The following is a 125,591-nucleotide window of genomic DNA, read 5'->3' as shown; positions in this document are numbered from 1 at the left end:
AAAAATATAAATATTTTAATGAATTTTACAGGGGGAGAGGTGGAGGGCTAGAGAGTAAGAACCTTCGATGAGAGAGAAAGTAGATTCAGCTGCATCCTGCACACCCCCTATCAGGACGTTCCTGCAAGTCAAGGTACATGCCTTGACTAGTATCGAACCTGGTTCCTTTCAGTGAGCAGGCCGACTCTGTATCCACTGAGCCTAACATTTTGGGGATGGGGGGGGTGGGGACAGAGCTGGCAAAGCTGTCACTTCCTGCAGATGCTGCCACCTGCCCTCTTTGCCTCCTAACTGGGCCCTGGTGGAGCAGCCTCAGTGGCCCCCAGAGGTCTCTGCGAGTAGGCGGGCGGGCAAAGCCGTGGTTTCAGCACTTGCTGGGCAACATGAGGGCCCATGCTTCCAGCTGACAGTAGCAGGGAGAACATGGGCCGAGCAACCCACCAGGCTCGCCAGCCCCAGTGGATATTGGCTGCCTTCCTTCTCCGAGCCTCCCTGGGCCTGGGGACTGGTCCTTACACCAAAGATGCCGACACAGCCAAGTCCAGTGCGCACCCTCCCTTCCCGCCACCTCCCACTGCAGGCGCTCAGGAGGGGAAGGATGCCCAGGCGGGTGGCGGGAGGAGCGGGTGGGAGGACCTGCCCACCCACCACCTGGATAAGCAGCCCATGAAAGGCCGGTGGCTGTGGGCCTGGGCTTGGCCCTGACCTTGTGTCTGTTGCTCTTCCCTACCTCACCCAGCAGCTGGCAACAGCATCCCCAAGAGAGCGGGCCGCTCTCAGAGCCTGGGGCGGTCCGGGTGCCTCTGGGAGACAAGTGCCTGAGCCAGCGTGCTCTGGGAACCCTAACTGCCCCGTCGGAGGTTGTGTTTAAAATGTATGCATTGAAAGAGTCGTTTTACCTGTGGAGCTTGTCTAAGAAGCAGCGAAAATAAATATCTACCCTTTGAATTTCTGGCTTTTATTTCTGTCCTGTCACTCACCTGCCCACTCATTCATTCCTTCATCGAGTTAGGCAACGTGCAAGGTGAGCACAGAATGATCCAGGCTACAGCTCACCTCTGAGGAAGACCTGCGGCAACAGGCCAGTGAGGTAACCTGAGGATCCAGGTGACAAAGTGCAGGGGGAGTGAGAGGAGCACCAGCCCCAGCGGCTGGGCAGGCTCCCCGGAGGCAGCGGTGTGTGCGCGGTGGTCCGAGGCTGCAGCCTGGGATGTGGGCTCGGGCAGCAGTGCTTCTAGAACTGGACTGTGCGTGAGAGTTGCTTAGGGGTCTTGCTCACACACGTTCTGGTTCGTTGGTAGGGGCGGAGGCCTGAGACTCTGTACTTCTTTCTTTTTTAATTGAATTTCCTGAGGTGACACTGATTAATAAAATGGTACAGGTTACACGAGCGCAATTCCACAGCACGTCACCTGTACACTTACTGTGTGTCCACCACCCAAACCACGTCTCCTTCCATCACCATTTACACCCCCCCATACCCTCCTCCAACTCCCCCTACCCACCACCCCACACTGTTATCTGTGTCCATCAGTTTTTGTTTGTTTGTTTTAAATATATTTTATTGATTTCTTACAGAGAGGAAGGGAGAGGGATAGAGAGTTAGAAACATCCATGAGAGAGAAACATCGATCAGCTGCCTCCTGGACAACCCCCACTGGGGATGTGCTGGCAACCAAGGTACATGCCCTTGACCGGAATCGAACCCAGGACCCCTCAGTCCGCAGGCTTATGCTCTATCCACTGAGCCAAACCGGTTAGGGCTCTTTTTTTCCCCTTTTTTCTCAATCCTCCCACCCCACCATCCAGCCCCCACAGCTGTCAGCCGGCGCTCTGCCGAGGGGTCTGTCTCTCCTTGGCTTGATGGCTCATTTTGTTCATTAGATTCCACACAGGAGTGAAATCATGTGGTCCGGAGGCTGTGCATTTCTAATAAGCTCCCAGGTGACAGGATGGGCTTGATCTGCAGACACTGTGTAACAGGGTTTAGATGGATTCCTTTGTCGGCTGTGCTGTACTCAGCCCACAAACCAGTGCACACAGTCCTCTCTGCCCACGAGCCTTCCCAGGACCCTGGCGCCCTGGCTGGCCTGGTGAGCCCTGCCTCTGCACACAGCCCTAGGGCTGCAGCCTGTTCTCGTAAAGGAGGGAGGAAGCCGGCAGAGGCAAGGCCATGGACGCTGATGCCCCCGGTGGCCCCACCCATGGGCCTGGGTCCACCAGGAGAACAGTCACTTCAGAGACCACCCATCATGCATCAGGCTGCTCCCTGAAGCAGCCAGAACTGACTTCCTGCACAGGGAGGGAAAAGGGAACCCATGTGCAGGAAGCAGACTAATGGCTAAAACCGTTTCTTGGGAACAATCATCAGAAAGAGGGCCTTGCCGTTCTGAGCCCATAACAGTTCTCCAGAGAAAGAACCGTGGCCGGAAAACAGCTCCACTGCAATGACTGTCACCAGGAAGAAGAACCTCGCGCTCGGAGGTTCGTGTTCTCCTCTGTGTCTTCCCACACACAGGCTGGGAGAGTTAGTGTGAAAAGAAGTGACAAAATATTTTGATGAAAAATTCACTATTCATGTCACTGACATGAGAACTAAGGAACAACCAAAATAACCCATATTAGTTAAAGAGACAAATTATCATTCAGCTATTTGACACATTGAATCTCTTCCACAAGCATTGAAGTGGCCCTTGGTCACACAGAAGCGTGCTTGCCCGGCCACTGCCCTGGACTCCGCAGGAGGGAGCAGAAACGCAGTCCCACCCGCCCAGCACCAACTTTTCCTAACAAATACCTTGAAAATCCCTTTTCACTAACCTTCAATGAAATTCAGAAATAATGTAACCTACCTATACATATGGTTTTTTGAAAAATCACTTTAAGGTCTTCATTGAAATAAAAATTAGAAATTAATTTAGTCAAATATATACTAAAAATGAATAGTAATTATAAGTAATGTCTTTGCAATAAATGAGTTTGTTTTAAGAGAAATACAATGATGCTCAATGAAATATCATTTACCCTCTTTATAACTGACATTTTAAAATAAGGCTTAAAGGGGTGTGTGTGGCCCTAACCGGTTTGGCTCAGTGGATAGAGCATCAGCCTGTGGACTGAAGGGTCCCAGGTTCGATTCCAGTCAAGGGCATGTACCTTGGTTGTGGGCACATTCCCAGTAGGGGGTGTGCAGGAGGCAGCTGATCAATGTTTCTCTCTCATCGATGTTTCTAACTCTCTATTCCTCTCTGTAAAAAATCAATAAAAAATATGTTAAAAAATAATAATAAAATAAAGGTGTGTGTGTGTGTGTGTGTGTGTGTGTGTGTGCTTGAAACTTGGAGACTGGGGAGAAGTTAAGAAGAATGAAGACAAAGAAATGTCCACTGGATTTGGAAATATGGAAACTTTATGGTGAGAATTTCAGTGGGGTGTTGGGGGTAAAACCAAGATTGGTAGGCGATGAGTGAGAAGTGGGGAGATGGAGGGAGACTAGTTCTACCAGCTGCTGAGCTTTGCTGTGGAGTAGCGGATAGAGGTTTTTCACGGGAAAGCTGGAGGGGTAGGGAGTGGGTGGGTTATTTTTTCCATGGTCCGGGCATGAGCATGATTTCAGTTTCTGAAGAAGAATGAGATGAGCAGGCTGCTTGACAGTGAGAGAGAATGAGCACAGGAAGCGTCAGCAAGGAGCAGACCCTCTTTTCAAATTACGAAAAAAGGCCGAGCACAATGAGGGGACTGTCAAGCTTTGGTGACGTGAGTGCGGAAATCCTCTTCCCATCCTGTCTGCAGGCTTTCTAACAAAGAGCCAATGCCACCTCTGAGAGTGACAGGGAAGGGAGGCGGTTTGGCTCTGAGGAGTGAAAAGGGAGGAAAGGTTAAAACAAATTGTTGGAGAAAGTGAACAGGGCACTGACCAGAGAAACATGGTGGGTTAGGCAACGACAAACAAACAAACACTTGGTTATCATTTTTTTTTTTTTTTGGTCTAAGGTGAAACATGGTAATTGTGTTTCCTGTAAAGTATGCAAAGTGAAGTTTTTATTCAGTTAAATTCCGTTGGTCCCACCAATTTCTGTAATAATTCCAGGGAGTTTGTTTGAGTTCAGTTTGATCTCTAATAGCTACTCAAAATGCTTTGGCTTCTTTTTTGTTTTCTGTCGGGAAATGAAGGAGCACAAATGGAACCTGTGGCACTCACCAACTAAACAGCCCCACTGCCAACCCCCCTGTAACGTGGACTATCAGCCCCTTGCGTAAGTGCTGATTGCACTTCTTGGGCCAGAAACCTGGCATATTTGTACCAAACACAGAACCTACCCTTGAACATTTAATTTTACTCAACAGTTAAAACTTTTCCCCAACTAGAATTCACTAGAGCCTTCACTTCCTGAAGAGGCTTCCTGTACAAAGCAACTCGTTCCTGGGCAAAGGACACAGTTTTTAATGCTGAACTCTCCGGAGGAAGAGAAATCACCAGGGCAGAAGACAAGTGGGACACACACACACACACACACACACACACACATACACACACTAAAGAGACAAAACCTACTCTCTTTGACTCCTGGCAGAAGCAAATTCAAGTCCTTTCTGGAGAAAAACAACATCAGATCAGATCAACCAAATAGGAGCTCAAATCTAAAATCAACAAACCGTGGCTGAGACATTGGCAGAAACACAACCCCCAGGACATCAAAGAATAGAATTATCCAATATAGAATGATGCACCAAATATAGAAAGAGTGAAATAGAGTCATAAAAACAAGCTACAAGACACTATGAAAGTGTTGCAGGCTGTGGGAACACCTGCCACACCTCAGGACCAGCTGCACTGACTAATCAGCAAATCAATCCTTGAGTTCTGGGTTCAGCAAATCAATCCTCGAGTTCTGGCTAGGAGAGCATTCAGAGCCAAGACCCAAACTATAAGAGAACATTTACTTAGAAAATCGCAGAGGTACAAGAAGTAATTCGTAGAAGAAATGAACTGAGGAAACAAGTGGTAGAGGCAAAGGAGCTTGGAAGTGAGGACCTTAATGGTGACCCAAAGTGCCTGGGGGTGGGGGTGTGGGGGGCGGAGAGAGGGGGCAGGGAAAGGTGCGGGGGAGAGTGCACTGGGTCCTCAGTCCTAAGGATTTTAAGGGTGGAGATTGCAGCGGAGGTTCCAGGGGAAGATCTCAATAGAATAGTCAGCAGTTTTCCAGGTGTGTCCTTTCAGGGTTATGGTCGCCACTGACTGGCGGGCACCAGGGCAGGGGTCATTAGTCAGTGCAGCTGGTCCTGAGGTCACCTGTGGCTGGTTTTTTGCTCTTCTGGGCCTGGAACTGAAATACAACTGAGGCATAGGTGTTACGTGAAGGGTGAAAAGGTCAGGGGGTCCAAACCACATGCCCAGGGATTTGCCAGGGGAGAAAAAGTCACCCTGGGGGTGAGGTCCCACCCTACAATTGATTGTCTGTTGCTAGGCACCTGGGGCTTTCCACCCAGGTGACCTTCTTTACCTGGTTCATCATCCTTGCTCTGCTCATGTCTGTCTATCTTGTCCACCACAAATGCATAAATAAGTGGAACAACAAATCAAATCAATCTCTCTCTCTCTCTCTCTCTCTCTCTCGAATTTTTTTAAAATATATTTTATTGGTTTTTTACAGAGAGGAAGGGAGAGGGATAGAGAGCTAGAAACATCAATGAGAGAGAAACATCAATCAGCTGCCTACTGCACACTCCCTACTGGGGATGTGCTCACAACCAAGGTACATGCCCTTGACCAGAATCGAACCTGGGACCCTTGAGTCCACAGGCCGATGCTCTATCCACTGAGCAAAACCGGCTAGGGCTCTCAAGTGAATTTTAAAAAAAGAAAAATAGAATCTTCAGAAATGAAAAATTGTTGGAAACTAACATAATTTGATGAATTTAACAGCAGATTGTAAAAAATTAGTAAATTCTAAAATGGAGCTGAAAAAAATTACCCAGAATGCAAAAAAAAGAGACAAATGGATAGAAAATATATGACAGGTTTAAAAATCTAGAAGTTAAAATGAACGTGTTTAATTTACTAATAACGAGTTCCAGAGAGAAAGCAGGGGAGGCAAATTTTAAGTGAAAGGCTGAGGATTTCCCAACCATAATGACGCACTGGGATCCAAAACAGCAGGGAGTGCAGGCCTGTCATCAAGAGGAAAGCAAACTTAGAAAATAAAACCACACAAACTAAGGAGCTCTTACAAGTGGTGCGGGAGGAATTAATGGGCCGGATCTCCCATGAGGGGGAATGAGGTTCTTCCGACATCTTTAGAAAATGAATGGGATGTGGAAGAAGGTTTTGTTGGTGTGGAGTTACGTTTCTGGGATTCCAAAGTCCCCTGTCCCTTAAGCCAGTCCTGGTCGAGGTGTAGCTGGGAGGCCAGTGTCCAGAGCTTCCGTTTCATGTTGTGGCTGGGTGTGGCTCAGCATTCAGGCCAGATTAAAGTCTCCTAGTCCATGTGTGGGGTCCAACATGGCTGTGTGCCATGTGGGCACAGGGAGAGCATCCCCAAGAGGGAGAAGAGAGGGAGCCAGAATTTCCTTAGTTTGGAAGTTCATATATTACTTTTCTTGTGCTTCCAGTGGCCATGCCTATTCTGGCCACTGACTCACAGGTGTGACTGATGGGCACACAGGCGGGCACCTTCCCACGTCACTCAGACCTGACTGGGCATGTGTCTAACTTGCCTTTGTCCAGCTCCTCCCCCCGTCAATCAGTGGGGAACAGACTGGAAAGTGTTAAATGCAGCTTTTGGCAAAGCTGTATAAATGGCATCCCTATATTATCTGGTCTCCCCTTTCAGTCCTTTTCTACTAAATAATAATTAGGTTTCATAATGGCATCAAAAGCAGCCAGAGGAAAATGACAGGTCATTTATAGTTGTGAAATTATAATGGACTTCTTAACAGTGTCAATGGAAGTCAGAAAATAGTGGCCTAATGCAGAAAATTCATTGTCAACATAATATTGTAAATCCAGCAAAACTGATTTCCAAGAAAGAAGGAAAGATAAGCATATTTCAGATTTGATAAGAATATTTCAGATATACAAAAATTTATAATTTTCCAATAGTTCTTACCCAAGGAGCTTCTAAAAAGTATACTTCCAATAGAAGAAAAGTGATCCTAGGTCCTCCAGGGGTCAGAACAAATATCAACAGACCTCAGGAACTATCCCTTCAAAGGAGCCACACTTTGATTGGATTAGTGTATAGATCAATTTATGTCCCAGGGCCATAAACTGGGTGTGGCCAGGGAAAGGAAGAAAGATAGCCCTGCCAATACCACTGTTACCCCAAGGTGACTGGGTCTGCCCAAACTGAGCCTCTCTGAGGAGCAATGATAGGAGCAGGGAGGGAGGAAATAGACACTAAAATCATCCAGCCAGTCACTAAGAAGCAAAAACAGGGTGGGGGTGGGGGAAAGGACCAATACCTACAGTTACTACAATATATTATCTAAAATGTCCAGTTTCCAACAAAAAATTATGAGGCATTTAAGAAACAGAAAAATATAACCCACACACCATGGAAACAACACAGGGAAATAGAAACTGCCTGTGGAAATGACCAGATACCAAATTCCACACAAAAAAAGACTTCAAAACCCCAGTATAAATATGCTTAAAAATGAAGGGAAAATGAAGATATTCACAGGTAAACAAAAACTGTGATAATTAATCATTAGCATTCCTACCACAGAAGACACATAACGGAAGTTCTTCTGGCTCAATTAAAAGGACACTAGACAGTAACTCAAACCCACATGAAGAAATAACACCAGTAAAGGTAACTACAGAGGTAAATATGGAAACATATAACTGTATTTTTTATTAGTAGCACCTTCTCCTACCTGATTTACAAGATAACACATAAAACAATAATTATGTATCTGGTTGATGGGCGCAGAGTGTATAAAGATGTCATATCAGCAATAGCAGAACAAAGGAGGAAGAATGGAATAGAGTATAAAAAAGCAAAGTTTTTGTATATTACTGAGATTAAGTTAGTATTCACACAAACTAAATTGTTATAAATTAATATGTTAATTATAATTCCCAGGGCAACCAGTAAGAAAATAATTTAAAGTATATAGCAAAAGAAATTACAAGGGAATTGAAATAGTACACTAGAAAATACAGGGTGGGGCAAAAATAGGTTTACAGTTGTGAGTACATGAAACACAGGAATTTATTCTTATGTTATTATTTATTAGTTATTGTATTATTTTCCATACAAACAACTGTATGTCTACTTTTGCCCTACTCTATATTTATTTAACACAAATAAAAGAATAGAGAAAATGAAGAACAAAAAAGACAAATTGAAAATAAATATCAGAATGGTAGACATAAATCCTACCTTATTAGTAATTACATTAAATGTAAAAAGATTTAACACTCCAATTAAAAGGCAGAGATTGCCAGAATGGATTTTTTTAAAAAATGATCCAACTATCTACTAGCCGCAAGAGACACACTTGAGATTCAAAGTCACAAATAGTTTTAAAGTAAAAGGATGAAAAAGACATGCTCTGCAAATAGTAGCCAAAAGAGACTGGAATGGCTATATAATATAAGGCAAATAGACTTTAAGACAAAATTTGTTGTTGGAGATAAAGAACATTACATAACAATAAAAGAGTCAGCCAATCAAGAATACATAACAGTTACAAACACATATGCACCTAACAAGACTCCAAAAATGCATGAAGTAAAAACTGTCAGAATTGAAGGAGTAAATAGACAATTCAATAAGAATAGATGGAGACTTCAATAACCCATTTCAGTGATGGATAGACAAACTTGACAAAAGATCAGTAAGGAAATAGAAGATTTGAACACTATATACCAACTAGACTTAACTCATATCTATAAAACACTCTATCCAACCACAGCAAAATACACATTCTTCTCACGTGCGCATGATACATTCTCCAGGATAGGCCATGTATGAGGCTATAAAACAAGTCCCAATAATTTTTAAAATATTGAAACCATAGAAAGTGTGCTCTCCAACCATAGTAGAATAAAATTAGAAATCAATAACAAATAAATTTTTGGAATCCATAAATATGTGGAAAGTAAACAACATACCAATGAGTCAAAGAAATAAGAAATTTTAAATATTTTGAGATGAGAGAAGACAAAAAAAAACCTTACTAAAAACTTATAGGATAAAAGCAGTGCTTAGAGGAAAATTAGAGCTGCCAGTGCCTAAATTAACGCAGAAGAAATATCTCAAATCAATAACCTTAACAAAATAGCAAAGCAAGAGCAAACCAAACACAGAAAAAGCAAAAGGAAGGGAATAGTAAGGAGCAAGGTGGAAATACATGAAATAGAGAACAGAAAAACAATAAAGAAAACCAATAAGGCAAAAGTTGGTTCTTTGAAAAACAAATTGAGGCCACCAAGACCAAGAAGGTTGGGAGACTCGCTGCCTTCCTCAAGAATTCCTGGGCCAAGGAGCTGGTGCTGGTCACATCCTTCACCATTGGGGGCCTCGCTATAATTCTGGCCCCCTTCAGCCCCTACACCAAGTACACCACCATGATCATCCAGGTGACACCTTGCAACTGCCTGGCGCCTATCCGAGATGATGGAAACATGCCTGGATCCCAGGGCCCAAGCTTGGAGTGGCTGAAGAAACTGTGAACACCTCCACTTCCCCTGTGGCCCCCAATGAAAATGTGAAAACCGAAAAGAAAACAGACAAATTGACACACCTAGACTGACCAAGGAAAAACAAGAGAGAAACCGTCAATTACTAAAATCAAAAATGATAGCAGGGACATACTACCAACCTTACGGAAATAAAAAGAATGTAAAGGGAATACTGTCAGCAATTGTATGGAAGTCACAAAGTACTGACACTGAGTAAAAGAGAGAGAGAGAGAGAGAGAGAGAGAGAGAGAGAGAGAGAGAGAGAGAAAGAAAGAGAAAGAGAGAGAGAATCTGAACAAATCTATGAAAAGTAAAAAACAGAAAATCTAAACAGACCTATAACAAGTAAAAAGATTGAATTAGTGATAATTAAAAAAAAAAACCCTCTACAAAGAAAAGCCCCAGAGAAAGTCTTCACTGGTGAATTCTACCCAATGTATAAAGAAATTTTAACAATAATCCTTCACAGATTCTTACAAAATATAGAAAATATGGGAACACTTCTTGTTATGGGTTGAATTATGTTCCCCTCACATTCATATGTTGAAGCTCTAAACCCCAGTATCTCAGAATGTGGTCTGATTTGGAGACAGGGTCTTTACAGAGTTACTGTGAGCTCATTAGGGTGGGCCTTAATGCAATATGTCCTCATAAAAAGGAAAAACTTGGTGTGGCTCAGTGGTTGGGCATTGACCTAAGAACCAGGAGTCCACGGTTCGATTCCTGGTCAGGGCACATGCCTGGGTTGTGGGCTCAAACTCCAGTGTGGGGAATGCAGGAGGCAGCCAATCAATGATTCTCTCTCATCATTGATGTTTCTATCTCTAGCTCTGTCTCACTTCCTCTCTCTGAAATCAATAAAAATATACTTTAAAAAGGGGGAGGCAGAATCTGGACATAGAAATATACACAGAAAGAACACGATGTGAAGAGACATAAGAAGATGGTCATCTACAGGTCAAGAAGAGAAACCTGGAATAGATCCTTCTCTCACAGCCCTCAGAAGGAGCCAACCCTGCTGTCCCCTTGATTTTGGACATCTAGCCTCCAGAAATATGAGACAATAAATACCTATTATCTAAGCCACCCAGTGTGTTATGGCAGTCCTATCAAACTAATATACTCCCAATTCATTCTATGCAGCCAGTATCACCCTGACACCAAGACCACACAAAGACATTATAAGAAAAGAAAACTACAGGTCAATGTCATTTATAAATATATACACAAAAAATCCTCAATAAAATACTAGAAAATTAAATCCATTTTCAATTTTCATATTAAATATAATATAAAAGTGTTATAAAGCATAACCAAATGGAAAATCAATGCAACATACCATATTCATAGAATATGGGACAAAAATCACATAATTACCTCACTAGATGTTAAAAGAGTGCATATCACAAAGCCCGACACCCTTTCACGAGAAAAACACACAAGAATTAGGAATAGAGGGACCTTCCCCAGCCGGATATGCAAGCCCATAGCTAACATAGTTGGTGGTGGAAGAATGGGCACTCTTCTCCTAAGGTCAGGAGGCAGGGCATGTCCACTCTCACCAACAATGTGCTGGAGTTCTATCCAGGACAAGTAGGCCAGGAAAACATTAATGAGGCATCCGGATTGGAAAGGGACAAACAAAACTATCTCTGTACACAGATGACCTGATGCTATATATAGAAAATCCTAAGGATTCTATTAAAAATTACAGCTAATAAATGACTTCATTAAGGTTACAGGATATAAGTTTAATATACAAAACTCAGGTGTACCTCTATGTCCTAGCAATGAAAAATACAAAGATGATAATAATAAAATAATTTCATTAAAAATACCATCAAAAAGACTAAAATACTTAAGAATAAATGTAACACAATGGTGTAAGTACACTGAAAACTATAAAACATCATTAAAAAAATAAAGGCATAAGTAAGTAGAAAGACACCCGTCTTTAGGATTGGAACTTAATATTGTTAAGGTGACATTATTTCCCAAATTGACCTACAGATTCAATCCAATCTCATACAAAATTCTATCTGGTTTCTGTTCTTGTTTTTTATTTTGCAGAAATTGACAAGCACATCCTAAAATTCATATGGAAAGGCAAATACGGAATAGACAAAATGATTTTCAAAAAAGAACAAAGTTGAAGGTCTCACACTTCCCAGATTTAAAACTTACTATAAAGCTGCAGGAAATAAGACTGGCATAAGAATGGACACATAGATCAATGGAATAGAATTTAGAGTCTAGAAATAAATCTGTGCACCCATGGTCAATTGATTTTCAACAAGGGTGCCAACTGAATAGTGAAAGAATAGTCATTTCAATAAAGATGCTAGGACAGCTATATAGTCACATGCAAAAGAAAAAAGTTAGAACTCTACCTCACACCATATATAAAAATTAACTCAAATGGATCAAAGACCTACATGTAAGAGCTAAAACTATAAAACTCTTACATAGATGTGAATCTTCATGGGCATGGATTAGGCAATGATTTCTTAAATATGGTACATGAAGCACACGCAATAAAAGACAAAATAGACGAGTTGAACTTCATCAAAATTAAAAGCTTTTGTACTTCAAAGGACACCACCAAGAATTGAAAAGACAACCCCGGAATGGAAGAAAATTTTTGTAAATCATTTATCTGATGAGAATTTGTATAAAGACTATATAAAGAACTCTTACAACCCAAAATAAAAAGATAAATAACCCAATTTTTAATGGACAATGGCTCTGAATAGACATATATCCAAAAAAGATATAAAATTATCCAAGAAGCACATGAAAAGAGGCTCAACATTATTAGTTATTAGGGAAATGCAAATTAAAATCAAAATGAGATGCCATTTTACACTCACTAGGAAAGCTATAATCAAACTAAAAATGTGTTGGCAAAGATGTGAAGTTGAAGCCCTCATACATTGCTGGAATGTAAAGTGGTACAGCCACTTTGGAAAACAATTTGGCAGAACCTCAAAAAGTTAAACATAGGGACCAGCAAATCGACTCCTAGGTATATACTCAACAGCATTGAAAACATATGGTCATATAGAAACATGTGCACGAATGTTCATAGCAACATTATTCATATGAGCAAAAAAGTGGAAATCACCCAAATGTTGGTCAACTGATGGTTGAATAACGGCTACAGCAGTAGCCAGGGGAAGCGGGAGGAAGCGGCAGTCTACCTGACAGAGCTAAGAACGGCCAAGGCAGCGGGGTCAGCCAGCGGGCCCACGGGAGAAGGGCAAGGTCCGTGGGGAGCTAGTTACTTGCTGGTGAGGACAAGGGGCGGTGTCTGAGGGGCCAGTGAAGACTGGGCCTGAGAAACCCTGGGACTGACCAGCCCGGCTCCTGTCCCTGACAAACCCCAACAGAGGAGTTAACAAAAAAGCCAGAAGAAGGTGCTCTAAAGTTGTGAGATTAGAACAATTCTGAAATTATACCTCCTTTCTAAAAGTTCAAGAAACCTCGTAGTATTAAACATAAGTAACCAAAAATGGTTGAAGTCGAACCCTGTATCATTGTTTAAAGAAAAATAAGGATCGAATAGCATCCCTGCAGACCATAAAGCATGCCAGGGAATCACGGAGGTGGAAACCATCACCGAATATTTCAGATTGGCCAAGGAAGGAGGGGAGATGGAATGGGAGCCTACAGCTTAAAGGAAAGCTAACAGACATTCAAAAAAGAAAAGTAAAAGCAGGCAAAGCTAAGTTGTTGTATTTCGGAATGGGCGACACTGCAGCAAAGAAGAGTAAAGAGGTGATTGGCACAGAGCCAGGCTGGAGGAGGGCGGGCACTGTGTGTGGGACAGAGCACGCAGGCTGGCGGCCAGGGTCAGCCCCCGGTCTCCTTACCCTGGGGGTGTTCAACGCTGTTCACGTTTTAATTCATTCACTTTTTATTTGGTTTTATGCTACATACACATGTGTGTGCATAATTACCACCTAATTTTTTTTAAAGAAGAGAATGTTCTTAGTACTGTTCATAATTGCCCAAACTGGAAGCAACCCATTATCGCTCAGCAATTAAAAGAAACCTATTGCTCCGGTGAAACTTAGAAACATGATACAGAGTGAAAGGAACAGGTAGCAAAAAAAAACAATTAGCTGTACGATACCATTTTTATAAGCTTCAGAAACCAAGCAAAAACTAAACAATACATTGTTTAGGAATACATATATCCATTTGTGATTTTTAAAACCACACTTTTAAAAAGCAAGCGAATGATAAACCCAAAATTCAAGATGGTTTTTATTTCTGGAGAAGCAATGAGGATGGGCGAGGGTAGGTTTTCACATAAGCTGCATGGAAGTTAATACTTTGCGCCCTGGCTGGGTGGTTTACTTGGTTGGAGCATCATCCCATGCACCATTCCCAGTAAGGGCACATACCTAGGTTTCAGGTTCGATCCACAGTCAGGGCCCATACAGGGGCAACCAATTGATGTTTCTCACATCAATGTTTCCCTCTCTCTACCTTCCTCTCTCTCAAATAATTTTTTTGGAAACAATTAAATAAAGCAGTGTACTTTTCATTATTTTGTTTCACAATTTACAAATATGTTTTTATAATGCCCAACCGGCCTGGTTCAGTGGTTGAGCATTGACCTCTGAACCAGGAGGTCACGCTTTGATTCCAGTTCAATTCCTGATCACAGCACATGCCCAGGTTGCAGGCTCGATCCCCAGGGCATGCAGGAGGCAGCTGATCGATGATTCTCTTTCATCATTGATGTTTCTATCTTTCTCTCCCTTTCTCTTCCTCTCTGAAATCAATACAAATATATTTTTAAAATGTATACATTTTTTTGTTTTTTTAAAATATATTTTATTGATTTTTTACAGAGAGGAAGGGAGAGGGATAGAGAGTTAGAAACATCGATGAGAGAGAAACATCGATCAGCTGCCTCCTGCACACCTCCTACTGGGGATGTGCCCGCAACCAAGGTACATGCCCTTGACCAGAATCGAACCTGGGACCTTTCAGTCCACAGGCGGATGCTCTATCCACTGAGCCAAACCGGTTAGGGCAAAAATGTATACGTTTTTATAATAAGAATTTTATAAGATCTGCATGTAAAACATTTTAAAATTAAATATATTACTCCCATTTATCAGCCATTTGTTCATTCATTCAGTCACTCAACAAATAGTTACTGTGCGGCCACTATATGCAGGTCCTGTGCTAGGGTCTGCGAGAGAGCAGTGAACAAGAAAAAGAGGAAGAAGGAGAAGAAGAAAACATTGATTTGCTGCTCCATTTATTCATGCATTCATTGGTTGATTCTTGTATGTGCCCTGATTGGGAATCGAACTCACAACCTTGTCCAGGGCTGGATTTGTTTTTAAGGTACTTACTTATTAAATAAAGAGCTGGCAAATCCACATCAATCTCTAAGATTTCAGTTATTTATTATTTAAGTCTCAGAGTCTGAGAACTGTGGTCCAGTACCAGGCTGAGACCCAACACTCTTCTTGAAAGAGAATGTAGGCAGATCGAGCTCACTTTCTGTAACAAGTCACCAACAGCATGAGGCAGTGGGGAAGCACTTGCTTGGGTTCGGACGGGCCTGGGCTCATCTCCCAGCGCCCTCTGCCCCAGTCAGCAGAGTGGCCCTGGGCAAGTTCTGCAGCTTATCTTAGGCTCAGCTTACGACACCTAGGCTGTGGTGACAGATAAGAGAGATAATGTGTGTTAAAGAAGATAATGCATGGCAATGATAATTCTGTGTAGCTCCACCCCTGCTACATACTAGCTCAAAGCAGCAGTGTGTGTGTGTGTGTGTGTGTGTGTGTGTGTGTGTGTGTGTGTGCCTGGACATAAGATTACAAATACATCTACTCTTGCAAGATGCTTCTACTGTAGAATCAACCTGTAAGAAGTTTTATCTGAAGTTCTGGGGATCCTCTGAGTGGAGTATGCTGTGTTCAAGGTCAAATGCTTAATCAGAGTCACTGATTCATTCTGTAGGCCAGGGTAGCAGCCAACCATCCTCATTTTAGTTCACCTTCACAATATCTGCCACTTCCAGATGGCACATGAACCTATTTTCTTTATAGCAATGTTTTCTTCAAATCAACTCACTTTTTTCTTTGAATACATTAATTTTTCAAGTGCTCCTAGTGGAAGCAGCATAGCACAGAGGCTAAGAACAATGTCTAGAGCCAAATGGCCAGTTTTCAACACTGATTCCACCACTTTCTAACCTGATTTAACTTCTCATGCCTCAGTTTCCCCATCTATAAAAGAAGATTACAGCCCTAGCTAGTTTGGCTTAGTAGCCCCGGGTTCGATTCTGAACATACATTGGTTGCAGGTTCCCCGGCCCTGGTCGGAGTATGTGCAGAAGGCAACCAATCACATGGACCCCAAAGCCTCTGCTCTAACCACTGTGTCACTGTGCCCATAGGATTCCCAAAGAGACCTCCATGGATCACTGGGTTTGTGTAGTTTTTATTTAGGTGTTTATGTCTGTGTCTTTCCCTATCCCTTCCAATCTCACTAAAAATCAATGGAAAAATATCCTTGGGTGAGGATTAACAACAAAAAAAAGAGGATTACAATTCTTGTCACAGACAGAGGTTTATAATTAGGTTATGGGACTCATAGAAGTTTCTTTTTTCAAAGTGTTTGAAACAGGCTTTCCACAGAGTAAGTGTTATATGTTTGCTAAACAAATACCCCTAATGTAAATGGAAAGCCAGGATTACTTGCCATCAAAATCTTAAAACAAATAAAACCTTAAAACAAATAAAAACAAAGTGGTGTTATTACTTGGAGTGCGGGTGAATTTCCCACCAAAATATAAGATGGCTCTGTCTTTTGGTTTTGTTCCATCGACCAAAAGGGTGGATTACAAACAAATATTTGGTAATACGCAGTTACAATCGGCGTAAGTGTTATATGTTTGCTAAACAAATACCCCTAATGTAAATGGAAAGCCAGGATTACTTGCCATCAAAATCTTCACGCGAGCCGACTTAACTCGTTTCCCGCACTCCAAGTGTTAAATCCTAGCTATATATTTACCTGCTAACATGCTTAGTGGAGTAGCCCTGGTCGCTCTTTGAAAGTATAAAACAGAGCCCAGCTGGCAAGGCTCAGTGGTTGAGCGTTGGCCCATGAACCAGGAGGTCACTGCTGGATTCCCGGGTTGCAGGCTTGAAGGAGGCAGCCAATTGACGTTTCTCTCTTATCGATGTGTCTATTTCTCTATCCTTCTCCCCTCCTCTCTCTAAAATCAATGAAATATATACTTAACTAGAGGCCCAGTGCACCAGTGGGGCCCCTCGGCCTGGCCTGCACCCTCTTGCAATCCGGACCCCTCGGGGGATGTTGGAGGCCCGGTGCACAGATTCGGCCCCATCCCCGCAGGTCAGGCTGAGGGACCCCACCAGTGCATTAATCGGTGCACTGGGCCTCTAGTATGTATATAAGATCTTTGGTTAATCTCTTCTTGCCCTCCCCCACCCCCCTTTCCTCTGAGATTCATCAGTCTGTTCTGTGTTTCCGTGCCTGTGCGTTGAACATCTGCCCCCTGGTGGTTAGTGCGTGTCATAGCTAACAGTCGAACAGTTGAATGGTCACTTAGGCTTTTATATATATAGATGATTTTATATATATATACATTATACATATATGTATATATATACCAATCACAGAGAGGAGGGAATGAGGCTAAGGAAATCTCACGGACAGGGCAACACCAAGCTGCGGCCTCCTCACTCAAACAGAAGACCTGGAGGGAAAGTGAAGCAACCTTCCCACTGTGCTACCACCTGGAATCAGCCAGGCCCACCAAGAGTGTATGCTCTAGAAAGTTCCAGAATGGCCATTAAGATGTAGAAAGTCGGGAAAGTGAGAGGTGTCCTGAGCAGCACATATACATGGAAATGAGACCTGCATTCCCATGTGGGTTCATTCATCAGACATCCCTGTGTCGGGAGTGAAATATCTGACATGGACAGGTTGGCGCCGACTCAGAGAATCTGTTTTCCTTTTGAATTGAAGTCTCATCGCACAAGGTGCTGCTGGTGGGACTGTCACTCACCGAACCTCCTCTCCGTCCTCTCGGGTGACTCAGCACTCCCCTGCTTCTGATTCCAGGTGACAACCTACCGCCCACTTACCCTCCACTCTCTTTCATGGGCAGAGCTGGCCTAGTTTTCATGTGTTGATTTTTTAAGCACCAGTGTCACCGGAGATGGATGGCTAGCACAGTGGGTAGACTTGGGATCGTGGCGCTCTGAGCCTCCCGTTTGTGTGGCCGGGTCACAGGTGCCACTGTGTCGTGTCCACCTCGGCGCCTGATGGACAGGAGTGCACCAGGGCCCCGCGTCCCTCCCTGAGCGGAGGAGGGTGATTTCGGAGGGCAGAGCTCCAGCCCTGGAGGCGGGGCCACAGACAGCAGCACACAGTTCTGCACCATCAGTCCAGCAGAACAACAAAAGTGGGGAGAGAGGATTTAAAAATAATCCAAACTTCATACCTCACAGGTGTGTGACGGAATGGGGATGGGCTCAGTGTTTGACAACGGGACTAGATCTTGGAAACAGACGTCCTGGAAAGTCCAGAGGACAAGGCCTGCTGGGCTGGATGAGGAAGTGGCCACAGCCCCCAGGAGCACAGCTCAGACACTCGGGTGGGCTCCTGGCACAGTCGGCCGTCCTGCTGCTCACACGGCGCAACAATGCTCTCCACCCTCGGGCTCACTCTCCCTCTGAGCCACATCCTTTTCTCCCTCGAACACTGGAGTCCCAGGAAGCCTGCCTGGGTAACCAGCCCCAAGTCTAGGTTCCCCCTGCCCCTCAGCCTTCAGAACCAGCAGTGTGCCCTGCTGACTGGTTCGAAGGAGTGTGCACATCCAGCCATGGCAAGAGCCGTGCCCCTCGCCGGGTCGCACTTGGGGTGGCACAGTGTTGAGCACTGGACAGACTCCTGGTAGTCAATCCTGACCACGCCATGCACCAGGCCCCTCAGCCTAATTTCACAGAGAAGCAACGTGGGCTCAAAGTCAATTGCCTAGCGTCACATGGACCCCAGAGCTTCTGCACTAACCACTGTGTCACTGTGCCCATAGGATCCCGAAGAGACCTGCATAAGTCACTGGATTTGTGTAGTTTTGATTTAAGTGTTTATTGTCTGGTCACCTCCACCCTAAAATGTTGCCACTACACGGAGAGACTGGTGACATCAGCCTCTGTCCATTTTGTACACTGTGCATATTTTTTTTCTGTTTTTGCCACCTAACAACTAAATTATTTTTGTGTTTAGAACTTAAATACATGTACATGGATAACAAGTAAGAAGAAATAAATATACCACAGGTGTTTGCCAACAAAATGTTATGGTTGACAATTTTCTAAAGTATTTAGCCCAGCCCTGGCCAGTGTAGCTCAGTTGGTTGGAGCGTCATCTTTTCAGAAGAGTCGTGGGTTCGATTTCCAGTCAGGGCACATGCCCAGGTTGCAGGTTTGTTCCCTGGTCAGGGTGCGTATAGGAGGCAACTGATAGATGTTTCTCTCTCTCATGGTCTCTCTCATGGTCTCTCTCTCTCTCTCCCCCTCTCTCTTCCCCCTCCCTTCCTCTCTAACTAAAATCAATTAAAAAAACATATCCTCATTGCATCAGATATTCTTCTAAAGGTTACTGGGTTTTCTGGAATTTATATAAAGAAATTCAGATGCCAGCAATAATGTCCAGATAATGCAGCTGCGCCCAAATTGTCTGAGATCATCCGAGCCTCAGAGCTGGGACCACAGTTTCTGTTTCTCTGATATTCTCTCGCCACCCTGACATGGAGCTGAGTGTGCACTCCCTGTTCAAAATGCATTTGTTGGCTTGAGTTGGCGGGTGGGGAGGGCTGGGACAGAAAAGACACAGGAAATGTGGACCTGCTGTTGAGGACCTGACATAAAGATCCTGTGGGGGAAAAGCCCCACTAACAATCTCTGAGACTTCGCTCCAAGGTCTCGGAGACGCCTGCGCACGCCCCAAAGAAGCCCTCCAAGCTGCGTGGCCCGAGAAAGGTCTTCCTTCGCCACATGATTTGTGGCAGTAAAAACAAGGAAGGAATCTCGAGGCAGTTAAGGTCACTTTGTACTGAGACTGATGGTGCGCTGTCATGTGAAAGTCGGTTCATAGTTACCGTGTCTTTCTCTTCCAATGATTTTATGCGCAGTAGATAAGTTTATTACATATGTGTATATAGATGGCTTGGATTTGACTAAATATTTTACTTTAAGAATTTACCGCCCTAACTGGTTTGGCTCAGTGGGTAGAGGGTTGGCCTGCAGACTCAAGGGTCCCAGGTTCGATTCCAGTCAAGGGCATGTACCTTGGTTATGGGCACATCCCCAGTAGGAGATGTGTAGAAGGCAGCTGATCGATGTTTCTCTCTCATCGATGTTTCTAACTCTCTATCCCTCTCCCTTCCTCTCTGTAAAAAATCAATAAAATATATACATATATATTTAAAAGAATTTACAAAAAAATAAATAAATTAAAAAGCCCTAGCCATTCTGGCTCAGTGAATAGAGCGTCAGCCTGCGGACTGAAGGATCCCAGGTTTGATTTCCGTCAAGGGCATGTAGGTTGGTTTCAGGCTCCTCCCCTGGTCAGGGCTCATGCAGGAGGCAAGCAAAGGATGTGTTTCTCTCACATCGATGTTTCTCTCTGTCTTCCCCTCTCCTACTCTCCCTCAAAATCAATGGGAAAATATCCTCAGGTGAGGATTAACAACCCCCTTCCCCCCCCCCCAAAAATAAAGAATTTAATAAAACATGCAAACAAATGTGTATCTCTTACCAAAGGAAACCTGAGAGGGAATCCAGAAGTACTGATGACTGTGGTGTGCTCTTTTGTATACCAATCCTCTAATCTGGTCTCCACAACCCTGAGTAGATATTATGCCCCCTCCTTACAGGGAGAAACCCAGTGCTCAGACATGTTAATATGCCTATGGTCTCTGCAGCCAGTGCTGCACAGTGTAGGAGCAGAATCTTAGTTTTCTCCACAACCTACAGATATTCAAGTCTAATGTCATGGTGTTTGAGAGCATGGTTAATCAGATATATATTTGGTAAGAGGTCAAATACATTTGAAAACAAAAAAAATCTCAAGTTTTGTTCAGAAAAACAAAAGGGAGTAGAACCTTGAAGATCTGTACAGGGGACGTGACATTTATTCAAAGGCATTAGGAATCTTTGGATTTACTGAGTTTTTCAATACACATGTGACATGCAGCTCTGCTGATTATGACGGAAACTGCTTTCCTCAAAATCCTTTCTAGGAAACAATAAGCTTCTCTTCACTCCTGAAAAAGGGGGCTAAGTTTAGACAACTGTTTTTGCTTGTTTTAAGAAAATAGCATTGCTCTCACTTAAATGATGGAGAGGCAGCGTGGGAGGAAGGGAAAGGGGAGGAAGGAAATGTCTAGGTTGAGGGCATGTTCTGTAAGATACAGATTGGGGTACAGTGTATACATTTATCAAAACGTAATTTAAGATCTTCGCAGCTTCCTGTGTGTAAATTCCACTTTAATTAATTAATTTTTTTAAATAAAACTTTATTGACTTAAGGAAGTCCCGCCCCCCGCCCCGACCCGGGTCCACACAGGGTCTGTAGCAGGAGCATAATTAGTGTTGGGCTAAGAAAGGACAGATGGAGGGCCCACTCGCGAACCACAGCGCGGAGTCTCATCAGCCCGCCCCAGGGGCTGTGTGGTGATGTCTAGGTAACTAGGAACAGACACGGGGCTTTGGTAAACCAGGCAAAGGGTGCGCGGCATCTCCCGCTCACGGTGGGACACCCCGGCCACCTCGCGGCATGGGAGCCCCCACAGCTCGCGGGCGCCCACCAGCGGGGGCTGTGCTCTGACCTCACTGGCCGGGAGGGAGTCTGGTTAAGCGTCTCAGCTCTGCCAAAGGAAGTTACCCAGAACGCCGCGTGCTTGGGACCTTTGGACAAAGGCTTATTCACATTTGCTTCCGCCTTGCAATGATAGGCTTTCAAAAAGTAATTTTCAGCAAGTAAGCAGGAGCATCTTCCAAGCGTGGACACCCCATTGGTGTTCATTTTAAAAGTGAGGAAGGGTATAGAGGCCTAAGTGACTGAAGGTTTAGTTATTGGCTTTGAAATAACCAGGCATTGACTTTTGAAAGGAATCAAAATGTTAGGCGGCAGCAAGCACATGCTCGAGTTTGAACAGGAGTGTAACATTGCAAACCATTTGCCGGCTGGAGGCTGTCCCTTCCAGCGAAGGGACAAGGGACGGCGGGCCCACCTGAGGGGCGATGGACCCACTCACCAGCATTGAGAAAGGGCTGGGCTCCTCCCGCCTCCGCTCTGAGGCCAGGCAGCCTCTGCTGACACCTGGTGGCCACAGCAGGCAGCCCACCGCGTCCGAGCAGGTTAACCTCTGCCTGACCTGCTTCCTGGTCGCCCAGTCTGTGTCATGAATATCGATGAAAGCCGCAGGGAAGGTGTTTCATTGGAATGGGAGGAAGAGCCGCCCCACAAGATGGACAGACTAATGGTCAGGCATAATCAGCACCAATTAAAAAAGCCTGGGCAGGTCTCTAGAAAATTCAAATGGCAAAACCTGCCCTGGAGGGATTTTTCTTCCCCAAGATTATATCTGTTTGAACAGCCTCTGAATCTACCTCTGTGTCCATTCGTTCTCCCATCCCCGCCCTGCTCCCGTTTAAAGCAAGTTATGCCCAGAGAATAGAAAGGGGGAAGGCTTTATTCTTCCTAAAAGTTTAAATTGTTCTGCTGTAGTTAATGAGCTCAGCCCTAATCGGGAACAATTCCAACCAGAAGAAAGGGGACATGTATAAGAAACACCTGACAGGTGACGTGCTAAGGGCTGTTTGCATCAAGGGCAAGGCCCCCCAGGAAAGAGAATGGAAAGGAGGGATTCTTGGAGAATAAAACATGAGCCCGTCCCCGGGTCCCAAGAACATTGGGCTACGTAGTTGAAGCAGACAGGGCACACCTGCCTTCTAGGAAAAGACAGGCTCCATGCCAACCTTTGAAGTGGGAGCCCCTCATTGTGGGTCCAAACTCTCCCTCGGTGTAACAGGATGAATAGTTCTTTGTGAAGTAGCAGCGTGACACTTGTCCCCAAAATAGACTATGTGTGTGCCAGGCACCGAGCTAGGTCATCTTACCGAAGGCTCGGAGCAATTCTGTGAGGTCAGTGTTGTCCCTATGTAGCAGAGAAGAAACTGAGGCCTGGGAGGCTCAGTGGCCTGCCCAAGGTCACACCTCTAAGCTAGTAACAGCGCCAGCGTTTTTCCCAGCCAGGCAGGCTGACTTCAAAGCCAATGCTCTTTACTCCTCATCACGTTTGCCTAAAGCAAACACTGGAAGATAAATAATTCCAATACATGCAAAAAAGGCACCATTTGCCGCTTTCAATTTGTATAATTTTAAATGTCACCATGAGTTCACTTCTAGGTCACTTTTAAAACAAGCAACTTTGCTTGAAGGCAAGTGGGGCGGAGGGGGGGGGGGTCCCTGCTGTGATTTGTATGGTTGCAGAAACCACCGTTCAGTTTTCTACTCAGCTTTCCAGGGACTGTTCAAACAGCACAATGACAGCCTGGGACACTGCCTTGCCTCTTGTGAAGAGCCATGCAGCATTTTTCCAGCGGGTAGGAAAGCAGGAAAGCGGTGGAGGAGGGGCAGGATCGCCCCAGGCACAAGGAGGAACTGTGGGCAGAGAACTGTCAGCTGCATGAATATATAGCAGCAACCACATTCAGACCAATAGAAACAAACTGTTAACAAGATTCTTAATCTCATTTCCTCAATTCCATTGGAAACACATATTCACTCAGGACTTGCTCACCAGTTATTCCAGGCACAATCTACAGCAGGGTATAAATCCAGATGACTATTTCAAGTAAAGAAGCTTCTAGAATTTATCCAATCTACATGTGTCTACTTTGCTATGAGATGAGTTTCAAGAATCCGTAAAGTTTTGCTTTAAAATTGAAATACAATATTAAAGTCATTCATTTATCCGAGAAATACTTACGCTAGCCCATTAAGTGCCAAGCACAATTCTATATACTGGGGACATTCCAATAGCAGGAGACAGGCCAGAAAATAGTGTTTTGTTTTGTTTTTTAAAGTAGAGTTACAGGAACAGAGAATGCTGCAGAGGCAGGTATCTGTTATTTTATATAGGACGAGAGGCCCATTGCACAAATTTGTACACAGATGGGGTCCCTTGGCCTGGCCAGCGATTGGGGCCATGGGAGGTTGGCCAGGGGGAGGGGCCACGGGAGGTTGGCTGTGGGAGCGCACTGACCAGGGAGCAGCTCCTGCATTGAGTGTCTGCCCCTGGTGGTCAACGAGTGTCATAGCAACCGGTCGACCGGTTGTTTGGTGGTTCAGTCACTTGGTTGCTTAGGCCAGTGGTCAGCAAACTCATTAGTCAACAGAGCCAAATATCAATAGTACAATTGAAATTTCTTTTGAGAGCCAAATTTTTTAAACTTAAACTATATAGGTAGGTACATTGTTATTAACCTACCTATATAGTTTAAGTACTGTTGATATTTGGCGCCTCCCCTGCGCTGCGTATCCCACAGCCTGACTGTCCGACACCCCCCACTTCTTCTAACGCCACTTCTTCAACATAGACTCGCCCAGGCCGAAAACCGACTTCTGCACATGGGCCACGAAGTTTCAATCGCACTGTATGTGCGCGTCCGCACGTGGTATTTTGTGGAAGAGCCACACTCAAGGGAGACTGGAGGCTAATGCCAAAGAGCCACATGTGGCTCGCGAGCCGCGGTTTGCCGACCACTGCCTTAGGCTTATATATATGAGCAGGAAAGTCTCCGTTAATGGCATTTGAGTAGACACCTGATAGAAATGATGGGATAACCCCACAGGATAAGGGAGAGAGGCATTCAGAAGAAGGAAGAGCACGTGCAAAGGCCCTGAGGTGTGTGTTGGCATACACCAAGAGGAAGAGAACCAAGGCCAAGGTGGCTATTGCGGGGTGATGGGAGATGCTAGATGAGGCAGAGCTGGCAGGGGCTGGTCAAGCCAGAAAGACAGGTCTCACCAAGAACCAAATCTGCTGGCACTTTGGTCTTGGATTTCCCAGGCTCCAGAACTGTGAGAAATAAATGTCTGTTGCTTAAGCTAAACATAAATAAATAAATAAATAAATAAATAAATAAATGAATGAAATGCATGAGATGATCAAAGGAGTGGATAATTAAGGCCAGAGGACTGATCCCTGAGTGTGCCAATGCTGAAAGGTTAAGGAGATGAGGAAGGACCGAAAAGGAAGATGAGGACAGTGGAGCACAGGAAGTCAAATGAAGAAACTGTTTGCAGAAGGAGGTGTCAGCTGCTTCTCTGCATTAAATGCCTCTGATAGGTTAGGTAACTTGAAGACAGAATCATAGTCCTTTGGCAACAAGGGAACCATTGGTGACCCTGACCAGAGCTATTTTAGTAGAGTGATGGGGACAGAGGCCCGACTGGACAGTTCAGAGAAAATGAGAGGAAAGTGGGAAAATGAGGGTGTGGATAAATCTGTTAAGAATTTTTTCTATAAAGGGAAAATGGAACAACTATTGGGGGAGGGTCAAGAAGGGAGACCTTACCACATGCTGGTGGGAACGATGGGGGACAGGGGGTAGGGGAGACATGGTGATGCAGCAGAGAGGTGCTCCTGAGTACTCAGGGGCAGTGGTGGATGCTCCAGCCAGATGTGGAAAGGGGCCTTAGTCACACCATCACAAGGTGGGCACATGGGTGCAGCATGAGCAAGCTATCTTCTGATGGCCTCTACTTTCTCAGGAAACAGGAAGCAAGGACGGCAGCTCAGAGTGGGAAGGAGAGGAGGTGTTAGGATTGAGGGACAAGGAGAACCGGGGAGAGCATAGGAACCAGAGACATGTGGAACCGCAGGGCTGCGTTAGGAACTCACAAGTTTGGTAGTCATGAGCTAAAGCGCCGTTAGTCGGCCTGTTTTTATCCAGCCATGTGCGGCTATACCAGGGCAGGTGTGGAGAAGGCAGGGTGAATTAAACTTGGGGCATGGGGATGGTGAGGAAAGCGAGAGTCCATGCAGAGGAATGATGGAGCACCAGAGGATCTCAGTTAGGTGAAAGGAAGGGGCAGTGAAAGGATGGTAGGGTCAGGGACCTGTAGGCCTGGCGAGGTTGAAGAACTGCTGGAGGGAGAGAAATGGAGAGACAGGAGCAGTGTTTGCAGAACGGGAGACACGACATTGAGATGATGTTGTGGACTAGAGTGTGGTTGCTGCTGATGACTATGGCTGAGGTGTGACTGTGGGAGCAGGTGGCTGAGACAGAGTCGATGATAATGTTGCAGTCAAGCCAGGTGGTGTGGCTCAGTGGTTGAGCGTCGACCTATGAAACAGGAGGTCACAATTTGATTCCTGGTAGGGGCACGTGCCTGGGTTGCAAATTTGACCCTGTGTAGAGCATGCGGGAAGCAGCCGATTAAGGATTCTTTCTCGTCACTAATGTCTCGATCTCTCTCTCCCTCTCCCTTCCTCTCTGAAATCAATAAAAATATATTTGAAAAAAAGAACATTGCAATCAAGCTGGTCAATGACCCAAGAGTCCCCATGGTATTGGGAGGCTTGTCTACACTGGACCAGGACAAGAGTGGTATTGGAGAGAGCAGTGGTGAGCCCGGAGCAAGGGGGAGTGGCACAGGGGCCCGCAGGTGTCTGCAAGAAGTGGGCGGGGAGGCAAGCGATGATGCATAGTGATGGCAGGAGATGCAGAGCTGGCCTTATAGGAGGAGGAAGGGGCGATGACCAGGAAATCCTGAGTTTTTTGGGGGGGTTGCTTAACAGAATTTAACACTGAAAGAAAGGACTGAGGATGGCAGCTTTTGAGCTTCTGGCTCTCATTTCCCACCACGTGAGAAGCGGGGGAAGAAGCCCTCAGGATCCTTGTCCTACCACCTGCCTTGGTCCTGTTAAGACCGGAGAACTCTGGTCACTATTTTGACTGACCACAGGAATATCATAGCTGGGGAGGCATTTTCCCTGAGTCTTGGACTTTGTAGGAAGGAGCTGAAACCAAAAGCTTGAGTCTCTATGTCAGCATTCCCCAATCATCTGCCTTCGCCTATCTCAACTGTCTGACATCACCTGGGACCCAAAGAGGGTTGTGTCCATCTTAGGCCGCACTGCCTGGTGGCAGTACTTCCTGAACACTCAGGCGAAGGCTCAGAAGCACAGAAAGAGCAGGGTCACTGGTCTCTGAAAAACCACACTGAGAGCAGCAGGACACATACCCTGTACATTTCTTTTAAATCATCACACACTACATGAGCATCTCACTAACAATCGGAAAACGAGTCTCCAAAGGCCATTATCGCCGGTCAACATTAGTCTTATAACCAAAATGCACACTGGAGATGGGGAAGTGGTCTCAGTCAGATCCATTGAGTAAACATGTCTCCTCTGATGGAAGAAAGGACAGAAGCTGCGCTCTCCTCCGCCCCGTCCTCAACTCCCATAAATGCCAGAAGTGCTGAGTGAAAGGTCAAGAGTGGCAATGAGTTTTATGCTGTGGGTTCAACATGAGAGACGGGTACTTGCCCAGCCTGCAGACACCCAAGACCCGCCGTCGGGATGGTAGAGTTTGAAATATTAACCTCAAACCAACTAAGTCGTTATTCCCCTTCCTCCAATTATCTTTGCTGATCTGATAAATCATGAAAGCTTTTTGTTTGTTTTTTTTACAGAGAGGAAGGGAGGGTAGAGAGTTAGAAACATCGATGAGAGAGAAACATCGATCAGCTGCCTCCTGCACAGCCCCTACTGGGGATGTGCCCGCAACCAAGGTACATGCCCTTGACCGGAATCAAACCCGGGACCCTTCAGACCACAGGCCAAAGCTCTATCCACTGAGCCAAATAGGTTAGGGCCATGAAAGATTTTTAAAGCAGAAAATGAAGAGAAACTGCCAATAACCAATATTCAGAGCCCTTTCCCCAACACACAAGCATGACACACAATGAAAAAAAGGTGACAAGAGTCTGGATCCTCAGACACTGTCATACATGGACTTCTCTGCCCACCAGAGACGTGCGTGGTACAGCGATCTCCGACTCCCTCTCCCCTCCCCCCGCTCCTTAGCCATCAGCAGCAGTTTTTCAAGGGGCCCAGGCCAGGCCACCTCTCTGGGTGTCCCAAGCAGGCAGAGCACTGTCGCCTCTCCTGCATGTGTCTGGAAGAGAAGAGAAGGGAAACAAAGCACCTTTGCGGAGGCAACAAGCTCCTCAAACTCACATCACACTGTTATCAGAGGATTTTGTTGTGGAATTTCTCCATTGCTAGTAGAAGTGGGGTGTCCACGGGTGGAAGTGGGGGATCCCTTTCCCCACTGGGTGCTGGGGGTCAGGTTATTACAATATATTGAGAAAAAGAATTTTCTGAGACTCACATGGGAGAGTGAATGCTTTTTATCTGCATGGAATTATGTCCCTGGGTTTGGAATTATATCCCATTTCCTTTAAACCAGTCCTGGAAGATGTGCAGCTGGGCTTCAGCAGGGCCCAAAGCAAAGCCAGCGTCCAGGTCCAGAGTGTCTGTCCCGTGGTGGAATGGAGCCGGCACAGCATCAACCTAATTCTGGTCCATCGGTTCACATGTGTGCGGTCCATGTGGCTGTGGGCCCTGTGGGCGAGTGCAGAGCCTGAGAGCATACCCCCTGAGAGCACAGGAGTCCCAAGAGAGCAAGGGGGCCTGGACAGCAACTCCCTGTGTTCAGGAGCTGATGTCGCTCAGATTTTGTGCCCATCGTGGCCAATGACCATCTCCCACGTGTGACTGACAGACAAGCACCCTCTCTACATCATTTAGACTTTACTGCATGAGTCTACTCTTTCTTTGTCCAGTCCCTTCCCCCAGGATCTGCGGGGAATGGACCTGGAGAGTATTAAGCTGCAGCTTTCCGGCACGAATGGCATGCCTGTATTATCCGGCCTTTCCTTTTGCTCCTTTCTGGTTAATTAATTAATATTACAATGATATCAAAACTAGGGACATTACAATGATATTAAAACTAGGCTTGGATACTTAACGAGGCTAGGGCCTGTATGTCCCTTGGTTACAAGAGAGAATAAGTTATCCTCAACTGAGAATGGCACAAATGCATGTAGAAGGGGTGCCAGCCAACAAAACCGGGACACTGTCTCTTGACCCATGCGTGGGACAGCCTTCCTACCATGTTTCCCAAGGGCCTCACACCCCTTGTTTTCACAGAGTGGCAGAATATGGGACTTGAAGCCAAAAGAAACCTGCTCTTGGATTTATCGTATTTTAGGCTTGGACAAGGGCTTAATATCTGACAGCATCAGAGTTCTTGAGTCATATGAAGTTGATGCTGCTGAACTGCCCATAACAGCCATCATCAGACATTTAATGAGCACTTACTACATGCTAGGTGCTGTTACTAAGTGCACTCGGCAATGTCTCCCTCGATCCCAGGTTTTGTGAGGTGGGTATGATTCCCTCCATTTCACAGATGGGCCTACTCATAGCTCTGCCCAACTTGAGGACGTGGATGAAAGGACACACCAAACACTCACTCATTTGTGGAATATAATGAACAACATAAACTGATGAACAAGAATAGATCCAGAGACACAGAAGCATCGAACAGACTATCAAACTTCAGAGGGAAGGCAGGGGAGGGGTGTGGGGGGGGGTGTGGGGGGAAGAGATCAACCAAAGGACTTGTATGCATGCATATGAGCATAACCAATGGACACAAAAATAGGGGGGTGAGGGCATGTGCTAGGGGGTAGAGGTGGCCAGGGAGAGGTTAATGGAAGGAAATGGAGACGTGTAATACTATATGTAATACTTTAAACAATAAAGAATTAAAAAATAAATAAAAACACATGCACTGTCTGGCACAGAGTGATGATTCAAAACAAAATGAGACTCCTCAACCATATTGAGGAGAATGGTAATGTTTTAAAATACACACAATGGTGCCCTGCTGGCATGGCTCAGTGGTTGAGCGTCAACCTATGAACCAGGAGGTCACAGTTCAATTCCCGGTCAGGGCACACGCCCGGTTTGCAGGCTCGATCCCCAGTGTGGGGCGTGCAGGAGGCAGCAGATCAATGATTCTCTCTCATCATGATGTTTCTATCTCTTCCTCTCTCTTCCCTTCTGAAACCAATAAAAATATATTTTTAAAAAATAAATAAAATGGATGTTTAAATAATGAAATATGCACAGAAAACTCTGAAAGTGTGAACACCAAGCCATGCAAGGAGTGAGCTTTGAAGAAGGGAATTTTTACCTTTTCATCTGATAATTGGTTGTTTTTAACACACAAGTATTACTTGTATAATTTAAAACTCACAAAAAAAGATCAGAAATACTGAAAAATATACATAGAAAAAAATATCCTAGATGGAATATGACAAAATGTTAATGGCAATTGTCTGATGGGTTTTTTTCCTCATTCTTTTAATTTCCACACATGTATTAGCTTTTACTAATTCTTAACTCAAATACATTCTCCTTATAAAGCTAAACAGTACACATAAGGCTTTTGACCACCCACACCTCCCAATTCGAGTCCCCTCTCCAAAGGTAATCAATGTTATCAATTTGGTGTATATACTTTTGGGTATATGTATATGTGTATACAATGTGTATATTCATGCACATACACAGCATATTATCCCTTTGTGCTTTTTTAAACAAATGACATCAGGTTATGAGTCCCTCTGCAATTTCACCCATCAAGATGCCTCAAAATCATCCATCAGTAAATAATATGGATGCCCCTCATTGTTATAAATGAAGTAGCAATCCAGAATATAGACATACATGGATTATTTAGCTAGTCCCCTATTGACATCATATAGGTTGTTTACAGTGTCTTCCTATGATAAATAATGGCAGTGAACTTGCTTACAAAGCCTCCTTCTGCGGGCATGAGGGGGTTTCTCTGGGATAGATTCTGAGAAGTAGAACTGCTGGGTCAGTAGACTGAGTTCATTTGTTATTTTAATAGGTACCACCCCAAATTGCTTACCTATGTGACTGGACACGAATTTATACTCCCACTGGCAGTGTAGGCACACATCACTGCCAATACTTATTACCAAATCTTTTACTTTTTGTCAACTTGATAAATGAAAATGGTACCCTGTTGTTTTAATTTGAATTTCCATAAATAACAGGATGTGCATCTTCTAGTGGCCCAGTGCACAAAATTCATGCACATTAAAAGGGAATTAGAAGAAACATTTTAATATTGCTATTTGCCCTTTATAATAGAAGTGTCAGAGATGAAAGGAAATTAGTAAAATGTATATGAAAATCTTCCTACTGTCAGAGTCTGGGGCGTGCTGCGGGACCCAGAACCAAGTCCCTGCCCAACCACGCGTGCCTTGAAATTGCACGAGACCCAGACCCGGCTGGCCCCACCCACATTGGGCAAGATCCAGACCCGTCAACCCCCGCCAGGCGGGGGACACAGCCTGAGGTCCCCCATCAAGCCCCGCTGGGCGGGGGATGCGACCTCAGGTACCCTGGCCTGGTGCCTGGGTGGGAGGCACTGCCTGAGGTACCCCGGCCTGGTGTCGGGGCAAGGGGCATGACCTGATGTCCCCCGTCAAGTCCCGCTGGGTGGGGGGGCACAGCCTGAGGTCCCCCAGCATGGGCCGGGGTGGGGGTCACGCCTTGAGGACCCCTGTCAAGTCCCATCAGGCGGGGGACATAGCCTGAGGTCCTCCATCAAGCCCCGCCAGGCAGAGGGTGTGGCCTCAGGTCCCCTGCCCCAGCCCAGCACCACGCAGCCTCAGGTCCCTGTTGATTGCTTGTTAAGGCTCATTACGGGAACTCGGTCTCCGCTGTGGGTGCAGCCATCTTGACTGTTACAGTGTGATGGTCAATTTGCATATTCTCTCTTTATTAGATGTTTTTTATAAATTTATTTTTATAAAATGTGTCGTTTTCTATATTTGTTCTTTTCTCATTGACTTACAGTTCCTCAAATATTCTGAAAACAAATATTTTGTCTTTACTACCAAAACTTCCATCTATAAGCATGTAATACCTCTCTTTATTTAGGTCTTTTATATCCTCTAGTAACATTTTTTAAAATTTATGGATTTGAGAGAGAAACATTGGTTTGTTATTCCACTTATTTATGCACTCATTGGTTGATTGCTGTATGTGCCCTGACCAGGGATTGAACCTGCAACCCTGGAGTATTGGGATGATGCTCTAACCAACTGAGCTACCTAGCCAGGGCCTCTACTACCCTTTTTATAGCTTGTATGCACACTTCATTTTAGGTTCATTATTAAGCACTCCTGAAGTCTCTTATTAGCTCTTAATTTTTCAGCAGATTCTTTTGCAATCATGTTGTCAGCAAATAAGCATTCGTTTCTTCCTTTCCAGTATTTGTGAGTTTTCTGACTCCTTTTCTTATTGTCCACCACAATAAACCTGAAGGAAAGTTCTGAGTAGTCCTGTTGATTGTGGTCACCCTTGCCTTAATCATGTCTAATAGGTGTGCTCAAACACTTCTTCATTAAGCTTTCTGCAGGAAACATTTGTCAAGTGAAGGGTATTCTGTTCTAAATTTTTACTCATTTATGGGATTGCTTATCATCAAATGTATCTATTAAGATAATAATTTCTTTCTTCTTTAATCTATAGATTTTGAATACATCAATTGGTTTTCTATAGTTTTGAACCAATCTTCCATTTCTGGTAAAAGCCCTTTATAGTTATAATATATTTCTAGTTTTTATTTTTACATGCTGTTTATAAGTGAAAAAAGCCTGTATGCAACTTTCTAATAAGGAAAATAAATACACACCAAAAGGGTCATATGTACATATTTTTGCACTGTTCATAAGAAGAAAACATACAGGTAAAGATATGCTTACTTTTTATTTAAAAACCTGTGTGTAAACTGAATGCTTATAAAATGATTAAATGGGAAGAAAAAAATAACATAAAAATAAAATTAAAAACCTAAAATGAACAAATGGAATATGCTGTAACCTGTTCTTCTACTTACTAAATTCACTATTTGGGTTAATGCTGTCACCATCCATCCAGTCACTTACTCAAGCAAGAATCACTGAAGTCTCCACACCTCCTTCTTCTCTTCCACCTTCCACTATGTCCCAAAGATTCTACTGCTCATTCTGATACAGCAGGCAGTTAGCTAGATATTAACAAAAGGGACCCCGGCAAATGGAACCAGACATCAGATGAAGCCAGATTAACTAGGAGAGGGCAGTTTCAGTCACTCCAAGCATCCGAGTAGGCAGGAAAGATGCTTTTTGGTCCCCCAGGAAGCACCCAGCACCCCAGGAGGCACCCAGCACCCTAGGAAGCACCAGCACCCCAGGGAGCACCCAGCACCCCAGGAGGCACCCAGCATTCCAGGGAGCACCTAGCACCCCAGGAAGCACCCAGCACCCAGGGAGCACCCAGCACCCCAGGAAGCACCCAGCACCCCAGGAAGCAACCAGCACCCTAGGAAACACCCTGCACGGTTCTGCCAGATTAACAGGAGGGGGGTAGGGACCACGAAGGGAAATTCCTTTCACTCAGGGCATGTGCAGTAGAAGCCAAATGATGAAGCAGAACTCTGAGGCATGCAGAGAAGCCACATGGCAATCATAAAGGGGGACGGGGCTAGCCTGGTAACTTTGGGGGGAGATCAGATAGTATGAGGGCAAGAAACCCTGGAAAAGCAGGAAAGGGACTGGATGAAGGGAGGGCACAGGCAAAGCCCCAGGGAAAAGCCAGGAAAGAGACTGGACAGTGTGAAGGAAAGTCTGCTCTTTTCCGAACTCAAGAAAATATATGGAGGCTTGGCAGCCTGCCCACTCCACCTCTCCGAGGGTGTACTCTCTCTTTTCACTCTAATAAATCTTGCCGCTACCACTTAAACTCCTCCTACGTGTGTGTGTCCCAAAATTCTTTTCCTCGGACACCACAGAAGAATCCTATTTCCAGACTGTGAGGGGAAGCCCTGGGCTGGTCCTTCTCCAGTAACAATTCTACTTCAGACATCCACCGAGAGGCCAGGTCAGGATTTTAACAGACCAGCCTCCGATCCCAATGCACATCACTGCATTGCCTTGAGTAAATCCCTTTACCTCTCTGGGCCCTAGTTTCCTCTTCTATAAATATCAAGACTGAAGAGTTGTGGTAAAAATCAAATGAGATAATGTATGTAGAGTACCTAACACAAGGCATGACCGAATGTTAACACTATCTCAAGGAGGTCTCCTCTTCTCTGTGTGCCCTAGGTCAAGGCCTTCCAGCTTTCACCTGGTCTGACAAACACCTTCTAGTCTTTCTGCCATCTGGACAATGCTCACTTCCTAAAATACAAATCTAATCATGGAAGTTACTTGTTTAAATCTTTTGACTGGCTCCCAGCTACCAATTATATGAAGTTCTAACTTCTTAGCATGACTTACAAGGCTCACTCACCTTCTGGTTTTATCTTCCTCCACTTTATTCCAAGTGCTTTATATTCCAGCTAGAGGCCCAATGCACAAAATTCATGCAAGAGTAGACCTTCCTTCCCATGGCTGCCTGCACCAGCTTCCCTCTGACACCCAGGACCTGGGCCTCCCCCCAGCCGCCGGCAGGCACCCGGGACCCATGCTTCCCTCGCAGCCTCAGCATTGTCCGGAAGGACATCCAGAAGGACGTCCGGCCTAATTAGCATATTATGCTTTTATTATTATAGATGAAATTTGTACTTTCTAGTGAACACCCCAAGCTCTTGCACAGTGCTTTGCCTTTACATATGCTGTCCTTCTTCCTGAATGCCTTTCCCTTATTTTCCACTAAGTGAAAATTCCTACTCAATCTTTTAAGACAAAGTTCAACTGGTACTTCTTTTAAAATAAAACTTAATCCCACATAGAATTACCCCATCATTAATGGTTCCATAGCAGTTTTCACTGCCATTAAAATTATTTGCTGATATATCTTTCCCCACTCATTGAGGCAAAACTGTATCTTATTAGCCCCCAGAAGCCTAAATCGTGTGTGCATTCAGCAGTTCACTTAATGAATGAAACAATAAATTTCTTTTAAAAATAGGCTCTATTAAATCTTTCAACAACAAAAACCATATTCTTATTATGTTAACCAAACTTTCAAAGTTGAGTTTTTAAAAAGAATGGTTTTTTTCAAGTTAGCCTCTACCACCATGAAGCAAACCAATTTGCCCTAATGGCAATTGTAAAGGTTCATGGAGTAATTCTAGAGCCAACAACCTGTCTGAGTTCTGATCAGATGCATGCTGGCCAAGGGCCCCTTTTCAACTCCTCCTCCTCAGGCCCTGGTGGTCAGCCACTATGAGGAAGTGAAGTATTATTGTGAAAGAATGCGTCAATGAAGTGCAAACATCCTGTTACGTTCTTTCTCCAAATAAATGAGTTTGGTTCTATTGTAGTTTGCTTCTTAAGTCAGGAAACACAGCTCACATAAAAATATTTCGGCAACGTTATATGAGTAGGCTGAAATATTAAAAGAAAAGAAGAAACCCTCTTACATCAGAAAACTTCCTAAAATATACATGATTCAATTTCATGAGTAGTGATGTGTATCACTGTGAGCTAAAAGATGGCCTTGACAGTCATAAGAGACTCTTAAAATCTCTGCTAGCCAAAGATAGCAACAGTGCCTTTAATTAGAAACTATGGGAAAAATACAAAATAAGCAGAATCACCTTAGTCTTATAATCTTTTTAAAGAACTCAACATGCAAGTCACCAAAATAACCCCTAACTTCAGAAAAACAAATTATGACTAAAGAACAAATATTCCATGATGATTTCTGGAAAACTATTTCTTCACTTTAAAAAAATCAAACTTGGAAATTCTGGGCTGGAGTTTTCGGTCAAGATAGTGGAGTAAGTAAACACCGTACTCACCTCCTCCCACAACCTCATCAAAATTACAAGTAAACTACAGAACAACGATCGAGAACTGCCTGAAGTATAGATCACAAGTCCTATAACTAAGGATGTACAGAAGCACGTGGAGATGGGTAGAGGAGCTTGTCCCACACCCAGGTGGGGTGGTTAAAAGTTAGAAGGGGCCCTGGCTGGTTTGGTTCAGTGGATAGAGTGTCAGCCTGCAGACTGAAAGGTCCCAGGTTCAATTCTGGTCAAGGGCACATGACCGGGTTGCAGGCTCGACCCCAGTGGCAGCCAATGGATGATTCTCATCATTGATGTTTCTATCTCTTTCCCTTCTTCATTGATGTTTCTATCTCTCTCCCTTCTTCTCTCTGAAATCAATAAAATATTTTTTAAAAAGTTAAAGGGCTATCTTGGGTGCGGAGGTCCACCTTGAGGAGCAAGGAGTCCCAGTCCTGTACCAGGCTCTCCAGCCCAGGGTTCCAGAGCCAGGAAGCAGAAATTGTAAATGAGACAAAAGGCTGCTGGAGTCCCAGGTGTTCCCTTAAAGGGCCCATGCACAAACTTACTCAGACTCACAGGCTCTGAGCCCCAGCGCTGGGCAGGAGCTCAAAAGTCTCCAGAGACATACAGGGAGGAACTGAATTATCCAGCAAGGGCTGGAGGGGCAGCTTATTCCCAGACAGAAGTGCTGGCAGAGGTGGTTCCTTTGCTAGGTCCTCCTCCCACAGAGCTGGGTGCCATATCTGAGTCTCCATCAATCTGGCTCACCCTATTTGCCCACCTGGTGATTCCCTGAGACCCTGCCCCACCCAACTTTCAGGCCCACCCAAGCCATTTCAAATGACTTTTCCAGAAAAAAAAAATAATCCATCAAACTTTTTCTCACAAATAAATATATTATTTTACAACAAGAAAGAAAGAAAAACGAGACTGGCAAAGAGAGAAAATACCACAGATTTTAACTCAAACAGCAGAGCCAGGATTAATTTTTAAAGTTTATTTGTCAATTTAAAAACTCACTAGTGGAATAAAGAGCTTAATATAGGCATGCAAAAAGGAAGCCCCGTGAGGTTTTCACCAGGATGAAATGGGATTAGCTTTGTAGTTCCTATAATCTTCTTCACAGAAGAATGCAATTTCAGTTTCATTGGCTGAAAAAAAGACAAACAGAAAATGGAAAATAATTTTAATGTGAAATTGGATTTAAATAAGTATGGAAACCCACATTACTCTGATTTAGTGATTTAGATGCCTAAAGTGAGAAAGATGAGTTATTTGTTTGGTTTCACAGTTCACTAAATCAACAAGAAGTATTCACTGGAGTTACAAGAATCTAGAAATCAAGTAATTTAAAAGTAAAAAGAACAATAAACAAAAAAATTTAAAACAATAATTAACACAAGAATCTGGTTTTCAGAAAATCATAAATTTGCTCATTTATGGTCCTCTTAACAGTCCTAGAAAATAACAAACCTTTATTTTTTTCAAATTTGCTACTCAATTACTGGAGGAAAACTCTTTTTTCCTCTGAAATTAGCCTGTAGGTATAATAATTTAATACTCAGAGGATCAGTAGAATATTTTACAGATCACTTTACATTCTCCCTCATGACCCATCAAAATATGTGTCTGAAGAAGTTAATTTTTGCCTGCTTATGATTAATTCATGAGACTTCAACAGTATGCAAAGTGAAAGACACAAATTGGCTTCTACCTCAATACCTTCAAATACCTCTAATTATTCACAGGGGATACGGCACAGCTAAAGGACCCGCAAGGTTCAGAGCAGTCACAATTCTTTCAACCTAGCAGGTCAAGGACTCTGTCTTCTAAAACAATAAGTCAGCAACATTATTAATTCAGACTGGAGACAAATCTGATGGAAAGCCTTCCAATTATTAAACATGCAATTCTTTAAGGTGTTGCGCCAACAAGTTCCACATTTGTTTTTTAAATTAAATCAGAAGTTAATACAGTCTGCTTAGCTTTTACAGAAAGAGCAAAAGGGCCTTCAGAATCTCGACAAGAAAACAGACAAGATTATTTGTAATGAATACTGATCAGTCAATTAACATATCCTCTAAAAGCAGACAAGTAAACTCTTCAAGACAAATAAATAGGATAATAAGGAGGGACGCCCAGGATTACCACTTCATTTACAACTCTCATCTCATCATTAGAATATGTCACGAAACAAGGAAATCAAACACTTAGTATGACATTTCATTAAAAATGTTTTTGCTGGTTTTAAGAACATCAAATTTAATGTTTCTCAAGTGTAAGTTACCCATGCTCATTACAGCAAATACAGAAATGTTGAAGAAGAAAATAAAATCCCCCATAGTCTCAGACCCTCCTTCTAGTCCACTACATGAAGGTTCATCTTGATGAAAATCAGACTGCAAACTCTCATCACAATGAGCTTGGGGGGCGTAGGGGAGGGTACAGCAGAGAGAAACTGGGAATCAACGAGGAGGGTGCATTTAGTTAGTTGCACCCCCCCCCCCAAAAAAAAGCATTTAAAAGAATGGGTAAGAGGCTCCACACTGGGAATCAGTTAAATGTTGAAAGGGGACTTCAAAAAATCCAATATTCAAAGATAAGATATTTTGAGATCTATCCTTTATATAAAAAGCTCCTGGGGTTTCCTTTTGAAGGGAAGCAAACCTAAAAGTAGACTTAATCATTCGCAAGTGATTTAATCATCTTTCTAATGGAGAAGGAGCTAAAGCACCCTGTTCTTCATAATCACGACGCAAGGTTTCATCTACCACAAGCAATTTACATACAGAACTCCCCACAGCACTGCGCCAATACACACTACCTAGAATGACAACACTCACTTCCCCAGGTTGACATTTCTCTGTACCCCTTTTGAGAAACTAATACAGCGTACAGCTCTTCAGTACAGTAATAGGTCCAGAATAAGCTGATGTGAAGAAAGGACTGACAGAGCATTTTTCTTTTGACAGCAGGTTCTCATGGATCTAATTAACTTATAGATCAATCCATTATTCATATAAAGTATTTATGCCACCTCTCATAACATAATACAGGCTCAAATGAGATCATCTAAGATGAAGATTTTGTTTTCAGATGAATGCATTTTTTTTTTCAGGAAAACTAGACTGGCAAATGAGTTAAACTCAAATTCATCAGGTTGATAAAAATTTTCACCCCTGCCCGGCCGGTGTGGCTCAGTAGTTGAGGACCAACCTATGAACCAGGAGGTCACCCTTCAATTCCTGGTCAGGACACATCCCGAGTTGCAGACTTGATAACCAGTAGGGGGCATGAAGGGGGCAGTCAATCAATGATTCTCTCTCATCACTGATGTTTCTCTCTCCCTCTCCCTTCCTCTCTGGAATCAATAAAAATATATTTAAAAAATTTTTCACCCCTAACAAATTGGAAAACAACACAAATTAAAAATTAGTTTCTCTAAACATTCAAAAGTAAGACATAAAATGAATTTTAAACTTTAGTATTGTGGTCCCCAAATAGAAATAGAATATAATGTTTCTTTTAAATCTGTAAAATTCTGTTGAAAATGTTTGAGAGAATGATTTCAAGCACTTATAATGCAAATTTAGTTGCCAATTAAAGTAAATGAAATATGAAAGATTTTCAAGACCTCTACATAATCACCCTTTCCACCATTATCCCTTAAATTCTTGCTTCCCAGATTCTATTCAAATGGCTCTGGAAGAGCCCCGGGAAGTCTGCCTGTGCTGGTCCTCTGGGCAGCTGACTGTAAATTAAAAGTGCTGCAGGCGGCAGTGCACTCGGTGCCCAGTGCCTCGGCATGTGAATCTGAAATGAACATGCAATCTAAAATCCAATAAGCACACTGCCAGTTCCTCCCTTTGTCTTACTAGCGAATGAAATCAAGAGCCCTCCAAATACATTTGTGGATCATTTTAACACTGACTTTCAATTTTAATGACATGAACACAAGCCAGCACATTCAAACTTTGGCTATAAAATCAGTAATTTTGTTTCCAAACAGGACACACACACACACACACACACACACACACACACACCCCTACCTTTATCAGGAAAGTAATAATAATGACTTTATATAAAAGAAAAACCAATTTTAAATGTAAAATCTCAAGGAAAATTTAATGCAATGAACTCAAACCCAAATAACATCTCAATGAACTGGCTACTGATGAGAGTTCATGGCAGTTTCCAGCCTGAGCCGCGTCCCTGTTGGCCGCGGTGCAGTGAGGCGCTGCAACTGCCGTCTGAGAAGAGAGATGGACACGTGAACACTGTGTGGTTCAGACAAAGAATGGTCAGGCCAGGCTGTAATGTGGTAATAAATGCAGATGACTGGCAAAAGAACCCCCAAAACAAACAAACAGGAAGAGCTAGGTGCGGATTCTGTAGCAATTTGAGACCCAAAGGACAAAGTTCGCCCTCCTTCCTGCTCCAGGCAAATATCCTCTCCTCCCAAGTTTCATAAAATCCTAATCCACAAATCATTCACAACCATGCCGGCAGCTGAGTTATATTTCTAAATGTTCACCAAAGGACGTCAGCCATCCAGCAAAGACGGTCCCCCAACTACCGTGCGTTTATTTCCTATTTGCTCCAAGTGTCTGTTTCAGATCAGCAGGCAGAGAAGATTTCAAACTACAGTGAGAAGAAAACAGACAGTGAAGTAAACCTGACATCTGATAGGCAGGACACATGCCTGTGATTCCCACAATGGTGAGGGGAGGAGAAAGAAGAATGGCTTATAGGAGGCTCCTTCTGGCCCCATCTGGAGCCCCCACTTGTTGGGCCCACACCTCCTCTACCCAGTCCCAGACAATGGCTCATAGTATGGCCTACTGTATCTTGTAAAAATTTTCCAATAAACCACAACTGGCTTTGGAAGAGTTTCCCTGATACAATTTCTTTACTTTACTAAACCAGAGAGGATTAAAAAAATGTACTAGTAACAGTTGTAGAATGTAGCAAAACAAAAGATAAAATACAGTAGCGCCAAAAAAAAACCTTACATGCAAATTTATTGCTTAGGGGAATTAGTCCATAAAATTACAATAGTTAAAAACAAGGTAAACTTCTTTAAAGTATAAGTAACAATTCTAGGTGAAGCTTTTTCTTCCTTCCACAAAGCAAATCTTTTTACTTATGTATGCCAGCACTGGTCCACAAACACCAACTTCCCCCATCAGGCACAACATACAACTGGGAACTGTAGTGCAGATAAAAGGCCAGAGCAGGAACTGGAGAATTTCTCTGTGAGAAAAGAAATCTTCAAACAGTTCTGTCCCCTGTATTCCCCCCTCCCAGTTTCTCTTTTTCCTTTCATGACTTCTGCAGAAAAGTCATCATGATAAATCTGTTACAATGGCATTATTCCCATGGCAACTGGCTGTGAGAGCAGAGTGACAGCTCCACAGCGAGATGAGATCGGTGGTAAAGGGGAGAGTGATGACTTGGATTTTCCTCTTAAACCTCTTAAAAAGCCAGCCAGAGCGGCCCCGAGGAGGGAAAGTCCCCGAGGATAATCACACGCTCCAAGGATCATTTCGCACTGCAGCTCTCCGGGGACCTCCTTTCCTGCGCACTGTGGCCTGTTCTCCAAGTCCATCTCCGCTGCTCTGGCGACAGCAGGGACTGTGCAAGGAGAGAATGGGCCCAGCAGTGACCGAAGTGGCCCCTGACCAGGGCTGCGGGCTGGCCAGCGCAGGAGCGCAGTGGACGTCCTTGTACCGCCCAGAGACTAGCGAGAACTCGTGCGAAGGATCTGATTCTGATCAAAGGCCTATGGCCTGAAAAGGAGGAAGACAAACTGATGGAATTGATTCTCGCCTTTACAACAGGTGACTCAGTACGTGAATCTGAAATTAATGACAATTAAGCCAACAATTCAATATTTTAATAAATTCAAAACATTTGCCAATTGCCTTCTCCAGAATGGTTCCTAAATAAAATAAATATTTTTGAGGGCCTTTGCATGCATTTCTCCGGATGCTTTCGTATCCATGCTTTTACTCATCTCTATGACGAGCCTCTGAAATAGGTTTAATTTCTGAAATAGGTTTAATTACTTCTGTTTTGTTTTACAGAAGCTGAAATAGAAGTTCAGAGAGGCTGAATGGCTTACAGAAAGTCACAAAGCAAGTAAAATGCGAGCCTTCATTCAAATCAATTTTCTCCAACTCTAGGACTTTATTCTCTACAAGTAATAGATGTAAACTGTAGACAAATCTTAAATTACAAGAACAATTAGATAGTATGGTGAGGGGAAAAAATCAATTTTTAGCAATGTCACCTCCCTGAGAAATCATTTCTTTTCTCCATATACACATACAGATATGTAAATATGTACATTTTAAAAAATATATTTTTATTGATTCAGAGAGGAAGGGAGAGGGAGATATAGAAACATCAATGATGAAAGAGAATCATTGATTGGCTGACTCCTGCACGCCCCCCACTGTAGATGGAACCCACAACCCGGGCATATGCCCTGACCAGGAATTGAACCGTGACCTGCTGGTTCATAGGTCAACGCTCAACCACTGAACCACACCGGCCGGGCAATACGTACATTTTTAAATAACAAAGGTATGACACAATATATTCTATGTCCAGTCAATAAATTAAGCTCCACACGAGTGATTCACTAACGGGGAGGCGAGAGAACACGGCCACCTCTCTGAAGACATATCACCACCTCAAAGGAGCCAGAGCTTGAGCAAGCAGGCTCTTGTTGGCATGTCGATAGATAAGACACCACATTAAGTTTGAGGAAGTCCTGTTGGTCAAACTGAAAGTTATAGGTCACGGATACCCCAACAGTAGTTCGAAGATCGTCCCTTTCCCAACACCAGCACTTTCCTCATGGCTGCTAGTCTTATAATTACCACTGGCCCAAGGTCACCCAGCCTGTAAGTGGCAGATCAGCCATGAACCCAAGCACTCTGGCTCCAGGTCTAATTCCTAACCCCTAGACTAGTACAGGACATCCAACAGTATCTACTTTCATGTGCATTTCTCATCACTAATAAGGCTGCATTATTTTTCATGTTAGCTATTTCTTCTATCAGTAGAATTTCTTGTTTATCTTTTTCAGACTAATTATAGGTGATTCTTATAAAATCAGGCTCATACCCTTTTATGTGTCATATATGATGCTAATACTTTTTCATAGTTTATTGCTTCTCCTTTAACTCTGTTTACATTGTTTTTAGTGCCTATGGTCATGCTTAGAGCTCTTCTCCTCCCCAAGATTATAAATCTATTGAACTACATTTTTTAAAAATTCTACATTATAACACTCAATCCACCTAGAATTTATTTTTGAATAAAGACTGAGATAAAAATTTTAATTGCAATTCTCCAAATGCTTTGGCAATGAGCCCAACATCATTTTCTGGTTAATTCATCCTTTCCTCACTTATTTGAGATGTCAAAAATTGATCAAATTGTGGAACCTTACTTTTTTTTTTAGTTTGATTTTAGATTTTCTGTTCTTTCCCATAGATCTGTCAATTCCTGCATCAATACCAGTTGGTTATATTCATTATGGCTTTATGCTAGGGGCCATGTGACTCAATAACACAGGTGCCACCTGCTATAATAATACAACAGCATCTGAAGAAATATATGCCAAAATAAAAAGTTTTTTTCAAATAATAACAATCAATCTTATGTATATGGTCAATCATAATATGAAAAGATACTAATCTAGCAAACAGTGTGGACAAACATAGAAATCAAGTGTAATATTTCATAACATGTTCTTTAAAAATCCTATTTAAATTAGAAGATTTGTCAGGAACTTACTTTAGCTGCATATATCACTCGAAAGTAAATCCCTGACATCTGTGACTAAATAACACAACAAAACACGGCAGTACATGTGCAGCTGTCGAGTGTGACTTGTGCTGTTTCATTAGTCACCGACCACAAAGGCGTGTCAGAGGCATAAAGCCTTCACCTGCTCACAGCTCTCCCAAAATTTTCACTCCTGCTGCCAGATAAGCTTTAGGTGTACATGTAAGTAGAATTAGAGTGACATCTAATGGTCACAAAATATGTAGCAGCATTTCTTTAAACTAGAACTGCATGCCTTTTCCAGGTTGAAAGGCTAATTCGGGCCGTTTTTCAACTGCACTCACTAGGCTCCTATTTGAGATTCCGTGATTTGGTCGGCCCGGAGTGATCTGGACAACTATGGAGACCATGCTGCATGTTCTACAAACATCACCCTTCCTTATTTCACATCAGTTTCCACCAGGTCCACTTCTCTCAAACCATCCGTTCATCAAATGAGGCTGATAATAAGCAGGTTATGGAGCAATAACCTGCCAATCATTTAAAATAACCCTCAGCAGAATTCTGAGCATACCTTCCGAAAAGAACTATTTGCATTCGGAACATTTGGAGAGCAGATAACTACTGCCCTCAGTGAGATGGTCTGAATGCACATCATCTCGTCCTCCTCTGAATAATTATCAGGCGGTGCTCAGGGCACCAAGAGTAGCATTTACTCTGCAGCGAGTTATCCAAGTATAATCAGCCGGGGCCGCCACGCAGGCTGGGACTCCTGCTGGCACCGCACACTCTTTCTCACCGATTCCAGCTGCTTTCAGAGTGTGGTCTTCTTTCAACATGAGTGTGTCATCATCTTCCAAACTCAGCACAAGTTCATTTGTCTAGAAAGAAGGAAAATCTGCATTTTAGTAGTACTTCTGTGCTTCACATGTGGTGAGATTTCGCAAAGACACAGAATTGTTACTTCGGGACACAGCAATAGCCCGAGTCACATTCTACCCCCGTTACCATAAGAAGAGAAGTGAATGGACAGAGAGCACCTAAGTGCGCACACTGTGGAAAGCACTAGGGAGACAGTGCTACAGCACACCGCTTTAGAGCTCCACCAACGTCCAGCTGTGTGCTCTCAACAAACTACACAGCCTCTCTTAGACTCGGTTTCCTCATCTGAACAAAAGGAGGAAAGGATACATCTTCTCTATTACTTTGTGGTGAGGATGAAATGAGATGAAGCATATAAAACACTCAACACAGTGTCAGTCGCATAGCAAGAAATCTCTGTTAGCTGTTAACTGTTCTCTTGCTGTCACTGCCACACCATCACCACCACCACCATCATCACCATCTCCTATCATCATCATCCTCTCATATCATCACAATCATCTTAGCCCCCCCCACCATCATCATCATCACCACCATCTTATCCCACCACCACCACCATCATCATTACCATCTCATAACATCATCATCACCACCATCATCATCACCATCTCATCCTCACAATATTCCAGGACAAATCAGAGAGGTTAAGATACAGGCCCAGCCCTGGCCAGTTTGGCAAAGTGGATAGAGTGTCGGCCTGAGGACTGAAAAGTCCCAGGTTCGATTCTGGTCAAGGGCATGTTCGATTCTGTCAGGGAGGCCCATGTTACCTTGGTTGCAGGCACATCCCCAGTGGGAGGTATGCAGGAGGCAGCTGATCGATGTTTCTCTCTCATGGATGTTTCTAGCTCTCTATCCCTCTCCCTTCCTCTCTGTAAAAAAATCAATAAAATACATTAAAAAAAAAGATACAGGCCCAGAGCAGGGTGGTGAAGACCTGGGGTGAGTTGGGGCTAGGAAGAGGGAAGGGAAGGGGGGTAAGTGGGAGACACCTGTAATATTATCAACAATTAAAAAAAGAAAAAAGAAAATGATACAGGCCCAGAGTACATGGCTGACCCAGAGTACTCTAAGCTTGTATCTGATCAGTCTGACTTCCGAAGTAAACAAGTTTACCTCGATGGCCAAAATCCACATAGCTAACACCTCGCCCTAGCTAATAAACACTGCTCCCATGTCATATTAACTGTCACCTTTCTTGATGTGATTTGAGGTGGGGGTAGATGAATCTGCGCTACAATATTTACAAATCCAGTTAAAAATTATAAATATTGGAGAAAATTTTGAGTTGCTATCTGCCCCTAAACAGCACACAGAGGTGACCACTAGTTGGGCACACAGTACCACTTGTCAACTAGAACACGGCTGTGTAGCAACGTTTTCTATTTCTAGAGTGCGGCTGAGAGGGAGCGTCAACAGGAAGGCCTCTCAGCAGCCGAAAGAGAAGGCCCAGCAGCCACACCTTCACTCACTAGAGAGCACAGGGGCGCGACCTCCGGAGCACACAGATTATAAGGGAAAAACCTTTATTAAAAGTATCATTTTACAATAGGTCATACTCGTGATACAAAAGTCTCTAAGTACATATGGACAGAGAGTGAAGTCAGTCTCCTCCTAACCCCTATCTAGTAGCTATGCAGTTCTCCACAGAACCAGTACCAATTCCTGTGTGACCTCCCAGAGACTGTCCTTGGCGTGTACATGCAGGCAGAGATGTGCATGGAAACTGTGTTCTCACACGTTACTTTTTTTCTCCTAAAATATAGCTTAAAACTTTTCAAAATCAGCATAAGAGCTGCCTCATAACTTATCAAGGCTGTAGCATATTCCATTGAAGGGACACAAACACACACACACACACACACACACAGAGTCCCTATTGATGGCATTTATGTCGTTTCCAATCTCTTGTTACCGTAAACAAACCTGCAACAAGTATCCTGTACATGTATCATTTTTCATATGTACAAGTTTTATAGGAAAGATAAATTCCTAAAAGTAGAATTGTTGAGTTAGAGTACTTGCAATTTTTGTTTTGAAAAGTTGCATTTTGATGAATTTTAATTTGCAAGTTACTCCCCAGAGAAGTGGTACCAACTTACATTAACGCTATCAATTGCTGAGAATACCTATTATCCAAACCATCTGATCTTTGCCAACTCAATAGATATAGATTAAGTACAGTCTTAATTTGTATTATTTTATTATGGGTAACGCTGTGAATATTTTCTGCTTTTTAATGAACTTGTAGGATAATTTTTTAAAATAGAATTACAGAATATCATTTTTACTAACAAAATGAGGCCTTTTCTATCAGTTAGAAAATTTTCCCCAGTTTTCATTTGTTCTTTGATTTTTCTTAGAGCATTTTCAAGTAGAATGCTGAATTATGAAAAAATAATTAATGAGCCCTAGCCGATTTGGCGCAGTGGACAGAGTGTCAGCCCATGGACTGAAGAGTCCTGGGTTTGATTCTGGCCAAGGGCACATAACTCAGTTGCAGGCTCAATCCCTGGCCCTGGTTGGGGCACATGCTGGAGGCAACCAATTGATGTGTCTCTCTCACATCGATGATTCTCTCTCTATGTCTCTCCCCCTCCCTTCCACTCTCTCTAAAAATCAATGGAAAAATATCCCCGGGTGAGGACTAACAAAAAAATAAAAAATAAATGAAATAAAATGTATCAGTCCTTTATAGTATCATACTTAGAAAGACCTTCACTCTTAGATTACTTTTAAAATTCCATGTTTTCTTCAAGTATTTTTATTAATTTCATCCTTTAAACTTTTAATTACGAAGAATTTCAAACATACAATGTAGAGAATAGTACAATGAACCCTCCATGTACCCATCACCCAGCTTGAACAAATTATCCACTAATGTCCAATCTGTTTCATCTCTACCCCATGGATAAGTTTCACTTTCACATTTAAGTCATTAATCCAATAAAGAAAAGGCTATGGATTCAACTTAACTGTTTTCTAGATGTCTACGAGGTTGTCCCAATAACACTTATTAAATCCTCCACATATTTGAAATGCCGTATTTACTATAAACTAAAATTCCTATATATGTTTGGGTCTATTTTTGGACTTTTAATTCTATGCTGTTGAACTCATGGTTCATGCGACAGTACCACACTGTTTTAATTACTATCGTTTTATAATATGTCTAATTAATGCTAAGGCCAGTCACTCTCATTTTTCTCATTTTCCCGACTATTATTCATCATTTATATTTTGCATATTAGTTTTATAATCATAAAACTATGTTGGGCTTGTTCATATGCTCATGTTTCTTAAAAACTAACTGTTGTTAGTATTTTGTTGGGGTGGCATTACATTTGTAAATTAATAAAGAAAGACCATACATCTTTATGCTGCACCTTGCCCTCCAAAATATTCTAAGTATTTCTACTTAAATCTTATTTTGGATCCTCTTCATATATATATATATATATATATATATATATATATATATATATTTATTAAAAATCGAGGTAGAATTTCACATAAATAAAATGCACATATCTTCAGAGGAGTTCAGTTTAATGAGCCTGGACAACTAAAGATCCTCACTAGCATTTCAAAGTTTTCTAATTAAAGATCTCTCACATCTATATATATAAAAGCCTAAGCGACCGTCCGACCGTTTGACCGGTAGCTATGATGCACACTGACTACCAGGAGGTAGACGCTCAATGCAGAGGCATGGAAACATGGAACAGACTGATGAATCTCAGAGGGAAGGGGGAAGGGAGGAGGGTGGGAAAGATTAACCAAAGATCTTATATGCATAGAGGCCCAGTGCATGGATTTGTGCACCAGTGCGGTCCCTCGGCCTGGCCTGTGGGGACTGGGCCAAAACCGGCAGTCTGACATCCCCTGAGGGGTCCCAGATTGCGAGAGGGCGCAGGCCAGGCCGAGGGACCCCACTAGTGCAAGAATCTGTGTTATTTTAAACCATAGGGAAAAAATGTTACTAATTCATAATCAATATACATACCCTCATGCTATTTTCTTTATAATCTGTGCTATACAGTTATTTGAAATCTGACTGAATTTATGGAGGGCATCTATGACCAGAGAAGGGAATGAAATGAAGTGAACTTATAAATAAATACTTCATTCAAAAATTGCTATGGAAACATGCCTCTGAATGAGACACTGTGCTAGGTACTGGAGCTAGGAAGAAGCAGATACGCTCCCTGGTCCTTGACTAGTTTGTATAACAGAGTAAGGTAGTTATAGTTATGAGTCAATACAAGGGTCATTGAGATTCAAGAAAAAGGATCACGCTAGTCTGTGTTGTAAGAAGCAAACCTTTGATTGTGGCTTCATAAAAAATTACTCTAAAAAAGTAATGAAACAGAAGTGTAAACACACAATAAACACATAAACAAGCAGTTCTCTGCAGGGCAGGTAAGACAACGTTAGGATTGCAGATTTGCTCCCAGAGCCAAGTCCTGAGCCCTCTCTTACACAGTGAGAGCCAAGTCAGAAAAAGCAGATCATTCTTACCTTCTTTGGGCTCCTTCCTTCCCTTACAGGATTAAGAAAATATAAGAGATTGACTTGCCAGATAATAAGTGGCTTCCTTTATATGTAACCCAAATTTACAAAGTTTTATGCTTATTTTCTGTTAAATATTTGCTTGAGATACAATATGTATCCTTTTTTAAAAAAATAACGCATTTAATTTTTTAAATTTTTTTTGTTAATCCTTACCCGATGATATTTTTCCATTGATTTTTTAAAGAGAGTAGAAGGGAGGGGAAGAGACAGAGAGAGAGAAACATCGATGAGAGAGAGACACACTGAATGGTTTGCCTCTCACACACACCCTGACGGGCTGGGGATAGAGCCTGCAACTGAGGTACGTGCCTTTAACCAGAATCGAACCCGGGACCCTTCAGTCCATAGGCCGACACTATCCACTGAGCAAAACTGGCCAAGACAAAAAAAATTAACACATTTTAAAGGATCTACTATGAACAGGCATATGACTTAGATTTTTTTTTCTTTAATGGAAGAGTAAAGCTGTAGTAAGGGTTTTTACAAAATAAAAAACACTATTATGATGAAAATATTTTAGAAGTTCATGTCTTCATTCATTTATTCACTAAGTCAGCCAACATTGATTACTTGCTATGTACCAGATACTGTACCTTTGATTTATGTGCTTGATGAATAATCTTCAATTTATCTGAAAAAAAGCAAATTATCTTTTTACAAAGATTATTCTAAAACTTCATTTCTAATTATTAAAGAGAGATGAGGGGAAGGTGGCTATGACATTAAAATATTTAAGTCCTTACTTTATGGACCACGTTCTCTTAAAAATCTACTATGCAGTAAAAGAAAAATTACTTTTGCGTATCATTAAAATTAAAGATTACTGTACAAAGACATTTTAAAGCCTTGGTCTTTGACACACACAGCGGTGTGTGTGTCATAACCTGAAGTCAACTCCGCACATGTCCCTCAGAACAGAAGACAAGTGAACCATATCACTTTATCCTGGTCTTTGAAGTTGCCAAATGCTAAGATTAGCAAATAGTGTAAAAAAATTGTCTTAAATTAAGACAGACATTATCAAAAACAGTTCCAAAGTATTCACTAATCACTCAGAATAGATCCAGTGACAGGAGGTAAAATGATCACAGTGACAAGTCATTACCACGCCAAGAACTCAAATAGCATCGAAGATCACTGGAAATCTGAACAACGCAGCTCACGCACAGGGAGTACTGATACCCGCCTGGTTTTCAACACTGCACAGGCCTCCACGTCCACCCTGCTTTATCCAGTCCCTCCTTCGCTCCTTCCTCTGTTCGTCCTAAAGTGAGGCTACCCTGTACTTTTCCAATAAGTAATTTCTCCACATTGGGTAAAAGTCTGACTGCCAACAATCAGCTCTTAATCATATAATAGACAGCATTCCACATGTTCAAATTAAGATATTTTACAATTTTAACTCAGTTTTACTTAAGCATTTAATTAATGTATTATGATTACATGTATGTATTATTATACCTGAATAAACTCTTAACCTTAAACTGAACTTCATTTCTATTCATCACACTGTTTGATTCAATGAGGAATCCCAGCAGTGAAATGAAATAACAGGATCTATTTAAAAAAACAGATCCTGAGCCCGGATGCCATGGCTCAGTGGTTGAGCATTGACCTATGAACCAGGAGGTTATGGTTCAATTCCCGGTCAGGGCACATGCCCGGGATGCACGTGCTTGATCCCTAGTGTGGGGCATGAAGGAGGCAGTCAAACAATGATTCTTTCATCATTAATGTTTTTCTCTCTCTCTCTCTCTCTCTCTCTCTCTCTTCATCTCTGAAATTAATAAAAATATATCTGACAAATAAATAAACAGACCCCGATTTAACTATGTTCTAACACAGAGGTCCTCAAACTATGGCCCCGCGGGCCACATGCGGCCCGCCGAAAACATTTATCTGGCCCGCCAGGTGTTTTTGCCGCCGTTGCCTGTCCTGCTTAGCTGCCGACTCATCCCGGGCCCGCAGTGCGCATGTGTGGAATGTCTGAGGGACAGTGAACTGGCCCCCTATTTAAAAAGTTTGAGGATCCCTGTTCTAACAATATAGAATAGGAGTACCTATTCAGTTAAGAACTACCACTCTGAATTATCCATTATTTTAAGTAGTCAAATTTCAATTATCTATTGTAATTCTTAATGCAAAGTCAGCCTAATCCTATGTATTGTTAAGAAATAAAAAGAAATCTAATCTAAGTAAAATATGAACATTAGAAATGTAAATATGCCACAACTGCTAAAAATTAGCTCACAAGGGTACAAAAGAAAATAAACAAATGTGGCTCTTGGATCATCTATTATTGAGTTACCTTCTACACTCCTTTTCTCAATATAGATAGCTATTAGTTTATTACTAGAGACAAGTTAGAGAAACCCATACTGGTTTGTAGTTGTTGCTTAGTAAAAGGACCTTGCTTAACGTCTGTTACAATCAACCTGCAAAACTGGAGTCTGACCTTACCTAATATTAATCATGTTCTGTATATTTTGTAATGAGCCACTAAATTAGAAATATCTTTGTTCTAGTAAGTCCTGCAACACACAATAAAAAGGCCACTTTTTTTAGCAGAAAATAAATGTTCTGAATGGAAATTTTCACCAGATATTTCTCTCCAATGGAAATTGGTAAGACTTGAAAGAGATAGAAAAGAGAATGACGAGCTAGCAAAAGGTGTATTAATGTCCCTTCCTTTGCTCAATGATCTTTTACTTGTTTTTACTTCTTTAAAAAAAAAACTTCAGAAGCAACATCTGTGGGTATTGTTTCCTTACTGCAAATTCCTTGAGGAAAGTAACCTCATAAAAATAAAAATGTTTTATATTTGTGGAGTATTTAACGTGTTTGCATGTGCACTGTTTAATCTCATGCAGCCATATAAAACAAATAGGATCAGCAGCCCCACACTGCACAATGGATGTGCCTGGGCAACAAGGATTTAAAAATAAGACAACATGCCCTGTGCTGTAGGAACACAGTTTGGTCAAGGTAAATAAATAATACATGTAGATACCAATTAAATGAGAGGAATCTATATATATAAAAGCCTAAGCGACCTTTATGACCGAACAACCAGAACGACCAGTCAACCAGTCGCTATGATGCGCACTGGCCACCAGGGACAAGACGCTCAACACCGGAGCTGCCCCCTGGTGGTCAGTGCGCTCCCACAGCGGGAGCGCTGCTCAGCCAGAAACTGGGCCCACAGCTGGTGATCACAGCTGCAGCAGTTGGGAGCCTCTCCCCCCTCCGTGGCAGTGCTATGGGGGGTGGGGGGTGGGAGGGGGTTGAGCGGGGGAGGGAGTTGGGGGGCGGCAGGCGCAGTGGGGCCGGGATGAGCAGCAGCAGAGCTGCACCCGGCTCCCAGCTGGGGGTCCTCCCTGGCCGCCTGCCACTTCGGCACTGCTACATCCCTGAGGGGTCCCAGATTGTGAGAGGGCATAGGAAGGACCCCACCCACGCACAAACCCGTGCACTGGGCCTTCAGTACATTTATAAATGAATGAAGGGCTCTGAGGAACCTCAGACTGTCCGTGGCCTGGCCTGGCCGAGAGAACCAGCCCTTTGTCCCAGGGCATGGCGACAGCAACTAACAAAACTGAAATTCGCCTCTGTGCCCTTTCCACTCCCTAACACCCAAAGAGTTCTGTTCCCACAGGGCACGTAGCAGCACTGGACAGTGACTGGTGAGAAAGTAACACTTCGGCCTTCCTTGTTGAACACAGAGCAGCAGATTGTTGAGGAGCCAAATTCAGACAGAATCACTTGAAGTCTATCTAAGCCCTAGTACTTCTCTCATTTCTCACAGATAAGCATATTCATTTTTCTTGCCAATTCCTCTGAATAGTGCAGGAATACTAGGACAAAAAGATGTCAATAAGGTAAAATCATGTAAAAGGTACATACCTACCATGATGACTGGCAGCCAGATATTGTGACCTTCATTATCTAAAACTTATCTCTCAAAATAACTTACACGAAACACAAGTCTGAATATAGATACAAACCATGCAGAAGGGGGGAGCCATGTATAGTTTTTCTGTGGAAATGGCGTCTGAAGACTGATTCAAGCTTCAGGTGCTATTTCAAGGCATTGTGTTTTGAAAGCCATGAAGGCCAGAACTGAGAAGTTTCATATTTACCTAATCATACCTTTTATTCCTTTCTCTTACTCAGTATTTAGTATGCAAATTCTTAAAGTCCAATAAATCAAAGTACTTTCCACTCAGTGCCTTCAGCTTCTGCCCGACTACCCCCAGCGACCTCACAATTAGTCTCTGGATATTAAAATGCATGTGCACGGGGGAAGACTGTGATTTCAAAGAATTTTAGGTCAGAAGTTGCTCTACCAAATGGGAACAGAATTAAAAGCTACTCCAAAAAAATGATCTAGGTAATAAAATATTTATACTTTAAAATGTCTATACCAATTAGCAGAAATATTTATTAGGTGCACCATAATTCTCAAGAGAAGTCTCAGTTTAATAACCAACTGTACCATCTTTATAACGAACAGTGAAACCCAGCTTACTACTGCCTATTACTACACTTTAAAATCAATAATTGCAACATGAAGGCCTGGGGCAGGGGCAGGGGGAGACGGGGGTGGACTGGAGGGGGTCAATGGGGGAAATAAGGGGACATATGTAATACTTTCAACAATAAACATTTAAATAATAATAATAATTGCAACATAAAAATTACTGCACAACACGCTCAAGTTACTGGCATTTAAAATCTTAAACATCTTCTTTTTACTCCTAGTCTTTAATCATTTCTCCTTTTCTGATTACCCGGCAAAGAAATTCATTTCAGACAGTTTGCCAACATGTTATTCCTCGCAAACAGGCCACTTCCCTGCACAATCACATGTACTTTAAAGACACATTATCAGAATTCCTATATTTCTAAATAAACGTCCATATTGGTTTTTACTTACAAATAGTAAATTCTTTTTTGAAAACCAAATTTAAATTCATATCAATGTAAAACTAATGTGACATATATTAATATATGCTTTAAAAGAATAAGAAAAATTGGTTACCATATTTATAATTTCTGAATGGTGGTGGCAGGCTGGTCCTTAAAGGAATATCTATAAGAAAAAGATCATTTTTATTATAAAAAGTATATGCAGTCTTTTGGTTCTGTACTCCCATACCTCCAGTCTAAACTACTTTAAAAAAAAAAAAAAACAACAACTGATGGGGCACAAAACAAAGCTGACATCCTGGCAAGATCCAAGGTCATGTGAAACAAGGCAACCACTGATAAGATGCCGAGCTGCTACTAGCTGAGCCAAGAATTCAGTGACACTACTGAATAAACTGGCATTTTATTAAACACTAGAGGGCCGGTGTACAGATTCATGCACATTGAAAGGAAATTAATTAGAAGAAATATTTTAGAGGCCAGGGAGGGACGGTGGGAGGTTGGCTCCAGGGTGTGTCTGGCTCGTCTGGCCCAGTCCCAATTGGGGCCAATCAGAGCTGGGGAAGGACCATGGGAGGGCTCCAGGGCATGTCCGGCTGTCTCACCGGGTCCCAATCTGCCGGACTCCAGCAGCAAGCTAACCTACCAGAACATCTGCCCCCTGGTGGTCAGTGCGCATCATAGTGACTGGTGAAAAGTTGGACACTTAGCAATATTAGGCTTTTATTTTATAGGACAATCTCACCTATGTACATTTGAAATACAGAGTTCACATGTATGACATTATCTGTTTATATAGTTGATGTTCGTTTAGCATATAAATCTGGGAACCCCTTGAGAGTCTTTGGCCCATAGTGGAAACCAATGATCTAGAACAATCTTAATTCTCTTACCAAAATTTAGGTAACTCAGCAAAGAAAACAAAAAGAGAGCAAATATTCTTTTTAAAACAGTATTACAAACATCGATATTAGCTTTAACTAATACATCTGATGCTACAATCCCTACAGAGGGCAATTTGGTAATATACATCAAAAATAACATGTGCATCCATTCCACTTAGAGAATTTATCATATAGACTTTGCACACTCCTGTGTGTATACATATGTGTGAAATGACATACATACAAATGTAGGAACTTTAGCTTGTTTAAAATAGCAAACGCTTAGAAAAATCCAAAAGTCCTTCACTGGGGGTACTTGTCAAATAAATTAGAATATGCCCAAACAATGAAACATTTTTCAAATGTAAAACAATCAAAAAAAGGAGTAGGAAGCTCTCCACTAATATAAGATCTTCAAGATATGTTGACAGCAAAGAAGGCATGAAGTTGAACATTATTTTTAATAAGCCACCTTTTTAGTAAAAAGAAAAAATAAGAATATATGTTTGCATTGCTTATACTTTGATGGGAGGGAGCATGCTGTACTGGTCAGAGAGAGAACATAAGTGGGAAGACTTTCACTCTATTCCCTTTTATATTTTGATCTTAAAACTACATGAATGTGTTACCTATTAAAGTAAACTCTAAAAACCCACACATCTGAATTAGGAAATGTGTTTTTTGTTTTGTTTTTTAACGATTTGTCTTTATTTATTTTATTATTATTCTTTAATCCTCACTCAAGGATATTTTTCCATTGATTTTTAGAGAAAGCGAAACAAAGCGGGAAAGATAGAGAGAAATATCGACGTGAGAGAAACACATTGATTGGTTGCCTTCTGTACACACCCTGACGAGGGCCCGGCCAGGGAGGAGCCTGCAACTGAGGTACATGCCCTTTATCCGAATCAAAACTGGGACCCTTCAGTCCACAGGCTGACACTCAATCCACTGAGCCAAACCGGCTAAAGCAGGAAATGTGTTTTTTAAGTACATATGCGTTTTAGAGGTCAAACACATACTGAAATTAAAATATAACACATTCATTCATGTTACAGCATTTAAAGTACCTATTACCAGATATTTCAGGGACAGGGTCAATAAGAAGTTACCGCCCAACCAGTGTTAAGCCTCAACCTATGAACCAGGAGATCAGGGTTCGATTCCCAGTCAGGGCATATCCCCAGTAGGAGGTGTGCAGGAGGCAGCCAATCAATGATTTTCATCATTGATATTTCTATCTCTTTTTCTCTCTCTCCCTTCCTCCTTCTGAAATCACTAAAAATATATTTAAAAAAGAAGTTACCAAAACAAGTCCCCACTCTTGAGAGCCCATGTTCCTGTGTAAATCCTGTAACAAAGGTATGTTCACAGCCAGGGCTACGTCTTAAGAGTGTGATTCCCACCTGCTGCACATAACCGTCACTCAGCCCAGCACTAGAGCAGACTTGCAACAGGCTGGTTCCAAGAATAAATGTTTAAATATACAATAAAAACTTCCTGAGATGATTCTGAGACAAACGAAGTTTACAGGGGGCAGCCAGATGACATAAGTGAGTGAAATGGGTCAAACAGAAGGTTGCCGTGAGATCTGATAGCAAAGCACCTGTGGACCCTGAGAAAGAAGATACCTACCCAGAAGGCTACTGATGACTAACTGGTCTCAAATGTAAAAGCAGAGTCTGGAAGCCATTTCTACACAGGGGCCTCTCATGCAAACCACACTTCAGGGAGAAATCTGGACTGAACTGCCTGCCTGCACGCACTGTGTTCCTGCGATCTGAGCCAGCCCTTATAAAGGAGTTCCTGGAATCCTATTTCAACCAATAAGATTGAGGCTGTCTCCATCCATTGGAGCTGCACAGCATCTCCTATCGGCATCTTCACTAATCAATCAGGGCAGCTCCATTCTGACCAGTCAAGGCAGTGACTTTTGAACTAGTCAAACTGTGAGAATTTGGAGTCCTCATTTGCATGAGCATGAACCAATCAGGAGCCAGGGGTGCAGATTTCTGTCTAGAAAACTAGCTCCCCTCTGGCCCCAAAGTGCATTTTTCCCTTCCACTGAGGACTAAAGACTGCATTTCCCTGGCTGGAGCTCAAACACCAGAGATGAAACACTAAAGACATCTCACCAGACCATAGTGGAGCAGAGCAGAGCAAGCAGTGTGTAGTAGACTGGCACAGAGAAAGTTGGCACTGCATAGCGCAGGGCAGAGTGAAAGAAGCAGGTGGAGCAGATCGGGGCTGCATCTCCCCAGGGCCACCTCATAGCTGTGCTGCTCCACAGCTGTGCTGCTTCACAATTGAGCCTGCCCCTTGAGTGTGTCGCTCATGTATGTGTAAAGTTGTAATATGGTATGTTCTGAAGCTGTCCACCAGGTGCACTGGCTCTGGGGCTTCCCGAGAGGTGCAAAGTCAGCCACTGCCTGGGGCCACCCAGCAGGAGCTACAGAGCAATCTACAGATGGCTGCTACTTGTGGTGGGCTTAGCAGAGCCCAGGGGAGGCCAAGCTGTTTTGGACCTCTTATTGCTAGGTATGGGTCACACTGACACCAGCCACTGCTTATTTGAGAGATTTTAGCAAAGTCTAAAGCCTGACCCAGGACAGGGCATTCATATGAAAAAGCCACTGCAAACAGTTTGGGTGGGGCTTCAAATTGGATGGGGCTGAGCTCAGGGAATCACCAGGGTGGAGTGAACACAGTGAGCCAAGTTGATGGAAACGCAGATATGGCTGCTAGTCAGCTCTGAGGCTGCGGAGGTCTCCGCACAGGAACAATGACCCCTGCAAGCATCCCTGTCTGAGAGAAAGCCGCTCCAATGCCAGACAATCCAATACCTCCCCATATGTCCTTGGATCTCCCCAAGCTGTTGCCCCAGTGCTGGAGCTCAGAGGGAGCAAGTCTATGTAAGTTCATGTGCAGGCTCTTTAAGAGGAACTGCCTGGGTTTCCAGCAGCCTCATTGTCACTCAGCCACAATTCCCACTGGTTTTTAAAGCCCGAAGTTATGGGGACTTCTCTTCCCAGCTCTGGAACCCTGGGCTGGGGGTCTGGTATGGGGCTGGGACCCCAGTATGGGGCTTGGACCCCTTGATCCTCATACGAGGCCTCTGCAGCTAAGATATCCCTCCTTATTATAAAAACGGCACACGTGGGTGTTGGACCAGCCTGTTCCGTGCCTCCGCCCCTCCTACCAGTCTCAGTGTACTTTCTTCTTTACTTCTCTAGTTGTAAGACTTCCATTCAGCCAGCTTTCAGGCGATTCTCAGTGATGGCTATTCTGTATTTTAGTTGTAATTTTGATGTGGCTGTGGGAGGTGGCAAGTACTGGCGTTTACCTATGCTGCCATCTTGGTTCTCTCCTCTGGCTGTTTTTCAGATTTTCTCTTTATTACCAGTTATAAGCAATTTGATTATGATATGCTTTGATGTCGCTTTTTAAGGATTTGTTAAACTGCCAGAATATGTGGGTTTATAATTTTCACCACATTTGTAAAATTTTCAGCCATAATTTCCTCAAATAGGTCTTCTGTTCCCTTGTCCCAGATCCTCTCCTCATGGACTCCAATTACATGTATATTTGGCTACTGGAAGTTGAAGTTGCCCCATATACTCCCTATGGCTCTATTTATTTTTCTTTCAGTCTTTTTTCTCTCTGTGCTTTATTTCAGATATTTTGTGGCTAAGTTTTCACGTTTACTAATCTTTCTTCTGTTCATATTATCTACATGTTAATGCTATCCAGTGTATATCCATCTTAGACATTTTATTTTCTATCTCTGGATTGTTGTTTTTTTAAAGTATTTTCCATCTTCAACATGCTCAGTCTTTCCTCTACCTGCTTAACTATTTGCAATGTAGTTATTTAAAAAACTGTCTTAATTGTCCTTGTCTACTAATTCTGTCATTTGCAACATTCCTGGATTGGTTTCAAATGGACTTATTTCTCTCCTAATTATGGTTGTTTTCTCTTTACATGACTGGTAAGTGCTGATTTGTTGCAGGACATTTATTGAGTGCTGGATATATTTGTATTCTTATAAACACCCTGAGCTTTGTTCTGGAACAGTTAAGTTACTTGGCAACAGATCCTTTTGAGTCTTGCTTTTGAGCTTTGTTAGGTGGGAGCAGAGCAGAATCTAGCCTAGTGCTAATTTTTGCCTATTATATTGCAGAAATACCCTTCTAGAAACTCCACCCAGTATTTGGTTTTCCACTCTGGCTGGTGCAAACAAAACTATTCCAAGCCCTTTATGAGCTCTGAGCATGTTGCCTTCTGTTATCATCATGTGGTCCTCTGCATGGCTTCTAGTAGTTTCCTTACACACTTGTGTTGATCTCATCCAACTGATGACTCATGCCCTCCACTTCATCCAAGTTGCTATGCATACTCAGAGCTCACGCTCTGTACAGCTCTCTATTCCAGGACTCTGCCCTATGACTTCTCCGGGCTCCACTCCAGACTGCCAGCTCTGACTCATAAACTCATGGAACCTGCCAGGGTCTGCCTGGACTCCCCACCCCGCTCTGTGGCCTGCACACTCTCTCCAGGCAGTAATCATAGGGGTCACCAGTTTATTTCCCCCATTGTGGGGACAACAGTTTTGTGCTACTTGATGTCCAATCTCTGAAAACCATTATTTCATATATTTTGCATAGTTTTAATTTTTTTTAAAAAAAATTTTTTATTGATTTCTTTAGAGAGAGGAAGGGAGAGATAGACACATCAATGAGAGAGAAACATTGATAGGCTGTCTCCTGCATGCCCCCAGCCGTGGGGATCAAGCCCAAAACCTGGGAATGTGCCTTGACCTGGAATGGAACCATGACTTCCTGATTCATGGGCTGATGCTCAACCACTGAGCAACACTGGCTGGCTTGCATAGTTTTTTTAGTTGTTTCAAGTAGAAGAATAAGTCCAGTTCTGTTTCTCCATCTTGGATGAAAGCAAAAGTCTGTGGCATATCTATTACTAGTATATTCTGAAACTATTTTCCACTTTGCACTGAGTTTTCTTTCATTCTGTTTCCCCACCTTTGAACTTAACTTTGAAAATTAATGAACTTTTACAGAAGAATTCAGAATTGCATAATTCTGGAAAAAAACAATTTAATATTTCACAATTGTAAAGTTCACAAGAAGGTAACCACTAACTTTACTCATTCACTTAGGTCTCCAAAAGAGGGCAACTACAGAAAAATTATTAGACAAATAAGACAGCTTAATAAATATACTGCTGGTATGAGGATGCCACAAAGGAGTTTAAAATCTTGAAACACAGATCAATATAAAAATCAGTAAAGTCTGAAAAATTATTAGAATATCAATGTTTAATAACTCTTCACCTCATAGTAAAAGCTCTGAAAATAGAAGTGCTATATGTTGTAACTTATTACTAGATGCTGGACCTACATTTGAAGACTTTTAGGAAAGCACAAACACGTAAGGAAAAATAATAAATGTACTAACTCAATGGCTAACCTGTATGTGCAAGAATACCAAACACCTAATGTTAATCAGAACAATGTCCTAAAACTCTAATCTCATAAGGGGTTCTATCAGATATTATGGCAATATTCCAAGGTTAAGCTGTATCAAGATGCTTTTTACTTTAATTATGAAATAGCCTAAACATTAAAAGGTATGATGAACAGAACAAAAAAGTCATTGAACCCACCAACCAAGTTTAACAAATGTTTACATATTGTCATAACTGTTTCAGAGCCTTTATTTCTTTTGTTAAATATGATGTGAGCACAGTTAAAACCTTCTTTCTGTCCCTCCCTAATCCCATTACCCTTGCCTTCCCAGAGCTAACCACTATTATTTAGTACACTCTCTTTGTTGTTATACTCTTATCCCATAAGGCACAGCCACAGAAAACAGTGTATCTTGTGTTTTAAATTTACAGATTGAGCATTTAAACTAAAGCATCTGTAGTACACCGTGTGGTATAAACAGAAGAGCATCACCTCCACACTGTGTTGGAAGGAATGGGACCTTTGTGAGAAGATGATAATGTGCTATGACTGTGCTACTGAAAAACTAACCCATTTCTTTCTAAAAAAGAGGGGCATGAGGGAAGTGCTTCTTTACAGAAGAATGCCAGGAATCAAAGAGTAAGAAAAAAAATCCCGATTTTGCAACACCAACGATTCATCAATAGGTGCTGAAACCACTGGAAACAAGATACGCATAGTCTTCATATTTACCACGCCATCCAATACTTATTGATTTGAAAGATACTTTTACAACAGAGAAATCTGGTGGGCAGTATCTTAACCGAGTTGTTTCCAACTGTCTCATCAATAATGGAACATAATGATATACAGTGTCCTGATGTGCTGAACGAGGAGGAACTGCACAGATCAGGGGTCAGCAAACTATTTCTGTAACAGCCGGCTAGTGAGTCATTGGGCTTTGAGCCACACAGTCACAACCACACAACTCTGCCAGTGAAGCACCACAGCATGTGAACACGTGGGTGTGGCTGTGTTCCAATAGATTTTATTTATAAAAACTGGAGGCAGGTGTGATTGGACCACAGGTTATAGTTTGTTGACCTGCAACCTACACAATAATTCTACTGAAAATGTTTAACCTGAATTAAATAATGAGAAAACAATCAGGCAAATCCAGATTATGGGACACTCTATAAAACTGACATGATTGTTCTTTTAAAAAAATCAATACAATGAAAGTCAAAATAAGGTGGGGAACTATTCCAGATTAAAGGAGACTAAAAGACATGACTTGCTGTGAAAAGACATGGACAACCTTTATTCTTTCTAAGCAAAAGAAGCCAGTCTGAAAAGGCTACATATTGTATGATTCCTATTATATGATATACTGGAAGAAAGAAAAAAAAGCAAAACTATAGAGACGATAAGAAAGATCAGTGGTTGCCGGGAACTCGGTGGGGAGGATGAGTAAGTGAAGCACATGGGATTCTTAGGGCAGTGAAACAATTGTAACAGTGGCTACATGACATTATTCACTTGTCAAAATAGAACTTTATAGCACAGAGTGAATCTTAATGTATGCAAAGTAAAAAGCAAAACAAAAAAGCAAAAACATTTAGTAAGTCAGGGAATCCCAGGAAAGAATGAAGACGGTAACAAAACAATCTAACTGCATTACAAATACATGAAACAACCTTACTGGGGGAATGGAAGAAAGGATGCCGACCTAAATAACTTGGGCAATAAACAGATTTTGTGAGACTAAGGCCAAAGTAAATACACAAAAGCACTGTACCCTAGTTAATATCAAGTTGCTTCCCACAGGTTACAGATGAACAGCTCTGACACTGCTGTAATGTACAAGAATTAAACAATCGAGTAAATGGGTGGATGATGATGGGAGCCAGGCTTCTCACTGTTTTAGTAAATACCATATAATAACCCAGTTAATAATTAATTGAAAAGGAGCAAAGGGAGGGCCAAATATTATGGGCATGTCATTTAGCAGCTTTGCCAGGAAGCTACCGTTTAGACACATGCTCATTAAAGTCTGGGTGACATAGGGAAGATACTTGTATGTCAGTCACACCTGGGAACAGGTCACTGGCTAGAGTAGGCGTGGCCACTGCAAGCTTGGGAACATTTGAGATACTTAAGTTCCTAAACAAAGGAGTTAGCCCTCTTGTTGTCTTGGTTGGCACTCCTGGCTTGTGAACTCACACTCCTGCATTCGTCCGCATGGCTCACAGGCATGTGGACCCCACATACAATGGACTAATGGACCGCAACTAGCGTAACGCTAAACTGGACCCAGACACTCAGGGTGCTGGCTTTACTTCTAACTCTGCTAAATCCCCAGCTGCACTTCTTCCAGGACTGGACTAAGGGAAATGGGACTTTAGAAACTGAGGAATATAATTCCATGCAAATAAAGCTTCTACCACATCTCACCCTCCTGTGGGGGGCTCCTGAAATGCTTATTCCAGCAGCACCCCAAGAAACCCACTCCCACTAGCAACAGAGAAAAGCCATCCATGAATTTCTCCAATACAAGGATGAGAATGTTCAGATAACAAGGGGAGGAAGCTAGAATGCCCATGTGGGGGTGGATTCGAGTTGGAAACATCAGTAAGAGCTCATGCTTAACATATAGATACAAGGGGTAACATGAAAACGTATAGGTATGACACACGGGTTGAAAGGTTGATATGTTTCTTTTCTCTGTCGGCTGAGAGAACCTAAAAGAAAATATTAGCAAAACGAATTCACCAATATATTAAAAGGATCATACAACCATGATCAAGTGAGGTTTATTTCAGAAATGCAAGGATGGTTAAACATCTGTAAATCAATCAACATGATACATCCCATTAACAAAATGAAGGATAAAAAATCACATCATATCAATAGAGGCAGAAAAAGCATTTGATAAAATTCAACATCCATTTAAAATAAAAACTCTCAACAAAGTAGGCACGGAGGGAACATATCCCAACATAATAAGGGTCACAAATGACAAAAACCACAGCTAACATCATACACAACGGTAAAAAGCTGAAAGCTTTTTCTCTAAAATCAAAAAAAAAGACAAGGATGCCAATTCTCACCACTTTTGTTCAACAAAGTATAGGAAGTCCTAGACATAGCAACTAGACAAGTAAAGGAAATAAAAAGTGCTGTGACTGGTTAAGCTTAGTTAGTTGGATCAGTCCATGCACCAAAAGGTTGCCATTTTGATTCCTGGTCAGGGCACATGCCCAGGTTGCAGGTTCGATTCCCGGTAGGGGACAAGCAGGAGGCAAACAATCAATGTTTCACTCTCACAGAGATGTTCCTCTCCCTCTCCCTTCTTCTCTCTCTAAAAATCAATCAATAAAAATATTTTTTAAAAAAAATAAAAGACATCCAGAGAAGTAAGAAATAAGTAAAACTATTTTTAGAAAACCCTAAAGACTTCACCAAAAAACTGTTAGAACTAATAAACAAATTCAGTAAAGTTTCAGAATACATAAATCTGTGGTGTTTCTATACACAAATAACGAACTATTGGAAAAAAATTAAAAAAACAAACCCACTCACAATTACATCAAAAAGAATAAAATACCTAGAAATAAATTTAACAAAGGAGGTAAAAAAATCTATACACTGAAAACTATGAAATACTGATGAAAGAAATTGAAGACACTAATAAATGAAAAAATATTCCATGCTCGTGAATTGAAAGAATTCATATTGTTAAATGTCTATACTATCCAAAGAAATCTACAGTCAATGCAATCCTATCAAATGTTCAATGGCCTATTTCATAGAACTTGAGCAAATAATTCTAGAATTTGTAGAGAACCACAAAAGATCCAAAATAGCTAAAGCAATCTTGAGAACAAATTTGGTAGTATCACACTTCTAATTTCAAATTATACTACAAAGTTATAATAATCAAAACAGTATGATATTAAAACAAAAACAGACACACAAAAATTGAAACAGAATTGAGAGCCTGGAAATAAACCCACACATATATGGACAATTAACAAATGACAAAGAAGCCAAGAACATACAATGAAGAAAGGAAAGTCTCTTTAATAAATGGTGCTGGGAAAACTGACAGCCACATGAAAGAAAGAAAAGAAAAGACAGACAGAAAGACGGAAGGGAAGGGAAGGGAAGGGAAGGGAAGGGAAGGGAAGGGAAGGGAAGGGAGAGAGAGAGAGAGAGAGAGAGAGAGAGAGAGAGAGAGAGAGAGAGAGAGAAAGAAAAAAAGAAAGAATGAAAGAAAGAAAGAAAGAAAGAAAGAAAGAAAGAAAGAAAGAGGAGAGAGAGAGAAAGAAGACCACTATCAAAAGTAGACCACTATCCTAAATCATACACAAAAATTAATTCAAAATGGATTAAATATTTGAATGTAAGAGTTAAAACCTAAAATTCCTCAAAGAAAGCATATGTAGAAAGCTCCCTGACATCAGTCTTAGTGATGTGTTTGTGGATCTGACTCCAAAAGCAAGGAAAACAAAAGCAGAAATAAACAAATGGGACTACATAAAACTAAAAGGCTTCTCCAGAGCAATAAAACCCATCATCAAAATGAAAAGACAACTTATTGAATGAAGATTATTTGCAAATCTACCCTAATATATAAAAAGCCAGGGGCTGTCATGACCGAAAAAAGCAGAGGGATGTACAAACAGCAGGCTGTGTGGGGCGACAAGGCTGGCAGGGGGGTTAGTGAGGAACAACCAAATGATTGAACAGCAGGCTGCGTGGGGCGGCCAGGCTGGCAGGGGGGTTAGTGAGGGGCAACCAAACGACTTAACAGCAGACTGCATGGGGCAACCAGGCCAGCAGGGGGGGCCATTGGGGGCGACAAGGCTGGGGGGGTAAGGGGCAACCAGGCTGGTGGGGGGGCAGTTGGGGGCGACCAGGCTGGCAGGGGGGGCAGTTGGGGGTGACCAGGCCGGCAGGGGGGGCAGTTATGGGCAATCAGGCCAGCAGGCAGAGGTGGTTAGGGGTGATCAGGCTGGCAGGGGGGCAGTTAGGACCAGCGGTCCCAGATTGTGAGAGGGATGTCCTAGGATCGGGCCTAAACTGGCAGTCGGATATCCCACAAGGGGTCCCAGATTGCAGAGGGTACAGGCTGGGCTGAAGGGTCCCCTCTCCCCTGTGCATGAATTTTGTGCACTGGGCCTCTAGTCCATATATATAAAAGCCTAAGTGACCAAACGGCCAAATGGTCGGTCGATTGGTCGCTATGATGCACACTGGCCACCAGGGGACAGAGGCTCAACACAGGAGCTGCCACCCTGGTGGTCAGTGTGCTCCCACAGCGGCAGTGCCATTCAGCTGACCAATGGGCACCAGACACCAGGCTCACAGCTGGCGAGTGCAGCTGCGCAGTGCAAACCTGTCCTGCCTCCATGGCAGCGCTACTGAGTGGCAGTGGCAGCAGGCGCAGGGGGACCAGGATGAGCAGGAGCAGCATAGCAGCAGGCCCAGGCTCCTCCCCGGCTGCCTGCCGCTTCACGCACTACTATATACACTGAGGGGTCCGGATTGCGAGAGGGCACCGGCCAGGCTGAGGGACCCAACCAGTGCATGAATCCGTGCACCGGGCCTCTAGTATATAATAGAGGGCTAAAAATCCAAAATATATAAAGAACTCAGACAACTCAACAACAAAAGGAAGCCAACAACCCAATTTAAAAAGTGGGCAGACCCTTGGCTAGTGTTGATCTATGGTTAGAACATTGGTCTGTGCACCAAAGGGGTACGAGTTCAATTCCGGTCACAGGCACGCACCTGGGAAGCAGGTTTGATCCCTGGCCCCATTCTGGGCAGCAACCAATCCATGTGTCTCCACATCGCTGTTTCTCTCTTTCTCTCCCTTCCCCTTCTTTTCCACTCTCTCTGAAAATCAATGGAAAAAATATCCTCCAGTGAAGATAAACAAACAAGCAAGCAAGCAGAGCCCTGGCTGATGTGGATCAGTTGGCTGAGCATTGTTTCATGCACCCAGAGGTTGGATTCACGGTCAGGGCACATGCCTTGGGTTGTACACTCGATCCTCGGTACGGGTGTGCAGGAGGCAGCAATTGATGTTTCTCTCTCTCTCTCTTTTCCCCTCTCCCTTCCTCTTACTCTAAAAAAAATCAATAAAAACATTTAAAAAATAAAAAGTGAGCTGAGGAGCTAAATAAGTATTTTTCCAAAGAAGACATACAGATGACCAAGAGGCACATGAAAAGATGTTCAACATCACTAATTATTAGAGAAATGCAAACCAAACCACAATGAGATATGACCTCACACTTGTTAGAATAGCTATTATCAAAAAGGCAAGAAATAACAGTGTTGGAGAGGATGTGGAGAAAAGAAAACCCTTGTGCACTGCTGGTGGGATTGTAAATTAGTGCAGCCACTATGGAAAACAGTATAAAGATTCTTCAACAAGTTAAGAATATAAAACTACCATGTGATCCAGCTATTCCACTTCTGCGTAATTATTCAAAGAATACAAAAACACTAATTCAAAAAGATGTACATACCCCTTATTCATTGCAGCATTATTTACAATAGCCAAGATATGGAAATAACATTAAGTGTCCATCAATGGATGAATGGATAAAGATGTGTACAGATATACAATGGAATATTACTCAGCCATAAAAAGTATAAAATATTTCCATTTCAAACAACATGGATAGCCCTAACCAGTTTGGCTCAGTGGATAGAGCGTTGGCCTGCGGACTGAAGGGTCCCGGGTTCAATTCCAGTCAAGGGCATGTACCTTGGTTGCGGGCACATCCCCAGTTGGTGGCAGCTGATCGGTGTTTTTCTCTCATTGATGTTTCTAACTCTCTATCCCTCTCCCTTCCTCTCTGTAAAAAATCAATAAAATATATTTTTAAAAAAACCAACATGGATAGACATTAAAGGTATACTGCTAGGGGAAATTAAGTCAGAAAGAAAAAGACAAATACTTCAAGCATACCAACATTCACACCATGGGGGTGCAGGAAGAAGAGAGGGAGCAAGAAATTGAAAACCTACTTGAAGAAATAATGACAGAAAACTTCCCTCCCTGGTGAAAGAAATAGACTTACAAGTTCAAGAAGCACAGAGAGTCCTAAACAAGATGAGCTCATAGAGGCCCACACCCAGACACATCATAATTAAAATGTCAAAGGTTAAATACAAAGAGAGAATCTTTTTTTTTTTTCGCTAAAAGTATTACAAAGGGTATTACATAAGTGTCCTTTTTCCCCCCCGCCACCCCAAAGAGAGAATCTTAAATGCAGCAAGAGAAAAGGAGTAAGTTAACTACATGAGAGCTCCCTTAAGTCTGTCAGTTGATTTCCCAACAGAAACTTTGCAGGCCAGAAGGGAGTAGCAAGAAATATTCAAAGTTATGAAAAGCAAGGAACTACAAAGCTATCATTTAGAACTGACGATCAGATAAAGCGCTTCACAGACAAGAAAAAGCTAAAGGAGTTCATCACCACCAAACCAGTACTACATGAAATGTTGAAGGGAGAAAGGAGAAGACAAAGATGAAGACGAAGATGAAAAATTGATTAAAAATATGAACAATAAAATGGCAATAAATACATATCAATAATTGAATATAAAAATCAAAATAAATGAACAAGGAATGTAATGAACAAAATAAACTGATGAATAAAATAGAACCAGAGGCATGGAAACATGGAACAGACTGATGAATCTCAGACTGAAGGGGGAAGAGGGTAGGTGGGAAGAGATTAACCAAAAAACTTATATGCATATATGCATTACCCATGGACACAAACAATAGGACGGTGAAGGCCTGGGGTGGGGCAGGATCTGGATGGAGGAGGGCAAGGGGGTGGGAAAAAGGGGTGAGACATCTCTAATACTCTCAATGATAAAGATTTTAAAAACGAAAATAATATTCAGAAAGGCAAGAAGGAATCTAAAATAACCCCCAAAAGATCATTCATCACAGTGAACACTGTATCTGTGGGTAAATTCACTATGCCACAATGTCAAACCATCCTTCTAGCTCTCAGATGAGAAACACTAGAGCACTTGTGAATCCACTTGTTTTAATGATCCTACTGAAGCAAGGGAGGCCGTAGAGAAGAACAAGGGGTGCAGTGTTTCAGAGTACAGGCTGTGTGGCTAAACTGCTGGGGTGAACTGCAGCTTTGCCTTTGGATAGTCATGTATCTTAGGCAAGTAGTGTTTTTTTCCACATATTTTTATTGATTTCAGAGAGGAAGGGAGAGGGAGAGAGAATAGAAACATCAATGATGAGAGAGAATCATTGACGGGCTGTCTCCTGCATGGTCCCTACTGGGGATCGAGCCCGCAACCCAGGCATGTGCCCTTGACTGGAACTGAACCTGGGACCCTTCAGTCTGCAGGCCGACGCTCTATCCACTGAGCCAAACAAGCTAGGACTCAGGCAAGTTTCCTAATCTCTCCATTCCTTAGTTTCTTCACCCATAAATGGGGACTAACTCCCTAATGCAGAGGGATGTGTGAGGATAAAATGAGATAACCTAGTTCTTAGCACCGTACCTAATACATATTAATTTCACAATTACTTCAAAAACTCCTCAGTATGAAACTCCTTGGTCTTTGCATGCACACAATTCATAAAAGGTAAATATGTGGTACAGCAACCTTTCAGAGCAACACAGCACCCCAATCAAATGACAAGGTAGGCCTGGGCACACATCCCAGAACTCAAAAACGTCTGTACCCCAAAAGTTCCCTTTAGAGCAGCGGTTCTCAACCTGTGGGTCGCCAACCTGTGGGTCGAGAACCCTTTGGGGGTTGAACAACCTTTTCACAGGGGTCGCCTAAGACCATCGGAAAACACATATATAATTACATATTGTTTTTGTGATTAATCACTATGCTTTAATTATGTTCAATTTGTAATAATGAAAATACATCCTGCATATCAGATATTTACATTATGATTCATAACAGTAGCAAAATTACAGTTATGAAGTAAAATGAAAATAATTTTATGGTTGGGGGTCACCACAACGTGAGGACTGTATTAAAGGGTCGCGGCATTAGGAAGGTTGAGAAACACTACCTTAGAGTCAGTGGAACACACTTCCCACATGCCAGGGTTAAATCATTGCTAACACAGGTGAAAGACATGAGTGGGCACAGCTGAGCCTCTAGCTGCGATCCGCCCCCTGCTCTAATGGGTAGGCGTTAGGTCCTGGGAAGGACAGAACACAGTGACCCTGGGAAGAACACATCTTCCCGCCACTGTAACAGCTTGAAGCTTACACTTTATGCTTGAGGACTTCAAGAACAACCTATTCTGTCCTGTACCAAGGGCCTCATAGCACTCACTGTATCAACACTGAGACACTGTAACCCATAACACACAGATACTAAAATAAAAATGTAGAATTTGTTTCTATTTCATGAACATGCTTTTGGTGATATCCTTTCGAAAGTGGACACTCGATAGTTGTCAGTATCTTAGTACCAACTCTCAATCTCCCTCTAACAAGAACACAGCAATAAACATATCTATATACTCTAATAAGCCTAGAGTTACTTTAAGGAATAATTATGTTCTTATGAAATATTTTATAGTTACCACCAAGATGACTAGTCCGTCTTCTCTATGGGTCTACATAACTCACCTACTCCTTACTCAGGTAATACTGATCATAAAACTACTCAAAATTAGACAGGAAAAAAAATTAAGGGAGGCCCAGCTGATGTTGCTCAGTGGTTAAGCATCAACCCATGAACCAAGAGGTCACAGTATGATTCCCAGTCAGGGCACATGCTTGGGTTGTAGGCTTGATCCCCAGTAGGAGGTGTGCAGAGGCAGCCGATCAATGATTGTCTTTCATCAGTGATGATTCTATCTCTCTCCCTTTCCCATCCTCTCTCTGAAATAAAAACATTTTTTAAGTGAGGAAAAAGAGTTTAGAAAATTTACAAAGTCAAGAAGTAAAATGTCAAGAATTAACAACATTTTAAAAAGACAGCTATACACACTTACATTGCACATATATGTATAAATCAAGATCTTGGTTTCCCGCCCTAACCAGTTTGGCTCATTGGATAGAGCGTCAGCCTGCGGACTCAAGGGTCCCAGGCTTGATTCCGGTCAAGGGCATGTACCTTGGTTGCAGGCACATACCCAGTAGGGAGTGTGCAGGAGGCAGCTGATCGATGTTTCTCTCTCATTGATGTTTCCAACTCTCTATCCCTCTTCCTTCCTCTCTGTAAAAAAAAAAAAAAAAAAAAGATCTTGGTTTCCCAATACCATTCTCTGTAATGGGATCAGAGCTCCTCAGAGAAATGGCTGATCCTAGGGCTGGGGCAGGGAAAGAATAAGACAAGTCTAGAAGGTCTTACTCTACCAAAAAGTAAGAAATTGCTCAAAGAATGCTGGGGTCATGTTAAAAGGACAGGGAGCCATATTTAAGAAGCTACCATAGGCCAAAACGGGAATAATTAGAGCATCAAAATAAACAATGATAGTAAAAAATTATAATCCCTTCAATAAAGTAAGAATCCATTATTCCACAATTATATAAACAAATGATTAAGTAAATGCTGTGGAGTGGGGCAGAAAGCTCTTCCTTACTGCACAAAAACAACTAGTATAGGTATCAGGAATGATGGAATAAGAAAAATCACCACTTACCAATCATCATAATAATAATTGATTCAGGCAGGAATCATCAAAGAATGCTAAACTAGTGGATGAAATTTTGAGAAGTAACAGGACGTTCACATACATAGCCTCAGAATATACCTCCATAACTTACTTTTCAATTATAATTAAAATTTGCAGAACAGAAACTGGCAGGCACCACCTGAGCCAATCAAAGTTACTGTTGCCAGTAATGGGGCTCATGGACAGCAGAGCCTCCTGGTGACGTCAGCATCACTTCTGTAAGTTCTTTGCCAAAAGGCATAACCTAAATCTAATCATGAGAAAATATCAGAAAAACCTAACTGAGGGACATTCTATAGAATAACTGGCCTGTACTATTCAAACTTGCCAATGTGATAAAATACAATAAAAGACTCCAGATTGAAGAAATTATTTTCAGGTTAAAGGTATTGAATGTAACATGATTTGAATTTTCTTTTGTTACAGAAAGACCTTGTTGGAAAAATTAAAATCTCAGTAAGATCTGTCAATTATGTAATAGCATTTTTTCAAATCAGTTCCTGATTTTCATCACTGTACTGTCATTGTGCAAGAGAATTCCTTGATGTTAGGAAATACTAGCACACACTGACATATGTAGAGATAAAGGGGAATCATGTCAGCCACATACTTCTAAGTGATTCAGAAAGAAAAATCTGGGAGGGGCAGTAAGGAGAGTAAGAGATAAAAGGGGGAAGAAAAAAGGGGTGGAAGAAAACAAATGTAACAATATGTTCACATTTGGAAATCTGTGTAAAGAGCATCCAGAAATTCTTTGTCCTCTTTTTACAACATTGCTGTGCCTGAAATTACGCCAAAGTAAAAAAAAAAAAAAAAGTTGGATATAAAGTGATACCTCTGTCAAAACTCATGGACCAGCATGCTAAAATCTGTACATTATACCATGTATAAATTACACTTCAGTTAAAATAATTAAAGCTTATTCTAAATATTTAATCAAATACTGATGACTGGAAAACTTCAACAATTAAAAACAGAAGTTAGAAACCCATCAAGGGCCTATCAAAATGGAGACGAACTTCATGTCTGCTGTTTTGGAGCGTGCAATGATAAACTAGCACCAGCTAGTCTGGTCACTTCCGTGATCGCAGGACCCACGGCTCTCACGACCTCCTGGCTGTGGAATCAGGCCCGCCACCTTCCACCAGCTCCCCAGGAGGCCCCCTGTGCACTCAGCTCATAGTAACAACAACCTCTCATACTATTGTTTAATGTGTTTTTTCATCCTAAATTAGCTTCACACACTTCCTTACTAATCAACCCCTAAATAACAAGCAAATCTGGACCTTAAATGTTTTTAATTTTAAGAGAGAGAGAGAGAGAGAGAGAGAGAGAGAGAGAGAGAGAGAGAGAGAGAGAGAGAGAGAGAGAGAGAGACCATATATGCCTGGCCAGCACCTGGCTTCTCACCTACATTAATACCTTTCAAAGTATTTTTTAAAAGATTATTATCAGTGTAATAGTCAACTATTTTCTTTCAAAATACTAATAAAACAAAATGACTATGGTGTCTCATACCTTGCTTCAGAAATACTATAAATTCCTTTACAGTCTGGTCGAAATTAACTCCGTGATATACCACAGGTTTGAAGTTCCGATGCTCAAAGGATCGAATGAGGCGAACTGTGATGGTCACTTCTTTGGAAGCCATGTGAAAAAACTCCTGTGGGAAGAGACACAAGAACAGTCTAAATAACACCAACTCAAAGTTATGGCCTGCATTTCCGCCATCAGCTCTCTGGCACCCAGACCATCCCTCCCATACTGTCTGGCACGGCCCCCACACCAACGCTGCTTCTCAGGCACCCATGAGAGTCCCAAGGTTACTCCCACCTACCCGCTGTCACCTGAACGGCCTCGTCACAGTTGCTGAAAGTCTGACTGGCAGAAAACTGATGGCACAGAAGACGAACACAAGTGACATGGGGGGCAGGGGAGACTCGAGTTCATGTATGAGGACAAGCAGGGGTTGCCAAAGACAGATACCTGGCATACACACAGCTGCCTTGGATTTGCTATGCCGGGGGTCTCCTCACTTGGCCCTGAGATGAAGTATGTTTATAACAGTTCAACTATCAGCAGACCACATCTTAATCTCATAAATGCTGCCAGATTTCAGTGTTGATTTAATTATATGCCACAGTAACAACGACCTCTCATATTACTGTTTAATGTTTTTATTTCATCCTAAAACCATGTACTAGGGCCATGTGCCAGGTGTTAATGTTATTGCATTTTATTCTATCACCAAGTCATAAATTATTACACTCATTTTAAGGATGAGAAAACAGACTCAGACAGATTTTACAAATTGCCCAAAGTCATAAAGTTTAAACAAAAAGCCAGGATTCAAGCACCAATTTAATTCCAAAGTCAGGGTCTCTCAAATATACTACCAGAAAATCACCAGAATTATTTCCTCCAAAAAAATCTGCAAAGTTGCCAATGATTTAATGATATAATTACAGTGCATTTCTAATTAGTAGTAACCACTTCATGCTACTTTCAACTTTATATACAACTTTCAGCCATAATATACAAGTGCTAAGAAAAAATACCTGTAAAACCCAAGAAATGATGTCCAATCTCACTAGTAATCAGAGGAATTAAAAATAACAATGAGATATATCACTCATCAAACTGACATAAAGTCTGACAATGCCTAGTGTCGGCAAGGGTGCAGAACAATGACAATTTAATCAGTGAAGGAGCACAAGTGGTTACTACTTTAGGAGATGGTTGGCAATACTTAGTACAGCTGAAGATACACATACCTTTCAATCTAGTGATTTCATTTGCAGGTAGTACGCCACCTATGTGCACAGGGAGAACTGTAAAAGAACATTCATAGTAACATTATTTGTTAATTATAAAAACTGGAAACAAATGTCCATCAAGAGAAGAACAGATAAGTAAATCATGGATAGTACAGGCAATAAAAATGAATGGACTAGAACTATATACCTCAACAGGTGAACCTCAAAAATATTATGAATGAAAAAATGGTAGTCAAAGAATCAGAGTATACTACCATTTATACAAAGTTAAAAAACATAGCTGTTGTTATGTGGAAAAGGAGGTAATTACTGTATTTTTGCATGTATAAGACGCTATTTTTTTCTAAAATCTTTAGACTGAAAATCGAGCAATGTCTTATACATGAAGTCAGCAGAGGAGGGAGCCGCGCAGGTGCAGAGCTGCCCATACCTTGTCAAATAGGCTTCCTCCAATCACAAGCCTTATTGTTACTGATGTCAGCTGATGCTGTAATTGGAGGTGAAGGTGGAAAGTGCGCAGATACAACAGGGACTGGAGCATTCGGAGCCCATAAAAATGTCAAAAAATAGAAAGATAAATACCGGTAAGCGATTGTCTTACTCTGCAAAATTCAAACTGAATGTAATCAGCTATGCAAAAGAGTATGGAAATAGAGCTGCAGAGAGACAATTTGGACTTCCTTCCACTGAGTGTGTGATCAGACAGGAGAAAACAGGAAGAACAACTCCTTAAGATGCCAAAAAAGAAGGCCTTAAGTGGAAAAACCAGCAAAATGGGCAAACTTGGAGCAGAGGCTTAAGACTTGGATTACGGAGCAGCGCCAGAGTGGCTTATGTGTGTCAACCACGCTTATTCAACGTCAGGTAAGAATGTTTGCAAGCAAAATGAACATTGTTGATTTTACAGGAAAGGCAAAATGGTGCTTCCGTTTCATGAGAGAAGGGTTGGCCATGAGAACACGAACAAAGTTAGCTCAGAAAATGCCACCAGTTTATGAGGATGATCTCACATATATGGACAGTGACTCAGAAGACAGCAGTGATACAATAGAAGTTGAAGAAATTGATATGTCTGGAACTAATAGTGATGAAGAAGAGAGCAGTGATGCAACAGAGGCTGAATAAAGTGATATGCTGCATAATATCATAGTACTGGTATGTGAACATTATCTGCGGTAATTACTAAATAAAAATGTGTTCTGTTTTATGTTTAAAATATTGACTTCTTAATTTTGGGTTGGAAAAGTGGGGGGCATCTTATACATGGGGGTGTCTTATACACAGAAAAATACGGTAGTTGTCATCCCTGAGGCAGAGGAAGGGTTATACAATTAGAACACATGCACTTTGATTATGTTGCTGGCCATTTATGTCCTGAGTGGGACTTAGGTATATGGATAGTATGTTATACTTTATGCCTTTTAGCATATCTGGAATGTTTCACAATAGACAGCAACAAGCCACACTAATTTGGCCTACAAAGTCTCTCTGAATCATAGAATCCTTATACGAATATTTTATTGGATTTGAAAGAATATATAGCATATTATATATAGAAATCAAAATTCAAGCAGTTTTAATACATAAAATAAATTGTAATTACAATTAGCATACTATTTATAATTAAATGAATGGTTCCTAAAGGACTAGAAATAATATTTTCCGTCTAAAATAAGGTTTCACTTTATAATCTTTAATGAGTTTAAATTAACAAATCTTTTGATAATCCCAACACTAGCTACTATACTGTTTTATTTTATACATATATAATTTTATTGATTTCAGAGAGGAAGGGAGACAGAAACATCAATGATGAGAGAGAATCATTGATCAGCTGCCTCCTGCATGCCCACACTGGGGATCGAACCCGCAACCCGGGCATGTGCCCTGACTGGGAATTGAACCGTGACCTCCTGGTTCATAGGTCAATGCTCAACCACTGAGCTATGTCAGCCAGGCTATGCTATTTGTTTTAAATCTAATTTACAATGCTCCCAAAAATTCTGATCCTAGAATCTACCACATAATAGCAGTTCGGCCAACATCTACAAAGTTATAATTTAAAATAGACTGAGGTATTTAATAAAGAATACCTCTTGAGAGAGGGATATTATAAAAGACTTCTGTATTTCAGAAGCAGTGTTAACAGGTTTTTAAGAATTATGACTTCTTCCCCCTCTCACCTACCCGCCCCCTCCAACAATAAAGATGCCCTCCAAAACACACCCACACGCATGCCCACACAAAGTGGGAAGGCCTAGAACACAGTCCCAGTCCCCAACGAGGTTAGAGCTAGACAGATGTAGCTTAAATATACAGTCTACCTCTTAGCCTCAACACACACTCGGATCGCACATAGTAGGATCTCAATAAAAACCAGCTGCTCTTATTGTTATTCTACTTATGATAAAACTAGAGGCCCGGTGCACAAAAATTTGTGCACAACCTGTGCCCTCTCACAGTCTGGGACCCCTCGGGAGATAACCACCTGCTGGCTTAGGCCCGCTCCCCAGGCAGCAGATGGCAGGCCCGATCCCGCAGTGCCTGCCCTGCCTTCCCAGGTTGCAGATGGCAGGCCCGGATCCCGTGCTGGGTCGCTAATGGCAGGCCCAGATGGCGGTGGGGCAGGCGGCAGATTGCGCTGTCCCGCCCCGCCGCCCCGGGTCACACACAGGAGGCCCGGATGGCTGCGGGCAGCGGCTTGCGCTGTGCCACCCTGCCTGCAGTATGCAAATTTAACAGCCATCTTTGTTGGGTTAATTTGCATACTCTTCTGATTGGCTGATGGGCGTAGCGAAGGTACGGTCAATTAGCATCTTTGTCTTTTATTAGTGTAGATAGGTTTGGATATAAAGACACCTCTTATAGGCAGCAGATAAAGATACTAGATTCCCAGGTACAACGAAACAAATCATGTAAATGATCTAACAGAGGAAGCCAGATAGGCTGGCATGCGCATGCCTTATGAAACTGTTTTATAATTGTAGAGTGTGTGTTTTTGTCCACTTAATATAAAGCTGCCCAAATGTTGTACTTAAATAGTTGAGGCTTTCAATTAAAACTCCTCATTTGTGTTAATATCTAATTTTAGTCAACACTGTATTGTCATCTTCATAAAAAATCTGTTGTTATATATACTCAGTAACTAAACAATAATAGATATTATCAGAAGGAAAGAAAGTATTATCTATTTTGTCTTAAGGATTATGGGAAATGCTGCTGGTGAGCTGAGGGAGGCAAACGTACTAAACAGATAGCTTATAGAGCTAATATTACAGATTATAAAATGACATTTTCCCGTAAGTTTGCCTTACATAAAAAAAACCACAGTGATTCTAAAGAAGTTTAAAAACAATCCTTTAAATGAAGGGACAGAGAAACCAAAAACAATAAACTTAGAGATAAGTTAATAAAAAATAGTCAAGCACATAAAAAAGATTTGAATAAATGAAACAATAGACCATGTTCCTAACTATGAAGTCTCAAAATTGTAAGAAATAAATTCTCTATAAATTGAATAATACCCCACTCAAAATATACAAGAGTGGTTTGGGGAACTTATCACAAATATTTCTAAAATCCATCTGGATGAATACATTTATTTTATTTTTTAATTAACAATTATTTTCAATTACAGTTCACATTCAATATTATATTCGTTTCAAGTGTACAGCACAGTGGTTAGACATTTATGTAATTTATGAAGTTATCTCCCATAAGTCTGGCACCATACATAGTCACTATAATATTATTGACTATATTCCCTATGGTGTATTTTACATCCCTATGACTGCTTTTGTAACTGGCAATTTATATATCTTAATCTTCTTTTTCAAGGAAGAATTCATTTGTGAACTTAGTGAGCAAAGTCATAAAAGAAAAAAGAGACCAGCAGCACCAGTTATTAGTATACCCTGTAAAGTAATAGTTAAACATAATAGTAATACATAAGAAAGCTTGTGTGATTTTCACACATCTACAAAATCAAGTAACAAAAATTGTAAAGGATAATTAAGGTATAGTAATTTAAGCTGTGATAGTGAAACAGAACTAGGCTGACAAATCAGTGAAACATAACGGAAAACTCAAAAATAGGTATAAGATTAAAAAATTTAGCTCTGCTGTGGCTGGTTTGGGAGCGTGCGGGAGGCAACCAACCAATATGTCTCTCTCACATTGATGTTTCTCTCTGTCTCTCCCTCTCTCTTCCACTCTCTCTCTCTAAAAATCAATGGAAAAATATCCTTGGGTGAGTATTAATACAACAAAACTCAATTTGTTGCTCTGGAACCTAACAGGGCACTTATTTGTTTTACTGAAAATGACTTTCCAAAATGGGAGGGGCGCACTGAAATGAGAAAATAATCAAATGTTTTATGCCTTCCTTATACAGACTGTATTTCAAGGTTACCAAGTAGTTGATGAAGAAAAGTCCTTTATAGAAGAATTGCAGTTAAAAAGCACTGAAAGAATGATAAAATTTAAAAATCATTATTTTCATACCTATCAGAATGGCTAAAATTAAGTTATTTCCCGGTATACCTATATTTGCACTTTTTTAATGTGTTCTACATCAACAAAAAGTTATTTCCATTTCTTTTAAAAAGAGATAACTGAACAAAAGAATACAGAACTTATCAAATACTGTAAAAAATAGAGAGGCTTAGAAACTCCTTTATACAACTGATACTCATTGAGGGAAACCAAAAAGTACTCAGCCATCAGAGGCCCCAGAAGCTGGTCACGTGCCCAGAACAAGCCTCACCTTGTCTAAGACACCACAAAGGCCACTATGCGCAGCCCCTCCCTGCCTCTCTGATGGTATCCGCCACCTTTCTCCTATCACTCCAGAGGGATGACATGACAGTCTGCGGCTTCCCACACACCATGCTGTTTCCAGGCCTCTGCCACATGGCTCCACCCCCAGCCTTTCTCCAAACTCCCTCTGCCCCTGGGCTCTCCACTTTACCACAGGCATCCTTCAAAACAGCCCGGCCCATCTGCTCCAAGACACCTTTGCAGGAGCTCCCCCCACTCCCACCCTACCCCACCCCCCGTCTGCCCACAGCACCTGATCAGAACGCTTGCGAGCTCCTTGAGGGAAAGCGCAGTGTGGTTCCTTTTGTGTACCCCGAAACGTGTGTGGCATGAGGCAAGGTCTGGAGAACTGAAGCGCCGTGAAGGGTTGAGGAAAGCCCGATTTCCTCCTTTCCTAAGGACACACTGACATGTCTGTCCTGCATGACAGGGTCTACGAGCTTTTTCCAGGGCCATGAAATGTCTGAGATGGGGTGGGGGGTACCTTATTGCTCCAGAATATGAAAAATTTTAATTAACATTTAATTAAATATATAACATTTCAACAGCAATTCAACTCTATTCATAATTATATATATTAGATTTAATATATAGTATCGGTACATTTTATATGATTTAGGGTGGGGATTTGAAAAGGAACAGTGCCTAGGGCTTACAGAGGTCTTTAAACCTCCCTGCCTAAAAAACCTGTTCTGGCTGGTACCTTACCAAGCTGGTTTAAGATGAAAGATAAGTCATATCCAAACCAAAGCAAACAAAACCAAGTCATATTAAAACCAGAGAAGCAAACCAAACCATGTAGGAACCCCTCATCTGGAGCTCCCAGGTCCCTAACAGGTACCCACTGTACCATCAGAGCCAAGAATGGCGCGGCCCTGCACCCTCTCCTCCTGGGCCAGAATTCCCTGGGTCGTAGGAGCTGGTTTTTATGGCCTAGGCTCCAATGGGTCAACAGGGAAGGTGCAAACTCCAGGAAAGCCAAGACAAGCTGCATGCCAGGTTCCCCAGCAGCCCAACTGCTGCCATTCCAAGCTGGTTCTTCCCCCTGGGGCAAGTTCCCAGGGGAAGAGCCAGCTGTAAATCAGAGGTGAAAAATAGGTACCGTGCAGTACAGAAAGCTGAGAGCACAGCGCAGAGCATGCGGACTCACAAAACACTTGATTACTGACTTTAGGTTGATGTCTATCAGCTAAAGAAAAGTACTGCCACCGGTTCTGGGTATTCACAGTGGAGACCGTCTATACAAAGTGGTCCCCACCACTGAGTTAATGAGGACTGACCTCTGCTCCTGAGGACATATAGGCCTAGGTTCTCACAATGCTGTCAACACCGATCAGTACATCACCTTATTTTATGTGTGTTTCTGAATAAAGGCACCTATTTAACACGTATTGTTAAACATAGAACTCAAAGCCAGTAGCATTTTAAGTCAAGTCTCACCAAAGCTTATCTAATACATTTTCCTTGTGAGGCCCACACAGCCCTCGTGCATTTAAAAACACTGGACAGCACGTCAGCATTGCAGCACTATGCTTGGGGGCTCTTTTAAAACAGCCAAATCGCCAGCAGAAAGCACAACAATGTGAAACCATGGCACTGGACAGAGCACAGCCCGGACACTTGTTTACAGTGTGAGCGCTGGAAGGAGGCAGCAAGTCGCCGTGTCTGACCTCAGCTGGAAGCATGAACTTCCTTGATGCAAATTCTCCACCGCTCTGCACATGTCCGCTCTGCACATATCCGGGAGTGACCGGGAAAGTGCCCTAAGTATTGCCTTTGGGATTACAATTTTAATGAGTAGGCAAATTTACAAACACAGAAACTGCAAATACAGAGGATTGACTATAATTCTCACCCACCAAAAAAAAGTCTTTTTTTTTGGTTAACCCCAAGGATTTTTTTCAATTGACTTTTAGAGAGAGTAGAAGGGAGAGAGGGGGGAGAGAGAGAGAAACATCAATGTGAGAGAGACACATCAATGGGTTGCCTCTTGCACACACCCCCACCCAGGCCAGGATCAGGCCTATAACCCAGGGACATGCCTTTTGACCGGGAGTCAAACCCAGACCCTTCGGTCTGTGGGCTGATGATCTAACCACTGATCAACCGGCCAGAGGGCTCCCAGTACTTTTTAAGAAAGGATGCTTTTGACCTTTTTGTAAGAGAATGGAATTCAAACTTGTGGAGAACAACTACAGTGTTTGGACAGGATCAAGTCTCGGACTGACTTTTGGCAAAGCCACATGCAAGTCCCAGTTTGGAAGTCAAAGACCTCCCAGCACAATTATACCCAAAAGGTTATGGTTGTAAGCTTGACCTTAGACCGACCCTGCATTCCTAGGTAGCTAAGGGATGTGGGCTGGGGGGGGTGGGGGGAGGGATGCAGCAAGTGCTGCCTAAACCAGCCGTGGGCAAACTCCGGCCCGAGGGCCGGATTCGGCCCGTTTGAAATGAATAAAACTAAAAAAAAAAAAGACCGTACCCTTTTATGTAATGATGTTTACTTTGAATTTATATTAGTTCACACAAACACTCCATCCATGCTTTTGTTCCGGCCCTCCGGTCCAGTTTAAGAACCCATTGTGGCCCTTGAGTCAAAAAGTTTGCCCACCCCTGGCCTAAACAAAGCTTAATAGAGAGCAGAGAATGGCAACAACAGGAAAGAAGCAGATTTGAAATTCACAAGAACATTGTAAACATCTTGCCCTTGTTTTGCTTTGTGTGATCTGACTATAAAATAAAGCTTCGGAGTATAGGTGGTGGCACTGTCTCTCCATCCGAGAACAGTGTCCCATCTAGCCCTAACTATTCTCTTGTCTGTTTTCTTTAATCCTTCACCGCCCTCCTCAGGTTCACCACTGGCCGTGCTCAGTTCAAAACTGAGCCAAATACGTGCAGAAAAGCGCTCCACAGCGGCAGTTAGCCTGGAGAAGCTGTACACCCCCAGCAGGAGAATGCGCGGCCTGCCTTTGGAGGCGTCAGACATGCAAGAAATGTGCACAGGACTTGAATTTTAAGACTCCTAGAGTGAATCATTTTAATAAAAATATTTTGTAAAGTCATTTTACTTCCTAAATTTAAGGATATCAAGTTTCCTTTAAAGCTTGTCTTGATTATATAAAAAAAAGTACAACTTTCCAAAAAGTAATGTTCTAACTGTATACAAAAAAATAAATTTATATATTGATCACATGAAATGCTTAATTTTCCTCTAGGGTTAGAAACTAGTATTACAGGACAAAGGTTCCATTCTCCTTTCTTTTGAAACAAATCAATAAATAGAGGCTAAGAAATACAATTGATCTTTTATGTGAGAAAACTAAACAGGCATAAATGATCGGGTGTAAAAGTAGGGAAAAGAAGAGTTCTATTGAGATGAAAATCACTGAATATGGAAATGATTCTAAAATTGCACCTTAATGATTTTGAGTAAACTTTCCTATGTACTACTTAAAAATATCCAGATATGTCATTTTGCCAAAAATTTAAAAGTTTAATGCCAGAGGAAAAGGGGGGAAAACCTACATTCATTACTTAAAAATACTGAGCACCTAGTATACTGCTAAGTGAATGATAAAAGTTCCCCTTTTAAAGATAACTTCTCCTAGTCAAATAAATAACTATAAAATTTCAATTTAACTGAACTTCTTAAAAATGACAAATTATAATCATCACAATTAACACTAAAAATGCAATGTTAATTTCATTTTTAATCTATTCTAGCCTACTTCAAAAGCATAATTTTTTAATGATTTGATGGGAATAAAAAAATGTTATAAAAATAGATGTCAGTAACAATAAAATACCAAAAGCTGGCCATTTCAATAAAAAGAAAAGTTAACAGGAACTTGCTTTAAGTTTTTTCAAAAGTGTAATCTATAATAATAAAAGCGTAATATGCTAATTAGACTGGATGTCCTTCAGGACAAAGCCGAGGTGCGAGGAAAGCCCAGGTTCCAGATGCCAGAGGGAAGCCGGTGCCCGCAGCCGGGGGAAGGAAGGCCTACTCTTGCACGAATTTCGTGCATCAGACCTCTAGTTTTTAAAATATGAAACTAGCCCAGCTAGTGTAGCTCAGTGGTTGAGCATCAACCTATGAACCAGGAGGTCACAGTTCGATTCCCAGTGGTGGGTATACAGGAGACAGCCAATTAGTGATTCTCATCATTGATATTTCTCTCTCTCCTCCCTCTCCCTTCCTAAAATAAATAAAAATGTATTTTAAAAAATAAAAATACAATAAAATATGGAACTCAGGATGCATTTATAGACTAGGACATGTGAGGATTAAATATTTGATAACCTCTTCGTCTTCCCCACCCCCCTAACATTTAGTTATATAATTCAAAACACTATTATGTTAGAAAATTCAGTTTATTCATCTTTCACTAATATAAACCTTTTGAGAAAGACATTTTCAATGTATTAATTTACAAATGATTTTAAAGTCTTTTTAAGCTCATAACTCAGCAGTATGCTAGGTGCTCATTTTGAGAGAGGTTAAAAAATAAAGCCTTCCGAATTAGGTGTTTAAATAGCACAGGTGCAAAATAAATATTAGCTAAATTTGACAACTCACAAATGCTTTTCTATGCTCTAACTATTGCATAACGACACTGTCAGTGGCATTTCCTGAAGAAGCATCATAATCAATTATAACAAATAAGCCAATGATTGCTGTTCACCATGAGTAAACCACCCACTGACAAATCAACACCTACAATTCCACATACCTGCCTGTGTAACCTTCAATTTGGGGCAAATACACAAAATAATCATTTGTTTTCCCTATTCAAAGGAGGTAAGACTCTCAGAGAACTAACTGTTGTGAACAGTTGAGTTTTCCAAAGGGTTAGAGACTTAACCATTTGGAAAGAATATTTCACATACATTTCTCCTTAAACAAGATAACTGAATGTAAATTCTAATTTTCTTGATCCACTATCATCAGCGGGCATGTGAACTCTTGTCCAGTGTGTTGGGAGACAATTCATGGGTCTCTCACACTTCTGCATGTCTCATAAGCAGAGGTACTGGCTCTTTAATTCTGAACTATCTGTTCAAGGATGTTTGTATAGCAAACAGCATAGGAAGACTGAGATATTATCTCCCTCCGGAGTGGAGGGCAGATTTGCTTACCATCCAGTTTAATAAAAAGAATGTCTCTCTCCCTGGGCTAAGGTTGAGCAGGTATTCTTGGTTTACCTAAACTCGGGGTTCTGCAGCTGTGGACTTATGGGGAGGCAGAAATGACACAAACATGAAGCTCATGCTGTTGGCTGTCTCTGACCCAGGAGTCTCATGTCTTCCCTCAGTTTCCAGGACACTGACAGGCTGGCTGACCAGCTGACAAGCAGGACTCTTCACAGTTTTCATTGACAAGGATGGGATGCCGGCAGAGGCATGGCTTTCCAGAACAGGAAAGACAAAGGTCCCCTGAGCTTAAGGGAGGTAAGGAGATTCCCTGCGACCTGGCAGCAAATGTTCTTGACCAAGTGGGGGCTGTGGGGGAGTAAGAGTTAATTAACCTTTAGAGGATTAGAGCAAAAGGTAGGACTGAAACAAGCTGCCCAATGGTTGTGGTTCTCTCTCCTCAGTGAGGCAGCGAGCTCCACGACCCCAGGTAAGAGGCGCTGTGGCTGTAGCTGTTGAGTAGAGTCCCCAGAGTGGAAACAATGATGACACCAATGAGGTGGTAGAGCTTTGGGTAACTGAAAAGTAAATTAAGTTGAGCCATGAATGGCCACCAGGCCACTTGAAACTAAGAGGAAGTATGCCTTGCGTGCTGGTGCAGAGCTGCCCTCCCTCTCTACACCTCCTGATACCTCCCCTCACCCTCCAGGAAATTTTAAGGAAGGTGATTAGGAGCGGGTGGCCAAGGTCTCGCTGTCCTCAAAAGACTGAAGGCCTTATGCACCCAAGTGTGCTGGGGAACTTCAGGGAGGGAAGGGACTCAAACTTTTATGGTTCTGTGGGTACAGGCACCCAAGGCACCACTCTACCTTGCCAGTGTGGGGAGAGGGTACTCAGATTCAGCTAATGGGTTTTGGACAGGATTCACAGTGGAGAAGGGAAACTAACAAGACGGAGTGGATGGGGTCCTCTGGGCGAATTCAAAGTATTGTTGTTTCTACGTCTGAATGTATAAATGATGTGTTCTATATGTAGACTTCCCTGTCCATGGTGCCAGATTCTCTCCCATCTGGAAGAGGTCCAGGTCCAGTGGGTGGGTCAGGATTCATGGAATTGCCCCCACCCTCTGATGTATACAGTTTTCAATGTATGAAATCCCTGCTCACAGACAAGTCAGAAACCTCCGTCTCAATGGTCCCTGACTGTGCTGTTACCACATCTCCACCAGCGGAATCCAGGGGTCGACTTGCCAAGTACAGTTTCTTGGGATTGTGTGGGTGAATTCACAAAGCCCAGTCCCTCTAGCCATCAAGGAACAGCTAGCTGGCCCTTCAGCCACCCATCACCAGAGGCAGCCTGGTATGCTGTGCTAGACTCTAGCATTGGAGGCAGTGTGGCTCTGTGACTTGTCAGTGTGGCCAAGCAGACTATTGCATACTTTGCTGTCGTAATTAAAGCCCATAATCAGCTGATCTTAAATTACTCAAAAGGGAGCTCTTCCTGGGTGGGCCTGACTTCATCAGCTAGAAGTCAGGGAGGACTGAGGCCTTCCCTGAGCCCACGGACTCCATACTGCAGTGGGGGCCTCAGTTGTTCCCCCTTCCTTCGGGTCCCCCTCCTGACGACTGCCTGGAACCACAAGCTTCAGCTGGTGTCTGTGGGGCCAGCTGCTCCTCATCGGCCCTTCCATCTGCCTGCCTCTGGACTTCAGGGTTGCTTAGCCAACCCCATGATGGGGTAAGCTGACAACTTATGTGGTATGTGTGTGTGTTTCATATTTTGTCCTGCTTCTCCAGTTGACCCTGATTAACACAGTCCCCTCTTGGACATTCTAATTGGTCCTGTATACTGGCTACACCACAAAGCAGCACCTTAGTGGTGCCAAATTCAATCGCCTGTCCAGCAAGCTGAGGAGCATTTGGGCCCCACAACCTTAACGACCCCTTTGAGGTACCAGTCTCTGACGATTTTGCCAACTGGAGCCTCTAGCAAAGGGAGGCAGCCTCTGCCTGGAGACACCCCTTGAGATCTTGGAGTCTCGTCTCCCTGAATTCTCTTGTTGGTTACAAGATCCTAGATCACAAGGATAATGCCACGTGAGTACACTGTAGGCCAAAGTGGGGGACATATGGGTCTCTGTAAGTTTCATAAAAATTCTCTTCAGAGACTAGGAATGGGTTCAATAAAAAGTGAAATTGTTGCTACTGGAATGGGGCACACGAGTTTTTCTGGAGGTGGAGGAAAGAAATAACCTCCGCATGTAAGGAGACAACAACTTATACCCAAAAGAGAGGGATGGGGAGGGCCACCCACTAATGACCTCCGTCTTTCAGAACTGCGCCTGGGCCAGTCCTCATGATGCAGATCACTGCGGCAAGGCTCCACCAAACTGCTGAAAGCAGCGTAAGTTTAACTGACTCCTGAATCTGGCAGCTTCTGGCAGATGGCCTGACTACAATATGGTCACCATTACCAACAAGTCTATCAGAAACATGTACCCCAACTCCTGTACCTCTCATACAACTGTTGATACCCCAAGTGTCTTCTTACCCATCCCCACAGCCACTGTACAGACATTCTGTGGGACACACGCCACTCGGCTGGTAGCACAGACAAACAAGACAGACTGGACTGACTGCCCTCAGGCAGTTCCTCCAAAACCAAGTTCTAAATGCGATGATGTGCACTCAAGTGAAAACCCTAATGCCTACCAGCTGACCAAAGGCCACACTGGAGGCCCTTGAGAACCGGTGCCCTCCGCTCACGTAGGGCCAGTTGTAGACTGTAAAGAAATTCCTTCCCAGGAACACCAAGTACACCTCTACACCTCTAGGCCTGTGATTCTTTTGTGGAAGCCAGTATTGACTTAACCTCCTGCCCCCCAAAAATAACCTTATTTCTATCTTAGACCTGCAGGTGTTTCAAAGAACACCATAAGCAAGCTCTCAGATGATCAATTACTAGACCTTTGGTGGCAATCTCTCCAAAACTGCCCTTGGTTACTCAAGGAAGCTTCTAGGAGGGTTAACCGAATCATTATCTTAGATGTGCCCAGGGGCAGTTTTACCTACAATGAGTCTCCCAATTACAAAAGGTGGTAAGAAATCTTCCCGACTTTGATGAAAGGGAGCAGTAATACCACCTTGCCCCGCAGGCATTCAGGTTAGTGGTTGCTCACTGGCCAGGGTTGTTATGGATGACAGAATTGCTCCAGGCCTCCTCCGTGTGCCCAGGTAGAATCTGTGCAATGGCTAGTACATGCTCCTGCCCTGGATTGATGCCTCAAACCTAGTGGGAAGTCAATAGAGAAACTAAAAGAAAAAGGCAGACAACTAAAATATAGAGCAACCAACCTGAACAACCAACTGGAGACTAGCTGAAGAGAAGTCTTATAACCAAGGCTTTACAGAAGAAGCCACATCCAGACTGGTAGGAAGTGCGGAGATGCAAAAAGGGCTTGCCCTGCTCCCACAGGCTGAGGGATATCTCAGCGGGAGGGTGGGGGGTTGGTAGGGGGGCAGCTGATCAGCAAGGGCTCTCAAGCCCAAGCCGGGCTCCCGGCCCAGAGCACCAGAGCCTGGAAGAGGCACCCATGAAACATCTGACTGTGAAAAGCAGTGGGGTTTCTGTCCACTAGAGAGATGGAACTCCACTAGAAACTAGGCACCCTCTTAAAGGGCCAACACACAAAATCTTTCCCACCACTCACCCTGGCTCTGGCAGAGGAAGGGCAGAGCAGACTAGAGTCATGTGAGGAGAGACTGGAGTTTGTGGCTCTGGGGAGAGAGTTGAGGAGAAAACTGCCTGAACTGCCCACCCCCCCCCTCCCCTCGTGCTGAGTCACTGTACTGCACCACAGACACCCTCTTTCTTGGGTGGAACATGCCCCTCCGTGTGACGTTGTCCTGGGGGAAAGCAATGGCCCCACCCTATGGACTCCCTGTTGGTCCACCCTGCATGGGCTAGGGTGCAGAGGTATGGGCAGACCCACTTCCCCCTGATCCTGACTGGCGCCTCCCCTCAGAGTAGATCCTCTTGATTCTTGGTGGCTCCACCCTGCCAAGGTTTGAGCAGAATCTGAGACAATCTGAGTTTTGTGGCTCTGGGACAGGGGCCACTCCCCGCAACTTCCCAGAAACCTCACCGGCACCTCCCCCTCTCTTGACTCCCAATGGCCCCTCCCTGTTGAGATCAAACTCCTGGCAGAATCTGGGACAGATTGAGTTGGCTCTAGAACAGGGGAAATTCTTCCCTCACACCCCCAACGAATGCAGAGCCTTCCCTTCACATGGCCCAATCTTGGTCTGTTCAGATCTGCTAAACTCTGCTGGCCTCACCCTGACGACTCCCTGAGACGCCCCCCACCACAAAAGTGCGCAAGCACCCAGCGGTAGCAGCTAGACTTAGCCGCTGCTGCATGGAAACGAGCAGCCCTTCGTCCTGCAGAGCTGGAGACCTTCAACTCTGAGTCTGGCGTGTCACACAGACCCAAAGTCCCAGGGTCTGGTCACACAAGCAAAGATAACCAAAGCCCAAAAACAATGCAACTGCCCCAAGAGCTTACAATCTAGGTCTAAAATAAAATTACTTCCTTAAACATCAACCACAGCCATCTTCTGCTTTACAGTGGCTTAAACAAAACCGAGGAGATTTCTACCTTATATCTTCCTGTTTACTTCTTATTTTCTTCCTTCCTACCGCTTGCTTCTTACTGCTTATTTTCTATTTCTACTGCTTATTTCTCTACCGCTTATTTCTCTCTGTCTACTGCTTATTTCCTACCGCTTATTTTCTACTTATTTCTCTATCTCTAACTATGAACCATAGGTAGGCCTGGCTGCCCTTGCCCAAACCTTTCCTGGGTTGCAATCCCCGCTTATTTCTACAACTTATTTCTACTTATTTTCTACTGCTACCGCTTATTTTCTACTTCTTATTTCTATATTCCTGCAACTTATTTCCTACTCTCTATTTCTACGGCTTATTTTCTACTGCTTACTTTCTACAGCTTATTTCTACCACTTATTTCTACTTATTTCTCTATTTCTACAACTTATTTCCTACCACTTATTTTTTACTTATTTCTCTACCTCTAACTATGAACTATAGGTAGGTTTGGCTGCCCTTGCCCAAACCTTCCTGGGTTGCAACCCCCGCTTACAGAACCATAGGTAGGCCTGGATGCCCTTGCCCAAACCTTTCCTGGGTTGCAACCCCTGCTTATTTCTCTGTTTCTACAGCTTATTTCTACCTTACCTATCTTTAGTTTAACAAAACCTAAGAGATTTCTTATTTTCTACTGCTTATTTCTACCGCTTTTTTTTTCTTTTGTTTTTAGGGATCCACTTCTTTTTATGCTTTTCTACCTTATTTCTTGTCTATTTTTTTTACTTATTCTCGCCTTAAGAAATTTAAAAATGCTTCAATTAAGCATTGCCCCATGTTTTACACCGAGCTATTACCAAACCTCGGCTCCCTACCTTACTTTTGCTTTTAGCCTTACTTTCTGCTTGTAGCTTTACTTTCTGCTTTTTAGCTTTATTTTTAGTGATCCCCTTCCTGGGATCCTGAATTTCCCAAGTTTTACACCGAGCTAATGTTACCACACCTCGGCTCCCTACCTTACTTTTGTTTTTTGGTCTTCTTACTTTTGCTTTTTAAGCTTACTCTCTGCGCGCGCCTTGGAGCCTCCTTTCACCTGACCACTTTTAAATTCCCCCGAACTCAGGCCTGTTCAGACGCCACTTGTTACGGCCAAAGGTGATCCTGAGTGGGGGGGGTGAAAGGATTGAGGAAAGACAGACAAGAGAATGAAAGCTGGGTCTCGGTGGGACGCTGCTCCCTGATGAGGAGCCGGCGCCCACAAGCCGTGTCTTTATTTTATAGCAGATGCCACGAGGCAAAATAGGGGCGTGATCAAGTTGTTTACAGCATTCTCGTGAGTCTCAACCCCACTCAACTACATGCACCTGAACTCTAGCACAAGGCACGTGGGGCCACATGTTTGGACCATAGGTTCAAGCTTACAACCATAGCTGTTGGCTATAATTGTGCTGGGAGGGCCCTACCCTCCAGCTGGGACTTGCACGTGGCAATGAGAGGACCCTGTCCTTTCATTAGTCCGAGGCTTGAACCTGGCCAAAACACTGTAGCCGTGCCCCACAGAGGAAGAATGGAGAAATCAATGACAATTTAACATAAGGGATAATAAACATAAAAAACGACAGAGGAACCATAAAAAACAACAGTTAGAAATAAAGAATATAATATCTAAAATGAAGAATACACCAGAATAAACAGTAGGCAGGATGAAGCAGAGGATCCAATCAGTGACTTGGAAGACAAGGTAGAAGAAAACACCCAATCAGAGCAGAAAAAAAAAGAAAAAAAATACAGATAGTCCTGGCCAGTGTTCTCAGTGGTTAGAACACTGGCCCATGCACCAAAGGGTCTTGGGTTTGATTCCTGGTCAAGGGCATATACGTGGGATGCAGATTCAATCCCTGGCATGGTTGGAGTGCATGCAGGAGGCAATCAATTAATGTGTTTCTCTCACATCAATGTTACTCTCTCCCCCCTCCTACTTCCCTCCTTTCATTTCACTCTCTCTAAAAAGCAATGGAAAAAATACCCTTGGGTGAGGATTAACAACAACAGCAACAAAATACAGATAGGTTAAGGGACCTTTGGGACAACATGAAACATAAAACATCTGCATCATATAGGGTACCAAAAGGAGAAGAGAGAGAACAAGGGATTGAGAACCTATTTGAAAAAATAATGACTGAAAACTTCCCTAACCTGGTGAAAGAAAAAGACACACTAGTCCAGTAAGCACAGAAAGTCCCAACTAAGATGAACCCAAAGGTGCCCACATCATAATTAAAATGGCAAAGGACAAGCTCGCCAAAATAGCTCAGTTGGGAGAGCGTTAGACTGAAGTTAAAATGGCAAAGGTTAAAGACAAAGAGAGAACATTAAAAGAAGCAAGAGAAAGACAGTTAGCTACCTACAAGGGAGCTCCCATTAGACTATCAGCTGATTTCTCAACAGAAACATTTCAGGCCAGAAGGGATTGGCATGAAATATTCAAAGTGATGAAAAGCAAGGACCTACAACCAAGACTACTTTACCCATTAAGGCTATCATTTAAATTTGAAGGAAAATAAAAAGCTTCCCAGAGAAGAAAAAGCTGTTTGCTACCACCAAACCAGTATTACAAAAAAATAAAAATAAAAAGTTACAGGGTCATCTTGAAAAAACAAAAGAAAGAAGAACAGTTATAAAGAATAAAATAGCAATAAAAACATACCTATCAATAATTACTCTAAATGTAAATGGCTTAAATACTCCAATCAAAAGACATAGGGTAGCTGAATGGATAAGAAAATAAGACCCATATATATGCGGTTACAAGATATCCACCTCAGAATGAAAGATGCACAGAGACTAAAAGAAAAGGGATGAAAAAATATATTTCATGCAAATAAACATGAAAAAAAAGCTGGAGTAGCAATACTTATATCTAACAAAACAGACTTTAAAACAAAGGCTATAGTAAGAGACAATGAAGGACACTACATAATGATAAAGGGAACAACCCATCAAGAGGATATAACCCTTGTAAAGATTTATGCACCTAAATATATAAAGCAAATCTTGATAGACATAAAAGGAGAAATCAACAGTAATACAGTCATAGTAGGGGACTTTACCACCCTATTGACATGACTGGATAAATCTTGCATACAGAAAATCAACAAGGAAAGAGCGGCCTTAAATAACACACTAGATCAGATGGATTTAATTGGTATCTTCAGAGCATTTCACCCCAAAGCAGCAGAATATACAGTCTTTTCAAGTGCACATGGAATATTTTCTAGAATATGTTAGGACACAAAACAAGTCTCAATAAATTTAAGAATGAAATCATATCAAGCATCTTCTCTGACCATACTGGTATAAAAATAGAAACCAATCACAAGAAAAAAACACACACAAAAAATACTGAAAAACACACAAAGACATGCAGGCTAAATAACATGATGTTAAACAACAAATGGGTAAACAATACGATCAAGGAAGAAATCAAAAGATACCATGAAACAAATGAAAATGAGCAAACAACAATCCAAAATCTATAGGACACAGCAAAAGGAGTCCTAAGAGGAAAATTCATAGCATTACAAGCCTATCCCAAGAAAGAAGAAAAATTCAAATAAGCAATCTAACTTTACACAAAAAAGAACAACTAACAAAGCCCAACGTGAGTATAAGAAATGAAATAATAAAAGTCAGAGAAGAAATAAACAAAATAGAGCCTAAAAAACTAATACAAAAAGATCAATGAAACCATGAGCTGGGTCTTTGAGAGATAAACAAGACTGACAAACCTTTAACTGGACTCATTAAGAGAAAAAGAGAGAGGACCCAAATAAATAAAACCAGAAATGAAAGAGGAGAAGTAACAACTGACTCCACAGAAATACAGGGATTGTAAGAAAATATTACAAAAAACTATATGCCCAAAATTGGATAATCTGGACAAAATGAATAAATTCATAAAAACATACAATCTTCCAAAACTGAATCAGGAAGAATCAGATCATCTGAATAGACAGATTAGAACTGGTGAAATTGAAGCAGTAATTGAAAAAAAAAACCTCTCAACAAACAAAAGTCCTGATGGCTTCATAAGAGAATTTGTGTCAAACATTCAAAGGAAAACTAACACCTATCCTTCTCAAACTATTCCAAAAAATTTAAGAGGAGGGAAGACTCCAAAGCTCATTTTATGAGGCAGCATTATCCTAATTCCAAAACCAGATAAATACACTACAAATAAAGAAAACTGTAGGCCAATATCCCTGATGAACACAGATGCTAAAAGTCCTCAACAAAGAAATTGGAGAACCAAGATAACAGCGTAGATAAATGCCTGTGCTCACCACCTCCCTCAACCACATCAAAATTACAACTAAAATACAGAACAACCATCATTCAGAACCACCTGAAAGCTGGCTGAATGGAAGCCCTACAACTAGAGAAGTAAAGAAGAAAGCACACTGAGACTGGTAGGAGGGGCAAAGGCTCGGAACAGGCTGGTCCAACACCCACGTGTGCCACTTTTTTAATCCGGAGGGAGATCATCTCTGTGGAGGCTGCCCATGAGGAGCAAGGAGTCCCAGCCCCACATAGACCCCCAGCCCAGAGTTCCAGAGCTGGGAAGAGAAGTCCCCATAACTACAGGCTGTAAAAACCAGCAGGGATTGGCGCTGAGTGTCATGGAGGCCACTGGAGACCCAGTTGTTCCTCTTAAAGGGCTGGCACACGAACTGAATTTACAAAGTCCTGCTTCCTCTGAGCTCCAGCGCCAGGACAAGGCTCTGTGGGACCCAGACACATACAAGGAGGAACTAGATTGTCTGGCATCAGGGCACAACTTGGGGGCAGCTTTCTCCCAGAGAGAAGTGCTTGCAGGGATCATTGTTCCTGTGCTGGGACCTCCCTGGTCAAAGGGCTGACTGGCAGCCATATATGTTTTTTCCATCCTGGTGATTCCCTGAGACCCCACCCCATCCAACTTGCAGCCCCACCCAACCTGTTTGCAGTGGCTTTTGCATATGAATGGCTTTGCTTGCTCAGGCTTCAGACTTTGCTAAAATATCTCAAACAAGCTGCAACTGGGTCAGCGTGCCCAAAACCTATCAATAAAAGGTGCAAGACCATGCACTAGCATGAGCCTGCCTTGCTTAACCCCTGGGCCTCTCCAAGCCCAATACAAATAGCTGATTTTGCACCTCCTGAAAAGCCCGAGAAACAGTGCACTTGGTGGACAGCTTCAGACCACAGCAGATTATAACTCTACACATCCATAAACAACACACTCAAGAGGCAGACTCAGTGAGCACCAAAGCCCCACTGAAGCATGTCCTGCTCCATAGGGGTGTTTCCTGCACAGCAGCTCTCCCACTGTAGCTGCAGCTGGTGCTCACAGGCAATTGGCCTGGAGGTCAATTCCTCCCGGTGACACCAACAGCAATCAAAGCTCAACTACAAGACTGTGTACACAGCCCACACAGGGGTGCACCTAGAGTGCCAGCTCAGGTGACTGGAGAGGCTGAGCCACTGGGAACCTACAGGACACCTACTACAAAGGTCACTTTACCAACTCCAGGAGATATAGCAGCTCTTCCTAACACAGCAGTTGCCAACCTTTCGGACCTCACGGACCACAGTGGTCCACGGACCACCGGTTGCCAACCACCGTCCTAATACATCCTAACAAACACAAGGAAACAGCCAAAATGGGAAGACAAACATGTCACAAATGAAAGAAATGGAAGCAAGCAAACTACTGGATACAGAGTTCAAAACCATGGTTATAAGGTTACTCAAGGATCTTCATGAGACTTTCAAGTTATCTTAGTGAGAAAGTCAAAGACATGAAAAAGGACCAGTCAGAAATTAAGCAACACTAACTGAAATAAAGAATATTTTACAGGGATTCAACAGTACAGTAGAGGAGTCCAAGAATCAAATCAACAATCTGGAATATGAGGAAGCAAAACAACCAATTAGAAGAGCAAAACAAAAAAGAATCCAAAAATATGAAGATAGTGTAAGGAGCCTCTGGGACAACTTCAAGGGTATCAACATTCGCATTATGGGGATGCCAGAAGGAAATGAGAAAGAGAGAGCAAGATATTAAAAACCTATTTGAAGAAATAATGACAGAAAACTTCCCCTTCCTGGTGAAAGAAAGAAATTTACCAAGTCCAGGGAGCGCAGAGAGTCCCAAACAAGAGAAACCCAAGTTTCTAGATGTTGAAACGTTAGTGCTCCCCCAGGTCAGTACTACATCTGGCTTCTCTCCTTACACTCTCCCCCGAGAGGCACACTTCCATCTCCTCCACACCCGTCTTTCATAGCCATCTGTATGATGACCACTCTCTAAAACACATTCCCAGCTCTAGCCAGTTTGGCTTAGTGGATAGCGCGTTGGCCTGTAGACTGAAGGGACGCAGGTTCAATTCCAGTCAAGGGCACATACCTCAGTTGCAGGCTCCTCCCTAGCCGGGCCCTGGAAGGGGCACATGCAGGAGGTGACCAATCAATGTGTTTCTCTCATATCGATATTTCTCTCATCTTTCCCTCTCTCTGAAAAATCAATGGAAAAATATCCTCGGGTGAGGATTAAATAAATAAATAAATAAATAAATAAATAAATAAATAAAACACAGTCTCAACGTTCAGTTCAAACTCATACATTAAGCTGACTATTTGTTTCACTAACTACCACAAAGCATTTAACATATCCCAAACTGAACTTGGAAGTTTAAATCTGACCTCAACCACAACCCGGATTTCCCAGTCTTGGCAATTATACAACCATCCACTGAGTTACTCAAGCGATCAGCAAAGGAGTCCCCCTTTCTCTTACTCTCTAGCTAATCCATTAGCAATCTTATCAGCTCTTTCCCCAAAATGTATCTTGAATGTTCCATTTCTCTCCATCTTTATGACTGCCACCTTAGTCTCTGTCTCTTTCTTGAATCATGGAAAAGGTTCCCAATTAATTGGTCTCCCCATTACTGTCCAGCCCTTTATCCAGGTGGCATACAGCATCAAGAGTGATCTTCTGAAAATACAAATCCAACTACCTCTCCCCTGCTTAGGATGCCCCACAGGCCCCCACAGCCCCTGAAGTAAAGTGCAATCTCCTATCATGACCAGTAAGTCTCTGTGTGATTTGAACCCAGACTCTGTCTCCCCCAAGTCCTCACCCAACAGTGATACTGGTCTTCTTTCAGTTCAATGCTGGAAACCTCGATTTTTCTAAAGCTGGATCCTCCTGTTCTCGATGGAAATATCACCTCCTTGGAAGGACCTTTCCTGGCTGGCTCAGCCCCATTTGTTACTCCCGTGCTCTCTGTTGCCCCCACCAGGAGACAGTAATGCATGAGGGGAAGGACTATGGTTTTTTGTTTGTTTGTTTGTTTTAAAATATATTTTTATTAATTTCAGAGAAGAAATGGGGAGAGGGAGATAGAAACATCAATGATGAGGGAGAATCACTGACCAGCTGCCTCCTGGGGATCAAGCCTGCAACCCAGGCATGTGCCCTTGACCGGAATCAAACCTGGGACCCTTCAGTCTGCAGGCCAACGCTCTATCCACTGAGCTAAACCACCTAGGGCAAGGACTGTGTTTTTAACACCAATTTGCTTCTGGTGTTTAGAAGAATGTTGACATGGGTTGAATTGTGTCCCGTTCCCTCCACCCCACACACACACACAAAAAAGATGGTTGAAGTCCTAACCTCCACCCAGTACCTCAGAATGGGGCCTCATTTAGAAATACGGTTGTTGAAGGTGTAATCAGTTAAGGTGAAGTCCTACTAGGGACCCACTATGACTGGTGTCCTTAGAAGATGGCCATGTGAAGATGGATGTGATGGATCTACAAGACAAGGATTGCCTGGGACCCCCAGAAGCTAGGAGAGAGGCTGGGAACCAACTCTGCTGATGCCTTGGTTTGGGACTTCTAGCCTCTGGAACTTTAAGACGATAAATTTCTCTTGTTTTACGCCACTCAGTATGTGATACTTTATTACAGCAACCCCAGGAAACTAACACAAACGCCAAATTAGAAAGTCATATGTAGAAGTGAAGGTGCTCTTACTGAGGGAAGGGGGGGCACAGGGACATTAATATTATGTGTCTACATTTAAACTAGAACTTTTAAAAAAGTAATCTAATTGTTAAAAGATAGACTACAATTACAGCGAAGCCTCACTACTAGGCAAAAACACAACCCTTCGTGCAGATGTCTCTTACTACACCAGTCCAGGTTGAAAGATACCACAGCCAGGTCCTGACAAATTATAATGGTGTCAATGAAGACAGGGCACAGACTCAACTCTATAGCCTTATTGTAAGGACAGCAAAAGTTATCTGAACTCTGCTTTTGTTATGAGTTTGCCTCAAGATTTCTGCTTTAATAAACTGCATTAATGATTGTATAAAAAGCTACCTGTGTGTCAAACATTGTGCTAAATGCTACAGGTACATCATCAATAATCCTCAGTAACTATCAGCCAAGTCAGTGTAACTGTCTCCATTTTACAGATGAGGAAATGAAGGAGTTAAGAATAATGTGAGTTAAGAATAATGCGGCTGATTCAGCAGCAGAGCCAAGACTTGTCATTTCCATCAAGAGCTACGTATCATATTACACAGATAATGTACTGGCTCAAATAGAGAATCAGTTTCCCTTGCAACAACACTCCCAGTGCTTTTACATATCATCAGAAAATACTGTTAAGAAAGATAAATTCAAAACTTACTTTTGGTATTATCCCAGAAAGGATAATTTTTAAAATAAACTATTTCTAGCCTGGCCAGCGTGGCTCAGTGGTTGAGCATTGACCTATGAGCCAGGAGGTCATGGTTCAATTCCCAGTCAGGACATATGCCCAGATTGTGGGCTCAATCCCCAGTGTGAGGCCTGCAGGAGGCAGCCAATCAATGATTCTCTCTCATCACTGATGTTTCTATCTCTCTCTCCCTCTCCCTTCCTCTCAGAAATCAATAAAAATATATTTTAAAATAAATAAACTATTTCTAGAGACAATACTAAAAAAAAAAATGTACATTTTACTAAGCACTAGCTGAAGTTTGATTAAGCCCTACTGGAACTCATCTTTAAGAGCCAAACCAATTAAGTATCTGAGCTCTTAGCTTCCTAAGAAGAGAAAATCCTACTATTAAATTTGGTAGGGAATAAGCTTCAGCCACATGAAACAGCTTTCAAATAGCCAAAACAGAACTAATACTCTCCTAAAGAGAATGGGGAACAATGAGTCTTTATTCCACTTTAGTAGCCACAACTTTCAGTTACAAATCAGGATACAATGTAACTCAGAGAAAATAATAATAAATTTCAAGCGGCACTGCCCTACACTTCTGCTTCTGGGAAGACAGAGATGTACTTTTTCCTATGCTTCCTGCGAAGTGCAACTAAAAATCCTGGACACTATGTATAAAACAAACATAAGATCTGAAAGGAGGAGAGAAGGTGGCAGACTGGCTAGGGACCTGGAGACCCAAGGAAAGACACAATGGTGAGGTCCCTGAAAGAAGTCGGCAACCCGTAAACATCAGCAGGTGAAAACCCCCCACAACAAAAGCCTGCTCTTCCTGGCCACAGAGCCAGGGAAGGGGCAGGCTAGCAAGACAGAAAGCTTTCAGACAAAAGCACTCTACTCCCCTAGAAATCACAGGAGAAACTGCCCGCCCACCCACACTAGCAAAGGGGAAGCTGGAGCCAAGATTCCTTCACTGGCTTTAATAAGGAGACCCCCAACTCACCCAGCCTCAGGGTGATGTTAGAGAAGGCAGAGCAGGGAGCTGGGCAATCATAAGCCTGACTCTTGAAACCCAGTGTCAGTGGAGACCACCTGGGGAGCTCAGCCTTCCAACTCACTGAGCATAAGGTAAGGCCCCTCCCCTCCCACACTGGTGTCAGCCGTTTAGCTAAGTTATTCATTATATTGCTACCTGGACATCCCATTTTTCTTGGCCAAGCGGCCTGCAGGGACCTTAAACTGATACTTGCTCCCTCATGCAAGAACATACCCTAGATAGTAGCCCACAGAGTCACCATGATTTCCCCAACAGTCCTTGTGAGCAACAGTTTCCCCTCCGTTAGGTAAGAACCCCCTGGGGCTTCCCAGAACCTCGAACTTTTGGTTTGAATTGACCAGCAAGCCCTAGCCTGAGAACCCCAAAGCACTCCACCCACGGACCCTAATAAAGGCATGTGCCCCAGGTCCTGCCGCTCTGTCTGCGTGCACCTGCCTTGACCTCCCCATGCGGCCCCCGGAGGAGTGCCAGGTATCTCCTCCAGGACCTGTGAATAATGAACTTCTCTATTTCCATTTCTCTCGCAATCTCTGGCTGAGCTCAGCGTCCTGCACCCTGTGCTCCACTTAACAAATGTCAATTTAACAAAATCGTAACAGGTAGTATCAGAGGAGTGGCAGTGAGTCAGAACTTTCACAACCACCCATCCATAATGAGCCACACCCACCTCAGCCTCAGTGTCTGGGGAAGAGTGCGTGGGGCGCACTCTGACGCCTCCCAAACAGAAGTTTATCCTGAGCAGGCCTAGTGGGAAGTGAAAACTCCCATCCCACCTCAAGTGTCAGCAGGACCAAATCAAGGACCGGAACTTCTATCCCCACCTGCAGTAGCAAGTCTTCTGTCAGGGAGGTGTCAGGAAAAAACTCACTAAAACAGATTTTCATAAGATCCAGAGTCTCAGAATGTAACACCCAAAATGTCCAGGTTTCAACTGAAAATCACTTAGCATATCAAGAACCAGAAAGATCTCAACCGGAATGAAAAAAGGCAATCAAGTGGTGCCAACACCGACACAACAGAAATGTCAGAATAATTGACAAAGGTTTTACTCGGACGTCATGTGCTTCAATGAGCAACTGTAAGTATGCTTGAAACAAAGGAAAAATTACAAGGTCTCATCAAAGAAATGGGAGTTATAAAGAAGAACCAAGTGGAAATTTTTAGAACTGAAAAACACAGATCTCAATTCAAAAACTCAGTGAATGGAGGGAACACAGTGGACTGGAAGATAAAACAACAGAAATTACCCAACCTGAACAACAGAAAAAATAGACAAAAAAAAAAAAAAATCCCTGGCCGGTGTTCTCAATGGTTAGAGTGTCCACCCCCAAAGGGTCACCAGTTTGAAGGCACGTTTGGGAGGCAAATAATCAATATGTCTCTCTCACATCGATGTTTCTCCCTCCCCTCCCTTCCATTCTCTCTAAAAAAATCAATGGGAAAAATATCCTCAGGTAAGGATTAACATCAAAAAATATATGAGCAGAGCCTTAGAGCCTGTGGGACTGTAATGATCGGAAGAGAGCAGGATTAAAAAAGTAATGGCTAACAGCTTCCCAAAGTTGGTAAGAGAGATAATTCTACAGAATCAAGAGTGAAGTGAACCCCAAACAGAACAAACCTAAAGAAACCCACTCCAAAACACATCGTAATCAAACTTTTGAGCCCTAAAAGAAAATACCTTAAAAGCAGAGAGAAAATAAACATTGCCCATAGGGGAAAAACAAATGCAAATGGCAGTGGGTTTTTCATCATAAATCATGGAAGCCAAAGGAAGTGGCACATTTTTCAAGTGATGAAAGAAAAGAACATCAACTGCTGGGCTGGTGTGGCTCAATGGACTGAGTGTCCTTCCAGGTACCAAAAGGTCACTGGTTGGATTCCTCCTGGTCAGGGTACATGCTCAGGTTTCGGGCTCCATCCCCAGTAGGAGGCAACATGTTGATGTTTCTCCTTCATCGATGTTTCTAGTTCTCTCTCTCTCACTCTCCCTTCCTCTCTAAAATCAATAAAAAACATATTAAAAAAAAGAAAGAAAGAAAAGAACCATCAACCCATACACTATACCCAGTGAAAATATTCCTCAGAAATGAAGAGAAAATCAAGGCATTCTCAGATGAAGAAAAGCTAAGAGAATTTGTTAGCAGCACACCTACCCTAAAAGAATGGATAAAGGATGTCTAAACAGAGGAAAATAAAAGAAGAAACCATGGACCAACAGGGTCAATCCACCAACAAGATACAGCAATCCTAATGTGTATAAAAACAAAGCTGTTAAATAAGTGAAGAAAAAACCTGATAGAACTGAAAGAGGAAATAGACAAATCCACAATTGTGGTTAGAGATTTCAACACCCCTTTCTCAGCAAATGGTAGAATAATTAGAGAGAAAAGCAGCAGGGATATAGAACTCAACCATCAATCAACAGAACGTAATGGACATTTACAGAACATTCCACTAATGACAGCAGAATGCACATTCTTTTAAAGTGCCCACAAAATACATGCCAATAAGACCATATCCTAGGCCACAAAAAAACACATAACAAATTTAAAGAAGTGAAATCATACAGAATGTATTCCTGACCTCATTGGAATAAAAATAGAAATCAAAGCCAGAAAGACATGGGGTAAATCTATAAACACTTGGAAACTAGGCAAGAGACTGTTATACAATCCCTGGGTCAAAGAGGAAGTCTCAAAGGAAATTTAAAATACACTGAACTGAATGAAAATGAAAATACAACATAAAATTTGGGGGACACAAAGGAGAACTAAGAGGGAATGTATAGCACTAAATGTATACATTCAAATTTAAAGTCTCAAATCAATAATCTAACCTCCCACTTCAAGAACCTAAAAAAGGAGAGGAAAACAAACCCAAAGTAAGCAAAAGGGGAAAATAATAATATTTAAAAAATCAATAAAATTTAAAAAACAGAAAGACAATAGAAGAATCAGTTTTTAAAAAAAGAGCTGGTTCTTTGGAGAGATTTTTAAAAATTGACAATCTTGCACAAGCTTGGTAAAGACAAAAAGAGAGAGAACACACAAATGACCAACATCAGAAATGAAATAGAGAATATCATTACAGACTCTGCACACATCATGAGGATAACAGGGAATACTTTGAACAAATCCAGGTATGCAAACTTTACAACTTTGATAAAATGGACCAATTTTGTGAAAAACACAAACTACCACCATTACCCAGATGAGATAGAAAATTTTAATGGCCTATAATTAATTTTAAAACTCCCAGAAGAAGAACCTCCAGGCCCAGAAGGTTTCATTGGCTAATTCTACAAAACATTTAAAGAATTAACAACAGTTCTAAGCAACTTATTTCAGAAAATAGAAAAGGAGAAAACATGTCCTATTTCATTTTATGAAGCCAGTAGTTCCATAACAAACCAAAGACATTATTAAAAAATAACTACAGACAACTATTCCTTATGAATACAAACATAAGGACCCTTAAAATATTAGCAAATATAATTCTGCAATATATACAGAGGATTATACACCATGACCAAGTGGGGTTTCTTCCAGGGAAGTACGACTAGTTCAATATTTGAAAAGAAATCCATGTAGTCTACCATTTTAATAGGCTAAAGAAGAAAAATCATGTAATCATATCAATCAATGCAAAAAAAAAAAGCATCCGATAAATTTCAACATCCATTCATGATAAGAACTCTTAGAAATAGCGATAGAGGGAAACTTCCTCTACTTGATAAAGGACATGTACAAAAAACCCTACAGCCAATATGACACTTAATGGTGGAAGACTGAATGCCTTCTCCCTAAGCTCAGGACAAGGCAAGTATATCCACTCTCATCAAAGACCTCCAACTCTGCCCACCTCTCCCTGCTCCTTTCCCAGAAGCATTTCCCAGCTGCCTCTCTCCCTTTAAAACACACGAGTCCCCTCCCAGTTTTCCTGGAGCCAAGCATCAGAGTCACATGCCAAGAAAATGGAAAATAAATACCAAATGAATAGAATTCAACACTTGTTAATACCCTACCCCGTGCCTTCTAGTAAAGCTTTGCTGTAACTGTAGCCCATTTTTTAATGATAGGTTACTTTTAGGAAGCGAGATTTCGTTTATAAGGAGAAATCTAATATTGAACTACTATTCATACCCCAGGGCAAGAACTGCTTTCACTGCTGCTAATGCATCTTGCCTGACTGACTACCCTGAGAGCCAGCAAGTGAAGCCTCTTAGTAAATACAGGGGTCCCAAGAAAAGGACAGCGAGCTGTTATAATGACAGCAGCCTGTCTGCTCACCGGGAGGGGTTGATTAGGCTGACTGGCTCATGGTTTCCCATCTTCCGATAACACTTCAGGTGTTCTGTTTCCAAGCCTGGGAAATCATAGAGAGATCACATGGGCCTTGCACCAGAGTTCATCTACTTTACTCTAGCCCCGTGGTTGGCAAACTGCAGCTCAAAAGCCACATGTGGCTCTTTGGCCCCTTGAGTGTGGCTCTTCCTAAGCCTTAGGAGTACCCTAATTAAGTTAATAACAATGTACCTATCTATAGAGTTTAAGTTTAAAAAATTTGGCTCTCTAAAGAAATTTCAATTGTACTGTTGATATTTGGCTCTGTTGACTAATGAGTTTGCTGACCACTGCTCTAGCCCATAGTTTCACATTCAGTTCTCATAAACTTAGTTGGTTTCCAGTTCATGGCTGATCAGAAGGAATACATTTCATAGTCAGAAAAGCACTTCGTTCATTCAATTACCGTTAGTTGGGTGCCTAAGAAGTGCCAGGCACTTGGAGATAGGCACTGACCAATACACAGTGATCCCTATCCTCCCTAGCTTATGTAGAGGGGGTTCAGAGAGAAGAATAAATTAAAATTAAATAAAATAATTACAACATGTGACAGTGGCTGACAGGGCTATAAACATACCTGAAGTGCCCTGACCGGTTTGGCTCAGTGGCTAGAGTGTCGGCCTGCGGACTCAAGGGTCTCAGGTTCGATTCCAGTTAAGGGCATGTACCTTGGTTGCAGGCACATCCCCAGTACGGGTTGTGCAGGAGGCAGCTGATCAATGTTTCTAACTCTCTATCCCTCTCCCTTCCTCTCTGTAAAAAATCAATAAAATATGTTTTTTTTTTAAATAAAATAAACAGACCTGAGGAGCTTATACTTTCTCCAGATATGAAAAGCAATTTCCTTTCCAACACTGTTGAAATACAGAATTAAAAATTCAGCCCTACCTGGTCTGGCTCAGTGGGTAGAGCCTCAGCCTGTGGACTGAAGGATCCCAGGTTCCATTCAAGGGCACATGCCCTGGCTGCAGACTCGATCCCCAGTAGGGGGTGTGCAGGAAGCAGCCAGTCAATGATTCTCTCTCATCATTGATGTTTCTATTTCTCTATCTTTCTTCCTCTCTGAAATCAGTAACAATATATTTTTTAAAAATTCATAAAATTTATTGTCCCCGAATATACTCTAAAATTTATTTTTAAAAATAAAATCCCAGATGCTGGTGTGTTACTATCTCTATGTTAAAAACTGGATGCCATTCCACAATCCTTACTTAGTTCCACACTTGAGTTGCTTTAAGCAACTGTTGTAGACTCACCTAGGGCCTAGGCACAAAACTACCTTGTGGGAAATGTTTTGTTTTTAGGAAAGTGAAGTCGAGTCCAAACAAGCAACCAACAAATCAGTCAACCACTTAAACTGGAGACTGCCAAGATAAAACACGAATCTGGCTTTCTACAATGTTCAACTCCAACCAATCTGAGGTATGTTTAAAATTACATTATGAGAGGTACCTAATCTTTTCAAATACGCCAAACACAATGACCTAATGTTAAAACCTACTGACTAGCAGATACTGTTGACTGCAAATCTGACCCACACAGACAATAACCTGAATTTCCACCAAGGTCGCTGTAAGCACCAAATGATGGAGCCAAAATGCTTCCAGGCTTCATCTGGGCCTCAGGGGGAAAAACAGCTCTGAATGATCATTTTGGGAGAAACCCACATTTCTTACAATTCAGATGTAATTTCTTCACGTTTAACTCCAAGGCTTTTGTTAATTTGTTAATTTGCTTGACTCTCTGGATTTTTTCCTTACTATTGTACCTCTACTTCTTCCCATTTCATAAAGCCTCGCCTACATTAAGTTACTTCTGAAAGCTTCCGCCTGGCTTTTCCTTCTAAATACCTACCATTGTAAGTGGGGGAAGATGTGTAGTCCAGTCCTCTTGTCATATATTAGGAATAGGAAAGGAATGATCTCTCTTTTTAATAATCTCCAGAGAATTTTCCGTCAAATCCCTCCCTTCACCCACTCCTCTGTAACCCCCGGGAAATCCTTTCGTCTCCTGGGCATCACCTTCAAACCCTGCCATCAGCCTCTGTGACAACCGTGCTGCTCCTTTGTGTCCCATGGAGACCATCAGCCCCTGTGACAACCTGGCACGGGCCTGCACTCAGAATAAAAGTCAAGTCCCTATAAAGATCAGGCTCTGCATCATCTAAGCAGCCTGCCACCTCCTCAGCTCTCCAGCCCCCTCTCCTTCCACTCCTCCCTGCTCCCACCTTCACACTAAGGTCCTGCCTGGAGTGCTCCCTCCTCTCCGCGAGGGTCCTTCTCACACGTTACCTCCCTTAACCCTCCACCCGCCCATCCCACGTGAAACTGTCAACTTCCAACTCCCTACCCTCTAACACACTTTCTATTTAACTTGCTTTATTAACTATTATCCCTAATATAAGTTCTAAGAATTGTTAACGTAAAAAACCATTGAAACCTGTAAAGAATTTTTGTGAGTTTACTTGAGCCAAACTGTTGACATATGCCGGGAAGCAGAACCTCAACGAATTGAGATAATGCTCCGGAGAATGGCGGGGTTACATTTGTATTTATACATTTGCAATCAAGGGAGGGACAGAGGTGGGTTACATGAAATCCATTGGTGATAGATTAAGGAGGAGGGATAAAGCAAAGCAGGCGAAACCCCTGGGATTGGATGAAAAGTAAAATGATGGACACATACTTAGGTGGGTGCAGGATCAAGTAACATGATAATGAAGGACTTTGTGGTATCTGTCCTGGGGCCCAGCACTTTAGGTTATGCCAAGTTACAAGTTACCCAGACAAGTTACAAGTTACCCAGACATAGATGCAAAAAGACAGATAGGTTCAGTTAAGGTAAAGGTTGATCTTGTCAGTGAAGTTACCAGCCTAGGACGTAACTGCCCACCATAACTGCTTTTAGTTAAAGTTTAATTTCAGACCGTCCTTTGTGGTGACTTTAGGCCTCTGAGTTTGCAAGACTGCCATGCAGGCCTCCCCTGAGCCTGTCAGGTCAGCATGTGGCCCCTTTCGTCCACAGGATGCAAGAAATTATGTGGGGTTTTTTTTTCACTGCTGTATCCCGAGGGCCAGGAAGGTGCAAGTTACCTGACAAGAGCCGAGTAAATATTTGTCAATGAATGCAAGTGTCATCCACGTAAGAGATATGTGCTGGACACCAGGCCGGGGCCACGTTTGTTAAAGTCAAGGTAAGTAAGACACTGTCCCTGCCTTTAATGCACTAGAATCAGTGGTTCTCAACCTTCTGGCCCTTTAAATACAGTTCCTCATGTTGTGACCCAACCATAACATTATTTTTGTTGCTACTTCATAACTGTAATGTTGCTACTGTTATGAATAGTAATGTAAATATCTGTTATGCAGGATGGTCTTAGGCGACCCCTGTGAAAGGGTCGTTCGACCGCCAAAGGGGTCGAGACCCACAGGTTGAGAACCGCTGGACTAGATGGAGAAATGCACCACAAACAAAAATGTGCGACCCAGAGCTGCACACTAAGGCAACGGGAAGGCGTGCCAAATGCTCAGAGGACGAAGCCTCGGCCTCGCTTTCCCGGGGACCGGCTCAGCCACCCACCGGCTCAGCCACCCCAGGGCGCGCCCCTCCAGGCCGCTCCTCTAGGTTCCTGAGATGAGCAGAAGCCCCTCGCCCGCCCCACGCCTGAGAGGTTCCTCAGCCAGAGGAGCAACTTCCGGCCTGCTCGCGCCCGCCGGACACGGGATCAGTGAAACATGTTTAACAGGCTCTGCTCTTCAGCCTCCAAGCCTCTCCTCTGCCCTGCGGGTCACTCCCCCGCAGGCTGGGGCTGCACCCCGGTCGGACCACAGCACCCGCTCCCTGATGCGCGCCCTACTTCCGCGGTCCCACCTGCTCCCGGAGTTCCCTTCGGCTCCCGTCCGCGCGTGCGCGAGCAGACCCACGTGAGCTCGGGTGAGGCGGGCGGCGGGCGGCGGGCGGTGCCGCAGAGGATGGCCACGCCCTCGCGCAGAGCTGGCTTCTGATTGGCTGCCGCTCGCTCGCCCGAGCCCCGCTGGGGAGGCCTGCGACTGCGCCTCTAAAGGCGCTGCCAGACGGCTCTTGCGCTACTTCTCCCAGCTCCTCGCCGCGTCCGCCAGCTCCTGAGTCCTTGCACCTACCCGCCGGCATGTCTCAGGTAGGACACGTGCGGGGCTGCGAAAGGGCAGCGGGGCGGGCAGCCGGCGTGGGGACCACCCCGCAGGCAGAACCCTGGAAGGTCTTTCTCTTCCCGGCTCCGTTCTGCCTCCTGGACCCGTGCCCAACCCTGACCCTTTGGACAGAGCCTTGATAGCGGAACTTTCGGTTTGGGGCTCCCTACACCGCCATCCACCCTGCAACTGCTGGCAAGTTGCCCATCGAGTGGACTTCGCGGTGAAGCAGGGATAGGGATCGGAGGCGAGGGTCCGAGGTAGAAAGAGGAGAGGAAGAGGGTTGCATGGCTGGAAGGAGAAGGGGACCGAGTCCCCCATCCGGAAGGACAGGACATGAGTAAGGGCGGAGAAGGGAAGCAAGGAGACCGTGGCTGAGAGCTTGGAGGTCAGAAGTAGGGGCCGAGTGTCCGTGCGGCCGGGGGAGGGTGCGCCGGAGGAGAGGCGACCCCCGAGGCCTTCCCCTCCCTTGAATGTAGCCGCTTTTCCGAGACCGAGCTGTGCTGGGCGACCTTTGGCTCCTCTCCTCTCTCTCTCTCTCTCTCTCTCTCTCTCTCTCTCTCTCTCTCTCTCTCTCTCCCTCCAGTCCGGCACTGGGACAGAGGTTGGCGCTGGACGCCCCAAACTCGGGGGAAGGGGGCCAACTGACTCAGGCCCTGACCCTGCTGTACTCATGCCCTGTCCCCTTTTCAGCTCTTTTAGCCACCCCTGTCCCCAGGTCAGGGCTTCACTGGGACCTCAGCCATCCCCAGGGCTACCCGGTATTGCCCAGGCAGGTGGCCATGCGCCTTTCCTGCCGAGTACACTCCCGCTGCAGGCAGTCTTAGCCTTCTCCTTCCCACGCTGTTTCCAGTACCTGACACCCGGTGAATGAGAGCTTTCTTAATGTAGTTGTCAAATAAGGGAGCCTGTGAGCCACCTCTTTATTTTGCTGGATCTTTCTAGCTGTCCGGTTGTGGGGAGGAGGGGACACACTTGCGAGGGCGCTGCTTTCCCTCACCTGCATTACAGGAGTGCTGCCTCTGCAACTCCTCCATCCCGTTACCGAGCTCCATTCAGGCCTCTCCTCTCCCTCGCATTTAGGCTGAGTTTGACAAAGCTGCCGAGGATGTTAAGAACCTCAAGACCAAGCCAGCAGACGATGAGATGCTGTTCATCTACAGCCGCTACAAACAGGCGACTGTGGGTGACGTAAATACAGGTATGCTGAGACGAAGGGGGGCGGGCCCCTGTTCATCCAAGCGGACTCAGCAGCCTCGATGGGTGCTGGGACTCTTAATCTGTGGGAACCTCGCTCAAAACCTTCTGAACGCTTTGGGTGGGATGGTAATTTTTATGACGTTCCTGGGGTGTAAGCCGGGAGAGGTTCCCTGAGATCATGTTCCTGGATTGGGTGTACAGACCCTGCACTGTTCTTGGTTCTTGGTAGGTCAGGTAGAGAATTCAAATCCTAGACTTTACTGATCATCAAGAGCATTTCCCATCTTCTTGGGCGGTGGTGAAGGCCCCCAGCTTGGAAGAGACTTGCTCAACTCTCAGCTCACTAGTAGCTTTGTTGAAGCATAGTGCTTCCACCCTAAACGGGCAAGATCAAAGTCTCCGCGCACTTGGCAGGGGACCAAGCCTAAATCAGGAGCAGAGAAGCAGCTGGCTTCCTGGGACAGGTCAGAGCCTTTTTGCTGAAACATTTCCTGGTGACCATTCCCTGTTGAAAAGTCTTAGTACAGATTTTGAGGCCATAGTTTGAATTAACGTATTCCATAGTACTGCCTTTCCTGCCTCGGCCAGTTTTTATTCTGCCCCCAAAGTCCCTGATTCTCAGGTGTATACTTTGCTCTCAGGAAAAATCTCCCACAGATCAATAAGAAATAGACTAATAATTCGGGGGGGAAATGGTGCAACGGTATGAACATACAGTTCACAAAAAAGGACACTCAGAAAACTAAACAGTAATGCATGAGGCAGAGAAATGGGTTAGGCAGTGGCATGATTCAGTCCACGCAAGGACTCGGAGGTGGTGGCCATGGCACCACAAAATGAGGTTACCCCCTCCCCTCTCTGATCAGGAGGGTGAGTGGGCCCCCAGTTCCACTGCAGTTGGGTTGGAGGTGGAGCAGGTGGGCTGGCTGCGAGCCTGCTGGATGCCGAAGTGCCCAGAGGTAGGGATCTGGTGCAATGCCAAATCGAACATGGGTTCCCAGGGAGGGCTGAGTTGAGAAAGGTCTCGTGGTGGAGGTGAGCTTTATGCTGGGTTTATAAGCTGTGTCCTCCTGGGAAGGGGCTGGAGAGATGAAGTGGGGGTGGCTAGAGCCGCCAAGATACTCTTCGGCCAAGCAGTGTTTTCACAGAGACTGGGCCTGCCCTGCTTTCACGTGAGGGCAGATAGGCTGGCTTGGGAATATGTAACTTCCCGGTCAGGGAGTTATCAGCACACTCTCAGGTTTCACAGTCCAGTACAGTAGCCACTAGCCACACATGGCTATCGAAATTTAAACGGAAGATAGTTCAAATTAAGTAGAATCAAAAGTTCAGTCTTCAGTCGCACAAGCCACTATTCCAGGAGCTCAAGTGACACAAGTGACAAGTTGGACGGTGCAAATGTACAGCATTTCCATCATCACAAAAGGGCCGCTGGGGGGGTGCTGCTCTAGAATTCAGTTGATGACTGCAGGTGCAGTTCCTCCCAGGTACCTCCGGGAATGCTTCCCAGAAAGCACTTAGGAAGGCGTGATGTTCCTCTGGCACAGGGTCCAGGCTGTGGGCGCCATGGTTGCTCCCCTTGGCTTGGTTCTCTGCGTGGCAGGGAATAGGTCAGCAGGGAACTCGTGAGTGTGTTTCCCAAGTGCAACTGCTAAGTCTGTAAGCATAAAATCATGGTCTGACTTAAACGTTGCTCTCAGGAAAAATCTCCCACAAATCAACAAGAAATAGACTAACAATTTGGTGGAAAAATGGGGCAAGGGTATGAACATGCAGCCCACAGAGAAGGACACTCAGAAAACTAAACAGTAATGCATGAGACAGAAATGAGGTGGGAAGGAAACTTCACAGTATTTTTTAAAGTGCAGTTTTTAAAAGGAGACGTTTGGGAGTTACTTAACTTTGAAGACAAGGACCCTCTAGTAATGGGAGCAGTTGCCCTTGTACTCTCTCTGGATTTTAAGTTTGTATTTCTGTACACTGTTCTGGGCCGTTTACCTTCATGACAGTGTAGAAGGGATCGGTGTGATAAAGATGCCTTTCATGGCAAGAAAGCTGATAAAGTTTTCCTTTGGAACTGGAAGCAGGTCTAATGTCTTTCCTTTTCTTGTTGAAGAACGGCCTGGGATGTTGGACCTCAAAGGCAAGGCCAAGTGGGATGCCTGGAATGAGCTGAAAGGTAATTGTTCTCATCCCTTTCCCTCATTTGTGAAGCCCAGTAATGAAATACTGATGATGGGCGTGCAAGGGGTGAGGAGGGAAAACAGTGGGTGAGGCCTGGGCTGGACACAGCTTGACCTGTGTCAGAATGGAAAAAAACTGGGCCACCTACTTTTTCTCTTAATACCAGTAATGCCTTCTCCAAAAGCACCATCTCCAAGTCGTGGTGTCATCTGGAGAGGAGGGACAGGGGCCAGGCCACTGAGAAACAGATTAGCAGGCGATATAGTTGGCGAAGGCTTTATATATACTCAGAATTAGGGGAGGTTTGCTGCCCACAACTCCTCTCCCCCACAAGGCCAGGCAGTGACCCCGTAGCCCAGGCAGCCCTCCCCAGTTCCCTTCCAGCCAGAAAGGCACAAAAAAGAAAGGAATGAGCTAATGCATGGCAAGCCTCTGGCTCTCGTAGGCTCAGTGAATGGAGCTATTCTACGCTAAGCAACAGCAGCCAAGTGTCCCAGCTCCGACTTAATCACGTGCCACCTGCACTAGCAAGACTTAAAAGTTGGCACTAACGTGCCTGCCAGCTTTTTTGTTCTTGTAGCTAGCTTCTGAATAAGCCCTCTGTCTCCCTGCAAATGAGAAACACTTGAACTCAAAAAGGACCAGAATACAATAAAAACACTCCTGGGATTTGAAGTAACTGGAACAGGAATGCCCGTCCGACTGTCCATTTCCATGGGCATTTCCATGCCATCCTCAGGCCCCACACACTCAGTGCTTCAGACATGCTCCGATTTCCAGCAGGTCTCTCTCCTTCACGTGGATCCGGGAAAGTAGGTGTTACTGTCTCTGAGGAATATACTAGCATAGTCGGTGTCTCTTACACAGCAGCAAGAAGGCAAAAACTGCCCTCATCCCCCTCCAAGAGCCAGCTGCTTTTGCTCAGAGTTCTCAAAACTTTTCTCGTAGCTTCTCTCTGGGGAGAAAAGGGTGCTTGGCTTTGCTGTTTCACCACCAGCTTAACAGCTCTGGGAGTTAAGAGCCCAACAGAGAAATACTTGATAGGCCAAAGCAAACCTGGAAGTCAGCAGGCCCCGTAAGGCCACTGCGGCTCCCCAGGTGCGGCTCTCCTGCCTGTCTGGAGGGCCCCGCCTTTCCCCAAGGCTCAGACTAACCCCTTACAACAGTGGGGGACTCACAAGGCCAGCAGGCCATTGGCAGGCCTCAGGACAGCCACGCACACATTGGTTCAGTGCTTTATGGAGCGTTGAGCATTCTCTGTGGGCCTGGCTTCTCGAGTTCTTCGTCAGATCCCGGCCAGGTCTCCGAGGTGTAGGGAGTAGGGCCCCCCTTTGCAGGTGAGAAACTGAGCCTCGGAGTGTTAAACCAGAGCTGTCAGGGGCTCAGGCTGCGCTCAACTTCCATGCTGCCTCTGACAGACAATCTGTTGATTCCTTACAGGGACGTCCAAGGAAGATGCCATGAAAGCGTACGTCAACAAAGTAGAAGAACTAAAGAAAAAATACGGAATGTAGGGACTGGGTTTGGCTGCCAGCCACGCATGTCATCTAAACTGATAATCATGCCTTGTTTTTCTAATACCACGGATGAAGTGAAATAATGAAGTTAACCTTCTTCCTGAACACTGTCCAGGATACGGCTCTAACATTAGGAGCGGAAATGGTTACTCACCTTGCGGAGTAGTTTTTATCTATAGACCAATTAAAACTGCATTTGTTACTTAAGTCTTTGGTAATCTGGTTCCTTGAAATAATTTACACTTCCAATCTCACTTTCTTTTTCTAAAGCTTTTGTCTGGAAGTGTTTGAGCTCTGTCCTGTCCCTGGTCCTCTGCCAGGAGTGAGGCAGGCAGTTCCACCTGTTCCAGGCCCAGAGTGCACTCACCTCCTGCGGGGAGGCGGACGGCTATAGGAGTGGCCTTTCCCACCTCGTATCCCTCCCAGTTCCAGCGCACCCTTCGGGGGCCTGGCAGAGGCTTCAGTCTGCAGGTACTTCAGCCCCTGTTGGGAACATTGCTAGCCTCCTGCTCGGATGAAGGCAGGGTTGACAGGTGTTTGAGGTATGTCTCAGGTCCAACCAGTCCTCAGTTCCAGAGCCAGTGAGCAAGGAATGACATGTGCACCTGCCACGGGCATTCCCGAAGGCCCAGGGGAAGCTTGGCCACAGGCAGCTGGGCAGGCAAAAATGAGCAGGGGAAGGGAGATCGGGACCTGGGGGATGGGGTGGGCAAGGTTAGGCTTCAGAGAAGAAAGACTAGAGCTTGACCCTGGAAGATGTAGGTTGTTGAAAAGCAAAAAAAAAAAATAAAAAGAAGGAAAAGCGAGAGCTGTCAGCTGTCAGACCCTCCTTGCAGGGTGTTCCCCTTCAGTCGCCGCAGTCCTGCCCGGGAGATGAGGTTTCCCATTTTGCAGGTGATGATGTTGGGGCTGACGGGGATTGAGGAGAAACTCTGAGACCAGGCAGCAGTCAGTGCTCTCCAAAGCCTGTGCCCTGCCTTAGACACAGTTCAGCCTCACCTCAGAAGAACAGGCCTTGGCGTTAGAGTGACTTGCCCAAGATCACTCCGCTGGTGAATAAACTAAGAACCATCATTCAAGTGCAGGTCGTGGTTCAGATGCCAGCACCCCAGGTGGCCTCAGGCACAACCAACGCTGCAGTGGGAGAAGCGGGCAGCAAGGAGGGCACCAGTGTGGCTGTGGTGGGCATGCCTGCCATGTGAAATGTAAACACAGAATCTGACCGTAGGGGATGGGGCGCCATGGGGAGCACATGGTCAATAGCTATTGAGAACAGCGATTCTTCCAGTCCAGCCCAGCCTGCCCCTGGGAAACCAGGCCCGCAGCCCAGGGGTAGACCAGGGAAGGTTGCTCCAACGAAACAACGGGGTCACGGTCCAAAATCCCAACATGTGGCCCAAGTGAGGTGACATTCTGAGTAGCAGTGTCATCTATGTGGGAGACAGTCTTTCCCGGTGCTGATGTAACTGAGGGCGGATGAGGCAGGAAGCCTACAGTCCTCTCCACCCACCTCACAGGCACCAAGGGAGGCAGAAGGAGCCACAGCTACTCACCTGGACCCATACCTGGACCATCTCCATGGCTCGGGTATTGGCTGTTTCAGGAGTGAACCAAAGGATAAACAAACCTTAGATGAAGTCCAAGGCGTGGTTCTTGTCCAAACAGATCTGGCTCCAGGAGGCTGGTGCAGCTCCCCGGAGGGTGGAGGTGAGCATTAATGAGATGATGTGAGAAGCTCCTGGCATCGAGTGCATGCCCTGAGTGCCTCTTTATCGGGAATTTTTCCACCAGCTTTCAAATCAACTCTTGTCTCTGACACCATCGGAGTCACGGACCGAATCCAGGAACAAGTGATCTCTCCTTCGGTAACACTGCCCAGCTTTCTGCCCTATTTCCAGCCTGTGAAAGGCAGCCTGGCAGACGTGTGCTCAGGCCCTGTGTCACTGCCTCTGGGACAGAGTGGGAGGAGAATGGGCCTCCGCCTAAGGAAGCCCTGATACAGTCTGTCTGGTGCTCGGAGCCACACTGGGCTAAGGTTGTTGTGACGACTCAGCAGTTCTCTGTGGGTGCGATGGGAGAGAACCACTGTGGGAGGGAAAGGCTTAGACCCGAGGCCCATCTGCCACCTCTGGTGTGGCCTCTAATTAACGGCCATCATCTGCTGAGAAGCTGACGGGCCAGGCTCCCACTCGGGCTCTTTGATTTGGTTCTCGAATGCAATCCTTGCAGTGCCTGGAGGTGGCTCTGCTCCTCACTGCTGTGCAGTGGGGATTACTGTGCTCATTATTCACTTGAGGAAATTAAGGTTCTGGCGATGTGCGTGGGTCTAAACTCAGGGCTCTGGTCAGGCCCTGCTCGTCCCCTTCCATCATGTTCCTTCTAATGGCACTGGCTGCCCCTCAGCTCTGTACCTCCACTGTCACTCAGATGATAGGGTGACCCCCACCTCACTGGACTAGCGTAAGTTCCAGTGCAATAAATCCCTCGCCCGCTGCGCAACTCCTTCCAGAAGAGCGGCTTGGGAAAGCAGGTCACATCTCCACGCTGGTGTGGGACCCAGACGAGCCAGACTTCTGTAAGTACCGGAGGTGATTCTGAGGCATGGCCAGGTGAGAGGGCCCTCCCTCCCACTCGCTGTGAAGCCGTGGTACCAGTTTCTCAGAAAGTGATGCTGGGGTGGTGTTCTGAGAACACGCCCCCAGCAGCCTCAGGGCCAGGCCTGCTCCCCTGGCTTCTGCAGCTGTCCGTGCACAGCCCAGGGGTGTGTCCCACACAGGGTGTTATTTGGGAACACATGAAGCAATGGGAGTGGGGCACAGGCTTCCCCTCTCCTCATAACACGCCCACAGCGTACCAATGCCCATTGGTGACAGACTTAGCTGTGAATCCCACTTCAGCCTCTCAAGTGCTAAGTCACTACCTTCCTGGAGACACACTGCATGCGGACAATGGGCTGATAAGGTGGGGCAAGTGCTTAGCACAATACCTAGCAAACAGCAACTGGCTAGCAGCCTGGGGGTCTTTCCCAGCTGCATCCTCACCCTCCCCACCGCTTCACAAATCCTTCCCTGGGGCCCCGAAGTGCTGCTCCCCACCTTGGCAGTGCTCCAATAATTTGGGAGTCAGCCATGTAAGTAAGTGGGGGTTTTCCTAGGATGCTCTCCCCACACCAAAGTAGTTCCTAGGTCCAAAAGCCTGGGAACCAGTGACCACACAGGGACCACTCAGCTTGTGGGACTTGGGAAGGCCGCTGATTGCCCACTGCCCAGGGTAGAGACAGGAAGCGAGTTGTGTCACCTGTGTAAGTCTTGCTTTCTTCATCAGTAAAAGGGCTGGCCAGGAAGGTCATGTGTCCGGTGTAGATAAGAAGGAGAGCCACGGAGGGGGAGGAGAAGGCCCTGGGGAGGTTGGCTTGGCGGAAGTCAGGCTGGGAAGTTGTGCGGGGGTGGTTTGAGCAGCCGGATGAATACAGATTAACATTCAGTTGCAGGTATTTGAAGTTGAGGATGAGTCCAGAAGTACCCAGGAGGCAGGCTGCAGCGAAGCTGTGCCCTTGGGACTTGGGCCAGGGCAAGACAGCGCCTCTGCCCTTGGCCGCTCCCAGGGAAGAGAAGCTTGGAACTTTCTTCTCTTCTTTATGAATATGGTTGCAGATGATCCCTCTTCCGAAAGAACATCGGGTAACTAAGAACAGAGCAAAAAATAAGCAAAGCAGCTTTGGGATAGATAACTCAGGCGCCAGCAGCCTTGCCTGAAAGAGCTGTCTCCACAGGGGCAGAGCAGAGGCCCCTGCAGAGCGCTCCGGGCACTGCCCCTCTGCAATTCCCCTGCCTTGGATACAGCTCAGTCCTTGGGAGACCAGGACTTCGTAGACCCACAGCTTTTTCTAGGGTTTTGTGATTTTTTATATAAGTATTTTTACTAAGTAATGAATAAACATGAGCCTCCATTGCAAATATTTTCCTTTTTCTGTAAAAATCGCCCCATAAAGTTTTTCCAGGGAAATTGGTGAGGTATCAAACATGGCCCAGGACTCTGCACTTGCAGGGCGGGGGCGGGGGCGGTGTGACTTGTGGGGTCCCAGAATACCCTGCTGTAGTGGGTTGAATTGATATGTCCAAGTCCTAAGGCCCCACACACAATGCCATGTGAATGTGATCTTATTTGGAAATAGGATCTTTGCAGATATAATTAACATAAAATATCTCAAAATACAATCATTCTGAATGTAAGATGGACCCTCTTCCAATGAATGGTATCCCTATAAGAGAGAGGAGGGGTGGGATTGAGACACAGACACAGAGAAAAAGGCAGGTGGAGATGGGGCAGAGATGGACTCAGGCAGCAACGGGCCGCAGAAGGCCAAGGGCTATCACAGCAGAAACTACGACAGAGGCATGGAATGGATCCTCCCAGAAGGAACCAACCCCGCTGAGACCCTGAATCTGGACTCCTGGCACCCACAACAACATTTCTGTTGTTTTAAGTTACCCAGGTGATGTGATTTGCTGTGGCAGCACTAGGAAACGAATATGCCTGCTGACCCCTGTTACATATGTAACGCCATTGCCTGGGGGGCTTTGTTGTGAATAATTGATTAGGTTCATCTGTTAGAGACCAGGGGCCTTAAAGGTATGGGAATTAGCACAGTTTGGGTTGAAATCATAAGGAAGCTAGAGCTCAGGTTGCTGCCATGATGCCCGCACTGAGAAATCACCGCCAGCTCCAGGGCATCAGCATCCGGGGAAGGAGGGAGGGAGGGAGGGAGGGAGGGAGGAAGTGAGGGAGGAAGGGGCCCTGACCAGGTGGCTCAGTTGGTTGGAGCATTGTCCCCTACACCAAAAAATTTGGGGATTTGATTCCTGGTCAGGGCACAAACCTAGGTTGCCAGTTCAATCCCCAGTTGGGGTGCATACAGGAGGCAATTAGTCCATGTTTCTTTCTCACATCATTGTTTCTGTTTCTCTCTCTCTCTCTTTCTCTCTCTCTCTCTCTCCCTCCCGCAATCCCCCCTCCTTCCCTCTCAAATCAATAAACATATCCTCAGGTGAGGAAAAAAAAGGAAAAAAAAAAGAGGGGACTGAAAAATGGAAGGATTTGAGGGGCAGATTACCCGGGCCCTTAACACTATTTTGCCTAAGCATGGCCCTGAGGGATGCTGTCAATTCATCAGCATAAGTTTGAGTGGAAAGAGATGGGCTTTGCAGAAAGACTTGAATTTGAATCACAGCATGGCCACTTTTGTTCTTCATGACCTTGGGGAAGTTTCTTATTTTCTCTGAGCCTCAAATATTTTGTCTATAAAATAGGAATAATCTCCATGTTGCACAATTGAATGATGATTTAATAAATGTCTAATACACTAAAGAAAAATGAATATATAATAGCTATTATTAATCAACAAAAGAGTTTGAATAAAGAATGAATTAATCTTTTTAGGGCCTTAAGATTTAAAAGATTCTGGTTAGGTAGCCCAGACTTCCTCAACCTTAAGTTGTATACTTTTGTTCCTGTTTGCTTGGACTGGCGTCCCTTCTTTTGAAGAATAATTTCCCCTCTCCTCTTCTTGGGGAATTGGCCCATCAGAAGCCTAGGGTATAGTAGAGATTATTTTTACTGACGGTCCCAACATAAAAATCCTAGGGAAGGAAGGCTTCCAGTCAAGATGGTGGCGTAGGTAAATGCGGCAGTCAACCCACCACCACATCAAAATTACAACTGAACTACAGAACAACCATCATTCTGAATCGTCTGAAATCTAATTGAACACAAGTCCTATCACTAAGGACATAAAGAAGAAGCCACGTCGGACTGCTAGGAGGGGCAGAGACTCAGAACAGGCTGGCCCCACACCCTGTGTGGCAGTTAAAAATCGGGAGGGATATCTCGGCTTTGGAGGACCCCCCTGAAAAGTGAGGGGTCCCAGCCTCACAACAGCTTAGGTTAAGTTCCCCCCACACCCAAGGTTAAGTTCCCCATAACTTCTGGCTGTAAAAAAACAGCAGGGATTGTGGCTGAGTGAGACAGAGGAGTCCCAGGCAGTTTCTCTTAAAGGGCCCATGTACAGACTTACTAGGACTCGCCCACTCTGAGCTCCAGCGCTAAGGCAGCAACTCGAAAGGCAAAAGGGACATGTGGGGATGGACTAAAGTATCTGGCATCAGGGTGAGAGCTGGAGGGGCAGCTTTCTCCCAGACAGAAGTGCTGGCAGAGGCCATTGTTCCTTTTCTGAGCTCTACCCACAGACCTGACAGGCAGGTTCCTTATCTAAGTCTCCATCAACCTGACTAACACTGTTCACCCCTCCCTGGTGATCCTGAGACTCCACCCCACCCAACTTGCTGGCCCACTGAAGCTGTTTCCAGTGGCTTTTCTATATGAATTGCCTGCTGTGGCTCATGCTTCAGACTTTCCTAAGATCTCTCAGACAAGCAGCATCTGGCCTCAGCATGCCACGTGCCTCTCTCTAAGTGGCCCCAGGCCTGGCCCTAGCGGCAGCTGGCCTCGGTTCACAGCTTGGCCTCTCCTGGGCACCTCTCAGCCCAGCACAAGTAGCAGCCACCTGCAGATTGCTTTGCAGCTCATGCTGGGTGGCCCCAGACAGACACAGGTGGTGGATGACCTTGGCCTGCCTCTTCTGGGAGGTCCCAGAGTCAGCACACCTAGTGAACAGCTTCAGACCAAGTCGAAGTACCACCCACCCACCTTCACAACCGACACACCCAAAAGGGGCAGACTCAGTGGGTACAAGAGCCCTGCTGAAGTAAGTCCTGCTCTGAGGGAGCAGGAGGGTGGAGGTACCTGTACAGCTGATCCTCCAAGGTGATCATGGCCAATTCTTGCAGCCAATCCACCTCCCATTGACATGCCAGCAACAATCAATGCTCAACTACAACAGGAAGGTGTACACAGCCTACATGGGGGGCCCACCTGGAACACCCCTCGGGTGATGGGGGAGGCTGTGCCACTGTGCCGTACAGGACACCTCCTATATAAGGCCACTCTAGCTACTTAATACATAGAAACAAACATAGGGAGGCAGCAAAAATGAGGAGACAAAGAAATGTGTCCCAAAGGAAAGAACAGAACAAATCTCCAGAAAAAGAGCTAAACAAAGTGGACAAAAGCAATCTATTAGATGTAGAGTTCAAAACACTGATTATAAGGATGCTCAATAAACTTAGGGGATGAATAGATGAACTTAGAGAGAACTTCCACAGCATGAAAAAATGACATGGAAACCATAAAAGTGAACCAATCAGAAATGAAGGATACACTAACTGAAATAAAAAATCATTTACAGGGAATAAACAGTAGAGTGGATGAAGCTGAGAAGCAACACAGCAGTTTATAACATAAGGAAGCAAAAAACAATCAGAACTGCAAAGAGAAAAAAGAATCCAAAAAAATGAGGATAGTGTAAGGAGCTTCTGGGATAACTCCAAGTGTACCAACATTCACATCATGGGGGTGTCAGAAAGAAAAGAGAGAGTGCAAGAAATTGAAAACCTATTTAAAAATTAATGACAGAAAATTCCCCTAACCTGGTGAAGGAAATAGACATACAAGTTCAGGAAACTCAAAGAGTTCCAAACAATATGAACCCAAAGAAGCCCACACCAAGACACATTATAGTTAAAATGCAAAAGGTTAAAGACAAAGAGAGAATCTTAAAAGCAGCAAAAAAAAAAAAAAAGAGTTATCTACAAGGAAGTTCCCATAAGACTGTCAGCTGATTTCTCAAGAGAATCTTTGTAGGCCAGAAGGGATTGACAAGAAATATTCAAAGTGATGAAAAGCAAGGACCTATAACCAAGATTATCCAGAAAAGATATCATTTAGAATCAAAGGACAGATCAAGATCTTCCCAGATAAGAAAAAGCTAAAGGAGTTCAACACCACTAAACCAGTATTACATAAAATATTAAAGGGTCTTCTTTAAGAAAAAGAAGGGAAAAAATAATTTAAAATAGTAATAATAAAATGGTCATGAATACATATCAACAATTGAATCTAAAATAAATAAATAAACAAGCAGAACAGAAACAGGCTCATAGATATAGAGAACATTTTTATGGTTGCCAGAGGGGAGAGTTTTTGGAGGGTTGGGTGAAAAGGTGAAGGGATTAAGAACTATAAATTGGTTCCTACAGAATAGTCATGGGGATGTAAAGTACAGCATAGTGAATATAGTCAGTAATCCTATATAATAAAAGCCTAATATGCTAAGTGTCAGGTCATCCAGTCAACCTTTCAACCAATCAAAGCGTAATATGCTAATGATATACTAAGGCCACTCAACCATTCTCTATGACATGCACTGACCACCAGGGGCAGACACTCAACACAGGAGCTGCACCCTGGTGGTCAGTGTGCTCCCACAGGGGGAGTGCCACTCAGCCAGAAGCCAGGCTCACAGGAGCAGGCCTAAGCCATCAGTCGGACATCCCCCGAGGGCTCCTGGACTGTGAGAGGGTGCAGGTCGGGCTGAGGGACTCCCTCCTCCCCCCCCCCCGCCCCCCGCAGTGCATGAATTTCGTGCACTGGGCCTCTAGTATTCTAATAAAAATGTATGTTGTCAGATGGATATGAGATTTATTGGGATGATCACTTAGTATGTTATATAATGTCTAATCACTGGGGTGTACACCTGAAACTTATATAATATTGTATGTCAACTGTAATTGAAAAATAAGAAATAATTTAAAAGAAAAAGAAAGAAAATCCTAGGGAAGAATGATTTCTTGGGTTGCCTGACGATCTCTGAACCAAACCCATCCTCCCAGAGTCTCAAGTTGTAGGGATATTATCAGCTAGAGTTGCTTGCTGTCATTTAACCCAGTGGCATGGAGGAAGCTATGTGCCCTGGCAATAAAATGATGTTAATATGCAAAGAGAAGCAGAGGTGAGGGATCGGCAGAAACACAAAGCTCTTCAATATAATCTGGGTTCTGAATGCAGCCATATAAGATGCCAGATTTCCCCTGCACTTTTCATATTGAGGTAGCTTGTCATTTTCAACAGAAAAAGTAACAAACAGTGTTCTTAACTCTCCTGAATTGACCAGCCTGGTGAGTGTATTAGTGTTTTTTGCTATTATAATGCTCTTAACAAATAATCCCCACAAGTCTACCTTATAAAAATAAGCATGTATTTCTTACTCACGAGTCTGCAGTAGTTTAGCTCTGACCCTGATGTATTTTCTTGACTAGCTGAGCTTGACTCAAGTTGAAATTTGTGTCCATGTCTATTCCACATATCTTCTCATTCTTTAAAAAAAAAACACAAAACTCTTTTTTTAAAAAAATATATATTTTTATTGATTTCAGAGAAGAAGGGAGAAGGAGAGAGAGATAGAAACATCCGTGATGAGAGAGAATTATTGATCGCTGCCTCCAGCACGCCCCCTCCCCCCACACACACACTGGGTATCGAGCCCACAACCCAAGTTTGCAACCTGGGCATGTGCCCTTGACCGGAATCGAACCTGGGACCCTTCAGTCCACAGGCTGATACTCTCTCCACTGAGCAAAACCAGCTAGGGCTTTTTTTTTTTTTTCCCTTCTCATTCTTGAATGAGCACCTATCTGGGCATGTTCTTCTCCGTGAAGATTGCAGAAATTTCGAGAGGTCGAGTCCAGGTGTGTACACACATTCAAAGACTCTGCTTGGGTCACATTTTAAAATAAAAACAAGTTTCAAGGCCAAGCTCAATGGTTGGGGATATTCACTCTGCTTACTCCAATGAGAGGCACTGCAGAATTTCATGACAAAGGACATAGACGTATACTTCTGTTATAGGGAGGAAGAGAGAAATTGAGAATAATAGTCTAGAAAAGAGGATAGGCTTGGGAGCTGGAAAATCCTAGGTCACAAATGTAACTCCATCCATCATGCTCTGACCAAAAGACATTCTCCTTGGTCTGTGGAGGTCATCCTTTCCAACCAACTCACTAATTTCAGAAGAATATACATGGAATGAGGGGGAGAAAAGGGACATCCAAGTAGACATAACAGAGGGGCTCCAGCAGTTATATTGAATCATGAGGAGAACTTGAGGATGGAAACATAAAGATAGAAGGATCCTGATTCCTGATGATTCTGGAGAAGCACTGAATTATCCCCGGGCTGCTTACCTGAAGACTTCTTCCTGTAAGAGAATAGTCCCTGTGTGTTTGAACTACCTTTTCCCGGGCACTGTCACTTGCAGCCAAATGCAATTCCTAGTAGTGCTGTTGTAGGCGGGTGGGAACGGCACCATGTGTCTGACAGGTGGGGTCAGACCAAACCTGGGTTCAGCAACCTCGGTACTTGGGTTCTGGATAGGAAAGAATTCAAAGTCCAGACCCAAACTGTAAGAGAACATTTATTTGGTAAATTACAGAGATAGAAGAAGTAATTATTAGAAGAAGTGAGCTTAGGAAACAATGGGGGTAAAGGAAGGGCCCTTGGAGCTTGGGGGTGAGGAAGCTAATGGTAACGTGCCTGGGGGGGTGGGGCGGAGAAAGGGAAAGGCATGGGTGTGCTCCCTGGAGGGAGAGCACACTGGGTCCTCAGTCCTAAGGGTTTTAAGGGTGGAGATTTTAGAAGAGGTACCAAGGGAAGATCTCAATAGAATATTCAGGAGTTTTCCAGGTGTGTCCACTCAGGGTTGTGGTCTCCACTGATTGATTGGCTGGCACCTGGGCAGGAGGTCATTATTCCATGCAGCTGGTCCTGAGGCTGGTTTTGTTGCTTATCTGGGCCTGGAGATGAAATACAACTTGAAGCCTAGATGTTATCTCTAGGGAGAAGTCAGGGGTCCAAACCTCATGACCATGATATGCTAGGGGAGGAAAAGCCACACTCGGGGCAAGGTCCTGCCCTACAATTGATTGTCCATTGCTGGGCACTGGGACTTTCCACCCTGGTCACCTTCTGTACCTGGCCCATCGTCTTTGATCAGCTCATGTCTGTCTAACTGCCTACAATAGTACAGATGCTATGATTAGCCAGGACTGTCCATATAAAATAAATATGGTAAAATTCTAGTGTATGAGATCCAAATTCTGGAACAGAAACTACTGCATTTATAGTTATCTGAGGGCCTTAAAATTTTATGATCCAAAAATAGAAAAAGAAGAAGATACAAATCTAGGTGATTTTTTTGAGTAAGAAAAATTTCTTAAATTGGGGCTGTGAGTACATATTTCAGTATGTGTTATATTAGTCTCTGCATCTCTCTATATGTTTAAGTATCTTTTAAAAGAGTGGGAGGAAAAGAAGATCCCTTTAGTACCCATTCAGATCACAAAGTCTAATCCGACAAACTTCCCCATAGGTGAGGGGAGTTGTTTGGTTTATGCCGCAGTGGTCAACCCTTTAACCCTCCTTGTGATGGAATTTTATATCTATGCCCTTTGCTGAGTCCCTTTGAAGACCCTCCCAGTAGAATGAGTGAGTACTCACCTCCATGCCACTGACTCTGGGCTTGGTCATGTGACTTGCTTTAGTCAATGAAGTGTGATCAGACATGATGCAAGCAAGAACTGTACATGTGCTGACTTGGCTTGATTTGCCCTCTTGTATTTCTGCTGTTGCCATGAGAATATTCCCGAGAAGCAGTGTGTCAGGTGAATGAGAGCCAAGTAGAGCACACCTGAACCTAACCCACAGCCTCAAGTCAAGACCAGTCGATCCCAGACAAGCCTGACAGAACCACCATCAACTGAAGACCTATGAGCCGGACATGGGTAAACACATTAAGCTCCTGGTCTGGGGGTTGTTGGTCATGCAGCATTATCATAGAAGGCATCTGTGTGGAGGCATTTAGTGCTTTTGCCTTTGCAATACTCTGTCTCCCGTTCTACTGGTAACAATTCATCTTTCATTTGAGCAACTGCCAAAAGGTGGTTCTGATAGGCTGCCAATAACAGAACCTCATCCCAGAGATGGACATATCATGAGTCCATTCAAGGCAGCAGGAAGGAGGAGGAAAATACCAAAGGGTACTTTTTCCCTTCTAAGCATCTGTGGTAGGCAGACTGACAGCATCCCAAAGGTGTCCATGTTCAGATCCCCAGAACCTGTGAATATGTTAGGCTACAAGGCAAAGGGAAATTAAAGTTGTTAATATTCTGACCTTAAAATAGGGAGATGAGTCTGGATTATCTTGGTGGGCCCAGTGTAATCACAAGTGTCCTTAAATGTGGAAGAAGCAAGGAGAATGGTTAATGTCAGGGTGATGCAACGTAAGAAAGACTCACCTCGTCATTGCTGGCTTTGAAGATGGAAGAGGCCATGAACCGAGGTATGCGGCCTCGAAAAACTGGAAAAGGCAAGGAAAGGACTCTCCCCTGGAGCTATCGGGAGGAATGCAGTCTTCCTGACGCCTGGACTTGAGCCCAGTGAGATCGCTGTTAGACTTCTGACCTCCAGCACTGCAAGACAATAAGGGTGTGTAGTTTTAAGCTACTAAATTTGTAGTGACTTGTTACAGCAACAAGAGATGATGCAGGGTTATAGAAATAAATGCAGGATCTGTCCTTAAAGAACCACACACACCTCTGCTTGTATCTCATTGGCCAGAATTTAACCACCTATCCATGCCTAGCTATGAGAGACACTGGGTACATTGTCAACCCAAATAAAATTGGGCCTGGCCGGTGTGGCTCAGTGGTTGAGCATCGACATATGAACCAGGAGGTCACGATTCAATTCCCTGTCAAGGCACATGCCTGGGTTGTAGGCTCAATCCCCAGTAGGGGTTGTGCAGGAGGCAGCTGATCAATGATTCTCTCTCATCATTGAGGTTTTATCTCTGTCTCCCTCTCCCTTCCTCCCCCAAATCAATAAAAATATATTAAAAATAAAAAATAAAATTGGGATGTCGTTAACCAGGGAATGGAAAAATGTATATTGGGGTGGGCAGGTGGCAACTAGGTCACCAAACTCCATTCCTTGAGCCCTAGTGATTATCCAAGGGTGGGCATGTGACCTGACAGACTAGCTCTGACCTGTGATTGTATTTAGACACCGGAAGAAAAAAGTTATCTGTTGCTGTGTAACAGTCACCTCAAAAATCAATGACCTCAAACAACAATAATTTCATTATTCTCATGGCCTGAGCTTGACTAGGCTCAGCTGAGTGGCTCTTGTGCAGCCCGGCTCATGTGGTTGCAGCTAGAGGATGGTGGATGGAGTCATCTCACACCTTCCTTAGTCACGTATCTGGTGGCAGATGCTGGCTGTCAGCCAGAACACCTGCCCTCGGCTCTTCATGTGGCTTGGGTGTCCTCACAGCATGGCGGCTGAGTTCCCAAAGTGTCTCGAGAGATCCAGGCAGAATCTGTATCACTTTTTACAACTAGCCTCACAACTCACATAGCATCACTTCCGCCATAGTCATAAGCCCACCCAAATCCAAGGAGAGAGAACACAGTCCCCAATTCTTTTTTTAAAAAATGTATTTTCATTGTTGAAAGTTATTACAGATGCCCCCTCCCACTCCCATTGGCCCCCTCCTCCCCACTTCCACCCCAAGACCCCATTTCTTGATGGGTTGAATATCAAAGTCACTTGTAGGAAAGACCTGTGGGGTGGGAGACACTGTTGCAGCCATTTGGGGAAAATATAACTTGCCAGAGATTCATGTCTTATCCCATGAGGCCTCCATCGAGCTGTCCTTTCTGGATAACTGAACCATTACATCCCTCTTTAATGGTTCGACAACATGATAATGCGCCTCTCACTGGCTTGCTGTAAGAATTGGATGACTGATAGTGTGTGCAACATTCACATCGCAATTAGTGGGAGTTCCTTCCCTTGCTCCCTCCCTCCCAGTGACCCTTCCCTTCCCCTGTGGATAGAGGGAAATTGCAGCTAATGCCACTGATGTCGCAAGATGGCAGCAGAGCAACCTTTACCACTATAGACATTTCACAGCCCTGGCTTGCAATTCCACTCTCGGGAATTTTGTAATACATTTGTCCCAGCCCAATGCAGACAGAACCCTACGCTTTAGCAGTCGGCTTTGTTTCCTTCCACCCATTGGACTTAACATTCCCATCAATTGGATCCTAAACCTGGGATCTCACTATCTTCCTATTATAAGGAAAAAAAGTTTTC

General features: G+C 43.5%; 2 protein-coding genes and 1 pseudogene across 2 annotated transcripts; 2 read left to right on the top strand and 1 right to left on the bottom strand.

Moving 5' to 3' along the window:
* Positions 1–4,167: 4,167 nt before the first annotated feature.
* On the top strand, positions 4,168–9,685 carry LOC102424222 (annotated as a pseudogene).
* A 26,861-nt stretch (positions 9,686–36,546) lies between these two features.
* On the bottom strand, positions 36,547–106,325 carry CUNH2orf76 (chromosome unknown C2orf76 homolog). The gene is made up of 6 exons (XM_006098820.3): positions 106,286–106,325; positions 72,434–72,578; positions 53,972–54,022; positions 49,524–49,561; positions 44,273–44,354; positions 36,547–36,821 (listed from the first exon to the last, which is right to left on the bottom strand). The coding sequence occupies exons 2-6, from the start codon at positions 72,564–72,566 to the stop codon at positions 36,745–36,747; spliced, it is 381 nt and encodes a 126-aa protein (XP_006098882.2). The 5' UTR covers positions 72,567–72,578; positions 106,286–106,325; the 3' UTR covers positions 36,547–36,744.
* Positions 106,326–106,438: 113 nt separating this feature from the next.
* Positions 106,439–111,692, top strand: DBI (diazepam binding inhibitor, acyl-CoA binding protein). The gene is made up of 4 exons (XM_006098821.3): positions 106,439–106,571; positions 107,668–107,785; positions 109,901–109,963; positions 111,409–111,692. The coding sequence occupies exons 1-4, from the start codon at positions 106,563–106,565 to the stop codon at positions 111,480–111,482; spliced, it is 264 nt and encodes an 87-aa protein (XP_006098883.1). The 5' UTR covers positions 106,439–106,562; the 3' UTR covers positions 111,483–111,692.
* The last annotated feature ends 13,899 nt before the right edge of the window (positions 111,693–125,591 follow it).

This window comes from Myotis lucifugus, unplaced genomic scaffold, assembly GCF_000147115.1.
Source record: "Myotis lucifugus unplaced genomic scaffold, Myoluc2.0 scaffold_247, whole genome shotgun sequence".
In the NCBI taxonomy this organism is placed as follows: Eukaryota; Metazoa; Chordata; class Mammalia; order Chiroptera; family Vespertilionidae; genus Myotis; species Myotis lucifugus.
Note: the sequence above shows the minus strand (reverse complement) of the source record. Positions and strands in the feature narration are given on the sequence as shown.

Coding starts and splice junctions, on each gene's coding strand:
- CUNH2orf76 (XM_006098820.3), bottom strand. CDS start 72,566: ATGGCTTCCAAAGAAGTGACCATCACAGTTCGCCTCATTCGATCCTTT. Junction 49,562..53,971: donor ATTCAGAAATTATAAATATG/GTAACCAATTTT, acceptor GCTTTTTTTCAG/ATAAATTGAAGATTATTCAT. Junction 44,355..49,523: donor ATCAAGCACATAAATCAAAG/GTACAGTATCTG, acceptor CCTTCTTTCTAG/ACAAATGAACTTGTGCTGAG.
- DBI (XM_006098821.3), top strand. Junction 107,786..109,900: donor TGTGGGTGACGTAAATACAG/GTATGCTGAGAC, acceptor TTCTTGTTGAAG/AACGGCCTGGGATGTTGGAC. Junction 109,964..111,408: donor TGCCTGGAATGAGCTGAAAG/GTAATTGTTCTC, acceptor GATTCCTTACAG/GGACGTCCAAGGAAGATGCC.